At 37.3% G+C, this 144,179-nt stretch overlaps 1 protein-coding gene and 1 pseudogene across 1 annotated transcript; one reads left to right on the top strand and one right to left on the bottom strand.

The window, feature by feature from the left end:
* Window positions 1-65,123: 65,123 nt before the first annotated feature.
* Window positions 65,124-142,754, bottom strand: TMPRSS11D (transmembrane serine protease 11D). The gene is made up of 10 exons (XM_049886165.1): window positions 142,690-142,754; window positions 110,392-110,513; window positions 107,694-107,812; window positions 90,593-90,660; window positions 84,299-84,456; window positions 79,372-79,410; window positions 75,704-75,881; window positions 70,127-70,386; window positions 68,473-68,615; window positions 65,124-65,285 (listed from the first exon to the last, which is right to left on the bottom strand). The coding sequence occupies exons 1-10, from the start codon at window positions 142,695-142,697 to the stop codon at window positions 65,124-65,126; spliced, it is 1,257 nt and encodes a 418-aa protein (XP_049742122.1). The 5' UTR covers window positions 142,698-142,754.
* Window positions 86,852-87,212, top strand: LOC126077148 (transcription initiation factor TFIID subunit 13-like; annotated as a pseudogene).
* Window positions 142,755-144,179: the final 1,425 nt, after the last annotated feature.

The following is a 144,179-nucleotide window of genomic DNA, read 5'->3' as shown; positions in this document are numbered from 1 at the left end:
AGTGAAAGTTTGCAAATCAAGTCAGTCTCACACAAAAACTTATATACACCTTGCTACATACTCCCAATTTCTCTCCCTATAATGAGACAACCGGAAACCCTGGTGGCGTAGTGGCTAAGTGCTACGACTGCTAACCAAAGGGTCAGCAGTTCAAATCTTCCAGGTGCTCCCTGGAAACTCTATGGGGCAGTTCTACTTGAATCAACTCGACAGCACTGGGTTTTTTTTTTTTTTTTTTTTGTGAGGCAACCTGCTCCCTCCCTCCACTCTCTCTTTTTGTGTCCATTTTGTCAGCTTCTAATCCCCTCTACCCTCTCATCTCCCCTGGAGGAGGTGCCAACATAGTCTCAAGTGTCCACCTGATCCTAAAAGCTCACTCCTCACCAGCATCCCTCTCCAACCCATTGTCCCAGTCCAATCCCTGTCTGAAGAGTTGGCTTTGAGAATGGTTCCTATCCTGGGCCAATGGAAAGTCTGGGGGACTTGACCACTGGGGTCCTTCTAGTCTCAGCCAGACCATTAAGTCTGGTCTTTTTATGATAATTTGGGGTCTGCATCCCACTGCTCTCCTGCTCCGTCAGGGGTTCTCTGTTGTGTTCCCTGTCAGGGCAGTCATCGGTTGTAGCCGGGCATCATCTAGCTCTTCTGGTTTCAGACTGATGTAGTTTCTGGTTTATGTGGCCCTTTCTGTCTCTTGGGCTCGTAATTAACCTGTGTCTTTGGTGTTCTTCATTCTCCTTTGATCCAGGTGGGTTGAGACTAGATGATGCATCTCTGATGGCTGCTTGCTAGTGTTTAAGACCCGAAACACCCCTGTCCAAGGTGTGATGCAGGATGTTTTCTTAATAGATTTTATTATGCCAGTTGACTTAGATGTCCCCTGAAACCGTGGTCCCCAAACTCCCGCCCTTGCTACGCTGGCCTTCGAAGCATTCAGTTTATTCCAGAAACTTCTTTGCTGTTCACTTAGTCCAGTTGTGCTGACCTCACCTGTATTGTGTGTTGTCTTTCCCCTCAGCTAAAGTAGTTCTTATCTACTATCTAATTAGTGAACACCCCTCTCCCACTGTCCCTTTCACCCTCCCCCATCTCATAACCATCAAAGAATATTTTCTTTTCTGTTTAAACTATTTCTTGAGTTGTTATAATAGTGTTCTTATACAATATTTGTCCTTTGGCAACTGACTAATTTCACTCAGCATAATGCCTTCCAGGTTCCTCCACGTTATGAAATGTTTCACAGATTCATCACTGTTCTTTATCGATGCATAGTATTCCATTGTGTGAATGTACCATAATTTATTTATCCATTCATCCGTTGATGGGCACCTTGTTGCTTCCAGCTTTTTGCTATTGTAAACAGTGCTGCAATGAACATGGGTGTGCATATATCTGTTCGCGTCAAGGCTCTTATTTCTGTAGGATATATTCCAAGGAATGGGATTGTTGGATCCTATGGTAGTTCTATTTCTGACTTTTTAAGGAAGTGCCAAATCGATTTCCAAAGTGGTTGTACCATTTGACATTCCCACCAGCAGTGTTGAAGTGTTCCAATCTCTCCACAGCCTCTCCTACATTTATTATTTTGCATTTTTTGAATTAACGCCAGCCTTGTTGGAGTGAGATGGAATCTCATTGTAGTTTTGATTTGCTTTTCTCTAATGGCTAATGATTGTGAGCATTTCCTCGTATATCTGTTAGCTACCTGTATGTCTTCTTTAGTGAAGTGTCTGTTTATATCTTTTGCCCATTTTTTAATAGGGTTATTTGTCTTTTTGCAGTTGAGTTTTTACACCATCAAGTAGATTTTAGAGATCAGTCGCTGATTGGAAATGTCATAGCTAAAAACTTTTTCCCAGTCTGTAGGTAATCTTTTTAATCTTTTGATGAAGCCTTTGGATGAGTATAGGTGTTTGATTTTTAGGAGCTCCCAGTTATCTAGTTTTTCTTCTGCATTGTTAGTAATGTTTTGTACACTGTTTATGCCATATATTAGTGCTCCTAACATTGTCCCTGTTTTTTCTTCAATGATCTTTATCATTTTATATTTAGGTCTTGATCCGTTTTGAGCTTGTTTTCATACAAGGAATGAGGTATGGGTCTTGTTTCGTTTTTTTGCAGATGGATACCCAGGTATGCCAGCACCATTTGTTATAAATACTGTCTTTTCCCCATTTAATTGTTTTGGGACCTTTGTCAAATATCAACTGCTCATATGTGGATGGATTTATGTCTGGATTCTCAGTTCTGTTCCATTGGTCCATGTATCTGTTGTACCAGTATCAGGCTGTTTGGACTGCTGTGGTGGTATAATATGTTCTAAAATCAGGTTGAGTAAGGCCTCTCACTTTGTTCTTCTTTTTCAGTAATGCTTTACTTATCCGGGGCCTCTTTCCCTGCCATATGAAGTTGATTTGTTTCTCCATCTCATTAAAGAATGTCATTGGAATTTGGATCAGAATTGCATTGTCTATAGGCCGCTTTTGGTAGAATAGACATTTTTATAATGTTAAGTCTTCCTATCCATGAGCAAGGTATGTTTTTCTCCTTATGTAGGTCTCTTTCTTGCAGAAGTGTATTGTAGTTTTCTGTGTATAAATCTTTTACATCTCCAAGAGAGAAATTCGTAAAACATGGCAATGTGTGAGCTAGCTAATGATATCTCTGAAGAAAAGATCATGAAATATTGAAGTGCATTCTAGGAGACAAATTGTAATATGATGTCTTATTTTATGTGGAAAATAAAGAATATTGTGGGAAAGAGAAATATGATAGATAAGTACATGTTCAGAATAAGTTGTGTTATCTCTCCTAAATCCTAAAAATATTTCTACTGACTCCATAAATCTAACCTTTTTCTTTTAAGCAGTTCATCACTTCTCTTCCCTCCTTCTTTACTTCTCTCATGCCCACTTTAGTCTTTTTCTTATTTTTAAATATTATTGGAACACTTTTATATGCTCAAAGGAAGAAAGCCATGGCGATAGGCTTCCAAAAAACCAGCCTTTGAAAACTCTATGAAGCCCAGTTCTCCTTTGACTCACGTGGGGTCATTATCAGTTGAAGATGACTTGATGGCAACTGGTTTCTGGTTTTACTGGTTATATGCTTAGTACTGTCTGTGTCTTTCCTTGAGGGGATAATTGGGGCAATAAAATACAGAAAGTATAATTTAAACAACAGAGATAAGTCATATTAAATGTCAAAATTTTGTACTTCCGATTGCAGTTTCTGTAGGTGCTCAGAGATAAGAGACAACATTTTGAGTTCGGGTGGTTAGTATCATCCTACAATTGATAGTAATAAATCCATAGATTTATAGAGTTTTAAATCTATAGAGAACCTTGAAAATAATCATATCTAGTCCTATTCTTCAAATGAGAAAATAGAACCTTGCTGAAGCTAACTACTTACGTTATTGAGGATTATTTCAGATACACAAGTAATAGTACTTCCTTTATTTTTACAGATGGCTATCTGATTGTCCCAAGAGTATTTATTGAGTTCAAAATATCTTTATCGTAAACTAAAGGAATGCACTGACTTACAGATTAGTTTGAACAGAATTGATTTCATTAAAATAATTAGACTTCCCTAATAGGGATGTGCTATTTCTCCCTATTTATATTATTTACTGAGGTTTTGAGCAACAATGGGCTCAAGCATAACAACAGCTATGAGGATGGCACAGGACCTGGCAGCGTTTCGTTCTCTTGTACATACGGTCTCTAGGAATCAGAACCGACCCGATGGCACCTAACGACAACATTGTAATAACAAGATTTTATAGTTTTTTATATATATGTTGTACAATATTCATTAGTTTTATTTTGTATTTAATAGTTTTTGTTACTATTAAGTGGTATTTAAAATAATAACTTAAAATTTTGCTATCGTTGATGTTTAAGAAAACTATTACTTTTTTATGTATTAACCTTGCATTTGGCCACCTTTCAAACTCTGGTATTGCTTCTAACAGTCTTTCCTTTGAGTCTCTTGAATATGTTAATTATACAATTATATTGTCTATAAATAATGACTTTTTCCTCATTTTCAATATTTACGTATTACTTCACTGTCTTTTCTTACTGCATTGAGTGTTTGATTCAGTCCTTTAATTAATTTACTGGTCTATTTCCTGCTTTGGTTCTCTGTCATAACCTTTACTGTCTCTCATCTTGAGTTCATTCCAAGCTTACACTGGAAAAGTCAGTTTTTTAAAGGCCCGCCTTTTACCTCCATGAAGTTGTGAATTTTTCAGCAACTGTGCTGCTGAGATCTTACTCTTAATTAAATCTCTAGCTTTTATCCTCTAGAAATTGTTCACTCCTTTAATGTACTCATAGCAACATTTCTGTCACTGGAATACTCATTGGATTGGCTTTATTTTTATTTTTCTCCTGTCATTTAGTGATGTTTGAGGAGAGAACTAGGGATAAATACTTATTTTTAATCAGCAATCTTGCCTTGAAAGTCATGGTAGAACTACTTAAAAGAAGTAACTAATAAAATTTGGTGACTGACTAGATAATGTAGAAGGAGAGGTCAAAATTGACTTGAAGATACAAGGTGAGTGAATTGATTAACTGAAGCTAGGAAAAGAGACTAGAGGGAGGAGCGAAAATGGTGATTTTCAAACGGTACTTTTATTTTATTTTTCCATAAGCTTCAATAGGACCCTCAGACACCTAGCATATAACCATTGTTTAATAAAGGTGTGAATAGATGGAGGATAGAGAACCATCTTTTAATGTAGCAGTTCCAAACCAAAATATAGCTAAATTTGTAACCTTTTAGCTAGTGGTCTTTTCTAAAGATTGACTTTTCATATTTTGTTCTATGTCCTTAATTTCTTTAACTCTATTCAGATTGTCTTCATCTTCCCAAGCTTTATAATAGCTCAGAATGTCAACACACACGCCTTAAATAATACCAAAGCCTATCGTCCTTAAAATGAATAGTAGCTTTATGCTAAGGGAGTTCCAAGATGCCGTAAGGTGGAGTTATAGGAATTTTTCCAGTAACACTCATGCATTGCCTATTTTTAAGATAGGCCAGTCTCTTGGCAGACCCTGTAGGAAGGATTGTCAGATATTTGACCTGAAATCAAATGCCAAGTCAGGAACCCATTTAGAATTATCGGGCAGTGCCTTGAGCAGGGATTTCAGAACTAATTCTTTTCCCAGAAATAAAAGAACAAAATTGGAAATTCAAACGGAGTCCAAAAGACATATAGCGCAATTCCAAATATTGCCCTTTCATACCAGATGAACTTAATTTGGTCCTCTCCCAGCTTCCCTACCTTACCCTACCCTGTTCCCTCCCTTCCCCCCAAATGAAATTCACAAAATGCCACCTAAGTGACCAGTTAGTCAGGTATGTGGGATGAGGCTCTGAATTATGTTGATAGAAGATCTTGAAAATGATGAATGAAAGGATGGGGTTATTAACCACAAAATTATGATCATATATGATGTTAAAATTCACCTTTATGAGTGACAGATTGGTCATTACAATACTTTTTAAATATAGAACACTTAAAAGTATCAATCAAGACTATGGGATAGACAATGATAATGGTGAAGAATGAGCTTCTTGGATCAAGTAGACACATGAGGCTATGTTGGCATCTCCTGCCTGAAGGGGAGATGAGACGGTAGAGAGGGTCGGAAGCTGGCCGGATGGACTCGAAAAGAAATAGAGGAGGGAAGGAGTGTACTGTCTCATTAGGGGGATATCAATTAGAAGTATATAGCAAGGTGTTTATAAATTTTTGTATGAGAGTCTAACTTGATTTGTAAACTTTCACTTAAAGCACAATAAGAATTTAAAAAAAGTATCAATACATGTTTTTTATAAACAAAGGAACTTAAACAAAGCCCACAATATATGGTTATACTGAGAAACTACTTAAAAAAAAACTTGGGATTGTCCTTTTGAAAAATTTAGACTAAAGTGAAAGTTCTCAAGATCAGCAAAATTAACTATATATCACATCAAGAAGGGGAAAACACCAGAAAATAAGTGGAGCTACTTTTCTGAAAAATTTCTGATCTTTAATTTACCAAATTTGAATGTGGCAACAGTATATATGTATATATATATTTTTAAGCAACAGTATATTTTTGTTTAATATATTCCTTTGTAATTAATTTTTATGTGACAATCCAGATCTATAAGATTCCCTCTTTCAAATCAGCTCACAAATACAGGAGAACTTTTTATTGGTGGTGGTGTTACAGTTAAGTTATATTGTTTATTTTGTGACAAAAGATTGCAACATGAGACAGGAAAATACCACCTCCACGCAAAAAATGCCCCAGAAGCGGATACAAGGGAGATAGCGCGTGTTTGTGAAAGTTGGAGTGATGGCCCCTTCTGCTATTTTACAGTAACACCCTCCCCTCATGACTGCAGACATCCTAAGCATCTAGTATTTATTTCTTCTATCCTTATTGTCCAATTGTAGAAAAGAGAGCTAATGAATCAGTAATTTTTATAAATTGTCTTCATACCCTTTGAAATATGAATAATAAATAGCTCTATAATCTTTGTTGCATTTCTTTATAATCCTTAAAAAAAAATAGATGTTCTTAATTCCTTCTTGGCTGGAAATTTGATGTAAAATAATTTTCATTTAATATATCAGCTAGTGTTTTAATTTCTTTTAAAAAAGGCTGGATTAGAGAGCATTGTACTTCTCGAATTTAGGACCACTGCTGGAATTCATATCAGTTGTTCTACATGTTATGAGGGACGTGAAGCTGAATGGATGCTGACGTTTTTCTCAGCTGAACCATGATTAACTGTATTAGGTGGAAGAGGAGAATTGCATGTGGCCCTTACCTTGATTACCTTTTTTCCTATATATTTCTAATCCTGATGAATGCATAATTTGAAAATTTGTCATTTGATAGTCCGCCCAAAGAGAGGCATATGCATAATGGTACATATGCCATAAGAGGTTCAGGCTGTCTCAGTTGAAAATTTTTATTTAACAAATGCCCTGGTTGCATAGTGACCAAAGTTGTCTCCTGAGCTTAGATGCTGTGGTAACTGGTTTGATGTATAAACTTGGGTATATGCCTTACAGGGGTAATCTTTGATGCTTTAGGCATATCGGGTGCCATTCTGGGCATATGTAATCCAATGCATCTTTTGTGTGAAAACAATACAGAATTTGGTTAGTTAAACATTTTGGAATATTTGCCCGGGCTGGGTGAAATGTATGTAATCTGAAACATGTTCAAGATCTTATAATCACTGTGTGCTCTTTAATTATAAGACAATAAATTATAAAGAAGAGTGGCAGCATATTTGCAATATGACTTTGAGAAAGCTAACTTATCAGATATAGCCTCAGTTTCCTCATATGGAAAATGAAAATGCTGTGAGAATTAAATAAGTTAATACAGAAAGTGCGTAGACCAATGTTGACAATTAGTAAAGAAAATTATTATTGAGCTACTGCCTCACTCCTAATTTTTTGGATTTCTATTCACCGTAATTGAGTATCAGATTTGCTGGAGAGCTACAAGAAATAAGAAATGAAAGAAAGATTTCTAGTTTCCTATTGTAAAGCCACATATCTAAAGGATGAAAATATTCCTTATGAAGGTCTGTCTTCCATAGTTAAAAAATATCATTCATAGTAAAGTGGTATCTCTCTTTACCCAATTCGTTTTCTTTCTTAGAGTGAATCAACACAAGAATCATTTAAAGGAAACCAGAAAAAGAAAAATAGGCTGTAGGTATTAGAGTAATGACTAGGTAGTATGACAGGTAAGTTTGGTTAATAACTCACAATTTCATTTGGTGTATGTTATTATCATCAGTGTTGTACTTAGGAATGGTACGCATCTGCTGATAACTATAATACATGGAGCATCATTGTGTTTAATGAAAATAGAAAGGCGTGTAAAAGCAGGTAGTTTGATGCCTGTTAATGAAAAAGTATGAAAAATATCTGGTGACTGTTTTAATGCAAATGAGTTAGAAACTGAGAATATGGGCCACTAAAGGAGCCTGAGACAAGATATCGAGGTTGGGGGATCATAAACCTGGACAATATGGTAATTAATCTGACTGATAGTTTTAGAATATTCATCTGTGAAGTAAATACTGGATAGTTGATTTAAACGAATTGGTCTAAATATACAGCAGAAAGATCAGTTTTCTTTGTGTGAGTAGATTTGGATCTATCTTAAAGTTACACATTAACTTTAATACAGTGAAACCTGTGAGAACCATGACTCGGAACTCGACCGGACTGCATCGTTTGTCCAGGTCTCACAAGTTTTCCGCCTTTAACAGAGTGTAGTCTTACCACTTTTCTATCACTCGTTTTAGTGGAAAATATTTGAACTTTTATCCTCTGACAGATTTCTGGTTTACACAGGTTCCAGCTTCTGCAGATTTTATTGCATACTTATAGTTTATTAAGAATACTAATGATGCTCTTGTTTTAGGTATTTTTTTTTAGTTACCACTTTTTAGAGCTTACCTAATAATAGGGCTTTTACCAAGAACTTGACATGGCTTATCTTATGTAATGTCTGCAACAACTATATGATGTAAAAAAAAAAAAAATGATGTAGGCATATATAATCATGTTTTTAGTTGAAGAAACAGGTATAGAGAGATGAAGTGACTTGCTGGAGATCATACAGCTAGTAAATGGTTAAACTTAGAATTGACAAGAGCTCCAAGTCCAAAGCCTGTTTCTTAACCATTGTGCTAGATTACTTTCTTACATTTCCTTTTTATCATAAAGTTAGGCTCAAAGTCATGATTTTATGTCTCCATTTTCTATCTATTAATACTAGTATAATGGTAAAGCATGCCAGGACTTTCAAGGACCTTATATTCATTAGAAACTGGGAGTAGTACGATGTTATGGAAAGACCACAAGCTTGAGTCAGAGCTAGGTCTGAAGACATTCTGTCTGGAATCTGTTCGAGGAAGTGGAGATGAATGATGCTATCATTGCTCCTGACAATTTATTTTGGCTGGTATTGCTGCTGGAGTTAATTTTAGTGGTGTCTGTGGCAATGGGAGCTTAAGTCCAAGGGACAGTCAAGATTCTTTGTTACATATTAAGTGAGGTAAAAGTTAACTTAAAGCATATTCTCAAGTAGGCATTTTCACAGTCTCTACTCTGAAGAGCTGCAAGATATTTTGGGCTATGTCCTTTCTCCTACATTGGTCTTTCTCTGTTATATACTCCCATAACTTGTGTACTTTTCTTTCATCACTGTCATTACAATTTGTAAATATAAGTTGCACATAGGTGATTAATTGACTACCATTTGCCTTTTCCACTAGATTATGACCTCCATGAGATCAAGGAACCTCGCTTAATTTTCCTCACCATTGTATCTCCAAGTCTTCATACAGAACTTGTCACTTTGTAGGTGCTTACTAAATATTTGTTGAATTAGTTAATATATATTCTTGAAATGTGTCCCTCTCACATGTTTTCTAAATGACTTTCAAGAGGGCAGACTGTTCTAATATAGTACTAAGGTAGTGGTAAAGGAATAAATAAAAATTATCAATTATTTCTTACTTGGGAGGTGAATGCTAGGATCCTGGTATTTCTAAGAGTATAACATAGAAAAGGACAATGTGCAGAAAAACATTTAACTTACTAACGACACTGTCTTTTTATTTCAGTCCATATATTCTTGTGAATATGACTTTTCAAACTTGCTGGCATAGTCAATGTTATTGACTTTAAAGCTGATGTGATAATAGAAAGGTGTGCTGCTTGAGGAGAGAAAAGGAAAAATTGTTCTTAATATGCTTGTTGAGTAACCACTTTCCATTCCATGAAAATTACATGGAATAGAATAGTCTGGTGAAATTTCAGTTAACTTGGCATTTAAATAGTCTTGATGACTGATGATTGTTGAAATAGCTCTGATAAAGTAATCCTAATTAACCACTATACCATCGGGGTTTCAGTTTGGACACTAGAATTTCTAAAAGAGCTCTCTAGATGACTCTAAGGTGCAACCAGGATTAAGATTTACTGCTGTAGACCAGGAATCAGTGAACAATGAACTGTGGGCCACATCCAGCCTTTTGCATGTTTTTGTATGACCTGCGAGTTAAGAATGTTTTTTCACATTTTCGAAGAATTGAAAAAAAGTCAAAAGAAGAATAATACTTTGTAACATATGAAAATTATATAATATTCAAATTTTAGTGTCCAGAAATAAAGTTTTATTGGAAAACAGCTGCACTAATTTGTTTACATACTGTCTATAGCTGCTTTGGCACTATAATAGTAGAATTGAATAGTTGTGATAGAGATTGTATGACCCACAAAACGGAAAATATTTACTATCTTACCCTATACATAAAAGTGTACTGATCGTCCTCTGTATGGAGACAAGTGTGATGCTCTAGAAGTGTTCTTCCAGTACTGGCATACGCATTATAGCACCTAGCCTGGTATCTGCCACTAAAAAAATTACGTAGTAATTACCCAATGGCTGATGTTGAGTTGAATCTGTGTAGAGTTCCAGATACTGTTATTCTTTCTTCCATTCTACTATTTATTTGCACAGTACTTATTATCTCTTGTAAATAAAGTTAATCAAATAGAAAACATATAATTATGATCGGGGTGGATTACCCAATAAGCAAGGTAAGCATGGGCTTATTTGTGCTTACTGACCAATTTCACATGCTTTTCATCATATCTTTGATATATATATATGCAAAAACCATTCTTAACTCGCAGGTCATACAAACAATTGCAACAGGCTGGATGTGGCCCATGGTTCATAGTTTGCTGAGCCCTGATATAGAAGAACTGTTAAACAAGCATGTTTTATGGAATGTAATCATAAAGCAATTTTGTTTTTAAGTCTTTAGTAACGAAAAGTCCTACGGTCACTACAAATCACGAAACAGGTCTCAACTCAGGGATTAAAATACCCAAGCCTATTTAAATAATCAAAATTTAAATTTAATCTAAAGTTGAGGTTTCTCTTCTCCTTGAGCTCTTTACTCTCCCCATCCTCCTATTTCTCTTTTCCCACTTCATTAACTGGATTTGGACCTCTCTTCATTTGGAGAGGGCAGAAAATGGAAGGAGGCAAGTGCTTACTTGAATGATTAAGAATTTGGTATCTAGCTTTGGTGCTATCTCAGTAGACATTTAAAATTAACTCTCTTCTGAATACTTTTGAACTTTGAACTCCCCTTTCCCTGCATTTTTGGAGCTGTCTCAACTGTAGTTCCCTTTACATGGACAAATATATCTCTATTCCAGCTTGAGTTTACTTCTTCCTCAGCCCCCAGGAAGCTAGCAATATCACCCACTTCTTTAACCTGAAATCTGATCAACCCTCCAGGCATCCTCTTAGACAGGGCCTAAGATGATGGGGCTTTTTCTTTGCTGATCTATATCTGGTCCATAGGAAAAACACATTATTTGCCCAACAGACTCTTGTTGATCAAACTGCCCAAGGTTACCGCCTTCACTCAGTTAAATAAGCACCAAGTCTCTTGTCCTTTGGATATTCCAGGTATGAGTCAGACTCCAACTCACTCTGTTCCCTAATCTGCAAGGTTATTCTTTGGGTCAGATTGTTCTCTTTTTAAAAGCCCATCTGACAGCTTGAGGTGATATCTATTCGTCACATTTTGGGTTGGTTGTGGGGGTGTGGTCCCTAGGTGACACAAACTGTTAAGCCCTGAGCTGCTAACAGAAAGGTTGAAGGTTAAAGTCCACTCAGAGGCACCTCAGAAGAAAAGCCTGGTGATCTCCTTCTGAAAAGTCAGCCATTGAAAATCCTATGGGATTGCCATGAGTCGGAATTGACTCGATGACAAATGTTAAAATGTGGTGGTATGAGAAATTACAGCACATTCACCTTGAAAGACAACCTCTTTAAATATTTTCTTCTTATTTCCAATTCCCAGCATTTTTATACCCTTGATGAAAGCGAGCAAGTTCTTTGTCTATGAAGGAGCTCTGGTGGCACAGTGGTTAAAGCACTCAGCTGCTAATCAAATCAGAAATTCAGTTGTTCACACCCACTAGCCACTCCATGGGAGAAGAATGTGACAGTCAGCTTCTGTAAAAATTACAGCCTTGGAAACCCTGTGGGGAAGTTCTGCTTTGTCCTGTAGGGCTGCTATGAGTAGGAGTTGACCCGATGGCAATGGGTTTGGTTTTGGTCTTTGTCTATCGCTCAATCTAGTGAGCAACTCGTATTCAAAGTTTCATGGACATATGCTATGACTATGACTCTTAGGTTGACAGTAAGTCTTGGCTTGGTAGTGGCAACAGCTGGCATTCTAATCTACCTGAAGATTTTGTTTGCACAAACAATCCATCTGTGTCTATGGCAGAGTGTATATTGAGGACAGAGTAGAGATAGTCAGAAACAGTTCCTGGGGCAACTACCTCTTTACTCCACTGTGCACAACCTTTTGTATTTGCCCTTATGTAAATTCTTTCCCGTTATAAACTGAAGTGGATTATTTCTTTAGTTAGACAGCCTCTCTTCTAAAAATGTGATTATTTTTTCACAAAATGCTATATATTGTATTTTAAAGCAGTAGTTCCCAACCTGAGAACTTGGTACAAAGAACTTCTTTTAAGAAAAATCAAACTCAGGGATTCCATAATTTATTTCTATTTTATTCAAAATATATAGCAAAATTTGGACTATTTTTACTTTACCCCCTCAATTTGAGGTAGTGCTGTACTTCTTGGGGAGAATTTTATAAGGGAAGAAAACATTATATAGAGAAAAATCACAGACTTTGGAATAAGAAATTTTAGCTTAGAATCTCAAGTCCTATGCTTTTGTCTTTGTTTGTTGATCATCCCCTCAGCGAGTTGTAAGTTCAGCAAGGTTAGGGATTGTGAGTCCTTTATTTATTCAATGTATTCCAAGCATCTAAATCTTTCCCAGAAGGAGAAGAGAGAGTACAATAAATCTCTGATATTAGAATGCCTGAAGCTAAAAGTCACTAAAGAATGAAGTTTGCAGTAAATATTAGTAGCCATTAGAAATTCTCTCTGCCAAAAAAAATCTCATCTGACTCCTTTCCTTTCCCAACTCTCAAACTTTCCGACTTCCCCAATAATGGAATCAATAAATCCATGTAACTGGAAAGCCAGACATAATGAATACTTACCATAAACAGAAAAGTAAACAATGAGTCCAATGGCTACTGCAGCAATCACCATCATTATGATACCCAGGATAATCTTACCACGCTTTGTGAGTTTCATTTTTGTGTTTAACTCTGTTCTGAGCAAAAAGGACAGGGAATACAAGTGTTATTATGAACATGATATAAAACTCTCTCAGAAATAAATAAGGATGTTAAGTTTAAAAGCATATTGTTTGACATTAATTTATGGATTCAGTGGACTGCCGAGCTTGAAAAATAGAGTGCGAAATTAGTGAATATAATATTTGATCTGTTATTTTTCAGCTCAAGTGAAAAAAAATGGTAACAATAAAATCAGTATGTCCCCCCAAAAAGACGTGTATCAATTTGGCTGGGGCATGATTTCCAGCATTGTGTGGTTGACCTCCATTTTGTGACTGTAATTTTATGTTAAAAGGTTTAGGGTGGGATTGTAACACTACCCTTACCCAGGTCACATCCCTGATCCAATGTAAAGGGAGCTTCCTTGGGGTGTGGCCTGCACCACCTTTTATTTCTCAAGAGATAAAAAGGAAAGGGAAGCAAACAGAGAGTTGGGAGCCTCATTCCACCGAGAAAGTAGCACCAGGAGCAAAGCGCTGGGTCCCTGCGCATGAGAAGCTCCTTGACCATGGGAAGACTGAGGACAAGGACCCTCCTCCAGAGCCGACAGAGAGAGAAAGCCTTCCCCTGGAGCTGACACCTTGAATTTGGACTTTTAGCCTACTTTACTGTGAGGAAATAAATTTCTCTTTGTTAAAGCCGTCCACTTGTGGTATTTCTACGATGGCAGCACTAGATGACTAAGATAGCTGCCCAATCCTGAGTCATTCTTACAATTTTTGCTGTTGGATTCCTTTGTTGCAGCCACCATGCCAATCCATCTCATAGAGGGTCTTGCTCTTTTTTGCTAATCCTCTACCTTACCAAGTCCTCCTCCAGGGAGTAGTCCCTCTCAATAACATGTCCGAAGTACGTGAGATGAAAACTTGCCATCCTCGCTTCCAAGGAGCATTCTGGCTGTACTTCTTCCAAGACAAATTATAAGGTGTTGTTATAAGATGATATTAGCTTAGTCCAGGGTGATAGGAGAAATGAAGAGGTTGAAGTTTTGATATATTTTGAGTATGCAGTTGATAAGTTTTCCTGATCAATTGGATGTGGAATGTGAGAGGTAGAGAGAAGTGAAGGGTAGTTTCAAGGTCTTCAGCTTGAGAAATGGAAGGATAGACTTGCCATCAGCATAGACAGGGAAGGCTTTTGGTGGGGCAGGTTCTGGGGAGATGATTTTGAGTTAAATTTTATTTACTTTATGTTTGAGATGTTTACTAGCCATCCAAGTGAAGATGCCAGTTGGATATACAAATCTGGTATTTGGGAGAGAGATCTGGTCTTACAATATAAGTTTGGCATTGTTAACACATAGAGAAAAGGACCAACATATGATCACTGGGATACTCCCATTTTAAGAGATTAGGGAAAAGAGGAAGACCTAGGAAAGTAGATATATAGGGAACAATCAGTGAGGTAGGAGTAAAATCAAGAGAAAGCAGTGTCTTTGAAACCAATGGAAGTGTTTGGAGGGCGTCCAAAAAGAAGGAGGGCATCAACTATGTCAAATAAGACAAGCAAATGAGCACTGAAAACTGACCATTGGATTTATCATCAAAGAGGTAACTGATGACTCTGATGAAAAAATTTTAGGAGTGGAAGGAAAACAAGGCTGGTTGTTGTCAGGTGCCATTGAGTTGGTTCTGACTCATAGAAAAGCTATGTACCACAGAACAAAACTCTACCTGGTCCTGTGCCATCCTCACAATCGTTATTATACTTGAGCCCATGGTTGCAGCTGCTGTGTCAATCCATCTTGTTGACAGTCTTCCTCTTTTTTATTGACCCTCTACTTTACCAAGCATGATGTCCTTCTCCAGGGACTAATCCCTCCTGATAACATGTCCAAAGTATGTGAGACATAGTTTTACCATTCTTGCTTCTAAGGAGCATTCTGGTTGTACTTCTTCCAAGACAGTTTGTTCTTTTAGCAGTCCATGGTATAGTCAATATTCTTTGCCAACACCACAATTGAATGGCATCAATTCTTTGGTCTTCCTTATTCATCGTCCAGCTTTTGTAGGCGTATGAGGTGATTGAAAACACCATGGCTTGGGTCAGGCGCATCCTAGTCTTCAAGGTGACATCTTTGGTTTTCAACACTTTAAAGAGGTCTTTTTGCAGCAATGTGTCCTTTGATTTCTTGACTGCTGCTTCCATGGGTGTTGACTGTGGATCCCAGTAAAAGGAAATCCTTGACAACTTCAATCTTTTCTCCATTTATTATGATATTGCTTATTGGTCCAGTTGTGAAGATTTTTGTTTTCTTTATGTTGAGGCTGTGGTCTTTGATCTTCACTGGTAAGGCTGGTTAGAGAGGGTTTAAAAGAGAGTGGAAGGAGAGGAACTATACAGTGACTATTGACCACTCTTTCAAAGAATTTTGCTGAAAAGGGGACTATACATGGTGGAGGAAATGGAATCAAGATAAGTTTTATTTTATAATGAAAAACTTCAAATATACACAAACATTGAGAGAATAGTATAATGAGCTTCCACATATGCATTAAATAAATTTAAAAACTATTAACATTTTGCAATATTCACTTAATCTGTTTTTCTGAATTATTTTAGAGTAGTTACAATAGAATAATTGCACCATGACCAACCCCCCTCAAAAAAAAAAACCAGTGCAGTAGAGTCAGTCTCTCATAAAAAATTTGTATACACCTTGCTATACACTCCTAATTTGTCTCCCCCTCATAAGACAGCCCGCTCCTTCCCTCCACTCTCTCTTTTCATGTCCATCCTGCCAGCTTCTGACCCCCTCTGCCCTCTCATCTCCCCTCCAGGCAGGAGATGCCAACATAGTCTCAAGTGTCTACTTGATCCAAGAAGCTCATTCTTTACCAGCATCTTTTTCTATTCCATTGTCCAGTCCAATCCCTGTCTGAAGAGTTGGCTTTGGGAATGGTTTCTGTCTTGGGCTAACAGAAGGTCTGGGGGCCATGACCAGCAGGATCCTTCTAGTCTCAGTCAGACCATTAAGTCTGGTCTTTTTACGAGAATTTGGGGTCTGCATACCACTGCACTCCTGCTCCCTCAGGAGTGCAGTGGTATGTTGTGTTCCCTTTCAGGGCAGTCATTGGTTGTAGCTGGGCACCATCTACCTCTTCTGGTCTCAGGCTGATGTAGTCTCTGGTTTATGTGGTCCTTTCTGTCTCTTGGGAGAGACGAAATGCTTTGTGTCCTTGGTGTTCTTCATTCTCCTTTGCTCCAGGTGGGATGAGACCAATTGATGCATCTTAGATGGCCACTTGCTAGCTTTTAAGACCCCAGACGCCACTCTCGAAAGTGGGATGCAGAATGTTTTCTTAATAGATTTTATTATGCCAATTGACTTAGATGTCCACTGAAACCATGGTCCCCAAATCCCCACCCCAGCTTTGCTGGCCTTCGAAGCATTCAGTTTTTCAGGACTCTTCTTTGCTTTTGGTTTAGTCCAGTTGTGCTGACCTCTCCTGTATTGTGTGTTGTCTTTCCTTTCACCTGAAGTAGTTCTTATCACTATCTAATTAGTGAATACCCTTTCCCTCCCTCCCTCCACCCTCTCGTAACCGTCAAATAATATTTTCTTCTCTGTTTAAACTATTTTTCCAGTTCTTATAATAGTGTTCGTATACAATATTTGTCCTTTTGCAACTGAATAATTTCACTCAGCATGATACCTTCCAAATTCCTCCATGTTATGAAATGTTTCACAGGTTCATCACTGTTCGTTATCATTGCATAGTATTCCATTGTGTAAATATGCCATAATTTATTTACCCATTCATCCATTGATGGGCACCTTGGTTGCTTCCATCTTTTTGCTTTTGTAAACAGTGCTGCAAAGAACATTGGTGTGCATATATCTGTTTGTGTAAAGGCTCTTATTTCTCTAGGATATATTCCAAGGAGTGGGATTGCTGGATCATACAGTAGTTCTATTTCTAGCTTTTTAAGGAAGTGCCAGATTGATTTCCAAAGTGGTTGTCGCATTTTACATTCCCACCAGCATTGTCTAAGTGTTTCAGCCTCTCCACATTTATTATTTTGTGTTTTTTGGTTTAATGCCAGCCTTGTTGGAGTGAGATGGAATCTCATTGTAGTTTTGATTTGCATTTCTCTATTGGCTAATGATCGTGAGCATTTCCTCATGTATCTGTTAGCTACCTGAATGTCTTTAGTGCAGTGTCTGTTCATACCTTTTGCCCAATTTTTAATTGGGTTATATGTCTTTTTGTAGTTGAGTTTTTGCAGTATCATGTAGATTTTAGAGATCGGGTGCTGATTGGAAATATCATAGCTAAAAACTTTTTCCCAGTCTGTAGGTAATCTTTTTAATCTTTTGGTGAAGTCTTTGGATGAGCATAGGTGTTTGATTTTTAGGAGCTCCCAGTTACCCTGAGACCCTGGTGGCGTAGTGGTTAATTGCTACGGCTGCTAACCAAAAGGTCAGCAGTTAGAATCTGCTAGGTGTTACTTGGAAACTCTACGGGGCAGTTCTACTCTGTCCTATAGGGTCGCTATGAGTTGGAGTCAACTCGACAGCACTGCGTTTGGTTTTGGTTTTCCCAGTTATCTAGTTTTTCTTCTGCATTGTTAGTAATGTTTTGTATACCGTTTATGCCATGTATTAGGGCTTCTAACGTTGTCCCTATTTTTTCTTCCAAGATCTTTATTGTTTTAGATTTTATATTTAGGTCTTTGATCCATTTTGAGTTCATTTTTGTGCATGGTGTGTGGTATGGGTCTTGTTTCATTTTTTTTTGCAGATGGATATCCAGTTATGCCAGGAACATTTGTTAAAAAGACTGTCTTTCCCCCACTTAACTGTTTTGGGACTTTTGTTAAACGTCAACTGGTTATATGTGGATGGATTTATGTCTGGTTTCTCAATTCTGTTCCATTGGTTTATGTATCTGTTGTTATACCAGTACCAGGCTGTTTTGACTACTGTGGTGGTATAATAGAGTGAGGCCTTCCACTTTGTTCTTTTTCGGTAATGCTTTACTTACCTGGGGCCTCTGGTGATTTGTTTCTCCACCTCATAAAAATGTTGTTGGAATTTGGATCAGAATTGCATTAAATGTACGGCTTTTGGTAGAATAGACATTTTTACAATGTTAAGTCTTCCCATCCATGAGCAAGGTATGTTTTTACACTTTTGTAGGTCTCTTTTGGTTTCTTGCAGAAGTGTTTTGTAGTTTTCTTTGTATAAGTCCTTTACATCTCTGGTAAGATTTATTCCTAAGTATTTTATCTTCTTGGGGGCTACTGTAAATGGTATTGATTTGGTGATTTCCTCTTCGATGTTCTTTTTGTTGGTATGGAGAAATCCAACTGATTTTTATGTTTATCTTGTATCCTGATACTCTGCTGAATTCTTCTATTAGTTTCAGTAGTTTTCTAGAGGATTCCTTAGGGTTTCTGTGTATAAGATCATGTCATCGGCAAATGGAGATACTTTTATTTCTTCCTTGTCAATCTGGATGGGCTTTATGTCTTTAACTAGCCTAATTGCTCTGGCTAGGACCTCCAGCACCATGTTGAATAAGAGTGGTGATAAAGGGCATCCTTGTCTGGTTCCCAATCTCAATGGGAATGTTTTCAGGCTCTCTCCATTCAGGATAATGTTGGCTATTGGCTTTGTATAAATGCCCTTTATTATGTTGAGGAATTTTCCTTCTATTCCTATTTTGCTGAGAGTTTTTGTCATGAATAGGTGTTCAACTTTTGTCAAATGCCTTTTCTGCATCAATTGATAAAATCATGTGATTCAAGTTTTTTGTTTTATTTATCTGGTGGATTACATTAATTGTTTTTCTAATGTTGAAACATACCTGCGTCCCTGATATAAATCCCACTTGGTCATGGTGAATTATTTTTTTGATATGTTGTTGAATTCTATTGGCTAGAATATTGTTGAGGATTTTTGCATCTAAGTTCATGAGGGATAAAATTTGCATCTAAGTTCATGAGGGATATAGGTCTGCAATTTTCTTTTTTTTGTGGTGTCTTTAGCTGTTTTTGGTATCAGGAATATGCTGGCTTCATAGAATGAGTTTGGGAGTATTCCGTTCTTTTCTATGCTCTGAAATACCTTTAGTAGTAGTGGTGTTAACTCTTTTCTGAAAGTTTGGTAAAACTCTGCAGTGAAGCCCTCAGGGCCAGGGCTTTTTTTATTGGGAGTTTTTTGATTACCTTTTCAATCTTTTCTTTTGTTATGGATCTATTTAGTTGTTCTACCTCTGTTTGTGTTAGTTTAGCTAAGTAGTGTGTTTCTAGGAATTCATCCATTTCTTCTAGGTTTTCAAATTTGTTAGAGTACAATTTTTCGTAGTAATCTGATATGATTCTTTTAATTTTAGTTGGGTCTGTTGTGATATGGCCCATCTCATTTCTTATTCAGGTTATTTGTTTCCTTTCCTGTATTTCTTTAGTCAGTCTGGCCAATGGTTTATCAATTTTGTTAATTTTTTCAAAGAACCAGCTTTTGGCTTTGTTAATTCAATTGTTTTCCTCTTCTCTAATTCATTTAATTCTGCTCTAATTTTTATTATTTGTTTTCTTCTGGTGCCTGACAGATTTCTTTTGTTGCTCGCTTGCTATTTTTTCAAGTTGTAGGGACAGTTCTCTGATTTTGGCTCTTTCTTCTTTATGTATGTGTGCATTTATCGACATAAATTGACCTCTGCTTTCACTGTGCCCCAAAGGTTCTGATAGGAAGTGTTTTCATTCTCATTGGGTTCTATGAAATTCTTTATTCCATCCTTAACGTCTCCTATAATCCAGTCTTTTTTGAGCAGGATATTGTTCAGTTTCCAAGTGTTTGATTTCTTTTCCCTGCTTTTTCTGTTATTGATTTCCACTTTTATGGCCTTATGGTCAAAGAAGATGCTTTGTAATATTTCAGTGTTTTGGATTCTGCTAAGGCTTACTTTATGACCTAATATGTGGTCTATTCTAGAGAATGTTCCATGTACACTAGAAAAGAAAGTATACTTGGCTGCTGTTGGGTGGAGTGTTCTGTATATGTCTATGAGGTCAACTTGGTTGATTGTGACATTTAAATCTTCTGTGTCTTTATTGAGCTTCTTTCTGGATGTCCTGTCCTTCACCACAAGTGGTGTGTTGAAGCCTTCTACTATTATGGTGGAGCTGTCTATCTCATTTTTCAATGCTGATAGAGATAGTTTCATGTATCTTGCAGCCCTTTATTGGGTGCATAAATATTTAATATGGTTATATCCTCCTAGTATATTGTCCCTTTAATCATTATATAGTGTCCTTCCTTATCCTTTATAATGGATTTAAATTTAAAGTCTATTTTGTCAGAAATTAATGTTGCCACTCCTGCTCTTTTTGATTGTTGTTTGCTTGATATATTTTTTTCCATCCTTTGAATTTTAGTTTATTTGTGTCGGTAAATCTAAGATGTGTCTCTTTTAGGCAACATAGAGATAGATCATGTTTTTAATCCATTCTGCCACTCTCTGTCTCTTTATTGGTGCATTTAGTCCATTTACGTTCAGTGTAATTATGGATAGGTATGAATTTTTTTTTTTTTTAAATGAATTTAGTGCTATCATTTTGATGTCCTTTTTTGTGTGTTGTTGACAGTTTTTTTTTCCCTTTTTAATTTTTTGTGCTGGGTAGTTTATCTTTATATATTGTCTTTTCCTCAAATTCGTTGTTGTTGATTTCATTTCTGCTGGGTCTCTATTTTTTTCTTGTATTTTATTTTGTTGTGTAAGATAGTTTGTCTCCTTTGTGGTTACCTTAAGATTTACCCCTATTTTTCTTAATTTAAACCTAACTTTGTTTTTTTTTTTTTGTATCGCCTTGTCTTCCTCTGCATATGAAAGATCTATGACTACATTTCTTAGTCCCTCTTTATTGTTTTAATGTTGTCTTCTTTTACATAATAACATTGCTGTTTCCCTGATTGAGCGTTTTTTTATCTTGATTTATTTCCGTGATTTCCCTGTCTGAGTAGACATCTGATTGCTCTGTACAGTGTTCTAGTCTTGGGTTGATACCTGATATTACTGATTTTCTGACCAAAGAACTCCCTTTAGTATTTCTTGTAGTTTTGATTTGGTTTTTATAAATTCCCTAAACTTCTGTTTATTTGGAAATGTTCTAATTTCACCCTCTTAATTGAGATACGGTTTTGCTGGATATGTGATTTTTGGCTGCCAATTTTTTCCTTCAATGCTTTATATAAATCATCCCACTGCCTCCTTGCCTACATGGTTTCTGCCAAGTAGTCTGAGTTTATTCTTATTGACTTTCTTTTTATAGGTGACTTTTCGTTTATCCTTAGCTGCTCTTAAAATTCTCTCTATATCTTTTGTTTTGGCAAGTTTGATTATAATATGTCTTGATGACTTTCTTTTTTTAAAATCTACCTTATGTGGAGTTCGATGAGCATGTTGGACAGATATCTTCTTATCTTTCATGACATTAGGGAAGTTTTCTGCCAATAAATCTTCAACAATTCTCTCTGTATTTTCTGTTATCCCTCCTTGTTCTGGTACTCCAATCACTTGTACGTTATTTCTCTTGATAGAGTCTCACATGATTCTTAAGTTTTCTTCATTTTTTAAAATTCTTTTATGTGATTTTTCTTCAAATTTATTTGCTCCAAGTGCTGTATCTACAAGTTCAGAAATTCTACCTTTAACTTGCCCGGTTCTGCTCCTGTGACTTTCTGTTGAGTTGTCTACTTCTGTAATTTTATTGTTAATCTTCTGAATTTCTGATTGCTGTCTGTCTATGGATTTTTCCAGCTTATTAAATTTTCCATCATGTTCCTGAATAACCTTTTTAATTTCTTCAACTGCCTTATCTGTGTGTTCCTTGGCTTGTTCTGCATATTGCCTGATTTCCTTCCTGATGTCTTGAAGGGTTCTGTATATTAATCTTTTGTATTCTGCATCTGGTAATTCCAGGAAGGCACTTTCATCTAGAAGATGCCTTGATTCTTTGTTTTGAGAGCTTGTTGTGGTGATCACGGTCTGTTTCGTTATGTGACTTGATATTGACTGTTGTCTCCAAGCCATCTATAAGTGGTTGTATTGGTTTGTTTTATGTTTGCTTTCTGTATCCTAGCTTCTTGGTTTGTTTTGTTTTGATATATCCAAATGGGTTGCTTGAGTGAGCTAGCTTGATTATTTTTGCCTTTGGACCTCTGGCGTCCTGTCAGCAGATGGCTAGAGCTGTATCAGCTACATCAGTCTAGGAGTCCATTCAGTTTTCTTGTATAAATTCAGCTCAGGTGTACAGGCAGCTGATCATCAAGTGTGTAGTACAGGCTCTGTCCTTCAGTCTTAGAGGGGCATGGGTGATTGGTGTAGGTATTGGTATCTGGTTGCAACAGGGAATCATGTTCTGAACAAGACAGGGCACTGAGAGTCATCCCCCAAGTGTCTCTGAGGAAAGCAAGTCTCTGTTCCCTACAGCATACAGGTAGGTGAGTTCTGCAGACGGACCATGGGCACCCAATGCTTTTGGTTGTAAGGACTGGGAGGTACCAGTTATCCTTGGACCCTTTTGTGGGTGGCTGGGTAACATGAGTGGAGCCACCAGTCCTCAGGCCCCTGATGTGGGTAGGTGAGGACCCTGTTTAATAGGCAAAGTGGTGTCAAATATCAAATGCCCCCCCTGTCTGCCACACAGCTGAAACAGTTGTAGTTTGCCAACAAGGGCCTATTCTCCTGAAATAGACCCACATAGGTTCATGCACAGGGGAAATGTACTCAAAGTCCATGGAGTGTTTATGCCTGGACAGGAACCACTTCCATCCTGAGCTCCCCGGGTTAGTGGAGCTGGTATATAATCTTTTCCCCCAATTCCAAACTTATTCCTTCTCCAAGTCCAGGTTGATGGCTTTAGGCGCTCAACAGGGCCTCTTAGGCCCAGGGAAATCAATAGCCACTGAAGCTGTCTTGCGGGTGGGAGACACAGTAAAATATACACAAGTACTTAGCTTTTGCTGAAAGCGTGTTCTTCTCTGGTTCTGGAGGTGTGAGTAGGCTGTGTGGCTGGCTGCTTCTTCCTGAGGAAACTGCGGCCGAATACTAGTGCCAGCCTGCCACAGCTGCTCCCGGGAATGGTGCCTGAGGGGTCCCGGCAATTCAGGTCTGGAGCCATGTCTTCCTACCCTGATGATCAGTTTGTTTTCTAACTTCTCCTTTGATGTTCAGGGCTCCTACCTTGTTATAAATATACTCATTTCACTTGGTTTTTCGGTTCTTTGTTATAAGAGGGCTTGCTGGAAGCATCTGTCTATTCAGCCTTCTTGGCCCTGCCTCATCCTCTGATTTCTTGAGTGCTTCCTCGTTGGGTGATGATTGTACATCCAAGTAAAACCAAATCCTTGACAAGTTCAATCTTTTCTCCATTTATCACGATGTTGCTTATTGGTCCAGTTGTGAGGATTTTTATTTTCTTTATGTTGGTGTGTAATCCATACCGAAGGTTGTGCAAGCAAGGTTGTGTCATCTGAATATCATTGCAGGTTGTTACCGAGTTTTCCTCCAATCCTGGTGCCACGTTCTTCTTCAAATAGTCCATTTTCTCTGATTATTTGCTTGGCATACAGATTGAATAAGTTTGGTGAAAGGATACACCCTGAAACAAACATTTGCTGTTTTTAAGCCGTGTAGTATCCCCATGTTTTGTTTGAACGACTGCGTTAAATTAAACCTAAATCAACACAGAGATTTATTACTCATTTTTCTCAAACTGATGGGACTGTTATAGTCTGTTGTGGTGGTGTCAATTCCAACTTATAGCCCTGGTGGCATGGTAGTTAAGAGCTTTCAAATCCACCAGCTTCTTCATGGAAACCCTATGCGGCAGTTCTACTTTTCTACAGGGTTGCTATGAGTTGGGGTTGTTATAGGCATTAAATATTAGGTACAGCTTGGAAATAATAGTTGGACAGAGAAAGAGAATAATAACAGTGACTTTTAGAATATTATTTGTCAAGTGTGGGAAACTTTATTCATCTACGTTTATATTTTCCAATATTGTTAAATAATGTTTTTCTGTGGCGTACACAGATGTTGAAGAAATGTCTCCTTTAGAAGTTAAAGAAATAATTAATTGATCGTAGTCATGTTTATTTAGCATTTTTTTATTTGAAAGATATTGTGCTAGGCAAGAGAAGTACAATGATGAACAAGACTACTGATAAATGTAAAATGCAAGAACTGTTAAAAATAATCTTGTTTTACAAAATAATAAATGTTGGAGAGGCTGCGGAGAGATTGGAACTCTTATACTGGTGGGAATGTAAAATGGTACAACCACTTTGGAAATCTATCTGGCGTTATCTTAAACAGTTAGAAATAGAACCACCATTCAACCCAGAAATCCCACTCCTTGGAATATACCCTAGAGAAATAAGAGCCTTCACACAAACAGGTATATGCACACCCATGCTTATTGCAGCTCTGTTTACAATAGCAAAAAGCTGGAAGCAACCAAGGCGTCCATCAACAGACAAATGGTTAAATAAATTGTGGTATATTCACACAATGGAATACTACGCATCGATAAAGAACAGTGATGAATCTGTGAAACATTTCATAACATGGAGGAACCTGGAAGGCATTATGCTGAGCGAAATGAGTCAGCTGCCAAAGGACAAATATTGTATAAGACCACTATTATAAGATCTTGAGAAATAGTATAAACTGAGAAGAACACATACTTTTGTGGTTACGAGGGGGGGAGGGAGGGAGGGTGGGAGAGGGTTTTTTATTGATTACTTAGTAGATAAGAACTGCTTTAGGTGAAGGGAAGGACAATACTCAATACATGGAAGGTCAGCTCAACTGGACTGGACCAAAAGCAAAGAAGTTTCCAGGATAAACTGAATGCTTCAAAAGTCAGGGGAGCAAGGGCGGGGGTTTGGGGACCATGGTTTAAGGGGACTTCTAAGTCAACTGGCAAAATAATTCTATTATGAAAACATTCTGCATCCCACTTTGAAATGTGGCGTCTGGGGTCTTAAATGCTAACAAGCGGCCATCTAAGATGCATCAATTGGTCTCAACCCACCTGGAGCAAAGGAGAATGAAGAACACCAAGGTCACACGATAACTAAGAGCCCAAGAGACAGAAAGGGCCACATGAACCAGAGACCTACATCATCCTGAGACCAGAAGAACTAGTTGGTGCCCAGCCACAATCGATGACTGCCCTGACAGGGAGCACAACAGAGAACCCCTGAGGGAGCAGAAGATCAGTGGGATGCAGACCCCAAATTCTCATGAAAAGACCGTACTTAGTGGTCTGACTGAGACTAGAGGAATCCTGGCGGTCATGGTCCCCAAACCTTCTGTTGGCCCAGGACAGGAACCATCCCCGAAGACAACTCATCAGACATGAAAGGGACTGGACAGTGAGTAGGAGAGAGATGTTGATGAAGAGTGAGCTATTTGTATCAGGTGGACACTTGAGACTGTGTTGGCATCTCCTGTCTGGAGGGGGGATGGGAGGCTAGAGAGAGTTGGAAGCTGGCAAAATTGTCACGAAAGGAGAGACTGGAACGGCTGACTCATTAGGGGGAGAGCAAGTGGGAGTACGGAGTAAGGTGTATATAAACTTATATGTGTCAGTCTGACTTGATTTGTAAACATTCACTTGAAGCTCAATAAAAGTTAATATAAAAAAATTAAAAAAAAATCTTGTTTTATAGACTATGTATGTGTTTGTGTGTTTGTAACATGTTTCTGGTATAAAGAAATGCTAGTCAACATACACAACATTCATTGAAATGACTATACAAAATATTGATTAACTTGAAATGGCTATATTAACTTGATTTTTTATTTGCAAACAGACTCAAATATCTATCAGAAAATTTTTCACTTAGTTAACAGTGTTCTCTAAATGGATGAACTAGAAAAAATACTAAAAACTAAATGGTCAGTGCACATGAAATTGCCAAGTCTTAATTTCTTTAGTAATCTTTCTTTAAAAATACTCACCACATGAAATAACTTCATAAATTATATTTGTACACTGCACATAAAAATTAACGTCTCAGCATTTCTACAGATTTGTGATGCCTATGACTTTTTTTTGATCTATAATAAAATGAAAAAAGACTTAAAGAAATCTCACTATATAAAATGTTAGGGGAAAACACCTTGTCAATCTGACTAGCTTGCTTATTGATTCTCAAATACTGTTTGAAGTGTTTAGAAAAGAGATTGGCTAAATAATATACTAAAACCCTAGTAAATTAATTTCCTATAGTTGAGCATGTCATTCTAAAATATCTTCCTCCATTAGTACATGTGGAATATTATCAAGGAATGTGTCTTCATATTTTACTCAATACAGTTTGCCAAAGTGATAAATGGAGTATAAAATTTTATGTGGCAAATATTTGAGGTATATGTTCTTGTTTTTCTCAATCACGTCCTCATAATAGGTTGAACCATATAAAAAAATGCTGCTTTTGAGGTTAAAAAAAGTTGAATATTGGCAATTTAATATAGTTCGACTGATAGAGATACACTTCATTTATTGTATCCCCTTCCAATTTATCTGCAAGGTGATATTTAAGTGATTCTTGCATATAAGAGTTTGTCTACTAGAGAGTATTGTTTGACTTCAATCTTCCTTCCAACATAAAGCTCCTAGAGTTAGTGACTTGTATAGCCTTTTAGAGCAGGAAGGGACTTTTCAAAGCACCCATTTCAATTTTTCATTTTAAAGAAAGTGAAACTGTAAAAAGCCAGTATTATCTTTTTAAAACATTTCAAATCTAGGGATGATTATCATCTCAGGTAGGGAAATCGCCTCTGGTTATTATCAGTGTATTCAGGGTTAGAGTTAGGATTAAGATTCTTCTTTTCCGATATCCAGAAGGAAAAGCAAATCATACGAACCACTCTGACTTGAACATCTCATTTATCTTACAGCCAAAATCTAAATTCACTACAGTGATCTACATATCTTGAATCACAAATGAGAATTTATGGTTAATTAATAAAAATTAATTTTAAAGGCAGATGAACAAAATGTCTATTTCTGTCATTCTCATCTTAGTTTTCTAAGATGAAGATGTTATTTCTACCTGCAGAAGGTTTTATTGATTTGAAAAATACTTGTCCAGTTTAAAAACATTTATTTCTTAATTCAGTAGGAAAATTGAACTTTGTTAATATCCAAATAGTTTTCTTGAAAACATTCTCTAAAAACATCAGACATATGGATTCCATTTTCCAAAAATGTTAATAGGCAGAATACTAGTTGACTTTTTTTGTAATTTAACAGAATTGATTCTTGGGTGGAAATTGAAAAAATAAAACAACCTGTTGTGTGTATGTATGTATGTGTGTGTGTATATATATACATATATATACATGAAAGGACACTATATATATATATATATATATATTTCAAAGAGAAAGTTTCAAAGCAAAATTATCTTTATAAAAGTAAAATCTGCAAACATCTCCAATTTTGAGTAATCATACACATAATTTTCATGAATGTTCTCACTGTGATCTGTCACAAAGAAAACAGAGTTTAATGGTTAAAATTGATCGTTCTTAATCATTTTAGTTTTCCTCGATTTATCATTTATATTGCTCCTATTTCCATAAAAAAGTTAAAGCAGTAACTCCTCTTTGAGAAATTTAAAATACAAAATAAGTTACCTTAGCTCATTTGGCCCCTTTGGAAAATTTATGTGAGGGGCAATGGCAAACCCTCCTGCTGCACGCCCCCTTTAAACCTACCTGTTGGGCAGAGGTGTCCATGCCTGGTCTCTCCTGAGGTTGTCCCTTTGCCATTTCCTCCTAGAGTGCTGGACAGCACAGTCATTCTGCGCTTATTTAGCTTTCAATACCCTGTGACTTTTATGTGTTTTATGATAATGGTATAATGGTAATACTTAGCACTTACACAACTTTTCGTCTTCAAAGCACTTTCCGAACGTTTACTAATCAATTTTACATTAGTAAAATGTGAGCTGTGTATATGCTGCTCCATAAATAATAAATAATCACAAGTGGAGGCAAATTTTAAGGCTCTCAGTTGCTGTGGTTGAGGAAGCAATAGGGTTGTATGGCTTGAGAACGGTGAGCCTTTACTCAGTTTCATGTTTTTGTGGATTTGGAGACATGCCACTGCTCTTCTCCATAGGTTCCACTTCCGAAGATTGTGGCCGTTTCTTTTTTGCTCTTCTATGGAAGCCCAGTGGATCTCCCAGCTCTGACCCTCCATTAGTGTATAAATGCCTTCCAACTAATTACTCTCCTCCCTCCTCTGACTCATATATCATCCTTTCATGAATTCCTCCCTGAAATTTTAATTTCTTTCCTAGAATTACTACTCATTAAAGTACTTTTGATTACCTAAAGATCCAAAGGGTATTGCTTTCTTTATTATAAAAAGTACATGCTTCAACTAGTAATTTTCCAAGATTTTGGACAACATTCTGGTTCTTGGCAACCAATTTTGATACTGGTGTAGAGACTAGATAGGACACAACCTTATATTTAGCCTCCTAGAGGAGAAAGGATTTGCCAGAGGCCAGCAGTAAATGAGAATCCAGTTATTAGGCTGGGAGAGAGAACCTGCTGGGGTAATAGTCTTTATTAAAGAGACTGAGCCTCTTTACACGATCAAGTAGAATCAATGTGCTGCCAATGTTAGCTCCCCTCTACCTACCTCCCAACATAATTAGGCAAATCATATTTGTGTTAGAATCAATGGAACAATGGCAGTTGTATCAGTTATTAATAGAACCCTGACAAATCTGTTTACATTTTACACTGAAAATTCCCACTTTAATTGAAGTTATTTGAAAATTCCCTACTCTATGTTTTATCTATGTATTCAGAATACCTGTATCATCTGAGGCCCATAAACTCTAATAAACTCATGAGACTTTTCACCAAAATGTATGTGGGATTTGGTTAGGTAAGACCAGGGCCTGGACAAGGGTAAGACCGGGACCTAGGTGAGGGGCTTCATGAATTATTATTCTAGAATGGTCTTTGTACATCAAGAAACAATGTATCATGCTACAAGATACCTTCTTTCTTCCTTTGTCAAAAAATATGTTTTGCATATCTACTATGGGTGTGGTAATTTTAGAGGTAGAAATAATATATTAAAGGGCTTACACTATCATGGTGAAGACAGTCAAATACACTAGTAATTAAAACATACCATAAACACTAGATGGGGCACACGTCGGGCATTATCTGAACAGAGAGGTGAAACCTAATCCCATTGTGGTGGGAGGGAGTCAAGGAAGATTATTCGAGGTATGTGATATCTAACCTGAGACTTTAAGGATGTATGTTGTTGTTGCTAGCTGTCATCGAGTTGATTTTTGACTTGTAATGACCCCATGTGACAGAGTAGAACTGCCCAATAGGGTTTTCTTGGTTGTAATCTTTATGGAAACAGATCACCAGGACGTTCTCCCACAGAGCCACTGGGTGGGTTTGAGCCTACAACCTTTTGATTAGCAGCCAAGTACTTAACTGTTGTGCTACCAGGACTCCTTTAATTATGCATAGAAATACAATATTTAGACAGGTAAAGGTAATGACTTAGCCAGGTGAAAAGCAAGAGAGAGCATTGAAATTTGGGGTAAAGGAAAATTATCTCAAGATAATTTGACCAAGGTATACAGTGTATAGGAATTGGTGTGTGTGTGTGTGTGTGTGTGTGTGTGTGCATGGTGAAGGAAGTTTGGGGTAGCAGTAAATGAGGTGGGAGAAGTCACCGATTTCAGAGAAATGTAGTGCTACTGAAGACTTAAAAATGATCAGATTGACATTTTGTTACATAACTCTGGCCTTCTGTGTGGATGAAAAAACTGGAGTTAGAAGGGAGTAGTTTAAGGCTATTTTTGTCATCCCAGGTGAGTGTGGTTTGAAATAAGTAAGATAATGAGATGGAGAGAGATGTAGACTCAGTTATGAGACTTGATAGGATTTAATTTGATTGATTGGATGTGGGGAGTGGGGGAGATACAGGAATTAACAACTTCGATGAAGGCACCCACGGTATCTTTGTGTATAATAGAGTGAACCGTGATCTGTGTAACAAAGCCATAGTCACTTCTTAGATTATTAAAAAACTCTATCCAAACAATGTTGATCAATGGTTGGATGTGAATCCACATAAAGTTTTTTCATATTCACTTTGCTTTGGCCTCACTGTATTCATTATTTTAGAAAACAATTTAGGAAAAATAAGAACATTTTTGTAGTAATAGCTAATCTGCTAGAGTGCAAATCAAGATTCAAAATAATACAAACAAGTAAAATTGTAAAGTGTTGGGAAAAATAATAGATGATGTAGTAAAATAGTTATTGTAGAGTCAATTCTGACTCGTGGTGACTCTGTGTGTCAGAATAGAACTGTACTTTATGGGATTTTCAATGGCTGATGTTTAGGGAGTAGATTGCCAGGCCTTTCTTCCCAGGCACCTGTGGGTGAACTTGAACTTTCCAATTTTTGGTTAGCAGCTAAACATGCTAACTGCATTATCCAGGAACTCCATTATTTATATATTAGTGTATTAATTGTATGGTTCTGCATTCAAGTTAAAACAGGTAAAATACAAGTATTGAATGACAGAAACTAACTTTTAGAAGCATAAATACTTTGTGAGTCAACAACATGATGATGATACTTAAAAAGCTCACAAAAATGTTGACTTTCAATAACAGAGGTATACTTTTCAAACCATGGGAAATAGTATTCCCACTATTTTCTATAGTGATTTGGCCACATCTGGAATACTGTATGAAGTTCTGGAAGCTGCATTTTCCGTGGCTTAATGGTAAGATAGAGCAAAACCAGAACAAAAAAAATAGAATCATGACATGACTGGAAATGATAAAAGGAGTGGTTGAAGAACCTGGGAATGTTTCTCTCACAAAGATGGGGACTAAGGGGAGACAGACATATAGCTGAGTTAATATACTTGAGAAGATGTCATGCTGACCCATTTTGTGAGTTTTTCCTTTTTCAAAAAGTAAAACCATGTGGTAGAATAACATTTTGAAATATTATCTGTTGTGTTTTCTCATTCCTGGTAATTTCTCTTGATCTTGTGACTGTTTCCATTGCTTCATGCTGTAGTCACAGCATTCTGAGTTTACTGTCATGAGTAAAGATCGTTAACAAGAAAAATATAAGACTTTTAAATAAAAATATAAGACTTTACACATGTAGCAGAATCAATATGTTAAAAAATTTGTGTATTTTTTAATTAAAAGAGCCTGAATTTTTCTCATTCAAATATTTCTAAGATACAGATAAACGTGTTAACAGAGTAAAGAGAGTAAGAATCTCTTTTTTTAATAGTAAAACATATCACAAAAATTTGCCATATAAACCAGTAGTAAGTGTACAATTCAGTGTCACTTGTCACATTCACCACATGTACAAGTGCCATCACTATCCATTTCCAAATTTTTTCATCACCCCAAACAGAAACCCAGTACCCCTTAGGAAATAACTTCCCATTCTTTCCATCCCCCCATCCCCTGGTAACTACTGATGTACTTTTCTATCTATGCATTTGTCTGTTCTAGATATTTCATATAAATGGAATCATACAGCATTTGTGTTTTTCACTCTGATTTTACTTAGCATAATGTTCTCAAGGTGTTCATATCGTAGCGTGTATCAGAACTTAAGTTCTCTTTATGGCTGAATACTGTTCCATTGTTTGGATACACCACATTTTATTTATCTGTTCACCTCTGATGGACGCTTGGGTTTTCCACCTTTTGACTAATGTAAATAATGCTGCAATGTATACTGGTATACAAGTATCAGAGTCCTTGCTTTTTGTTCTTTTGTGCATATAACTATAAGTGGAATTACTGGGTCTTTTTATGGTAATTGTATGTTTAATTTTCTGAAGAACCGTCAAACTATTTTCCACAGTGGCTGCATCATTATACATTTTTACCTGCAAAGGATGAAGGTTGAATGTCTCCACATCCTCTCTAATGTTTGTTTTTTTTTTTCCATTTTTTCCCTGATACTAGCTTTCCTAGTGGGTGTGAAGTAGTATCTTACTGTAGTGTTGATTTGCATTTCTTTAATGACTAGTGGGAAACCCTGGTGGCATAGTAGTTAAGTGCTATGGCTACTAACCAGAAGATTGGCAGTTTGAATCCACCAGGTGCTCCTTGGAAACACTGTGGGGCAGTTCTACTCTGTCCTATAGGGTCGTTATGAGTTGGAATCAACTCAGCAGCAATGGGTTTTGTTTTTTGGTTTAATGACTAGTGAGGAGGCAGCTCTTCCCTAGTCATCTTTTGAGTGCTTTCCAACCTGAGAGGCTCATCTTCCGGCACTTTATCAGTGTTCTGCTGCTATTCATAAAGTTTTCGCTGGCTAATCGTTTTTAGAAGTAGACTGCGGGGTCCTTCTTCCTAGTCTGTCTTAGTCTGGAAGCTCAGCTGAAACCTATCTGGCATGGGTGACCCTGTTGGTATTTGAATACCAGTGGCATGGCTTCCAGCATCACGGCAACACAAAAGTCCCCACAGTACAACAAATTGACAGACACATGCGACGTTCATTTGCTGATGTGGCAGAACTCAAAATGAGAAGAAACAACTGCAAATATCCATTAATATTTGGAATGTGGAATGTACGAAGTATGAATCTAGGAAAATTGGAAATTGTGAAAAATGAAATGGAATGCATAGCATTGATATCCTAGGCGTTAGTGAGCTGAAATGGACTGGCACTGGCCATTTTCAGTCGGACAATCATGTGGTCTACTATGCCAGGAATGACAACTTGAAGAGGAATGGCATTGCATTCATCGTCAAAGAGAACATTTCAAGATCTATCCAGAAATACAATGCTGTCAGTTATAGGATAATATCCATGTGCCTACATGGAAGACTAGTTAATATAAGTATTATTCAAATTTACATACAAACCACTAAGCCCAAAGATGACGAAATTGTAGATTTTTACCAACTACTGCAGTCTGAAATTGATGGAACATGCAATCAGGATGCATTGATAATTACTGGTGATTGGAATGTGAAAGTTGGAAACAAAGAAGGATCAGTAGTTGGAAAACGTGGCCTTGGTGATATAAATGATTCTAGAGATTGCATGATAGAATTTTGCAAGACTAACAACTTCTTCATTGCAGATACCTTTTTTCAACAACATAAATGGTGACTATACATGCGGACGTCATCAGATGGAATACACAGGAATCGAACTGACTACAGCTGTGGAAAGAAACAACGGAAAAGCACAATATCTCAATCAGAACAGGGCCAAGGGCCTACTATGGGATAGACCATTAATTGCTTATATACAAGTTTAAGTTGAAGCTGAAGAAAATTAGAGCCAAAGTATGACCTTGAGGATATTCCACCTGAATTTAGAGACCGTGTAAAAAACAGATTTGTTGCATTGAACATTAATGAATGAAGATCAGAGGAGCTGTGGGGTGTCATCAAGGAAATCATAAGTGAAGAAAGCAAGAGGTCATTAAAAAGACAGGAAAGAAAGAAAAGACCAAAATGGATGTCAGAAGAGACTCTGAAACTTGCTCTTGAATGCCAAGATATGATTGATTGTTGGCAGTGTCATTGAATTTTTAAAGCTTGTAATTCCTTTCCATTATTAGAGTGTTGCTTACATGATACATTTTTTTTTTAATTGCAAACGGAACTTTATTTCGTGAGTTTGCTTACTCTTTCATATGTAGGCTTTAAGGTAGAACCTGTTCTGTACGTCTACTCTTAAAACAACATTGTCTTTTTTTTGGTCAACACAAATGCCACCTGTACTTTATAGGGTTTTCAATTGCCAATTTTTTCTTACCTTTTTGTTAATTTGTTTTTAACTGTTTTGAAAGAGACAGCTAGAAGAGGACATCCTGTTTGGTAGAGGGTCATCGAAAAAAAGGGATACCCTCAATGAAATGGATTGACACAATAGCCACAACAATGGGCTCAAACATGTCTATGGTCATGAAGATGGCACAGGACTGGGCAACTTTTTATTTTGTTATGCATAAAGTTGCCATGAGCCAGAGATGACTGGACAGCAACCGACAAGAACAAAGAGACAGCGATAGAGCCTAATGACTGAGAATCAGGCTTTGGAGACAGATTGCTTGAAATCATACCCTGGCTGTGCAATAGTAGGCAAGTTACTTAACCTTTCTGTAGTGGTGTCCCTTATTTGTAATGATATTTTTATCTTATAAGATGGTTGGAAGATTAAACAACACAATATGTGTAAAGTACTTAAAACAGTGCTAGGTATATAGTGAACTGACAGGTGCTAACTTCAACTATATGTGTGTTGTATTTATACCACAAGAGAGTGGGAATTCTGAAACTCTCTGTAATAGTGGTAAGCTAACAGACCAGCCAGCTGATGTTTCTCTCTGCTCAGCTCACAGACTCATTTTTTTCTGGTAGCAGACTTCATTCTTTGAGGGAGCTGCCTCTGGTGGGCTTGCCAACTCGAGCACCCTGGGAATAGGGGTGTTCATTGGCTCAGGCCTGTCCAATGACGTTGTTCCCCTGGATTTTACTTATAGGTGCTATGATAATGGTAACGATGATGACAGCGATTATTACCATAGCTAAACCTTATAAAACACTTTTATGTGCCAGGCCCAATTCTAAGCACTTTACATATATTAACTCATTTAACCCTCAAGACAACCTTAGGAGGTAGATTCAATGAAACCTGTGAGAGCTGGAACTCGACAGGATTGTCCTGTTTTTGTGCAAACACATTTTTTAATAAAAACTGTTTCGACTTTGACATATTCCTTTACAACAATTTTTGAACATTTCAGGTGAAATTTAAAAATGAATCTCTTTTAAAGTATATCTATATGTTATGCACTTTCCTATAGAGATTCCAAATAGAAAATATTTTATGAAGGGAAAGTTTGTTAGCAGTAAGGAAACCACATAGAATAAAAATATAAAGGTATTTCCTAGGAAGGAAAACATTTTAGTGGTTTTTAACCATATTAAGTATATAATTATTTAAAATAATAAGTATAGAAGAGACAGTGTTCTATGCAAAAATTTTAAATAAGTATACCAGTGAAAGTAATTTAAGAGATAATCCTGGAATACATCCCCACACGTCTGTCAGTTTGTCGTACTGTGGTGGCTTGCATGTTGCTGTCATGCTGTAAGCTATGCCACCGGAATTTCAATTACCAATAGGGTCACACGTGATGGACAGGTTTCATCTGAGCTTCTAGAATAAGGCAGACTAAGAAGAAAGACCTGCCAGTCTACTTCTGAAAAATTGACCAGTGAAAGCCTTATGAATAACAGTGGAACACTGATAGAATGCCAGAAGATGAGCCCTTCAGGTTGGAAGGCAGTCAAAATACAACTGGGGATGAGCTGCCTCCTCAAAGTGGTGTTGACTTTAACCAATAGAGTCAGGGTTTCAGGACCTTCATTTGCTGACGTGGCATGACTCAAAGTGTGAAGAAACAGCTGCAAACATCAATGATGGTGAGGATGGCCCAGGACCGGGCAGTGTTTCATTCTATTGTGCGTAGGGTCACTATGAGTCTGAACAGACTCAACGGCACCTAACAACAACAACCTGGAATACACACAATTCATAATTTGTTGATGAATAGATATGTGTAAACACATTATTCAGAATTCATATTTTAATATTTTCATAAAAGTTGTCTAATAAATAAAACAAGGATTAGTCAAATTCTCTATAGTTATTCTTACCTTAGAATGTTTTCTTTGATTTTCTGTTAATGTATAATACGGTTATGTGTATGTGTGTACATATGTATTTCATTTAAGTTCCAAAATTGTATGTGTTTGAAAGTATCTATTATCTATTCATATATAAAATCCACCAACACATTAATCTTTAATAACAAAAGCTTTTTGCCAGAGAAAGGTTTTGAAAAAATCTTTACTAATATTTAGAACAAGTAGGCTCTAGATATTTTACAAATGTGTTTTATTTTTGAGAGCCTATAGTAAAAAATTCAGGGTCTCGAAAGCACTGGGTTTATAGTAAAAAATGGTTGCATAAAACAAAATTTTCTGTGGCTGCAATCCCCATCCATTGTGAGAAGAAATTAAAATTTCTCTTAAATGCCATTGACATTTTTTAACTTTCATTTATTCATTCAGTAGACAAATATTCACTGAATGCCTGTTATGGGTCATGCATCATGATGAGAATGGTGAGATAAAAGTAAACAATTTTAATTTATTGAAATTTTAAACCTGCATAAGGATTTTGTGGAAGGTTTGTGCACAAGTGGTGTGTGATTGTTTATAATTCCAGGGAAAACTCTGAAATAGGTTGATCTTAAGGTTATATGGTTGTATTTTTTACGTGTACTCAGTCCTAATGATCATACTCAAGAAACCTATTTTGCAAATATCTACACATAAAATCTTACTTTCTTAAATATTAAAATCTATATGAATAATTAAAATCCAGGATGTCAAAATGTAGGCTCCTATTCAACTTTTTCATATGTAATAAGTAATTTAAAATATATACTCATATGTGACTAAATATTTTCTTTTAATTGACTGATAATTTCAAAGCTACTTGAAGCAAAAAAAAAATCATGAATAAATACTCTCTCATATTCTATTATGGGCCCTCTAATTCTTATTCATCCATTTTCTCTGCCATTTTACAGTGCTGTTTTAATTTGGTTTCCCTTTAAATTGTATTTAAAATCTTTTTGTTTTTGCTTTTAAAATTTAAGAGCATGTTTTAGAGGAACATAAAATACACACATTTTGTTTTTTTTTTTACAAAAGAATTTTAGAGAGGTCATTCTCATGAGAGAATTATTATTTTTTAAATTTTTCTTAATGTTTGCTGCTCAGGAAAGCCCTGCAATTACAATGTCACCACACTTGTATTTTGCCCTCCAGATGATATGAAACCACAAAGAACTGAAAGTAACACTTAGCCCTGGGTATCTAGAATTGGCGAAGAAGAAAGGGAAGGCTTCATCTTGGTCACATGCCATGGGTGTTACCATAAAATCAAGAGCTGCAATCAATGTTTCCTGAACCAGATTTGCAACGACAACAACAAAAAAGATGTTACAGGCATTTTAGATAAAACAAGTTTAACAAGTTTTGCACACAGAAAAGTTTTAGAGAAGGTATTGGAAAAATCTTCAGAGTTTTAGAAGTTTTCTTGTTCTGTTAAATGCTACAAATCAAATAATGATTTTTTTTAAACTGGAAAAAATGATTGCATAGAGCATAACATCTGTAGAATAAAAGTTTTTAAATTTTTTATTGGACCAAGTAGATGGTATAAACTTATCTTTGGAGCTAGTGTTGATTTTTTTTTTCTGTGATCCTATTTTTATTGCTTATGATTTTCACAGTTCATTCAAGTTTATAATTTCTCATAAAAAAATTGCTCTGTCAAAACTAGAGAGCTAGTTATATCTTTAATGTTGAAAAGAAACAGGATTGCATCCTAAACCTGTCCAGGACAATCAAAATGTCAGCAAAATCATGTCGTGAGTGTGAATAAATCATCACAAGAAGAACAAAAGGCTTTTTTTTTTTTTTACCTGGCCCATGGTTAGTGTGCGTGGAACTGAGTTTGGACAGCATTAGAACTAGAATGGACGTTTAGGAGTTGCAGATAGTGTCTGATTCCCTTAACCACATGTGCACAAAACAAAAACAACTGTAGTAATTTAAAAACTATAGTAGAACACTACTTTTGGCTGGTTCACTTAGAGCCCAGAAGCTTTTATTTATATCTTCCAATGCCTGCACTCTATATTCCCCATCAGCATCCATCTTCATTCCACTGATATGTATGGAACCTTTAGATTTTTTTTTTTTTTTTTTTTTACTGGAGAGGAGAATGGAGTGGAGGCACTGGCCAGAGGGACCCCAGGGGATGCATCAGGCCCCTTAGACTAAATATCAGCTCTTAGTGTTTGAGAAGTAAAAGCCCAAAACAGAAGATAATTTTATTTTAATGAGAGACTTGGTGACATTTTAAGGAAGGAGTAATTAGTACAAGCTGGGTGAAATGCTCAAGAGATCTTTCTTGAAACTATGGACCTCATCAGAATTGTTTATTGTGAAAAAGCGTGACACAGATTTTGGGAGGAATACAGTCTTTCTGTTCCTGCACAGAAATCTGCATCATTCCCCAGGGTTGGAAGCTTAGGAAGCCTCAGAGATAGCATTCTTGTCCTGGATGTTGGAAGACAGGTGGTCACAGTGGTGAGGCTTACATAAGTGGCTCCATAGGCCAAGGCTTTCGACATGGATGAGCCTGGGAAAGAAAGGAAAATAGATTCCCTGTGTGTTTGTAGCTGGAAGTTGCATGGTACAAAAAGGAGGCATATGTGGTATATCATTAAACAGGGTGAGAAATATGTTTAGACAGCCATGAAGAAGAGCATAGAGGAACTTACTAAACTCTTTGACTGTCATGATTCTGAAGATTCCAATCTGAATAAGCACCAGTGGATATTTGTCAGTAATAAGGATGCGAATGCACAGTAACTCTTGAAATCTATATTGTCAGAACCTCAGTACTCCCATAATGTGGAGGGCACTGATAAAAGCATGACTATCATTATAACATAGAATAAATTGTATTTAAATAGCCCGCTTCTTAGGTTGAAAATTTACAGAGTTTGAGAAATAAAAATAATATTTGTATGTGAAAAATCCAAATAATGAAAATGAGTAGGTTTTAAAAGTTAAGTGCAAAGGCTTTAGAATTGGAGAACATGGTTTCTAATCCTAACTGCAATTCATCATCTCTAGAGCTCCGCTGCTAACCAAAAGGCCAACAGTTCGAATCCACTACCTGCTCCTTGGAAATCCTATGGGCAGTTCTCCTCTGTCCTGTAGGGTCACTATGAGTTGGAGTTTTAACGGGTATGATTTTATTATACATCTTACTTCTCTGAACCTTAGGTTCTCCCTCTTAAAAGTGGTAGTAATAGTAATAATACTGTTCATGGGTTTATTACATGGACTGCCAGATAGTAAGCAAATGCTTTGTAAATACAAAGTATTATTACAACTGAAATCTCTGCGTGGTACAACAGTTAAGCTACTAACCAAAAGATTGGTGGTTGAGTCCACCCAGAGGTGCCTTGGAAAAAGGGCAATCTACTTCTGAAGACTCAGTCATTGAAAACCCTATGAAGTACAGTACTCCTTGGAAACACATGGGGTTGCCATGAGTTGGAGGAGACTCGATGGCAGCTGGTATGGTCTTTTGCTTTATTACTACAACTGTAATTATTATAATTACTTTTATTATTCCAGGTTATGCTTTTAATGATCAGGTTTTTGATCTACGAGAAAATAATATCTTTTGGGGGGTATGAATGATTCACGATTCTTTTTTTCATTGCCAATGAGAATTTTTCTCACATAGTTTTGTACTTTATTCCTTAACATATGACATATATGATATGAACCTGAACTAATGGACTGTCAGTGGAGAATTAACAAACAGCTAGTTATGCCTTGCTAAAATAATTTCAGAAATTAAACAATCAGCAATATCGAGCAGGTATGTGGTGTTTGAGAGAGTGTGTGTACACATTGGCCAAACCATTGGTTCAAAACTAATGAGTCGACTGTTTTTTTTTTTTCTGAGCCCAAACCAAATCTGGGCTGCCTGATGGGAACACACTTGACTGACTTCATTAGATATCTGGGTGTTGTATAAGCTGTAACTATAAAGAACAGAAGGGTATCTGTCATCTTTGCTTAGTTCATTATCATACATTATTTTCCATAAAAATCTGGAAAAGAAAAAAACTTTAACTCCTGTGGTTTGTATTTATTAAAGACAAATATCCTAGTGAAGAAGAACAGCTAGTGAGGAAATGAGTAAGTTCTAAATTAAATTGATTTTTTATTAACTGAAGCATAACTTCAGAATTGGTCAAGTGAAGAGACTGAAAACAGCTTATAGTGGAGTAACCGAGAAAAACCAGCTTATGTGGGAGTATCCTAACCAAACCTCTGCCAGTAATAACATAGATATCCTTATAAAACTCTTTATCTGGAGCAAGTTTTAACAGATAGAAAAGAGGATGTTTTGGATAATCTATGCACTTTAATAATAGAGTAGACTTGAAGAAGTTGACTACCACATTTTCAATATATTAATGATAGTATTCAGAGAGATTGCATCTACTTCATAAATTCTACCCAAATCAGTTCTCTAATCCTGTAGCAAAAGCTCACTTCACAATGTGTAGGTACTGCTTTTGTAAAAGATGGAAATCAAGAAGACATTTTTATGAAAAACATTTTTTCCGCTAATTAGGAAAAGTACTTTACCTGAGCTGTGTGAAAAGTAAGGTTTAATGCCAACTTCACTTAGTGAGAAATTGAAATGTCAATAAGAGAGTGTGAACATTGAAACTTTTATACGTTAGTTTTTCTCCATCAACTTTTATTTGGCACAAACTGGGAAAAGGAGCTCACTGCAATTCATTTAAAAAAGAAAAAAAAGGTCTTTATGTAACTGCACAGTCAGCTTGGAGGGAACTGAGATCGTTCACCTAATAAGACTGGAAACCCCGAATTGAGAGAATTTTGCACTTTTTACTAAAAAGTGGCAATTCTTTTTTGAGTGTGATTTATAGCTTTAGAAAAAGGCATTTTACATATATATTATTAAAATTAAGAAAGAGTTAAAAATAGGTTTTTAGAATGTATAGCTGTTTGTGAGCTAGCTATACATTCTAAAATACTATTTTTTTTTTGTATAGCTGTTTGTGACCCCCACATGTCTGTCAGTTTGTCATACTGTGGGGGCTTGTGTGTTGCTGTGATGCTGGAAGGAATGCCACTGGTATTCAGATACCCAGCAGGGTCACCCACAGAGGACAGGTTTCAGCTGAGCTCCCAGACTAAGACAGACTAGGAAGAAGGACCCGGCCATCTACTTCTGAAAAGCATTAGCCAGTGAAAACCTTATGAATAGCAGCAGAACATTGTCTGATATAGTGCTGGAAGATGAGCCCCCCAGGTTGGAAGGCACTCAAAAGATGACTGGGGAAGAGCTGCTTCCTCAAAGTAGAGTCGACCTTAATGACATGAATGGAGTAAAGCTTTCGGGACGTTCATTTGCTGATGTGGCATGACTCAAAATGAGAAGAAACAGCTGCAAACGTCCATTAATAATCAGAACCTGGAATGTATGAAGTATGAATCTAGGAAAATTGGAAATCGTCAAAAATGAAATGGAACACATAAGCATCGATATCCTAGGCATTAGTGAGCTGAAATGGACTGGTATTGGCCATTTTGAATTGGACAATCATATAGTCTACTATGCTGGGAATGACAACTCAAAGAGTAATGGTGTTGCATTCATCATCAAAAAGAAAATTTCAAGATCTATCCTGAAGTACAATGCTGTCAGTGATAGCATAATATCCATACGGCTACAGGGAAGACCAGTTAATATGACTATTATTCAAATTTACACACCAACCACTAGGGCCAAAGATGAAGAAATAGAAGATTTTTATCAGCTGCTGTCTGAAATTGATCGAACATGCAATCAAGATGCATTGATAATTACTGGTGGTCGGAATGCAAATGTTGGAAACAAAGACGAAGAATCAGTAGTTGGAAAATATGGCCTTGGTGATAGAAAAAATGCTGAAGACCGAATGATGGAATTTTGCAAGACCAACGGCTTCTTCATTGCAAATACCTTCTTCCACCAACATAAACAGTGACTATACACATGAACCTCACCAGATGGAACACCCAGAAATCAAATTGACTACACCTGTGGAAAGAGACGATGGAAAAGCTCAATCTTGTCTGTCAGAACAAGGCCAGGGGCCGACTATGGAACAGACCATCAATTGCTCATATGCAAGTTTAAACTGAAACTGAAGAAAATCAGAGGAAGTCCACAAGAGCCAAAATATGACCTTGAGTATATCCCACCTGAATTTAGAGACCATCTGAAGAATAGATTTGATGCGTTGAACACTAGTGACCAAAGACCAGAGGAGTTGTGGAATGACATCAAGGACGTCATCCATGAAGAAAGCAAGAGGTGATTGAAAAGAAAAGAAAGAAAGAAAAGACCAAGATGGATGTCAGAGAAGACTCTGAAACTTGCTCTCGAATGTCGAGCAGCTAAAGCAAAAGGAAGAATTGATAAAGTAAAAGAACTGAACAGAAGATTTCAAAGGGCGGCTCGAGAAGACAAAATAAAGTATTATAATGACATGTGCAAAGAGCTAGAGATGGAAAACCAAAAGGGAAGAACATGCTTGGTGTTTCTCAAGCTGAAAGAACTGAAGAAAAACTTCAAGCCTCGAGTTGCAACAGTGAAGGATTCTATGGGGAAAATATTAAACAATGCAGGAAGCATCAAAAGAAGATGGAAGGAATACACAGAGTCATTATACCAAAAAGAATTAGTTGATATTCAACCATTTCAAGAGGTGGCATATGATCAGGAACCGATGGTACTGAAGAAAAGTCCAAGCTGCTCTGAAGGCATTGGCAAAAAACAAGGCTCCGGGAACTGATGGAATATCAATTGAGATGTTTCAACAAACAGATGCAGCTCTGGAAGTGCTCACTCGTCTATGCCAAGAAATATGGAAGAGAGCTTCCTGGCCAACTGACTGGAAGAGATCCATATTTATGCCTATTCTGAAGAAAGGTGATCCAACCAAATGTGGAAATTATAGAACAATATCATTAATATCACATGCAACTAAAATTTTGCTGAAGATCATTCAAAAACAGCTGCAGCAGTATACGGACAGGGAGCTGCCAGAAATTCAGGCTGGTTTCAGAAGAGGACATGGAACCAGGGATATCATTGCTGATGTCCTATGGATCCTGGCTGAAAGCAGAGAATACCAGAAGGATGTTTACCTGTGTTTTATTGACTATGCAAAGGCATTCGACTGTGTGGATCATAACAAACTATGGGTAACATTGTGAAGAATGGGAATTCCAGAACACTTAATTGTGCTAATGAGGAACCTTTACATAGATCAAGAGGCAGTTGTTTGGACAGAACAAGGGGATACTGATTGGTTTAAAGTCAGGAAAGGTGTGCGCCAGGGGTGTATTCTTTCACCATACCTGTTTAATCTGTATGCTGAACAAATAATCCGAGAAGCTGGACTATATGAAGAAGAATGGGCCATCAGGATTGCAGGAAAACTCATTGACAACCTGCGTTATGCAGATGACACATCCTTGCTTGCTGAAAGTGAAGAGGACTTGAAGCACTTAGTAATGAAGATCAAAGACCACAGCCTTCAGTATGGATTACACCTCAACATAAAAAAACAAAAATCCTCACAACTGGACCAATGAGCAACATCATGATAAATGGAGAAAAGATTGAAGTTGTCAAGGATTTCATTTTATTTGGATCCACAATCAACAGCCATGGAAGCAGCAGTCAAGAAATCAAAAGACACGTTGCATTGGGTAAATCTGCTGCAAAGGACCTCTTTAAAGGGTTGAAAAGCAAAGATGTCACTCTGAAGACTAAGGTGCGCCTGGTCCAAGCCATGGCATTTCGAATCACATCATATGCATGTGAAACCTAGACAATGAATAAGGAAGACTGAGGAAGAGTTGACACCTTTGAATTGTGGTGTTGGTGAAGAATATTGAGTATACCCTGGACTGCCAAAAGAATGAACAAATCTGTCTTGGAAGAAGTGCGGCCAGAATGCTCCTTAGAGGCGAGGATGGTGAGACTGCATCTTACATACTTTGGACATGTTGTCAGGAGGGATCAGTCCCTGGAGAAGGACATCATGCTTGGCAGAGTACAGGGTCAGCGGAAAAGAGGAAGACCCTCAGTGAGGTGGATTGACACAGTGGCTGCAACAATGAGCTCAAGCATAACAACAATTTTCAGGATGGCGCAGGACTGGGCAGTGTTGCGTTCTGTTGTGCATAGGGTCGCTATGAGTTGGAACCGACTCGACGGCTGCTAACAACAACAGCAGCTGTTTGTGAGATAAATTAATTGCATATAATCTGAGCAAAAAAATTCACTTTATAAGTTTTTTGGCTCAGAGTTAGTCTGTTTTTATATTTTTTCTTAATAACAAAATTTTATATTTTTTTGTATTATATATCATCATTGTATGGATTAAAAAAGAAAAAAGAGTTTTATGTATTTCCTTTAATGGTTCTTTCCTGGAAGACCTGAGAACAGTTGGTTGCTTCCCCTTAGGAAATATTCACAGAACTTTGCTAACACACCATTAACCATGCTTGAGGATGCCCACAAATGTTCAGTACCAGAGATGTGGGCGCCCTTTCCTCTTGTTTGCTGAGGAGGTAAAACTCTTCTCTGGCTCATGACTTTCTCCTGCTTCCTCTACCTAGAATGCTCAACCTTCAAATTGTTGCCCAGTTAACACCTGGTGATCATTCAAAACTCACCTTTAATGCCATCCAGATCCACCCCCTACACACTGGTCCCTTATTATTCTCTCTCACCGTGCCCCGTAATGTCAAAGAACCTGTCACAATGTACATGTATATATTAAGAATGCTTTAATTTTTTTTTTAATATTCATGTCCCCATCTCTACTCTCTGAAGGCAGGAATTGTTCATGTTATGCATCATCATGTACCCAGTACCTACCTCAATATCAGGCACATTGTAGTCAACCTAAAAACCCACTGCCCTCGAGTTGATTCTGACTCATAGCGACCCTATAGGACAGAGTAGAACTGCCCTGTAGAGTTTCCAAGGAGCACCTGGCAGATTCAAGCTGCCAACTTTGTGGTTACCAGCCATAGCACTTAACCACTACACCACCAGGGACTCAATGACTATTCCTTGGATGAAGAATCAACAAATGAATTAATGAAGAAAATTCATTCGTTATGTTACTGTTCTTACTCTGTCATCTTATTGTCTAGCACATGTGAATTTTTGTGAACTGGTTGTTTGACTCAACTTAGTCTTTGTATCATCATTTCGGTATATGATCATTTCTAACTAGAGGACAGTAATCACTTCTATATTAAACAATTTTTAAACCTGAGATTAACCGAATTGGATTGATCATAATCTTTAGTATATAAAAATTTATCATCACTGGTCCACACATATTCTTTACTTTGTTTTGTTTTACATTATTTGAAATGTAAGAACATTTTTATTTTACCATTTTTTTGGCCTCTCATCTCCCCATAGAGCCCTACTCTTGTGTTTCTTTTTTTTAACATGTGTCTTTCCAATAGAACTTTCATACTTTTATTTACATATATATGTATCTATAAATAATATATAGCACTGTATTATGTGTGTGATTTTAAAAATATCACAAATGCTTTTTACCATGTATATGATTCTGATTCTTATGTTTTTTTTACATGCAGCTTGAAGTTTTGAATTTATTCAGGTTGATAAACGTGGATCAAGTTGATTTCTTTTAAGAGCTAATATTAGTTTTACCATGAGTGAAGTTACCGTTCTTAACCTGAAACAGAATGCCTCTTTCTTGTAATACTTTTTGGTAAACATTTTAACCCCACACGAATTGATTTATAAGCATCATGAAATCTTTTTCTTTTTTTTTTAAATAATTTTTATTGTGCTTTAAGTGAAAGTTTACATATCAAGTCAGTCCCTCACACAAAAATCCATATACACCTTGCTACACACTCCCAATTACTCTCCCCCAATGAGACAGCCCGCTCTCTTGCTCCACTCTCTCTTTTCATATCCATTTCACCACCTTCTAAACCCCTCCACCCTCTCATCCCCCCTCCAGGCCGGAGATGCCAACATAGTCGCAAGTGTCCACTTGATCCAAGAAGCTCACTCCTCACCAGCATCCCTCTCCAGCCCATTGTCCAATCCAATCCATGTCTGAAGAGTTGGCTTCGGGAATGGTTCCTGTCCTGGGATGACAGAAGGTGTGGGGGCCATGACCACTGGGGTACTTCTACTTTCAGTCAGACCATTAAGTCTGGTCTTATGAGAATTTGGGTTCTGCATCCCACTGCTCTCCTGCTCCCTCAGGGCTTCTTTGTTGTGTTCCCTGTCAGGGCGGTCATCGGTTGTAGCCGGCACCATCTATTTCTTCTGTTCTCAGGATGATGTAGTCTCTGGTTCATGTGGCCCTTTCTGTTTCTTGGGCTCGTAATTGCCTTTTGTCCTTGGTGTTCTTCATTCTCCTTTGATCCAGGTGGGTTGAGACCAATTGATGCATCTTAGATGGCTGCTTGCTAGTGTTTAAGACCCCAGATGCCACTCTTCAAAGTGGGATGGAGAATATTTTGTTAGTACATTTTATTATGCCAATTGACTTAGATGTCCCCTGAAGCCATGGTCCCCAGACCCCTGCCCCTGCTACACTGGCCTTCGAAGCATTCAGTTTATTTAGGAAACTTCTTTGCTTTTGGTTTAGTCCAATTGTGCTGACCTCCCCTGTATTGTGTGCTGTCTTTCCCTTCAGCTAAAGTAATTCTTATCTACTAATTAGTGAATGCCCCTTCCCCACCCTCCCTCCCTCCCCTCCTCGTAACCACAAAAGAATGTTTTCTTCTTAGTTTAAACTATTTCTCAAGTTGTTATAATAGTAGTCTTATATAATATTTGTCCTTTTGCAACTGACTGATTTCACTCAGCATAATGCCTTCCAGTTTCCTCCATGTTATGAAGTGTTTCACAGATTCCTCACTGTTCTTTATCGATGCATAGTATTCCATTGTGTGAATATACCATAATTTATTTATGCATTCATCCGTTGATGAGCACCTTGGTTGCTTCCATGTTTTTGCTATTGTAAACAGTGCTGCAGTAAACATGAGTGTGCATATATCTGTTCATGTAAAGGCTCTTATTTCTCTAGGATATATTCCAAGGAGTGGGATTGCTGGATCGTATGGTAGTTCTATTTCTAGCTTTTTAAGGAAGCGTCAAATCAATTTCCAAAGTGGTTGTACCATTTTACATTCCCACAGCAGTGTATAAGTGTTCCAATCTCTCCACAGCCTCTCCAACATTTATTATTTTGTGTTTTTTGAATTAATGCCAGCCTTGGAGTGAGATGAAATCTCATTGTAGTTTTGATCTGCATTTTTCTAATGGCTAATGATCGTGAGCATTTCCTCATGTATCTCTTAGTTACCTGAATATCTTCTTTAGTGAAGTGTCTATTCATATCTTTTGCACATTTCTTAATTGAGTTATTTGTCTTTTTGCAGTTGAGTTTTTGCAGTATCATGTAGATTTTAGAAATCAGGCACTGATCAGAAATGTCATAGCTAAAAACTTTTTCCCAGTCTGTAGGTAGTCTTTTTACTCTTTTGGTGAACTCTTTGGATGAGCATAAGTGTTTGATTTTTAGGAGCTCCCAGTTGCCTAGTTTTTCTTCTACATTCTTTATAATGTTTTGTATACTGTTTATGCCATGTATTAGGGCTCCTAACGTTGTCCCTATTTATTCTTCCATGATCTTTATCGCTTTAGATTTTATACTTATGTCTTTGATCCATTTGGAGTTAGTTTTTGTGCATGGAGTGAGGTATGGGTCTTGTTTCATTTTTTTGCAGCTAGGTATCCAGTTATGCCAGCATCATTTATTAAAAAGACTGTCTTTTCCCCATTTAACAGTTTTGGGGCCTTTGTCAAATATCAACTGCTCATATGTGGATGGATTTATGTCTGGATTCTCAGTTCTGTTCCATTGGTCCACGTATCTGTTGTTGTACCAGTACCAGGCTGTTTTGACTACTGTGGCGGTATAATAGGTTCTAAAATCAGGTAAAGTAAGGCCTCCCACTTTGTTCTTCTTTTTCATTAATGCCTTATTTATCTGGGGCCTCTTTCACTTCCATATGAAATGGGTGATTTGCTTCTCCTTCTCATTAAAGAATGTCCTTGGGATTTGGATCAAAATTACATTCAATGTATAGATCGCTTTTGGTAGAATAGACGTTTTTATACTGTTAAGTCTTGCTGTCCATGAGCAAGGTATGTTCTTCCATTTATGTAAGTCTCTTTTGGTTCCTTGAGGAAGTGTACTGTAGTTTTCTTTGTATAAGTCTTTTACATCTCTGAAAAGATTTATTCCTAAGTATTTTATCTTCTTGGGGGCTACTGTAAATGGCATTGACTTGATGATTTCCTCTTTGATGTTCTTTTTGTTGGTGTAGAGGAATCCAACTGATTTTTGTGTGTTTATCTTGTACCCCGATACTCTGCTGAACTCTTCTATTAGTTTCAGTAGTTTTCTGGAGAATTCCTTAGGATTTTCTGTGTATAAGATCATGTTATCTGCAAATAGAGATACTTTTACTTCTTCCTTGCCAATCTGGATGCCCTTTATTTCTTTATCTAGCCTAATTGCTCTGGCTAGGACTTCCAGAACAATGTTGAATAAGAGTGGTGATAAAGGGCATCCTTGTCTGGTTCCCGATCTCAATGGGAATGTTTTCAGGCTCTCTCCATTTAGGGTGATGTTGGCTGTTGGCTTTGTATAAATGCCCTTTATTATGTTGAGAAATTTTCCTTCTATTCCTATTTTTGTTGAAACTTCTCTATTGATATTCCATCAATTCCTGGAACCTTGTGTTTTGCCAATGCCTTCAGTACCACTTGGACTTCTTCCTTCAGTATCATCTATTCTTGATCATATGATACCTCCTGAAATGGTTGAATGTTGACCAATTCTTTTTGGTACAGTGACTCTATGTATTTCTTCCATCTACTTTTGATGCTTCCTGGATCGTTCAATATTTTGCCCATTAAACAAACAAAAAAAAAAAGCATACCTGTTGCCATTGAGTCAATTCTGACTCATAGTGACCGTATAAGACAGAGAAGAATTGCCCACAGGGTTTCCAAGGAGGGGCTGGTGGATTTGAACTGCCAACTTTTTGATTAGCAGCCGAGCTCTTAATTTTGCACAGACTCTTTCAATGTTGCAACTCATAACTTGAAGTTTTTCTTTAGTTTTTTCAGCTTGAGAAATGCCGAGCATGTTCTTCCCTTTTGGTTTTCTAACTCCAGGTCTTTGTACTTTTCATTATAATATTTCGCTTTGTGTTCTCAAGCTGCCCTGTGAAATCTTCTGTTCAGGTCTTTTACTTCATCATTTCTTCCATTGGCTTTAGCTACTGTATGTTCAAGAGCAAATTTCAGCATCTCTTCTGACATCCATTTTTGTCTGTTCTGTCTTTTTAATGACCTTTTCCTTCCTTATGTATGATATCCTTGATGTCATCACACAACTTGTCTGATCTTCAGTCATTAGTATTCAATGCATCAAATCTATTCTTGATATAGTCTCTAAATTCAGGTGGGATATACTCATGGTTGTACTTTGGCTCTTGTTGACTTGTTTTAATTTTCTTGAGCTTCAATGTGAACTTGCATATGAACAATTGATGGTCTGTTCCACAGTTGGCCTCTGGCTTTGTTCTGACTGATGATATTGAACTTTTCCATCATCTCTTTCCACAGATGTACTAGATTTGATTCTTGTGTAATCCATCTGGTGAGGTTCATGTGTATAGTCGTAGTTTATGTTGCTAAAAAAGTATTTGCAATGAATAAGTTATTGATCTTGCAAAGTTCTATCACGTGATCTCCGGTGGCATTTCTATTGCCAAGGCCAAACTTCCCAACTATCAATGCTTCTTTGTTTCCAATTTTTGCATTCCAATCACCAGTAATTATCAATCCATCTTTATTGTGTGTTTGATCAATTTCAGGTTGCAGAAAACAAAAACTAAAATAAAAAAACTAGTTGCCGTTGAGTCAATTCCAACTCATAGTGACCCTACGGGACAGAGTAGAACTGCTGCATAGGGTTTCCAAGGAATGACTAGTGGATTCAAACAGCCAACCATTTCATTAGCAGCCATAACTCTTAACCACTGCACCACCAGGGCTCCTTAGATTGCAAAAGTTGGTAAAAATCTTTAGTTTCTTTATATTTGACCTTAGTAGATCGTGGGTAAATTTGAATAATAGTCATCTTAACTGGTCTTACTTGTATGCCTATGGATATTACCCTATCTCTGACAGTGTTGTATTCCAGGTTAGATCTTGAAATGTTCTTTTTGACTGTGAATGCAATGCCAAACCCATTGCTGTTGAGTCAATTCTGACTCATAGTGACCCTATAAGACAGAGTAGAACTGCCCCATGGGATGTCCAAGGAGTAGCTGATGGATTTAAACTGCTGACCTTTTGGTTAGCAGCCGAGCTCTTACCCACTGTGCCATCAGGGCTCCTTTTCAATTTGTCATTCCCAGCATAGTAGACCATATGGCTGTCCAATTCAAAATGGACAATACCAGTCCATTTCTGCTCACTAATGCTTATGATATTAATCTTTATGCATTCCATTTTTGACGATTTCCAATTTTCCTAGATTCATACTTCATACATTCCAGGTTCCAATTATTAATGGATGTTTGCAGCTGTTTCTTCTCATTGTAACTTGTGCTACATCAGCAAATGAAGGTCCTGAACGATTTACTCCATCCACGTCATTAAGGTTGACTCTACTTTGAGGCGGCAGCTCTTCCGCAGTTGTGTTTTGAATGACTTTCAACCCGAGGGCCTCATCTTCTGGCACTGTATCAGAGACTGTTCCACTGTTATCAATGAGGTTTTCACTGGCCAATTTTTTTTTTTTTAATTTATATTACCAGGTCCTTCTTCCTGAAGCTCCTCTTAAACCTGTCCATCATGGGTGACCCTGCTGTTATTTGAATACTGGTGGTATAGCTTCCAGCATCACAGCAACATGCAAGCTACTACCGTAAGACAAACTGACAGACGAGTGGTGGGATGGTATGTTACGATCACTTTAATTTGCCTTTTCATTATTTCTAGTGAAGGAGAGCCATTTTTTCTTACATTTATTGGTCATTTGTATTTGCTTTTGTTCTGATGTGCCTGTTATATCTTTTGCCCCTTTTTCTATTGAGTTGTCTGTCTTTTCTTTATTGATTTGTAGTTATTCATTATACATTCTAGCTACAAACTCTTAGTAACTTATATGTATTGCAAATATCTCCTCTCTGTCATTTTTTTTTGTCACAATGAATTTTTTTTTTTTATTGTGCTGTAGGTCAAAGTTTACAGCTCAAGTTAATTTCTCATACAAAAATTTATACACATATTGTCATGTGATACTAGTTGCAATCCCTATGTGAGAGCACTCTCCCTTTCACCCTGGGTTTCCTGTGTTCATCCAACAAGCTCCTGTCCCTTTCTGCCTTCTCATCCTGCCTCCAGACAGGAGTCGCCCATTTAGTCAAATATATCTGCTTGAACTAAGAAACACACTCTTCACGAGTATTATTTTATGCTTTATAATCCAGTCTAATCTTTGTCTGAAGAGTTGGCTTCAGGAATGGTTTCAGTTCTGAGTTAACAGAGAGTCCAGTGGCCACGTCTTCAAGGGTTCCTCTAGTCTCAGTCAGACCATTAAGTCTGGTGTTTTTACTTGAATTGAGTTCTATACCACACTTTTCTCCTGCTCTGTCAGGAGCTTCTGTTGTGTTCCCTGTCAGGGTGGTCATTGCTGATAGTTGGGCACCATCTATTTCTTCTGGTCTCAGGTTGATGGAGTCTCTGGCTTTTGTGGCCCTTTTGTCTCTTGGGCTAATATTTTCCTTGGTTCATTGGTGTTCTTCATTCTCCTTTGCTCCAGATGGGATGGGACCAAGTGATGCACCTTAGGTGGCCACTCACAAACTTTTAAGACCCCAGACGCCGCTCACCAAAGTGGGATGCAGAACATTTCCTTAATCAATTTTGTTGTACCAATTGACCTAGTTGTCCCCTGAAACCATGGTCCCCAGATCCCTGCCCCTGCTACTCTGTCCCTGAAAGGTTTTGGTTGTGTTCAGGAAACTTCTTAGCTTTTGGTTTAGTCCAGTTATGCTGACTTCCCCTGTATTGTGTGCTGTCCTTCCCTTCACTTAAGATAATTCTTGTCTACTATCTAGTTAATGAATTCCCCTCTCCCTCACTTCCCAGCCTTGTGACCATCAAAGAATGTTTTCTTCTGTCTTTAAACCTTTTCTTATAGTGATCTTATACAATATTTGTCCTTTTGTGACTGACTAATTTCACTCAGCATAATGCCTTCCAGATTCATCCATTCTCTGAGATGTTTTGTGGATTCATCACTATTCTTTATTATTGCATAGTATTCCATTGTGTATATATACTATAATTTGTTTACCTGTTGATGGGCACCTAGGTTGTTTCCATCTTTTTGGTATTGGGAACAGTGCTGCAGTGAACATAGGTGGCATATATATATTTGTGTGAAGCTCTTATTTCTCTAGGATATACTCTAAGGAGTGGGATTGCTGGATCATATGGTACTTCTATTTCTAACTTTTTAAGGAAGCACCAACTCGATTTCCAAAGTGGTTGTATCATTTTACATTCCTACCAGAAGTGTATAAGTGTTCCAGTCTCTCCTCAACCTCTCCAACATTTTTTATTTTGTGTTTTTTGGGTTAGTGCTAGCCTTATTGGGGTGAATGGTATCTCACTGTAGTTTTGATTTGCATTTCTCTAATGGCAAATGATTGTGAGCATTTTCTCATGTATCTGTTAGCCGCCTGAAAGTCTTCTTTGATGAAGTATCTGTTCATATCCTTTGCCCATTTTTCAATTGGGTTAATTGTCTTTTTTGTTGTTGAGGTTTTGCAATGTCTTGCAGATTTTAGAGGTTAGACCGTGATCAGATATGTCATAGCCAAAAAATTTTTCCCAGTCTGTAGATTGTCTTTTTACTCTTTTCATGAAGTCTTTGGATGAGCATTAGTGTTTGATTTTTAGGAGCTCCCAGATATCTAGTTTCTCTTCTTGTGTTTGTGCTTTGTTAGTAATGTTTTATATTCTGCTTTTTTTTTTTTTATGCCATGTATTAAAGCTCCTTGCATTGTTCTTATTTTTCTTCCATGATCTTTATTGTTTTGGATTTTATATTTAGGTCTTTGATCCATTTTGAGTTAGTTTTTGTACTTGGTGTGAGGTATGAATCTTGTTTCATTTTTTTGCAGATGGATATCCAGGTATGCCAGCATCATTTGTTAAAAAGATGTGTCTTTTTCCATTTAACGGACTTTGGGCCTTTGTCAAATACCAGCTGCTCGTAGGTGGATGAATTTACACTTGGGTTCTCAATTCTGTTCCATTGCTCTATGTATCTGCTGTTGTACCAGTACCAGGCTGTTTTGACTACCGAGGCAGTATAAAAATTTCTAAAATCAGGTAGTGTGAGGACTCCCACTTTGTTCTTCTTCAGGAATGCTTTACTTAACCATGGCCTCTTCCCTTTCCATATGAAGCTAGTGATTTATTTCTCTATCTTGTTAAAAAACGTCATTGGAATTTGGATAGGGATTTCATTGTATCTGTAGATCCCTTTGGGTAGAATTGACATTTTCGCAATATTGATTCTTCCCATCCATGAGCGAGGTATGTTTTTCTGCTTATGTAGGTCTCTTTTGGTTTCTTTCAGTAATGTCTTGTAGTTTTCTTTGTACAGGTCTTTTATGTCTCTGGTTAGATTTGGTCCTATTTTATCTTCTTGGGGGCTATTGTAAGTGGTATTGATTTGGTTATTTTCTCTTCGATGTTTTCTTGGTTGGTGTAGAGGAATCCAGCTGATTTTTGTATGTTTATCTTGTACCCTATTACTTTGCTGAAATCTTCTATTACTTCCAGTAGTTTTCTTGTGAATTCTTTGGGGTTCTCTGTGTATGAGATCATTCATCTGAAAATACAAATATTTTTACTTCTTCTGTAATACCAGTTTGTATGCCCTTTGCTTCCTTTTCTTGCTTTTTTGCTCTGGCTAGGACCTCCAACACAATGTTGAATAAGAGTGGTGATAAAGTGCATCCTTGTCTGGTTCCCATTCTCAAGGGGAATGCTTTCAGACTCTCTCCATTTAGGATGATGTTGGCTGTTGGCTTTGTATAAATGCCCTTTATTATGTTGAGGAATTTCCCTTCTATTCCTGTGTTGCTGAGAATTTTTATCATGAATGGGTGTTGAACTTTGTCAAATGACTTTTCTGCATCATTTGATAAGATTGTGTGTTTTTTTTGTTTTATTAATGTGATGGATTACATTGATGGTTTTTCTAATGTTGAACCATTCCTGCATACTGGTATGAATCCCACTTGGTCATGGTGAATTATTTTTTTGATATGTTGTTGAATTCTATTGGCTTGAATTTTTTTGAGGATTTTTGCATCTATTTTCTGCCTTCCATTTGCTCGGTTCTGCTCCTCTGACTTTCTATTGAGTTGTCTAATTCTGTAATTTTATTGTTAATCTTCTGAATTTCTGATTGCTGTCTGTCTATGGATTTTTCCAGCTTATTAAATATTTCATTATGTTCCTGAATAATCTTTGTAATTTCTTCAATTGCTTTATCTGTGTGTTCCTTGGCTTGTTCTGCGTATTGCCTCATTTCCTTCCTGATGTCTTGAAGGGTTCTGTATATTAATCTTTTGTATTCTGGGTCTGGTAATTCCAGGACTGCACTTTCATCTAGAAGATCCCTTGATTCTTTGTTTTGTGAGCCTGTTTCTTTATGTGACTTGATATTGACTGTTGTCTCCGAGCCATGTATAAGTTAATGTATTAGTTCATGCTCGCTTACTGTGTCGTAGCTTCTTGCTTTGTTTTGTTTTGATATGCCCAAATGGGTTGCTTAAGTGAGCTAGCTTGATTATTTTCACCTTTGGAGCTCTGATGTCCTGTCCCCAGCTGGCTTGAGCTGTTATCAGGTATATCAGTCTAGAGTCCACTCAGTTTTCTTGTATGAATTAAGCTCAGGTGTACAGGTAGCTGATCATCAAGTGTGTGGTACAGGCTCTGTCGTACAGTCTTAGAGGGGCAGGGGTGATTGGCGTGTATATCAGTATGTGATTGCAGCAGGGGATCATGTTCTGAACAAGGCAGAGGGCTGAGAATTATCCCCCAAGTGTCTCTGAGGAAATTGTGTCCGTGTTCCCTAGAGCTTACAGGTAGGTGGGTTCTGCAGATGGACCATGGGCACCCAGTGTTTTTGGTTGTAAGGACTGGGAGGTACCAGTTATCCTTGGACCCTTTTGTGGGTGACTGGGTGACCTGAGTGGAGCCACCAGTCCTTAGGCCCCTGATGTGGGTAGGTGAGAACTCTGTTTAATAGGAAAAGCAATGTCAAACATCGAACACCCACCTCTCCACCGCACAGCTGAAACAGTTGTAGTGTGCCAACAAGGGCTTATTCTCCTGAAATAGGCCCACACAGGTTCATGCAGAGAATGAAAGGTACTCAAAGCCCATGGATGGTTTATGCCTGGACAGGAGCCGTTTTGTCCTGAGCTCCCCCAGTTAGTGGAGCTGGCAAATTATCTTTTCCTCCAATTGAGAATTTATTCCTTCTCCAAGGCCAAGAGGATGGCTCTAGGTGCTCAACAGGGCCAGTCTCAGGCCCAGGGAAATCAGCTGCTGAAGCTGGCTTGGGAGCAGGTGTGGGGGTGGTGGTGATGCTGGAGGGGGAGTAGGGGGCAGGTGGGGCCTGCACCGTAAAATAAATGCAAGTACTTAGCTTTTGCCGAGAACGCTGTTCTCCTCTGGTTCTGGAGATGCGAGTAGGCTGTGTGGCTGGCTGCTTCTTCCTGAGGAAACTGTGGCCGAAGGCTAGTACCAGCCCACCACAGCCGCTCCTGAGAATGGTGCCTTATGGCTCCAGATGATTCAGGTGTGGTAACTCCTCTCCTCTTCTGAACTGTCTCTTCCTCCCCTTGCCCCTCGGTTTGTTTTCTAACCTTGCCTTTGATGTTCAGCACTCCTAGCTTGTCATAAATATACTTGTTTCACTTATTTTTTCAGGTCTTTGTTGTAAGAGGGCTAGCTGGAAGCATCTGTCTATTCTGCCATCTTGGCCCCCAACTCTGCGTCTATTTTCATGAAGGATATTGGTCTGTAATTTTCTTTTTTTTGTGGTATCTTTACTTGGGTTTTGGTATCAGGGTTATGCTGGCCTCATAGAATGAGTTCAGAAGTATTCCTTCCTTTTCTATGCTCTGAAATACTTTTAGCGGTATTAGTGTTAGCTTTTCTCTGGAAGTTTGGTAGAATTCTCCAGTGAAGCCGTCTGGGCCAGGGTTTTTTGTTGTTGTTGTTGTTGAGACGTTTTTAATTACTGTTCAGTCCCTTCTTTTGTTATAGGTGTATTTAGTTTTTCTACCTCAGTTTGAGTTAGTTTAAGTAGGTCATATATTTCTAGAAATTTGTCCATTTCCTCTATGTTTTCAAATTTGTTGAAGTACAGTTTTTCATAGTATTCTGTTATGATTCTTTTAGGTTCATTTGGATCTGTTGTGATATTGCCCATCTCATTTCTTATTCAGGTTATTTACTTCCTCATCTGTTTTTCATTTGTCAGTTTGGTCAATAGTTTATTGATTTTGTTGATCTTTTCAAAGAGCCAGCTTTTGGTCTTGTTAACTCTCTTAATTGTTTTTCTATTCTCTATTTCATTTATTTCTGCCCTAATTTTTATTCTTTACTTTCTTCTGGTGCCCAAGAGCTCCTTTTGCTGTTCTCTTTCTATTTGTTCGAAGTGTAGGGTTAATATTTTGATTTGGGCCCTTCCTTCTTTTTGGATGTGTGCATTTATTGCTATAAATTGACCTCTTTGCACTACTTTTGCTATGTTCCAAAGGTTCTGGTAGATGTGTCTTCATTCTCATTTGATTCTATGAATTTATTTATTCCACCCTTTATTTCTTCTGTAACCCAGTCTTTTGGTATGTTTTTTGTTTTTATCTGGTTTCTAGAAGCCTCTTAATTCTGTCATTTTGTTCTTTTATTGTTTTCCTGAATTGTTTTATTGCTTTGTCTGTGTGTTCCTTGATTTGGTCTTGTTTTGCTTGATTTCCCTTTTGATCTCTTGGAGAGCTCTGTATATTAGTCTTTTGAATTCTTTATCAAGATAAGTTCTATTGCTTATCTTTCTCTCGAAGGCTTTCTTGTTCTTTATTTTGGTTCCTTGCTGGAGCCATATTGTCCAGCTTCTTTATATGATTTGATATTAACTGTTGTCTCTGAGGCATTAATAAGTTATTACATTTATTTATAGTATTTTTGTCTACTGCATCCCAATTTTTATTTTGTTTTGATATGTCCAAATAGGCATGGTGTGTGTGCTACTCTGGTGGTTAATCTGGTGCCATTGAAACTCTCACCTCCTGTCTCCAGGTGGTTGGAACATCTACTAAGTACGTGAGCCCAGGAGTCTGTTCACTGTTCTTGCGGGCATGCTGGAGATGTAGGTGGAGTTTTTGGTGAGGTGATGAATCTGCCATGCTGATCACCTGGCCATAGGTGCAGGGGGTGTTCTCCCTGATTGTTGGGTTGATTGTTGTGTGTGTGTGCTCCATCACGTATTGGTTAGTTGGGGTACTGGTGTCTGGGTTGTCAGTCACCAAGTGTGTGGTGTGGAGATTCTCACCTACAGTCCTGGCTTGGGAGGCCTCCATCAGGGTGTTCAGAGCAGTCACAGGTCTCTGGTTGCAGTGGGAGGCAATGTGGGAGGCAAGGCAGGGGACTGTCAGCTGCCACTGCATGCCTGAATGGAGGGTATGCCCCTGTCTGCTAGACCGTGTAGAGGGTAGGGTGTTTGTGCAGCTGGTCCTTGGGTGCTTGGTGCTGTTGGCTGGAGGGCTTGGAGGCCACCACTAATTCTCAGGCCTCTGTCATGGGTGGCTAGATGGAGTGTGTGATTGTACTGGCCCTGAGGTCTCCAGTGTGGGTGGGTGAAGCCCCTTCTTAGGGAGTGGGATGTTGTCAAATATCACAAATCTGCAGCTCCCACTTAGCTGCTGCAGGTGAAAATGGACTTCAGGTGAATGCCCTGCCCATTTTGACTCAATGAGAGCATGCTATGCTGTGTCGGCCAGCAAGACACTGGTGTAGGTGATTATTGGAGGGTGAAAAGTGCTGCAAGTCCATGGACCCCCTACACCAGAGGCTGGGCTAAGGAGCAGAAGTGGGTGCCTCTGGACTGGGCTGTGAGTTCCTGGCTTAGGAGGCATGGTGGTTTTGAATGGCACTGGACTAGTATTGGAGTGGGGGAGGGGGAACAGAAGGGGGTGCTTCTCAGCCGTGGAGCTCTGGTGAGATAAAAGTTATGGTGCATATGTGTGGTGGGTTGGGAATTTGCACTTAACTTTTGCAGGTCTGGTGCAACTCCTGTTTGATTTGGAGGTGCATGCAGATTTTCTGCTGCTTGGCTGCACCTGATGGGCTAAGTTTTAGCTTGGGATGTTGCTGCTTGCCTCAACTTGTGTGTACCATGCAGATTCAGCTAGCAGGATGCTGACTGATCCATAATTCCCCACTTCTGCCATTTTTGAATTGTCTCTTCTACCACCTGACACTCAGTCTGATTCTTCAGCTTTATCTTTGATGATGAGGTCTCCTAGATTGTCATGTACATACAATTCACTCATTTTTGGGGGTCTTTGTTGTAAGAAGGGCAACACAAAGCATCTGACTTCCACCATCTTCACCCTTCCTTGACTTATATTATTTTTAAAATGTTGTATTTTCCATTCTCTCTTTTAGTCATTCTAACTTGGCATTTGTCTCCTTTTCCCCTCTGAGCTCCATACATGTATTTACAATAGTTTACCTGACCTCTTTCCCTGTACATCTGAGAAAGAAACTCCTGATTCCCCACCCCCAAACCTGTTTATATTCTCAAATGTTTCCTATTTTAGTTCACCCCCAAATTATGAGTTGACCTTGATTTCTCCCTTTTCCTCAGTCCCTAAATCTAATCCATCAGTAATTACTGTAATTTCTCCTTACACATATTTCCTGAATTCAATTATTTTTCACCATCTTTAGTGCTAGCTCCCTAATCCAAGGCAGCACCTTTCTTTCTCTGGATTAGTGCTATAGTCTTCTGACTTATCTATGTCCGTTTGTGCTTTTGTAGCTCTTTCTCTTTAGAGTAGCCAGATTAATCTTTAGAAAATAAAAAATTGGTCATATTATTTCCTTCCAAAATCTTTCTATTCACATAGAGAATAAAAACCAAACTTCTTTCCGTGGCCCGCATACCTATCTCTTTAACCCCATCTGATACCAGTGTCCTCTTCATTAGCTCTACTCCACCCATATTGGCTTCTTACTGTTCCTCACACCCACCAAACTTGTTATCACCTCAGGACCTTTATACTTGCCTTTTCCTTTGCCTCACTTGTTCTCTCCTAGAACATGGTTTAACTGGTCTAGAATAATGTCTGACACATAATATGCACTCAAAAAATATCAATGAAGGAATGGTTAAATGGATGGATGGATAAAAAATGAGTGAGTGGATAAATGCATGAATCGTATAGGGTAAAAACTATTCTTTAACGTAAAAAAGCCCACTGCCGTCAAGTCGATTCCGACTCATAGCGACCCTATAGGACAGAGTAGAACTGCCCATAGAGTTTCCAAGGAGCACCTGGTGGATTTGGACTGCCAGCCTCTTGGTTAGCAGTTGTAGCACTTAACCACTATGCCACCAGGGTTTCCGGGGTTCTTTAACATATGTTAAATATATGTTCTTTAACATATCAACCCATTATTTCCTTAGTAATTTCATTCTAATTTTTGTTATTGGAGGTAGGCTAAATGTGGAGATACCAAAACCTGTTGCCATTGAGTCAATTCTGACTCATAGTGATTCTACAGGACACAGTAGTACTGCCCCATAGTGTTTCCAAGGAGCAGCTGGTGGATGTGAACTGCCGACCTTTTGGTTAGCAGCTGAGCTTTTAACTTCTGTGTCACCAAGGCTCCACAGATGTAGAGATAGCCCTGGAAAATGTCTCGCAAGCTGCTGCTTCTTTTTTTTCTATTAATTCGTCAATTTATTTCAGTTACCTTTTTCTCCAAAATAAATTTCTAGTTAATTTGAATTCTAATTGGTTTGATTTTTTTACACTAGGTGATTTGGTTAATGGTTGCGATGCCACAGATCAAACAAACAAACTCTAATTACCCTTGTGAATTCCTCTTTCTACCAAAGACTTTCTGCCCCTCAAAAAATGCTTGCTAATCATGGGTAAAATGCTAGACTGGAGAGGACCTTGGAAGTGATCTCATTTTAAGTCCATCCCGATTCAGAAATATTCTAAAACATTTCTGCACGTACTCCTTCAGCTTCTGCTTACAAACCTCCCATGAGACATTCTAAGATACAACAATTGGTTTCTTTCCATCTGGAGCAAAGAAGAGTGAAAAAAACCAAAGACTCAAGGAAATAATTAGTCTAAAGGACTAATGGACTACCAGTACCATGAACTCCACTAGCCTGAGACCAGAAGAATTAGATGGTGCCCAGCTACTACTACTGACTGTTCTGACCATGACCACAATTGTAGGTTATGGACAGAATGGGAGAGAAATGTGGAAAAAGATTCAAACTCATAAATAAGACCAGACTTACTAGTCTGATAGAGACTAGTAGAACTCCCATGATTATGGCCTTTATACACCCTTCAAACTTGGAATGGAAATCTCTCCTGGAGATCACATTACAACCATACAATAGACAGGCCTATAAAATGAACAATAATACCAGTGAGGAATGTACATCTCTGAACAATCAACTATATTAGACCTAAAGGGCAGCATTTTCCCAAAAACAAAGTTCAGAAGGATGATAGGGGCAGGTAAGCTGGGTGAATGGACATGGGCAACCCTGGGAGGAAGTGGGGAGAGTGTTGAGACATTCAGGGGTTTGCAACAAATTTCACTGAAACAAGCTCTGTATATACTGTTGATTAGGAAACTAATTTGCTCTGCAAACTTTCACCTAAACAACAATAAAATGTTCAAAAAACAAAACAAAAAATCTCCCATGATGTGATAAGGGACCTCTTCCTTCAAAAGGTAACTGATTCTTACAGAAATGAACCACTAGAAACATAGGTGGAAATGACTTGTTGTCCCCACAGAAGATTAATCAAACTGATTAGAATTGGAAAGGACAGACTTTTGAGGTTTGGATTATGTGGACATGTAAAAATGTAAAGATGAAAGCTACTTTGGGTCTCTTCGAACAATTTAATATTTAGGAAATTGGAAAATAGGAAGTGAATTGTATAAATTAGAGCCAGTAAAAGATTTAGATTCGTAATCTGAGAACTTCTTAGCTTCCTTTTCTCTAACTACAAGGTAATTAGTATTGCTGATGGCAAACTAATGTTCTGGAAGACTCAATTTTTATATTATTATAAAATAAATTTACTTTCCCCAAGCCTTCTTGGACTCAGCCCTATCTTCTTGGATTATCCTGTGTTAAATATTCTACTTGTTATTGCTGTGTCCATTATGTTACACTGTGTTATGTGTTTGTGTTTGTTAACACCTCTGTTCTCTGAGTGTTTAAGAGTAAAAAACTACATATTATTTTTCTTTCTTTCCTTAGAGCCTGGAACATAGTAGGGCTCAATACGTTTGTTAAATAAATGATCTACCCTGTTTGTAATTAAGACACTCCAAGTAGTGCAGAAATAGTCAATTGTTTGCTCTCAGTGCTCTTAGACATTCTCTTTTCATTAGATCTGTTCACTATTTTAAACTCAGGAGGATTCAGTTTGAATAACAAATGCTCATTTTGCAATGCTTTTTTATTACTCGGTATTTTAAACTACATGCTGAACAGGATTCTTCCTGGTATAAGTGATCCTTTCTTGCATTGAGTTAGAATGCTGGAAAATTTTTGCTAGAGTTTCAAGAGTGATTTTTTAAAGGCTGAAAGGATTTATGGAACCACTCTCAACACCCATAAATATTCAAACTTACTTTCATGGATTCACTTAGGTGTCAGGAAAAAGGAATCCATTGGTACGTAAAAAAGCAGCCTTTAAAAAATATGTATTTCTCTGGTTTTTTATGTCTTGTCATAAAATATACATATACTGCATATTCTGCTAAATAATAACATTTTATTGTTTTAAAAAAATTCATTTGCTCTATGGCACCTTTATGTAACTTTCAATACACAGGAATAGATACAAATATGTTTGTGATTATATGAGAGTACACACACACACACAAAAACACACCCATGCACATCCCCCTTGATGTTTACTCTAAAATTACCAGCTTAATGTCCTCACATGCGTGCAGCCAGGGAGTGTCAAGCTGGACAGTTGCCTCAGTTATAGGCCTTGATTATAAGGCAGCAGAAAGTGCCAAGCCTTTAGAGTCTAGCTGGCAGTTCTCTTGTTTAAGAACCAATTAAATAAATTATTTTGGGTTGGCCTTCAGAAATCATGACACCCATAAATAATTAGGTAGGAGAAATATTTTAAGAGCTTTATTTGAAATAAAGTGTACCAAAGATTTATTTGTACATTACACCAAGAATTGATTATATTGCAGCTTCTTTTCCTTAAAAGAGAATGACTTCAAAGTAGGTCTCGTTACAATTTTAAATCAGGAAAGCAATAAGTTTTCATTACAACACATACAGCTGTTCTGATCCTCATGGGTAGTGAGTTAACTTTTAGATGCTCATGCAAACCCAAGCTTCCCATGCGTTAGGATTCCATTAAAACTCAGTAATGTCCATGATTCAGACTATTTAAATTACTGTGCCATTAATTTTTTTATATATCCTTTTTAAAAAATATTTTAATGTGCTTTAGGTGAAAGTTTACACAGCAAATTAGATTCCCAATCAACAATTCATACACAAATTGTTCCGTGACATTGGTTACAATTCCTGCAATGTGTCAATACTCTCACCATTTCCCACCTGCCCTGTTTCCATCCATCCAGTTTCCCTGCCCTTCCTTGCCTTCTCATCTTTTCTTTTGGGTAAATGTTGACCACGTGGTCTCTTACAGTTGTTTGTTTAAAGGAGCACATTCCTCACTGGTGGTGGTGTTTATTTTAAAGGCCAATCTATTATTTGGCTGAAAGGTGACCTCCACGAGTGGCTTCAGTTTCAGGTTAAAAGAGTATCTATCTTAGGGCGATAGTCTTGGGTGTTCCTCTAGCCTCTATCAGTCCAGTAAATCTGGTCTTTTTTTATGAATTCGAGTTTTGTTCTACATTTTTCTCCCATTCTAACCAGGAACTTCTATTGTATCTCTGGTCAGAACGGTTGGTGGTGATAACCAGGCAGCATCTAGTTCTTAGGTCTCAGACAGGAAGAGGCTGTGGTTTGTGTAGACCATTGGTTCTGTGGACTAATTTCTTCCTTGAATCTTTGGTTTCCTTCACTCCCTTTTGCTCCAGATGGGAAGAGACCAATTGTTGTATCTTAGTTTGGCATTAAATTTTAATGAATTTTATTTAATTTATGCTCTTTGTATGAGAAAAGAAAGCTCCTTCTCTTTCCAATATAGTTTTATTGAAATTAAGCTATTTAACCTATTTCTTAGCAAACTGCTTTCCCTTTTATTCCTCATTAACTTTCAATTCATTACTTGGATATAGCCATTGGGAATCCTTGAACTCTTTAAATTACTGCCATTGGTGGGAACTTGGTGGTGGAAAATCATTCCAAAATAATAGATTTGTTAGTTCTTAAGATATCTATTATTTGGCTGTTAAAAAGTACTGTGTAGTTGTAAAGTACCTGGGAAGACTGTATAGGTATATTTCCTCAGCTTTTCTGTGGAAGAGATATATACTCTTCTTTATGTAGATGCAGGATATTTTCAATAAAGTTCTTCATGGAAATTTATAGCTTTTTAGAATTATAACTCTTTGGGCCTCATTTGAGAAGTGAGCTATTTTAGCTTTGAACTTAAATGCCTGAAACTCATCACTTAGTCCTATGGGAGCACATTGTACATACCACCATAGCTCTTACAGGATGATTGATATTCTATATGGCTGTATAATGATTTCACATAATTAATTTAATATTTAATTTTAGGACTCATACCACTTTAAGGTATTAAGTAAACAGAAATTTCAAATAAGTAGTGTTTTTCTGGTCTCACACTGCTTTTTCTGTATGGAATGGTATCCTACCACTTCTTCCTTGGTGAGTTTCTACCCTTCCCTTAGATCTCAGCTTTAATGAGACTTCTTCACAGATGATTCCTCTGACCCTTTGTACTTGTCCAGGTTCCTCTAGTATACATTTCTGTTTTAAAAACTGTGGTAAAAATACACGTAATAAAATTTACCACTTTAACCATTATAAATGTAGAATTTAGTGGCATTAAGTACATTCACAATGTTGTGCAACTATCACTATCTACTTGAGCATTTAAGGTGTACTGTTTTTCTCACGATGGGCACTTATCACACCTGCAATAAAATTGTTAATTCTGTAACGAGTTTAGTATGTTTCACCTGTTCATAACTCATTCCTCATTGGCGTGGAGTAGATTCTCACTCATAGCAACCCTATAGGACAGAGTCAAATTGCCGCGTAGGGTTTCCAGGGCTATAATCTTTATGGGAGCAGGTTGCCACTTCTGTCTCCATGGAGTGGCTGGTGAGTTCAAACTACCGACCTTTTAGTTAACAGCAGAACGCTTAACCATTGCACCACTAGGGCACCTTCACCCATACATAGCCACGGTAATAAGCAACATTCATATAGTTTCCTTTAGAAAATGTAAGATCCTTAATATTAGAGAAAGATTAAATGGTATTAGTTAAAACACGTTAATGCAACATGTTGTTCAAATAGACACTTCAGTCTTTAGGATTTCAGACAGGCACATCTGTAGACAGACTGCAACAGAGATGCATTTATTGGGCTAGATCCCAGTTTGTTGGGCAATCCAGTCACGGTAGGCTGTCACTCTAGTGTACACTCCTGGTTTATCTGCCTTACCACATTGATACCCCCAGCTTACTATCCCCACAAGGAACCAAAGTCGCCGAGAATCTTCTTGTACTAGTGGGCCACCAGAGTCACCCTGAAGAAAACAGAATGAGTACTTATTCAGTGTGAAGACAATGCCAGCACATTTCAGAGTTACTCTCTGTAGTAGCAGAGGAAGAAGTAACATCCATTATAACAATATAATGGCAGCCTGACATTTCATACTGAAATATTATACCAGGTCATGCAAAAATTACTGGACTTATCCAAGTATAGAAGTTGTTCCTTCAGCAAGTCTGAGAAAAAGATGAGAAGTACATTTCCCAGACTTCCTTCAGTTGACTGCCTGTTTGACTCCTACTAATTCCAGGCTTCACCTTCTCCAGGAAGCCTTCTCTGACCTGCTCCTTTTCTCCTCACTCCCACCTCTTTCCATCTTTGGGCTGGATTGGTTTTTGATTGCCTGTGTTCCCATATCTCTATCACTTCTTATTCATTATTTTATAAAATCATATTTCTGTGCTGCTTTGAACTTACCCTCAATAGGTTAGCTGTCTTTGTTACAGCAGCTGGCCATTTCTGTGAAACTCAGTGCATCTGTGATTCTTGTATAATTTGGTTTCCCCTGATAGACTATAAGCTTCTTTGGGGCAGGGACATAGCCATTCTATACACTGCTGTATCCTAAGCTTCTAGTTTGTAGGATATGTTAAATAAATATTTGCTGAATGAGTAAGTTTCTAGAAGCCTCATTTATCTTCATATCCATAGCACCCTACATGGTGTCAGATTCATAGTATATCCTTGAAAACTGTACTTTTGGTGAGTAATTGAAAAGAAATTTATATGACATTGAGTCAAACACTCCTTTTGAAATACTTAACAGCCAATTATAACAATAAACCAGCCAAAAATATTTATCACGTAATAAGCTAGTTATTGAGACAAATCTTACATGCTGTGAGTTATCTTTGGATTCTGGAGTTAGATAGCCTGGGTTTGAATCTTGATTCCTTCATTTACTAGCTATGTGACCTTGGGTAAGTGATTTAATTGCTCTCTGTGCCTCAGTTTCCTCATCTGTAAATAATGTTTTTATGAGCTTAAGCAAATTAACATATAAAGCACTTTAAGCCAAGCCTGGTGTATAATCAGGACTAATAAAAGCCAGCTATTATTACTAAGTGTGCCTCTGGAATAGTTTGGCATACATTTGGCTGCTCTTAGTAGATAGTTCTCCTCATACCTATTTAATTACTGGTCTAGGTGGGGAGAAGGTAAGTATGCGAATCACCAACTTGCACGGCAAGCACGAGATGGAGGCACTTGCCTCCTTTAGATCATTCGTACGTACTCCAGTTACCTTCCTATCATTGCGCTTTTGCTGCTTTTTCTTCTCTAGCAAGAAATTTCTCTGTATGATATCTTTGCCAGAGTGGGAAGCAAATGTTAAACTTTGAGGGCCAAGTAATTTTTCCTGTACCTGGCCAGCTTTGCTGCCTGTCTGCAGGCATTCGAGCTTTGTCTTTTCGACTACAGCCTTGCTGAGTGAAAGAATGTGTACTGTGCATTGAGCTAGCACAGCGCCTGTCACATTAAAAGTGATATATTTTAATTGAAAGAACGAATGAAGAAAAACAATGAACTGAAACAAATAGGATTTCATAAGAACTTGTAAAAAGTACAATTTTTTTAAGGCACAAACTCTATGCATTATAGTATTTTGGCAGAAAATTGATGAGGCCTGGAATGGAACACATAGGCAAGGCTTCATGATGAACTATTACTGAACTGGGCTCGATGGAAGAGCAGAATTTGTACACACAGCAGGTAAGGGGCATCATAAATGAGTAAAGCATGAGTAACACCCTTTTAAATCTCCCAAGTCAGGTTTAACTAACGCTTTTAGGAGATCAAGAATTATGAGTGTGGAGGTGTATTGTTTATTTGATGGGTGAATTCTTTGGAAAACTATTATGAAACTTGACAATTTGCTGTTAGAAGGTTAGCAATAAAAGAGGAGTGGGAAGGGGAGCAAGAGCACTCCCTGCCACAGAGATGTCTCCACTTAAAAGAAATAAAGGGCAGAGTGGGTAATTAACAGTACTTTGTAAATTGAGAAACAATTCCCCTCCACTCACACACACAACTTGCAGTCAATAATAATGCTTCATTTGGGGGAAGGTGCTTATGGATTGGGTTCTTCGCACAAAATATTATTTCTTATCCACTTTTCCAAGAATGTAAAGACTAAATATGGAATTCAGTAACATTTGGTAGAAAGAATAAACCTTATATTTCTGCGTATAATTTACCCGTGAAAGTAACAGCAGATTCCTCAATAAAAACAGATTGATTTTTTACTTAATTCCAGGCTACAAGAATTTTTAATTTCTTACACTAAGTAGTTATTTCCGTTACTATATGGGGTCAGGTTAAGGAACCCTGGAGGTGCAGTGGTTAAGCACTTGGCTGCTAACCAAATGGTCAGCAGTTCAAACTCATCAGCTGCTCTGTGGCAGGAAGATGTGGCAGTCTGCTTCTGTAAAGATTACAGCCTTGTAAACCCTATGGGGCAGTTCTACTCTGTCCTATAAGGTCACTATCAGTTGGAATCGACTCAATGGCAATGTGTTTGGTTTGGTTTGGGTTTGGGGTTGGGTTTCAGATATACGAGGAAAACCTATCAAAAGGCTTAAACACATCAATTCAGTTCAGTTAATTTGATTAAAAAATTTAACATTAAAATTTTTATTCTAATTACTAATGAAAATTTCGTAATTATTGTTTGCTTTTGTATATTTGCTTGAAAAACTCTAGGCTAGGGCTAAATATTTATTCTAATTTTTTTACATTTGTGCTTTTTCACAGCTGTGGGAGCTGTTGTGACTCAAATAATTAGGCTTTTGGCATAAATTTTCTACCTTCAAGGTGCTAATATTCAGTTATATTTAGATTTTAAAATTTAATTATTGTCTGACTTTTAATGAATAAATCTTTTATTTTATTATTGATTATAGAGGTTAAGGAATTCAAGTCTAGGTATGTATAATTATTGAGCTTGTATGCATGGCCACTTTGCATTCTACTGGTCGAAATTTAGTTTTCATGATAGGTTAACTCCATATAAGAATTTTATTTCCAAAATCTAGATAATAAATTGCAGAGAATCAGGGCTAAATATTTTAACTGTATTAGCTTTATGTCTATTATAAAATCACATACTAATAAATGCTTACAAAGTTCTTGGATGATGACAATGATACATTATCTTGACTTACCTGGCAGGCATCTGCTCCACCATCAGGAAGTCCAGCACATAGCATTCCAGGCAAAACAGCTCCGTTATAACTAGCTGGTGCATTGCATACGTTATTGCTTATTATATAAACTTTTGCTTGCTCTAGATCTGGAACTGTGTTGCCTGTCAAATGTAAAACAGAAAGTAAATGGATTTCAGGATATATAAATTAATGACTCTATGGTGAATATTGCTCCTTAGAAGCAAGGATGGCAAGGCTACATCTCATATGCTTTGGACATGTTATCAGGAGGAATCAGTCTTGGAGAAGGACATCAGGCTTGGTAAAGTGGAAGGTCAGTGGAAAAGAGGAAGATCCTCAACGAGATGGATTGACACAGTGGTTGCAACAGTGGACTCAAGCGTAACAAATACTTTAAGGATGGCTGGGCAGTGTTTCGTTCTGTCGTACATGGGGTCGCTATGATTTGGAACTGACTTGATGGTACCTAACAACTACAACATGGTGAATATGGGAAGGAACAAATGTATTCCAAGCATTATTCCCTGTTCAGCAAGGAAGGCTATTGAATACGTTCTTAGGAGTTTCTTCCCAATAAAGGTTCCCATAGTAGAGAAGGATAACTGCTTTACATAGATCAATTTTTCTCTTTTTGCTATAGCTTTCTGATACAGAGCTCCTTAGACCTTGAGGGAAAATAAATTTCCTGTGTTAAAAGTGACCAGTAGCATTTCAATTATCCACCGATCAACTTTATATTGGAAAATTACGTATTGAATGTCCTTTAATCTAACAGCAAAAGAGAAAACAATCTGTTTTCAGGCTAAAGCACTAATCTATTTTAAGCTGATGTTTTTTCAAAATTGGCAATGCTATAGTTTTACATAATCGGCACAAATTCTATTTGCTATACCAGATTTCTTTGGGTAGTGAAAATACAGACATATTTTCTTGGGCAGTAAAGCTTTTGTATTATTCCTCAGAGAGACAATCTACAACATGGGTAAAAAGCTGTGGAAATTGTTGGCACCACCTTTCCACTATCTGGCTGATATTCTTATTTTCTCCTTAGCTCTCTTCGAATTGCCCTCCCTTTTATTTTTACAGTCAGTAAAGAAGCATAAGCAATGCTTATGTACACCAGAGTTCCTTGCCCTAGTTGTTGTTTCCAGGTGCCTTTGAGTGAGCTCTGACTCATAATGACCTTATAGATAACAAAACAGAACTTTGCTTGGTCCTGTACCATCTTCATGATCTTTGATGTATTTGAGTCCATTGCTTTAGCTACTGTGTCAATCCATCTCATTGTCCTAGAGGCAGGAGTTAACTTCTTTTCAGAATACTTTAGTACTGCAAATGCCTTTAAAGTATATATATCTGAATCCTTTTTTTAAATAGGGGAGTCATCTGAGTGCTAGAGAGTCTCTGAATCTGGATGGTCATTAAAGAATATCGTATTCATTTTATCTTACACTTCCTTTGAGTGTATTTGGGAAATCTCCATGGTTTCTAGGGGCACTGCTTTGACTTGCTGAGGGAACTCAGGAATAACCAGAATATAGGATGATTCTGTCCACAGAACCTGTCCTCCGGATGTTCCTTAATTTAAAATGTGTTTAATAGAAAATAACAGTGTTTTCTGTTGTTGTTTTGTTTTTCCTGAGATACTTACCACCATAGATTTGAGATCCCCATCCTGTTACATAAGCAGTAGAACCAGGCAAAATATACTGGGTAGGTGCTGGGAGACACACTTTATGGATATTTTTGGTAAAGGTGACTCCTTGGTTAAGTTGTACAAGTGCGATATCATTTTCACGAGTTTCAGGGTTATAATTTTTATGGACTAAAATAGTCCTTATGCTTATTTTCTGTTTAGGAAATCTTGTAGAAAGACCAAAGGTGACAGTCCATTGATAAGGATCAGAGTAGCTAAAAAATATGAGAACATGTTATTTGAATAGAGAATTGTAAGCATTTCGAATATTTGGATTTCATGTTTGCCACTTTCCCCCCTCCCCATTTGGAACTATTTGATTGACATCTCTTTGCTATATATTCCTGCATTACAAGCTAGTAAATGGATTTAACTCTTACGGCAGAATGAATGATCATTTATCTAAAGAAACAGAAAGATTTTAGAAAATATGTTTTGGGCGATGAATTTCTTGGTGCTTTTCTATTCCAGTGAGGATTTCCTGCAACTTTGATGACCATTACTGTAGGGTAAAACTCCCCTTTGATCTTTCCCTTTCCTAAAATCTCTCTTCTAACCAATTAGCAAGTCTGAAATAATGACAATTTTAGTTTTGACTCATTTCTTCCAATTCTTCTGTTTTTTTTTCCTTGCCTTTAGCCAGAAGTTCCATTTTAGTAGTAGTAGTGAGGGGCATCTTTGTCTTGTTAATGTATGAATGATTTTTCTGCAGTAAGTTTAATGCATGTTGAAAATTTTGATACATATCACATATATATTATATACAATCTATATATAAACACATATAATATACATACATGCATACATAATTATGTTGTGTATATGTTTTTTTTTTTATATGTATATAGATAGAGAGAGAGCAAGAGGGAGAGAGGAGACAAAACACTAACATAAAAAAAGTAGGAAAAAAAAGTAGGGCATTATCTTTGTGGCCTAGGAATTGTGACTTTTTAGATCAACTCTCAAAACATAAACCATAAGTTAAAAAATGGGTTAAATTAAATCAAAATTAAACATACCATAGACAAGTTTAGTGGATGAATGAGAAACCATGAAAATATAATTGCAGTGTTTGATATCTAAAACTCTTGTAGAATATACAAAAAACTTCTATAAACCCAAAATAAAAGGACAGGAAAACCATTATAAAATGGGAAAAGAATACTAATAGGTAATTCATGGAAGGGGAAGTCCAAACAGCTAATAGATATATGCAAAGATACTCAAACTCACTAATAATCTGAGAAATGTAAATTATAGCAATGAGATTTTAACTTATATTCATGAGAATGATAAAAATTAAAAAGGAGAATGAAACTAAATGTCAGTGAGGAGAAGAAACGGGATTTCTTTTGCACTGTGGGTGAAGATGTTAACAGTTACAGCCCTTCTGGAAAGCATTCTGCCCTTTTGGAAAGTATTTAAGAGGCTGTCCATGTACTACTCGGTATGTATCTCAAAGAAATTCCTGAAGGTTTATAAAAATACACATATGAAGATTTGTGTTTGTAAGTACTCTTTGTGGCATTGGGAAGTTGGAGCAACCCAGCTGGATGAACGAATATGGTGGATGAATGCTATGGAATGCTATGCACCAGCGAACCAGATGAAAATTTGCAGAGTTGAGTGAAACCAGTAAGAAACAATGAGACTTATTATACAATGCTACTTATATAAATTAAGAGCATATCCACCCCAAACAACACTATAGGTTTTGCAGGTTCATGTATTTTTAAAGACATATTTCAAATCTATTAGTGCGAAATCTGTGCGAGGAGGGCAGTTGAAGGAGGGGCCCAGAAATGACAGGAGAAAATAATAAAGTAAAAAGAGAAAAAGGCCTCACATACTGAGGCAAATAAGGATCTGTGAACTGGAGAGTTGACTAGCTAAACATTGGTCCTAAGGCTGAAGAAAAACAAAATGTAAAAAATAACAATTGAAGGGTATTTTGGAGTTTGAATAGTGAATTGATACAGAAAATAAAAATTATATGTGCAAGAAACTTTTATAAGGTACAGTAGTTTGTGTAAGAGTGAACCCTAATTAAAAATTTTAAAGAAAAAATATTTAAAACAAGCAAATCCATGATTTTACATCCATTTTTTTTTGCTCAGTATCTTTACAGAATATTGTTCCTGTATTAAAGTTATATTGTGAAGATTCTTTCTCTTCTTTCTTTCTTTCTTCCCTCCCTCCCTTGCTTCCTTTTTCCATCCCTCCCTTCTTTCTAGCAAATGAATAAGAGCACGGTTTTAGAACCAGCTAGATTTGGATTTAAATTTTGGCTATACCATAGTTGGTGACCATGAGTTGGAATCGACTCAGTGGCAACTGACAGAAACGTGCCACATACTAGCAGTGTTATTTAGGGCAAGTTATTTAATCTCACTGATTCTTCATTTATTTATAATGAAAAATGTGATTAGTAATACCCTCTCACATAGCTTTAAGTATAAACTGAGGCAAGTGAAGTGTGTCAAGTACAATGCTTGGCACAGAGTAAGCACCCAATAAAGATAGCTATTATTTTCATTAAGTATAGTTTAACAAGCCATTACTAAGTATCTATTTATATAAGGGATAGTATGAGTCTCTTGGAATAAAAAATTATTACTAATTTATGATCTCTGCCCTTAAGGAGCTCCACACACTTGTGGAGGAGACTGACAGGGACAAATAAGTTATAATAAATCACAGAGACTACTGTTTAAGATAGATAAGCACATTTCTGTGGGAATAGGATGGTAGGGAACAGAGCACTAGCAAAAGCTTCACAAAAGAGGTACTAATTCAAGAGCGCTCCCTAAGAGGGCTTTATCACTTCTGTGTATCTTGACGTAGGGTTGGTCATGCCCCAAACAAACTCGTATTGATAGGTTCTCAGTGCCTATCAGGTTAAGCTGGGAATCTATAGGGAGGATGCAGACATATAGTTTATGTGATTTGTTAGCTCTAGTGGATTAATCTTGGTAGTGACTCAAAGGATTTGAGGAAGCAGAATTCAAAAATGTTCGAAGACTTAAAAATCATGGATTTCTTTTGTAATTATTGGTGATGTTTATAGCTGTGGTTTTCATTATAGTTATATTCTTTATTTAGATTTTTGTGTTTGGGCCTGAATGGGGATCAGAAGAGTACTGTTTCTATGCATCCTTGGCTATGTTAAGTGCCAGCCAAGTCCAGGCATTTCTGGTTCCCACACTCTGGAATGATTGAAATAAATTAATGCCATTCCTGCTGATTGGCCTTTTAGGTGGCAATGAAAATTGAAATGGCTTGTAAATTTTATTCCTTGTGTTACCTGGGAAACCCTGGTGGCGTAGTGGTTAAGTGCTACGGCTGCTAACCAAGAGAAGGGCAGTTTGAATCCACCAGGCGCTCCTTGGAAGCTCTATGGGGCAGTTCTACTCTGTCCTATAGAGTTGCTATGAGTTGGAATCGACTCGACGGCAGGGGGTTTGGTTTTTTTTTGGTTTGTATTACCTGAGATGTAGCAATAAATCAGAAATTTGCTAATTGTGGGAACATCTTTTAGAATAAATTTCAAGTTTATTCACTGTGTTTAAAAATGTCAAATTATAAGAAAGCTATAAGAAAAAATAATTTAGGATTTCCTAAAACTTTTGTATTTCCAAAAACTATGCACAAGTCTTGTTAACCTTCACACCTTCTTAATTTAACAAACACTTTTGTAACAAACACTTTTGTAACAAACACTGAATTATGAGGTACAAACCAAACCCACTTCCACAGAGTCAATTCTGACTCATAGTGACCCAATAGAACAGAGTAGAACTGCCCCATAGGGTTTCCAAGTAGTGGCTGGTAGATTTGAACTGCCGACCTTTTGGTTAGCAGCCTAACTCTTAACCACGGAGACACCAAGGCTCTGTGTTACGAGGTAGTGCCTTCAAATTTGCAAAAAGAATTTTTTTTGAAAGCCGTGAAGATTTAATAGAAGTCCAATAGGAAGAAATGGAGGTTTGGAAGGGACAACATTTCAGGGAGAGGAAGCAGATTAAGCAAATGCTTATAGGTGGGAAAGTGTAGGTAGAGTCCAGGGGAAAGAATAATGCTGTGTGGCCGAAGCTCAAGATTCATGCTTTGTGAAATAAGTCTAGACTGATATGTCTGTGAAGGGCTTTAGATACTAGTAAAGAGCTTGAGATTTAGACAGCAGTGAGTTATTAAAAGAGTCTAAGAGAATAGATATGATCAGGGACACCCTGAGTTCAGTTCGCCATCACTATTCTGAGTGAATTTTTGAGTTTCGTTCCATTAAAAAACAACTATTAGGATCTAGGTTGTCCCATGAATAAGATAGGTCTGAACTTAGCAGGTTTTCATCATGCCAAAGTCTGAAGAAGTTCTTTCCTGAGCAATATGACTTTTTCTTTATACCAACAGAATAAGATTATGCAACCTACCCACCACTGGCAGCTTAGTACCCTAGTGTTGGCAGTAGCCTTTAGTCCCCTTGATTAGGAATTATCTGAGAATTGTTAAAATTCATTTTATGTATGGCACTCACTGTAATTGATCATTATTTTTGTGCATGTATACCTCCAATGTTAGAATGTAAGCTCCCTGAAGGCAGAAGCAGTACTTTATATTAGTAGCTATAATACATAATTGACTCGACGGCAACGGGTTTTTTAATACATAATAACACTGTGTTCATGGCAGATGCTCAATAATTTTCTGAAAGAATAAATTAACGACAAATTAAGAGGTCAGCTGCTAACCAAAAGGTCAGGATTGCAAATCCACCAGCAGCTCCTTGGAAGCCCTTTGGCACAGTTCTCCTCTGCCCTATAGGATTGCTATGAGTCGGAATCAACTCAATAACTGGCTTGAGCTCGGGGCAGTCTGTATGTCAGCCATTAACCTGATGATCACCTTATATGATATAATGAACAAATCTCTGGAAATAATTCATTTTTCTAACACTTAACATATATTTATTTTAGCTTATTTAATCCCATCAATATCACTGAGACATAGATAATAATATCATCCCTAATTTGAAAAAAAAAAAAAAGTGAGGCTTAGAGAAATTCAGTAAATTTCCTAAGTTTTCATAGCTAGTATTTAAACATTCTGTTTCATAAACCATTGCTCTTCACCATGATGCTGCTGTATTACCTGGTGCAGAGAAATAACAGTAGATTATTGCCAAACTGAAGGAAAGATGGTAATTTTGCTATCGTGGATAGGAAGAAATGACTCATTAATTTTTTGAATTGGATTATTTCCAGCTCAATCTAATCAAGTTTAGTCTTGGAGGTAAACCAAGAAAACCAAACCCATTACCACGGAGTTGTTTCCTACTCATAGTGAACCTGTAGGACAAAGTGGAACTGCCCATCAGGGGTTTCAAGGAGTGGCTAGTGGATTTGAACTGCTGACCTTTTGGTTAGCAGCCGAGCTCTTAACTACTGCACCACCAGGGCTTCAGTCCTGGGGTTAGTGGGTAGAATTCTCATGTACATGTTTCTCCTAGTTGTCCACAGATGGCAGATAGCTCACCTTCTGAAGCAGTGAGCTGCTGTCAGGATCCACGTGTTACTGATTAGGGTGCCTCCGCAGTGGTGAACATTATGGAGCTGTAGACTGACTTGCCACGGCCAGTCTCCTTCCTCAGCCTTAGAGCCTCCTATGATTCTTTCATCCGACAACGTGATTAGGTCGGAACGGGCCCCACATTCTAACGAAAGAAGTACGTTAATGTACTGGAAAGATCATGATTCATTTGGGTTTGGGAGATGCTACAGGAGTTTCCACATTATTAATGTCTATTATGTCTCTTACCTTATCCTTCTGCCACATTCTGTACTCCTTCAGCCCCAACTGACACATATACAGAAATATGTTCTTCCCCAGGATATGCTAGACTTTCCAAGAACATGATCAATATGTTATATTTTTAGAGTACATATGTGACTACTATTGCCTATAGACTACATTTTTGAGAAGATTTCTCAATGTTAATTGGCATTTGGCTTCAAAATCTGGAAGAGTTTCAGAGTGTTTTGAAATTCCTTGTGTGTGGAATTTAAGATAGGTCAGTGCTGAATGTGCCAGCTTATGCCACAGATTCCCTGGGAAATGTCTTTCTTCTCTATAGTTTGCCACTCAAAGTATACTCCATGGACCTGCAGCATGGGCATCACCAAGGAACTTGTTAGAAGTGCTGACTGTCAGGATCCATACCAGGGATAAATCATAAGCTGCATTTTAATGAGATGCTCTGGTGATTTGTATGCACAATGAAGTTTGAAGAACACTGTTCTTGTCTAAAGGACTTTTTAGTGGATTGTAGTTCCTCATGGAGGTTCCAGACCACTTCCAGAATTGACTTATATTACCAAACGTCCCCTTGAGAAGGAGTTGCTTTCTGTCCAGAAAGTATCATCCAGGGTTAGTGAAGGTTTCAAGTGTCTAGATGAGGCTTATTTAAAAGTCTTAAGAAAGCCCATAAGGACTCCAATGTCCTGAGCTGATCTGGTGGGCTGATCACTCAAGTCTTCTCACCCTCCACTCCTATGGTTTTTCCTCTTATTTAGTCTATTACTAAGAACTTAGAGGTAAACCACCACCAACAATTTCTATTGCTGGGCTGGCTCTACCGTAGTGACCCTGCTTCTATAGGACAATTACCCAAAGGAATTTTTTTCTAACAGACTTCCCATATAGAGGAGGGTCAATCTTCCATCAAGAATATATATAGAACATAAGTTCCTCTTCAGCATTCCCCAAATTTCTCTAGTAAATTACTTAAGCACATTTTTATTAAAAAGAAGTATGAATTAAATATGTAAAACAAAACAAAACAAAAAAACCGTTGCCGTTGAGTTGATTCTGACTCATAGCGACTCTCTAGGACAGAGTAGAACTGCCCCACAAAGTTTCCAAGGAGCACCTGGTGGATTTGAACTGCTGAGGTCAGCAGCCTTAGCGCTTAATCACTACTCCGCCAGGGTTTCCAAATATGTAAAGAAGTTGAAAAACATCCATAGGGATAGCATCACTGTGTAAAATCACTTGTATTCGAAATAGGTCAGATATCCATGTGTAATGAACTAATTTCTAACGGTATACTATTGGCCAGAGAAGTACACTGTTGTTTTTAGGGATTATATTTCTGCTATCCTAGCCAAAGTGTATGTAGGATGCCATTTAAAAGTAGCAACTTCTTCTTCAGGCTATAGACCAAAACTGATGTGGGTTTTTATATACAATTTTTTTTTTTATTACACCTTATGATTAACCTGAATCCACAGCTAAGAAAGCTATTCTGTTTGTTAGGAGAAGCCACATAAATGGTGTCACCAAACATAATTTACAATCTGCAGAAATGCCACCACAGAACCAGGGCAGGACTTGTTTCATAAAGCTGCCAAGAAAATTTTCATGAGGCCAAGCTTGAGTACAGAGTCGGTGGTAGGGTATTGTTACTTCCTCCCTCTTCGAAAAGAAGGGAAAAATCTAAACATCACTCTGTGGGCCAAAAGGATCAACAATATCTCTCAAAAACAATCCATCTTGGTAAAGGTAAATATAAAAGTCAGCATTATTGAACTTTTGGTTTGTAACTCCTCTTTTATTTATATATACATATATAATTTAAAAGGCAAATGTTTAAAACAATATTTATAAAGCTTAAGTTAGTGGGCACACATATAAAGGTGTAATCAGTGACAATAATACTATAAAGAGGGAGGGAGGGAGATATAAAAGAGCAAAGTGTTTGTATACTATTGAAGCTAAGTTGGTATTATTCAGACTAGGTTGTTATAAGCTTAAGAGGTTAATTGTAATCAGCAATGTAACCACTAAGAAAATAAAGAATGTACAGGAAAAGAGATAAGGGAATTAAAATGGTATGCTACCAAAAATAAACTAAATACAAAATAAAAAGCAGTAATGGAGGAATTGAAGAACAAAAAGTATATAAGACATACAGGAAAAAAAAATAGCTAAATGGCAGAAGTAAGTCCTTCCTTATTAGTAATTACTCTAAGTGTAAGTGAATTAAACTTTCCAATTTAAAGGCAGAGATTGGCAGAATGGATTAAAAACAAAATAAAAAACAAACAAAAAACAAAACATGATCTATCTCCATACTGTCTATAGGAGACTCATTTTAGGTATAAATACACAAAGAGGTTGAAAGTAAAAAGATAGAAAAAGATATTCCATACTGAGAGTAACCAAAAGAGAGTTGGGGTGGCTATATTACTGTAAGACAAAAAAGTAGGTTTTAATTTTAAAAAGTTTCCAAGAGACAAAAAAAAAAAAAAAAGAGACAAAGAGGACATTATTTATTGATAAAGGTTTCAGCCCATCAAGAAGATATAACAGTTGTAAACATATAAGCACTTAACAACAGAGCCCCGAAATATATGAAGCAAACATTGGCAGAATTGAAAGGAGAAATAGACTTCAATACCCCAACTTAAATAATGGACAGAAAAACCAGTCAGAAGATAAATAAGGAATCAGAGGATTTGAAAAATACTATAAACCAGTCATGCCTAACACATATACAGAACACCACTCAACAACTGCAGAATACACATTTTTCTCAAGTCTAAATGGAATAGTCTCCAGAATAGACAATAAGTGAAGCCAAAAAATAAGTCTTAATAAATTTAAAAAGGTTGAAATCATACAAAATATCTTTTCTAACCACAGTGGAATGGAACTAGAAATCAATAACAGAAGGAAAATTGGAGAATTCACAAATAAGGGAAATAACACACTCTTAAAAAAAATCCACCTGAATAAACTAAGAATTAAGGCATCAATTTAGCTTAACTAGTAAAAAGTTTCTGCCTTGAGCATTATGCTCTTTTAAGAATTATCTACATGAGATAAATGACAACAACAACATGAAAGATTAAATGGGAACCTTAGCGGGTGGTGAATTTATCTTAATGAGGGAGGAACAACTTAGAAAAGGAAGGTGGAAATAGTTGCACAACTTGAAGAATGTAGTCAATGTCACTGAATTGTACACATAGAAATGGTTGAATTGGTGTATGTTTTGTTGTATATATTCTCAACAACAACAATGTAAATTAAAAAATTATAATCTACCATGAATTAAAAAGAAATGCGCTGCCTTGGCAAAGAGTACAATGGACTCCTTATATTTTGGTAAACTATACTTACAAAATAATTGAGAAACTTACCTTTGGTGAAAATATCTGCAGCATCTTGATCAGTAATTGCTGGTGTTAAAAAGACATGGAGAATGAAATCAGTACAAGAAGGACTGTACGTCATTTCACATTGATTTCTCAAAGTGTAGTACTCAGATAACCAGAATCAGAATCAAGAGGAAGGCTTGCTAGAATGCACATTCCCAGGATCCATGTCAGACCTGCTGAAAGAATCTCTAGGGAATAGACCCTTGAAATCTCCTTCTAATTTAATTTGATGCACACTAATTGGAACCTACTTGAAGGGTTTGGTTTAAATGCTCCTGCTTTAATTCTTCATCAAATATTTAAAAGATATCCTGCTATCATGTCAATCAGTTTAGTTGGGAAGATAGAAATATAAGCAAGTCATTTTGACACAATATGATGAATGTTTTATATCTACTGGTACTATTCTCAGTGCTGTTAACAAAATACAGGGGCCCTACCCTTACAAAGGTCCTTGGGTTGTGTAAACGGTTTGCACTTGACTACTGCCTTAAAGCAGTTTGAATCCACTCAATGATGCCACAGAAGAAATGCCTGGTAATCTGCTTCCATAAAGATTACAGCCAACCAAACCTTATGGAGCTATTCTACCCTGTAACGCGTGAGGTTGCTAGGAGTTGGAATTGACTCACTGTCAATGGGCTTGGTTTGATTTACCTTTATGTAATTTATAGACAGAAATTAATCCAAAAAAAAAAATCATCCAAATAAATGTAAATGCAAAGTGGAGAGGCAAAACCAGAGTAATTAATGTTATCTGAGAGAATCACAGAAGTTGTCATGGAGGAAATAATAATAATAATAAGCTGGATTTCGAAGAGCTAAAAGGAGTTTTTCAGGCAGACAGAACAGGTGAAAAGGTATTCCAAGTGGCAGATGGTTGCAAATGCATAAAGGTGTAAGAGTGTTTGTAGAACAATAAAGTTAGTAAAACAAGAGCATAGATTGCATTAACCGTAGGGAATTGATGGGAGAAAATGGAAAAGAAACTGTCAGTATTAGACAGTAAAAGTTTCTCTATTCCGATTTAAGGTCTGATTATAGGGCAGTTTTCTCTGCATGTCCTACAGCAATCTCAAACTCAGTGTCATAAAATTTTATCCAAAATTTGGGGCCGACATTATATTCCCTCCATTAGTAAGTGACACCACTTCCACCAGTAACTTGAAATCTGAAATTATCTCCAATTCCTCCTTTCTCATTAGTCACACATTTAATCAGTCTCTAGGTTCTGTGCCTTCTAGCCCCCAAATACTCTTTGAATTTGCCCCATTCCTCCCATCCATTTTTTTAAAAATAATATTTTATTGTGTTTTCAGTGAAAACCTTACAAGGAAATCTGGTTTCCATTTGACAATTTCTACAGAAATTGTTCAATGACATTGGTTACATTTTTCACAATGCATCAACCTTCTCTTTAATTGCATTCTGGTTGTTCCATTTCCAGTATTCTAGTTTCCCTGCCCTCTTATCGTCTTATCTTTGCTTTAGAGTAATTGTTGACCTTTTGGTTTCATACAGATGTTTTTTTGATGGGGCACTATCCTCATGGATAATATCTTCTATTTTGTGTGTTGTTGTTGTGCTGTTTGATGCTGTCTCGTTGGTTCTGATTAATAACAACCCCATGTACAACAGAATGAAACATTGCCCAGTCTTTTGCTATCTTCATAATTGTTGCTATGTTTGACTTCGTTGTTGCAGCCATTGTGTCAGTCCATCTTGTTGAGAGTCTTGCTCTTTTTTGCTGTCTCTTTTGTGTGCCAATCTGTTATTTAGCTAAAAGGTGACCTTGGAATAGTTTTGGTTAAAGGTTTAAAGAATATCTCCGGGCAATAGTCTCAGGGAGTCCTCCAGTCTCAGCTGGTCCAGTTAAGTCTGGACTTTTCAAGAGTTTGAGTTCTGTTCTGTGCTTTTCTCCCATTCTATCAGGGTTCATCTATTACAACCCGGATCAGAACAGTCATAGTGGTAGCTAGGCACCATCTACTTCTGCCTCCCATTCCTTTTGCTACTTTAATTCACGCTTTCATCATTTGTCACCTCTACCATCAAACTGGAAATCCTGGTAGCATAGTGGTCAAGTGCTATGGCTGCTAACCAAGAGGTCAGCGGTTCAAATCTGCCAGGTGCTCCTTGGAAACTCTATGGGGCAGTTTACTCTGTCCTATAGGGTCACTATGAGTCGGAATCGACTCGATGGCAGTGGGTTTGGTTTGGTTTGGTTACCATCAAACTGGGTTCGTTCCCTCCTCTCTTGCCCTTTTTCAGCTCGTACACCTCTGTTTTGCCTGGCTGATTTTTCTGAAAGGATATGTTATATCATGTCCTTCCCTGCTTGATATCATTTAGTGGCTTCTCATTTTCTGTAAAATAAATCCAAATCTCTGAAACAGGTTTTCATGCTTTTGAATATCAATTTATGGAACCTATTTCCCGCCAGAAACTTCACAAGGCTTGCGTATCACATCTGCTTTGCATGCCTCAATGGGCCCAAATAATCCTTTTGTGAGGAAATAAAAAGAGCTGACCACTTTTCATTCTTTGAGCAAGAGAGACCTTGTTCACATACAGACAATTGTCTAACTTTTCTAACTGGGGACAACACAACTATTTATAGGATATGGTTGTGTGAGGAGGAAATGAAGAAAAAAAAAACAGGCACTTAAAACCATGTATAAAACAAAGTGAGTGCTCGGTAAATATCAGATGTTTTGCTGACAGTGATGAGGATAATGACAATACAAACCAATCATTCCAGCAGGCCTCTTTCTTACTTGTTCTATAAAAGCATTATGTTTATTACAGGCTGTCTTTTCTCATGCTCTCCATCTCCAGCAATATTCTTTCTCTCTTTCAAAAATATGGAAATACCACCCATCTTTTAAAGTTGAAGTACATTCTCCTTCATGAAGCTTTTTTTGAGAAATTTCAGGCACTTTGGTATCTTCCTTTCCTGAATTTCTGTAGCAGTTATTTATTGTCTATGCTCCCTTTTTGGCTCTTGATCATATGCTCTCTTCTTTGTCAACACTCTTGTGTTGGAATGTCTTTCTCTTCAACCAGATTATGACCTCCTGGGAGGGGGGGACCATTATTATGCTACTCTTGTATTCCCACATTTGGTTAATACAGTGCTAAACAAATAACGCACGCTTGGGAAGTGTTTTTGGAAGAATTCCTTAAATGTGTGGGAGTGGAGGTAATATTCATTTACTTAAAAAACTGGATGGCACTGGAATCAACTAGTTAGAAAGAGGGGGCAGGCCACTGAGCTAGAGTAGTATCCTGAAGGTTGGTGCTCTGCCAAATGTTAACTCGTTCGTTACAGGTGGAGGGGTCCAGAACAGAGGACGGAGGGATTTGGAGGGGCTGAGGAAATGCTTTGTGGGCCTGATTTATCAACAAATAGGAAAATATTTCAATCTTTTAGCAACTAGTAGTGAGGCAACAGATACATACTGATTGATTCCCAGCCCAGTGTGGGAGCCACCAATATCCTTGTAATCTCAAGCTTATTATGAGGAGGTCATGTCATTAAACTACCAGTATTTGACAAAGTTGGACAGGTGTGCATAAATTCTATGCATATATTAAGTAACTCTTTTAGTCATACAACAAACATTTATTGAACATCTCCTATATACTAGGTAATGGGTGGCAGAAGGAGAGTAGGATGAACAAGATAGACTGGTTCTTGACTTTATGAAGCTTACAGAGTAGTGATGAAGACAATACAAAAGTTGCACACACATTTGCAATTTCAACTGTGATAAGTGATATGAATGAGTCTATGACACAGGCAAATAATTCAGTAATGAGAGTTAGAGAAAGTTTCCCTGAGAAAGCAATGTTTCAGCTGAGAAATGAAGGATGCAAACCAGTAATCTGGGAAGTATTATAAGAAACTGGAACAATGTATGCAAAGGCCCCCTGGGGCAGGAATCAGCTTGGAAGATGGAGAAAAAGAAAGTGTGGCCAGATTATTATGAACGAGAAAGAGAGTGGTACAATAAGTGGCTGAGGGGTAAGTATAAACAAGATCTTGCAGGGTTTTAGGCAAAGTGAACATATCATTTATTGTCCAAGCTAGGATACTTTTTACAGTGAAAGGGAGAAATATTAATAATGGTTCTTAGGCAATTGTCATGAACTGAGACTGCCCTGGCAATCCAGGAAGCATGGTATCCTACTTACAAGTGATGGCTTTATAAATTTTACATTATGAGAAGCCATGAGACACTTTTAAGCATGATCGCATTTGTATTTAAAAATCTCTTTGGCTGATATGTGGTCGATAGACAGGAAGCAGCCAAGAAAAGATGTAAAGAGAGTAGTAAGGAGACTGTTACAGGATTTCAAGTGAGAGACAATGTTGGCTTCGACCAGGATGGTAGCTATAGGGAAAATGGGAATACATTCAAGATAGACAGAGGTAAAGGGGATTTTCAAAGAGGACCTAGAGAGGAGTGAGAGAGGAGCTGACAGGTGTTCAAGTTTCCTTCTTTATTCTACATTTATGGGGTACCCTTCAATTACGCACCAAGTCCTATGTTGGGTGAGGTGGATCATTAATTAAATTGCTCTTGGACCTTGAACAGTTATTTACCCTTCCAATAGCATATTCACAAATTAAACATCTGACAATAACATCCCTTACAAGAAGTGTTGGGAGGGATAATTAATAAAGAATTTTTAGCAAGTAAAATTTATTATATGAGTGTTAAATTATTATTTAAATCTTTGAATGTTTTGTTAGAATCATGAGCTGTATCTAAATTATTAATATGTTATTTTCATAAAGTTTAATTCCGAGGAAAGAAAAATCAGCCTCTGATTAAAGTGAGAATTAGAATTGGTTAAATTGTGGGATATATCAAAATAAATTGGCATATAAAATTATACTTACATGTTATCTCAGTTGAAGGACTTATATCCAAGTTTCCAGAATTATTCAGCATTTGGTGTAAAACAGACTCAATTCTGCTTTTCATTGATGCTCCATTGTTATTTCTAGCAAATCGAAACTTCATGACAACATCTGCTATCACACCACTACCACCTCGCCTATGAACCATAAAGGTATTAAAAAAAAGATAACTATGATAATTTTCTGCTGTTATAATTATGTGCCCCTCTTGATTAAGCTTTTTTTTTTTAAATAGACAAATTTCACTTTGAGCAGATTCAAATAACACTGTTTGCATATGTAATAACGTATCATAAGGCTACTCCACAAATCTGACTTCAATGCACAGTACACTATACCCATCATACAATATAGCTTGGCTTTGAAGTCAGTATTCCAGGGTTTGAATACCAGCTCTGCCATTTACTATGTGACTTTGGCTAAGTGATTTAAGTTTCTTAGATTTTCTGTATCTAAGTTTCCTCATATGTAAAAGGGGTTGTTATGAAGATTATATAAATTAACATATGCAGAACTTTTGGGAAAAGTGGGTAAAAAAAAAAGGTAGTTTACAGTAAGTACACTGTAAGTGCTAGCCATTAGTAGACTTCAGAAATATTAAAAAAAAAAACTGTTCTCATTAAACAAATTTCTAAAGAGTGGAGATTACATATTTATATGAGACATTCAAATTTTTTTTGTATCTAGACCTATTTATCTGCCTACAAATGCGAATTTTAACTTTTGTAGTCATATATTAAGATTTTATTTCTTATTTCAATTAATTAGACACATTCCTTACAGTAAGTCTTGTTTCTTCTATTAAGGGCTATAATTACCTAGAACCGAGATAATTTCTACTTCCTTCCATGGAAATTACCACATAAACTACTTCCTCCTGAAATTGGCTGTCCTCCTTTGTGGACTGTATTTAGACAATAATGCATATTAGGCAATTTTGTTTTTGGCGCATTCATATTTCTGTTTGTGGAGTCTTCTTTTTTTTTTTCACTGCAGGCCTCCTTCTCCTATCTCAGTTGCCAATTTTGACTTAATATTTACTCTAGGTAAGATTTAATATTTATTTAGAAAATATTAAATAAGTACCTTCTTGTGCTAGGCACTCTTCTAAGTTTCAGAAATTAGCTGTGACCAAGATAGACAGTTGTTATTCTCATGGATCTTGAAGTCTGGTTGGAAAAGCAGACCCTGAACAAGTAATTACAGCTTCTATTTTGAGAAACATGGAAGTCTAAATAACTTGAAGTCCTTTCCATATAAAACAACCAGAAATGCTAGAAAAATGTAATAAATAACTCTTGAGATGCAAAGCTGAGGTCACACGAAAGTATGGAAAAATGCCTGAAGACCAAATTATAAAGAAGAACCTGAATATTATGATGGTAAGCTCTAGAATATCCAACAGGCCTGAGTTTTAACATTTACATGGAGCTTATTTATTTATTTAGAGATGAGGTTTGGGGCTACTGCAAAACAGAGAGTTGGATTTTTGGCTTCAGAATAAGGTAAGGATTCTCAAAGAACCGTCAGTGAAAGCATAGATTACAAAGAGAAAAAATATGCCCATCATCTCATAAAATAAAAAGAGAATTTATCTGTCTCAGAGGTCCAGTTCTGTATAGAAAAAAAAAAGGTTTCTCCTGAGAATTCATAATCACGGGGCTGGCTGTAGTAATGTTTTGGATTTGCATTAATACTATCTGCATGATCCTAAAGTCCCCTAAGAAATTACACTTCCCTCTTCCCCCCTCTGCCTCCCCTACCAAATGATTCAGGTGTTACTGATCTCCTTACAGTGTCTGATAGAAGTAAAAGCTCTTGGAAGTATGAGTTTTAAATCCAGGATTCATAGATTTGTACTTACAAAATGAAATTAAAGATAAAGATGCAATCCAAGGGTAAACAATACATCACGAGCCAGAATTAGCAGAGCAAGAAGGGCATCCTCAAAAATTTCTCATAATAATATTAACAGTTAGATAAGTATACTTTAAATGACTAATGACATAAAAGGAATCCTAACTATGAGAAAGTGTAGAACATTATTTAAAAAAAAAAAGACCAAGCAGATTTTCAGAAGAAACAAATAGAGTTTGCAGAGAGGAAAACATAGTCATTGAAATAAAAAACTCAGTGGATGGGTTACACAGAATATTAGATAAAGCTGAACAGAAATTAGTAAACTGATGATAGAGATAAAGAAATTACACAGAAAGGAACACAGATAAAGAGATGAAACAGATCAAAGAGAGGTTGCACAACGTACACCTAAAGCAATACTAAAGAAGACCATAGAAAAAATAAAGGAGCAGCAATATTAAAAGAGATACCGAGAGTTATCCAGAATTGATGAAGTCATGAAGCTTCAGATCACAATGAGTGTGAAGCACAACAAATAAAAGAAAATGCTCACATAAACACGTCATCATAAAACTCTGAATACCAAAGACAAAGAGATTTTCAAATAATAAGAAAAGACTAGTTATTGGTTGAAAAAAGCCATTTAGAGTGAGAGGTTGGCAAACTGGTGGGATGGCAGATGAGGAAGAAGATCCTACCTTTGAGGAAGAAAGTGGAGAAATTGGAGGAGGTGCCGAAGGTGGACAGGGCAAAAGAAAGAGACTTTTTTTTCCTAAAGAATTACCATATGTAATGTATGGGTTTAGAGATGACCAAAATCCTCACACCAAATCAGTAGATGTTCTTGAAGACCTTGTCATTAAGTTCATCACTGAAATGGCTCACAAGGCAATGTCAATTGGAAGACAAGGTTGAGTGTCTTTTTGATTGGAAAGGACCGAGAAAGTTTGCTAGGGTTAAAGACTTCCTTACTATGAACAAAGAATTGAAAAGAGCTAGAAAAGCATTTGATGATGCAAACTAAGGATCTTGACACATTATGCAATTTCTGAAGCTTTGTTAGCTTCTGGGGAAACTGTATATAGTAACAATATTTTCTACCCTAAGGTTCTGACATCTAACCATGTAAATGAAAGGTGGAGAAATACAAAATTTTCAGCCTTTATTTTCATGTCTTTGATCTTAGATTGTTATTTGAGCCTTCAACTACCTGCCTTTATATTACATACTTGAATTACTTAGTGGGTTTAAATGACCACACATAAGTTACTTTCTGACTATCTAAATGACAAAGTAGTATTTATGTGTTAGGTGTTTTGTGCTGTTGTAGGCTGTACTGTAGCTATTTAATATGTGAAATCGAAACAGCACCTTTGATCCTATGATAGCTGAGATGTGTTTCATGTATTCTCAAGTTTCTAGACAACAGTAGTCTGAGAGATTATTAAAGGTAGTGAACTGGTTTATGTTTCTCTTAAGTAGAAGAAGATTTAGGGAAATATAGACTTTGTAAGAATATTTGTGTGTCTTAAAAGATCATTTAATAGTCCTCTTGAGATAATAAGAGTATTTTATTTGAGAAACTAAAAGTTTCATATGAATGTTTCAGTGTTGGGAGGCTTTTTTGATTGAAAACTTTGGGGCTTATGCATACAATTTGTGGTGTTAGGAGAACTCATTTTTCAGATCAGAGTAAATCTAAAAATAAATGCTTTCAGTATCAGGAATAAAAAAAATTGCTTAAAAAGCTGATGGCAACATAAGCATTTGGGTTAGTGTTTTGTTAACATATTTGTTAGTTCTTGTACATTGTGGAAATATATACTTGACTAAAACTGTATGTGGCTATGCAAACTGCTTTTGTAGTTCAGGAAAAGCAAGTTTTTTAGTGTGTTTAGCTATATTATATTAAATTGTTATTGCACTTAAAATAAGGATCAATATTTAAAGGTATCTCTGAATATTACTATTTGTGAAATTGAATGTTTTGTGCACCCTTATAAACATTATCTATAAATCAGTACTTGGGAAAATTTTACTTTCTTAATCTATTGATACAAGGAATAAAGTTGGACAAATTAAACAGGAAAAAAACAAAGCAAAAACTAGCTACAAAGGAAAATTATGACTGACAGAAGACTTCTTAATAGCAATACTGGAAATCAGTATATAATTATATCTTCAAAGTACTGAGAGAAAAGAGCTGTGAACTTCAGATTTTATATCCATATTAATCTATAACATGACGATGAAGCTAAAATATTTCTCAGAACAAAATTTTTAAAAAGACAGTTTATCACTTAGGTACTCTTATGAAAGGATTTATGAAGGAAGTACTTCATTAGGAAGGAAATAGAACTCAGATTGAGGAAGTCAGATACGAGAAGAAAAAGGAAACGGTAAACTAAAAAGGCATTGACAGTACAGGAAACAATTATAGTGACTAATTTGGAGGCATTAAAAATAGGGTCACTGAGTCAGAATGAACTCAATGGCAATGGGTTTGTTTTTTTGTTTTGGAACTAAAACATCACTGATAATAGCATGAATAAGAGATTAAAGTTATAAGTTATTTGGAAGAAGCGTAGAGGGTTAAGCCAAACTTCCTTGTTAAAATTTTAAGGATAATCACTAAGAGAGATGGAATGTAAACCTTCTAAACTAGTGGGAGAAAAAGAGAAAATGAAGAAAACTCAATCATCCAAAAGAACACAAGGTAGTAAGAGAAGGAAGCTTATAAAAAGCAGGATAAAGAGCATGAAATAATATGGAAGATATAAATCCAAATACAATAGTCATTAAAATAACTGTATGTTGACTAAACTTGACAGCTAAAGGGCAAAACAGTTAGAATGCTGTCTGCTGGCTTTTGGAAAAATATCTAACGTATAAAAAATCAAAAACAAAACCCTCATTGCCACTGAGTCTGTTTCGACTCATAGCGACCCTATAGGACAGAGTAGAACTGCCCCATTGAGTTTCCAAGGAGTGCCTGGTGGATTCAAACTGCTGATGTTTTGGTTAGCAGGCATAGCTCTACCCCACCAGGGTTTTCTAACACATAAAAAAAACACCAAACCCAGTGCCATCAAGTCCATTCCGACTCACAGCGACCCTACAGGACAGGGTAGAACTGCCCCATAGAGTTTCCAAGGAGCGTCTGGCGGATTCGAACTGCCGACCCTTTGGTTAGCAGCCATAGCACTTAACCACTCTGCCACGAGGGTTTAAGGACATATAAATGCTGAAACTAAAAGGGTGGATAAAAATACACTGAATAAGTACAAGAAAGTCAGTGTTGCCATACTAATGTTAGATATGAGAGATTTTAAGATGAAAAACATATATTTGGGATAAAGAGGATTAATACCTTGCTAAAAGAAAAAAAAATTTTTTTAAAGAAAAAAAATTCTGAGGAAGATATAACAAGTCTAAACATATAGGTACCTAGTTATACGTCCACAAAATATGTTGAACAAGGAGTAACAGACAAATCCATAGTGGTAGATTTTAGTTGAACAAGATAATTTTTAAGCTTAATAGGTAGGAAAAACATTGATCCTTCAGAAACAGACTCTTAGACATACGTAAACAATGTATTTCAGAAGTGGCATCACAAATCTGAAGGAAAATGACTCCTACAGAAAAAAATTAAATACATCATACCATGCACAAACATAAAGCCTGCATATGAATTTTCATGAGAAAAAATTTGGGAGAATGTCTTTGTATACTTGTGGAGGAAGGATTTCTTAAATAAGATATTTTGCAACTAATGTACCACAACAAAAGATACCATAAACAAAGTGTAAAGATAGCTACCAATAGCAAGAATATATTTGCAGCTTATATTGGACAAATGTTTGGTACATAAGTAAATACAGAACTCTTACGAATGAACAAGAAAAAGACTAACAAACAATGGAAAAAAAGGAAAAGATATGAATATGCAATTCAAAGAAGAGGGATCCTTGATGAACTATGAATATATGAACAGATGCTCAAACAGTGCTAAGTGTTTTAAACTTATTCATTTATGTAATCTTCATAACGACCCTATTAAAAAGGCACTGCTATTATTACATTTTGCAATGGAAGAAACTAAGGCACAGAGAGGTTAAGTAACTTGCCACTGGTCACACAGCTAATGGGAATTGGTACTGGGATTTGGATTAAGGCAGTTTGGCTCTGGAGCCAATACTCTTTATCACTGTAAGTGTAAAACTACAGAATAATATCATTTCACACCTGTTGGATTGGTGAGAATTAAATTAAAGTCTGTCTATACCCTAAATAGATCATATGCTAGGATACTATTTTCATAATATTACAACAAATTGTGCAAACTTCATCATTCATGCTGTGAGCAAAAAGCATCTATGCTGATAAATTTTTTGATATAGTTTCACTCACCTGAGTTTGACAACATGAGCTCTGATGAACTGATTTCTTAAATTTGATTCTTTGAATGCTTTAGTCACCTGTAGAAAGAAAGGAAAAAAAAAAAAAAGAAATCTCTCTGTAATTACAGTTCTTTCTCTCCTTTCTCCTTCCTCCCAATCTTGCAACATGGGACTGATGGTTAATGAGGAATAGAGAGGCCTGGGTTTTCAGTTTGGTTCAGTTCCTTCATAGTTACATATTGGATTGTTTTAGGCAGGGTATGTAACCTTTCAATGCCGTGCCTATTTCTTCATCTGTCACACAAAGATAATAACAGTCAGGATGCTTCTTCATTAGATGTCATCCTAAACACTTTGAATATTTTACTCAATGAGAGCCATGTTATGTGACTTGGTGGCCATTCTAAGGGGCTTGGGACAGGAGCTAAGCTGACAAACAGCAGGGGAATATGCTGATGTGACTCAAATTGTGTGATCCCCCTCAATGATGATCTTTTAGGCGAATGAAACCAGATTTAAATGGTATTAAATGTTTTCTAAGAAATATACCACTGACTGGCATTGCTTCACATGGTAAAATGGCTCCCCTACTCAGGAGTAGGAGTGGTGCCAGCTCTGACATTATCTTACTTTTTATTTACTGGTTCATTATTATGCTTTCATGTCAGTGTTGCCTTCAAATTACAGGCTTGGTGTTTTTTTTTTTTTTTTCAGGACTCTTCTTATTCCATTTGATGACTTGGGGAGGTTTATTTTACTTTTAGAACTAAATAACACCCTTACCTGTTGCCGTCGAGTCGATTCCAGCTTATGGCGACCCTATAGGACAGAGTAGAACTGCCCCATAGAGTTTCCAAGGAGTGCTTGGTGGATTTGAACTGCTAACCTTTTAGTTAGCAGTCATAGCTCTTAACCACTACACCACGAGGGTTTCCAGCTAAATGACATGACCTTTAAATCCACTGGTGAACTGCACATCATTGAAATTCATTGAGAATACGTGGAAGTGTGCTGAAGCTCTAGTCAGTCCTACTGTGTTATCGTCCTCCTTCTCTTCCCTCAGGGTATTGCCATGCACGGGTCATGTGACCATCTGACCTTAAAAACTACACAAGGATGCTAGTGCAAATCCATTTGTTAAATAATAATAAAGCTAAATTTCTCTTTTTCCTTCCTTCCTTCCTTCCTTCCTTCCTTCCTTCCTTCCTTCCTTCCTTCCTTCCTTCCTTCCTTCCTTCCTTCCTTCCTTCCTTCCTTCCTTCCTTCCTTCCTTCCTTCCTTCCTTCCTTCCTTCCTTCCTTCCTTCCTTCCTTCCTTCCTTCCCTTCCTCCCTCCCTCCCTCCCCCCTCCCTCCCTCCCTCCCTCCTTTCCATCCTCTCTCTTTCTGTTTCTCTCCTCTTCCTCCCTCCCTCCCTTCCTTCTTTCGTTTCTTTTTCCCCCAGAGGAAAACACCTGAAGAATGACATTTGAGAATTTTCTTCCATTTCACTCCAACGAATTGGTGGTCCTCCCTGGTATGCACAACACCATTTGGAGATCACTTTACTATACCATGCGGTATTGCAGACTCCTGTTGCAATATTACCTCTGACACTAATGTGGAGTTTTAATGGTTCAGTTAATCACAGGTATGAATCCTAATGGAAGTCTTTCACTTTATTCAGAAAGACCCAGTCAGTTAGAATATACTCATAGTTTTGATACATGTACTTTGCAAAAGGTGTTTTTATTATTTCTAAATGACTTCCTTCATTTATTCACTCATTCAACAACAGCTTTTGAGCACTTTTTGTCTGACACACACTTTCTGCCAGATACTAGGATGCAATGGTGAGTGAATGCAGACTTTGCCCCTGTTATCATGCAGGTTACATCCAAGGGGGAAAGACAGGGACTAATCTAATTATCAGTCACATTTAAATAAAATTATAACTATGATAAGCACAACAATATAGTAGAGGGATTTGACCCAATCAATAAGATCAGGGAAGCTTTTCAGAGGAAGTATTTATTCAGCTGGGAGCTTCAGGAAGAATTGGAATTAGTTGGATAAGAGCAAAGAAAGAGCTTCATAGTTGCAGGGAACAGCAATGCAAAATCCTGCAGTGGGAAAGAGCACGTTGAGTGACTGAAAGAAGGCCAGTGTAACTACAGTATTGAAATCAAGAAGGCTAGAGTGGTAGGAAAGGTTAGACCATGCATGTCTTGTTGGTGTGTAAAGCATTTGGCCTTTATTGTAAATAATGGTACTCCATGGAAGTGTTTTAAACAAAGGGTAATATAATCAGGTTTGCAATTTGAGAACAATCTCTCTTGCTACATGAGAATAATCAATTTTAGGGGAAAAACAGTGCAAATGGATGACTTAATTATGATGCTATTTTAGTATTTCAAAGTAGAGGTGATTGCTTGGGTGGCTATGGCGACAGCATATATACAGAGGAATGCATTTGAGGGAAATATAGGGGATAAAGTTTAGAGGGATTGGTGATGAACTGGGTATTTGGAATGATAGAGCGCAGTATGTCAACGATGAATTCTAGGTTTCTGAATTGGGTAGAATAAAAGGTGTTATTATTGAAGGGATAGGAATTACTGGAAGAAGGCTAGGATGGTGGGGAGGGGAATCATGAATTTGATTTTGGGACATAATGTATTTGAAATAGCCAAGTAGAAATATCAAGCTGGAAGTAGACAAACAGGTCTAAAGTGCAGAAGAATTGGGCTGAGACACAGAGAGTCATTGGTAATGGGTGGTGGCTGGCGTAATGAGCGTGGATGAGCTCATCTAGAGAGAATACAGTGTGAGAAGAGAGGAGAGTGTAGGCCAAAGTTTTGTGGAATTGCAACCTTTAATGGCCAGGCAGAGGAGAAGGTGCCTGTCAAGAGCACAGAAAAGAAGTGGACAGAGAGGCAGGAAGGATAAGAAAAATAGGAGAACGGGTGCCATGGATATCTCACATAATAATCACAAAGTTTTAGACTTTTTGAGTTATCATGTACAATAAAGATCATCTATCCCAAATGATTTGATTTTACTGATGAATAAACAGAAGACCAGAGAAGAGAAATGAATTGCTTAATATAATAGAAGGTACTGGTACTAAGACCATGTCTTCATAGGCCTGTTCTGCTCATTTGATATCATCATTTTGTCTATGTGACAAGGATAATGATGATACTCTTATTACTATGGGAAAAGGGTATAACCCTTGGACTTGAAGTCTGGAGACTATGGTTTGAATTCTTGTTCTACTACTTTCCAGTTGAATGGCCTTTGACATGTTTCGTAATCTCATGAGCTTTACTTAGTGGTCGATAAAAATGATCTATTAATTCACATGACTGTTGTGAGACAAAGATTAGATAATATATGTGAAAGTGCTTTGTAAACTATAAAGTGCTGCATTAGAGTATTATGTTTTAAATGTTCAAAGTGTTTTCATAGAAAGATAAGTATATGAGATTAACTAGGAAAATCATAATCAGAAGAATTTAAAGGAAAATTTTTCTCTACCAGATATTTAAATATACAGCTGAAGTATTAAATAGTCTGGTGATAGTGCAGGCAAAGATTAATCAGTGAGAGACAGTAAAGTACAGAAAAAAAGACATGAAGGAATTCAGCATATGATAAAGGAGGCATGGCAAATAAGTCAATTGTGCTATTTAACACACTGTATTGGGACCACCACCTGGCTATCTTTTTGGGAAAAAGAAACTGACTCTTTACCTCACTACAAAATAAATTCTGGATGAATCAAAGATAAACTTATAAAAATAGAAATAACAATAGTACAAAAAGAAAATGTAAATGGACATTATTAAAGAATATTTGGGGTGGGAAAAGCTATTCTAAACCTGGCACAAAAGTGAGATATCATCAGAAAGGATTGATAATTTTTGTAATAAAAAAAATTAAGCCTTCTACTTGGCATGAAAAAAGAAAACACATTTAAACAAGAATCACATACTGGAAAAGTATGTGCAGCATAAATGACAGACAAATGTTAATATTTCTATCAATTTTTTTTTTCTATTTCATATAAAAAAGGAAAACATTTCAGTAGGAAAATCGTCAAGGTTATGACCAGGCGATTCACAAATGAAGTTATAAAAATGACCTGTAATACATAACAATCTACGAACCCTGAACAACAAACACAGATTTAGAGACGGAGAACGAACTAATACGGGGAAGCAGTGATTGTTTCCAGAGCCTGGAGCCAGCGTACCAGTCAGGTACGGCAAAAGCACAGAGAGCTGCTCCACCCCCCTGAACTAACCCTGGGAGGGAGACCAGCCGGTTCTGCGGGCGGCGTGGGACGCAGCCGGTAGGAGAAGTCCCCGGGAGGCAGTGACTGGTCTTGGAGCAGGAAGAGCAGCGTCCCAGCCGGGGAACCGTCCCGCCGGGATTTGGACTGGACGCAGGCGGCTTCATTAACATCCGAATAGCCTGAGCCAGAGGGAGAATTCAGATAGGGATCTGACTGCATTTTTTTTTTTAGCGGATTTTCTGGAAAAACTAGTTTCCCAGTGATGGCTCGGAGACAACAATCCATATCAAACCACTTAAAGAAGCAGACCATGACAGCTTCTACAACCCCCCAAACAAAAGAATCAATATCTTTCCCAAATGAAGATACAATCCTGGAATTATCAGATACAGAATATAAAAAACTAATTTACAGAATGCTTAAAGATATCACAAATGAAATTAGGATAACTGCAGAAAAAGCCAAGGAACACATGGATAAAACTGTTGAAGAACTCAAAAAGATTATTCAAGAACATAGTGGAAAAATTAATAAGTTGCAAGAATCCATAGAGAGACAGCATGTAGAAATCCAAAAGATTAACAATAAAATTACAGAATTAGACAATGCAATAGAAAGTCAGAGGAGCAGACTCGAGCAATTAGAATGTAGACTGGGACATCTGGAGGACCAGGGAATCAACACCAACATAGCTGAAAAAAAAAAGGTAAAAGAATTAAAAAAAATGAAGAAACCCTAAGAATTATGTGGGACTCTATCAAGAAGGATAACCTGCGGGTGATTGGAGTCCCAGAACAGGGAGGGGGGACAGAAAACACAGAGAAAATAGTTGAAGAACTCCTGACAGAAAACTTCCCTGGCATCATGAAAGACGAAAGGATATCTATCCAAGATGCTTATCGAACCCCATTTAAGATTGATCCAAAAAGAAAAACACCAAGACATATTGTCATCAAACTCGCCAAAACCAAAGATAAACAGAAAATTTTAAAAGCAGCCAGGGAGAAAAGAAAGGTTTCCTTCAAGGGAGAATCAATAAGAATATGTTCAGACTACTCAGCAGAAACCATGCAGGCAAGAAGGGAATGGGACGACGTATACAGAACACTGAAGGAGAAAAACTGCCAGCCAAGGATCATATATCCAGCAAAACTCTCTCTGAAATATGAAGGCGAAATTAAGATATTTACAGACAAACACAAGTTTAGTGAATTTGCAAAAACTAAACCAAAGCTACAAGAAATACTAAAGGATACTGTTTGGTCAGAGAACCAATAATATCAGATATCAGCACAACACAAGGTCACAAAACAGAACGTCCTGATATCAACTCAAATAGGGAAATCACAAACACAAACAAATTAAGATTAATTAAAAAAAAATACACATAACAGGGAATCATGGAAGTCAATAGGTAAAAGATCACAATAATCAAAAAGAGGGACTAAATACAGGAGGCATTGAACTGCCATATGGAGAGTGATACAAGGCGATATAGAACAATACAAGTTAGGTTTTTACTTAGAAAAATAGGGGTAAATAATAAGGTAACCACAAAAAGGTATAACAACTCTATAACTCAAGATAAAAGCCAAGAAAAACGTAACGACTCAACTAACATAAAGTCAAACACTATGAAAATGAGGATCTCACAATTTACTAAGAAAAACGCCTCAGCACAAAAAAGTATGTGGAAAAATGAAATTGTCAACAACACACACAAAAAGGCATCAAAATGACAGCACTAGAAACTTATTTATCTATAATTACGCTGAATGAAAATGGACTAAATGCACCAATAAAGAGACAGAGAGTCACAGACTGGATAAAGAAACACGATCCGTCTATATGCTGCCTACAAGAGACACACCTTAGACATAGAGACACAAACAAACTAAAACTCAAAAGATGGAAAAAAAATTTATCAAGCAAACAATAAGCAAAAAAGAAGAGGAGTAGCAATATTAATTTCTGACAAAATAGACTTTAGACTTAAATCCACCACAAAGGATAAAGAAGGACACTATATAATGATAAAAGGGACAATTGATCAGGAAGACATCACCATATTAAATATTTATGCACCCAATGACAGGGCTGCAAGATACATAAATCAAATTTTAACAGAATTGAAAAGTGAGATAGATACCTCCACAATTATAGTAGGAGACTTCAACACACCACTTTCGGAGAAGGACAGGACATCCAGTAAGAAGCTCAATAGAGACACGGAAGACCTACTTACAACAATCAACCAACTTGACCTCATTGACTTATACAGAACTCTCCACCCAACTGCTGCAAAATATACGTTCTTTTCTAGCGCACATGGAACATTCTCTACAATAGACCACATATTAGGTCATAAAACAAACCTTTGCAGAGTCCAAAACATTGAAATATTACAAAGCATCTTCTCAGACCACAAGGCAATAAAACTAGAGATCAATAACAGAAAAACTTGGGAAAAGAAATCAAATACTTGGAAAATGAACAATACCCTCCTGAAAAAAGACTGGGTTATAGAAGACATCAAGGAGGGAATAAGGAAATTCATAGAAAGCAACAAGAATGAAAATACTTCCTATCAAAACCTTTGGGACACAGCAAAAGCAGTGCTCAGAGGCCAATTTATATCGATAAGTGCACACATACAAAAAGAAGAAAGAGCCAAAATCAGAGAACTGTCCCTACAACTTGAACAAATAGAAAGTGAGCAACAAAAGAATCCATCAGGCACCAGAAGAAAACAAATAATCAAAATTAGAGCTGAACTAAATGAATTAGAGAACAGAAAAACAATTGAAAGAATTAACAAAGCCAAAAGCTGGTTCTTTGAAAAAATTAACAAAATTGATAAACCATTGGCTAGACTGGCTAAAGAAATACAGGAAAGGAAACAAATAATCCGAATAAGAAAAGAGAAGGACCACATCACAACAGAACCAAATGAAATTAAAAGAATCATTTCAGATTATTATGAAAAATTGTACTCTAACAAATTTGAAAACCTAGAAGAAATGGATGAATTCCTGGAAAAACACTACCTACCTAAACTAACACATTCAGAAGTAGAACAACTAAATAGACCCATAACAAAAAAAGAGATTGAAACCGTAATCAAAAAACTCCCAACAAAAAAAGCCCTGGCCCGGACGGCTTCACTGCAGAGTTCTACCAAACTTTCAGAGAAGAGTTAACACCACTACTTCTGAAGGTATTCCAAAGCATAGAAAATGATGGAATACTACCCAACTCATTCTATGAAGCCACCATCTCCCTGATACCAAAACCAGGTAAAGACATTACAAAAAAAGAAAATTATAGACCTATGTCCCTCATGAACATTGATGCAAAAATCCTCAACAAAATTCTAGCCAATAGAATCCAACAACACATCAAAAAAATAATTCACCCTGATCAAGTGGGATTTATAGCAGGTACGCAAGGCTGGTTTAATATCAGAAAAACCATTAATGTAATCCATCACATAAATAAAACAAAAGACAAAAACCACATGATCTTATCAATTGATGCAGAAAAGGCATTTGACAAAGTCCAACACCCATTTATGATAAAAACTCTTACCAAAATAGGAATTGAAGGAAAATTCCTCAACATAATAAAGGGCATCTATGTAAAGCCAACAGCCAATATCACTCTAAATGGAGAGAACCTGAAAGCATTTCCCTTGAGAACGGGAAGCAGACAAGGATGCCCTTTATCACCGCTCTTATTCAACATCGTGCTGGAAGTCCTAGCCAGGGCAATTAGGCTAGACAAAGAAATAAAAGGTATCCGGATTGGCAAGGAAGAAGTAAAGTTATCACTATTTGCAGATGACATGATTATATACACAGAAAACCCTAAGGAATCCTCCAGAAAACTACTGAAACTAATAGAAGAGTTTGGCAGAGTCTCAGATTATAAACTAAACATACAAAAATCACTTGGATTCCTCTACATCAACAAAAAGAACACCGAAGAGGAAATAACCAAATCAATACCATTCACAGTAGCCTCCAAGAAGATAAGATACTTAGGAATAAATCTTACCAAGGATGTAAAAGACCTATACAAAGAAAACTACAAAGGTGTACTACAAGAAATTCAAAAGGACATACTTAAGTGGAAAAACATACCTTGCTCATGGATAGGAAGACTTAACATAGTAAAAATGTCTATTCTACCAAAAGCCATCTATACATTTAACGCACTTCCGATCCAAATTCCAATGTCATATTTTAAGGGGATAGAGAAAGAAATCACCAATTTCATATGGAAGGGAAAGAAGCCCTGGATAAGCAAAGCATTACTGAAAAAGAAGAAGAAAGTGGGAGGCCTCACTTTACCTGACTTCAGAACCTATTATACAGCCACAGTAGTCAAAACAGCCTGGTACTGGTACAACAACAGGCACATAGACCAATGGAACAGAATTGAGAACCCAGACATAGATCCATTCACGTATGAGCAGCTGATATTTGACAAAGGACCAGTGTCAATTAATTGGGGAAAAGATAGCCTTTTTAACAAATGGTGCTGGCATAACTGGATATCCATTTGCAAAAAAATGAAACAGGACCCATACCTCACACCATGCACAAAAACTAACTCCAAGTGGATCAAAGACCTAAACATAAAGACTAAAACATAAAGATCATGGAAGAAAAAATTGGGACAACCCTAGAAGCCCTAATACAAGGTATAAACAGAATACAAAACATTACCAAAAATGATGAAGAGAAACCCGATAACTGGGAGCTCCTAAAAATCAAACACCTATGCTCATCTAAAGCCTTCACCAAAAGAGTAAAAAGACCACCTACAGATTGGGAAAGAATTTTCAGCTATGACATCTCCGACCAGCGCCTGATCTCTAAAATCTACATGATTCTGTCAAAACTCAACCACAAAAAGACAAACAACCCAATCAAGAAGTGGGCAAAGGATATGAACACACATTTCACTAAAGAAGATATTCAGGCAGCCAACAGATACATGAGAAAATGCTCTCGATCATTAGCCATTAGAGAAATGCAAATTAAAACTACGATGAGATTCCATCTCACACCAGCAAGGCTGGCATTAATCCAAAAAACACAAAATAATAAATGTTGGAGAGGCTGCGGAGAGATTGGAACTCTCATACACTGCTGGTGGGAATGTAAAATGGTACAACCACTTTGGAAATCTATCTGGCGTTATCTTAAACAGTTAGAAATAGAACTACCATACAACCCAGAAATCCCACTCCTGGGAATATACCCTAGAGATACAAGAGCCTTCATACAAACAGATATATGCACACCCATGTTTATTGCAGCTTTGTTTACAATAGCAAAAAGTTGGAAGCAACCAAGGTGTCCATCAACGGATGAATGGGTAAATAAATTGTGGTATATTCACGCAATGGAATACTACGCATCGATAAAGAACAGTGACGAAATCTCTGAAACATTTCATAACATGGAGGAACCTGGAAGGCATTATGCTGAGCGAAATTAGAGGCAAAAGGACAAATATTGTACAAGACCACTATTATAAGATCTTGAGAAATAGTAAACCTGAGAAGAACACATACTTTTGTGGTTACGAGGGGGGGAGGGAGGGAGGGTGGGAGAGGGTTTTTTATTGATTAATCAGTAGATAAGAACGGCTTTAGGTGAAGGGAAAGACAACACTCAATACATGGAAGGTCAGCTCAATTGGACTGGACCAAAAGCAAAGAAGTTTCCGGGATAAAATGAATGCTTCAAAGGTCAGTGGAGCAGGGGTGGGGGTCTGGGGAACATGGTTTGAGGGGACTTCTAAGTCAATTGGCAAAATAATTCTATTATGAAATCATTCTGCATCCCGCTTTGAAATGTGGCGTCTGGGGTCTTAAATGCTAACAAGCGGCCATCTAAGATGCATCAATTGGTCTCAACCCACCTGGAGCAAAGGAAAATGAAGAACACCAAGGCCACACGACAACTAAGAGCCCAAGAGACAGAAAGGGCCACATGAACCAGAGACCTACATCATCCTGAGACCAGAAGAACTAGTTGGTGCCCGGCCACAATCGATGACTGCCCTGACAGGGAGCACAGCAGAGGACCCCTGAGGGAGCAGGAGATCAGTGGGATACAGACCCCAAATTCTCATAAAAAGACCAAACTTAATGGTCTGACTGAGACTAGAGGAATCCCGGCGGCCATGGTCCCCAGACCTTCTGTTGGCACAGGACAGGAACCACCCCCGAAGACAACTCATCAGACATGAAAGGGACTGATCAGCGGGTGGGAGAGAGATACTGATGAAGAGTGAGCTAATTATATCAGGTGGACACTTGAGATTGTGTTGGCAACTCTTGTCTGGAGGGGGGATGGGAGGATAGAGAGAGAGGGAAGCCGGCAAAATTGTCAAGAAAGGAGAGACTGAAAGGGCTGACTCAAGAGGGGGAGAGCAAGTGGGAGTAGGGAGTGAGATGTATGTAAACTTATATGTGACAGACTGATTGGATTTGTAAACGTTCACTTGAAGCTTAATAAAAGTTATTAAACAAAACAAAACAAAACAAGAGTAACACAGCCCTGGGGCAAGGACTAGAAAGCAGGAGGAGTCAGGAAAGCTGGTGATAGGGAACCCAAGATTGAGCAGGGGGAGTGTTGACATGTCATGGGGTTGTGAACCAATGTCATAAAACAATATGTGTACTAACTGTTTAATGAGAAACTAGTTTGTTCTGTAAACCTTCATCTAAAGTACAATAAAAATAAGTAAATAAATAAAATAAAAATTAAAAAAAAAAAATGACCTGTAAGTGTACTGAGAGAGATTAAATCTCAGGGAGTGATCAAAGAAAAGCAAATCAAAATAATAATGGGATGTCATTTCTCACCTCTTGGATTTGAAACAATTAAAAAGATTTACAAATACCTAATGTTGTTAATAAGGAGCCCTGATGGGGCAATGGTCAAGTACTTGGCTGCTAACTGAATGTTGTCACTTCCAACCCATCAGCCGCTCTGTGGAAGAAAAGACCTGGCAATCTGCTCCCATAAAAATTACAGCCTAGGAATCCCTTAGGTTCTACGCCATCCTATAGGGTCGCTATGAGTTGGAATCGACTCAATAGCACACAACAGTGTTGTTAATAATGGGGAAATGAGTATATTAAAAAAAACAAAAAAACCCAAACCCATCGCCATTGAGTCGATTCCAACTCATAGCAACCCTACAGGACAGAGTAGAACTGCCCCATAGAGTTTCCAAGGAGTGCCTGGTGGATTCGAACTGCTGGCCTTTAGGTTAGCAGCTGTAGCTCTTAACCCTACGCCACCAGGGTTTCCAAATATAGTGCTTTTATATATGGCAGATGGGAATGTAAATTGGGGCACTAATGGAGTGCACTCTAGAGATTAAAATAAAATTTAAAGTGCATAAACCTCCGTACTGACATAAACAAATGATTGAATAAATGAATAAAACATGGGGAAAATAGACAAAAAGAATTTTAAATAATTTATGTATATACTCTGCCCTTAAGTGTGGACTGCATATAGTACAGTATGAAAAGGGGAGTGGGGAATACTTTACGGTGTCAAAGTGAAGTAGCAAAAATGCATTTTCTTTAGTATTTTAATCTTAGAGAGAATATATTTTCTCACTTGTTTTAGTATAGCTGTATAAGCTGTGATTAAATCTCTAGTCCTTGGAAAATGGTGCAGGCTCTGTTCAAAATATAGCTGAGCAGCCTGTTCCACTCTTATAACAAACACCCAAGTATCTTACAACATGTTTTCCCCTGTTCAAAATAGGTGATTGAGAGCTTGACATGACTAACGCCATAATGATGCTCTAAGTAATTTCTAAAAATTTTTTTATTGTACCAGCTGCACCCGTCTCTTCCAAAGGGGTGCAGAGCTGTCTCAGTTCCTGTGGCCTTGGTCTTTCTTCTTTTTTTTTTTTCTTTTGAGAAACGACCTTCAGCCTGCAAACTGACAGGAAGGCTCTCTGGCATTTTTAATCTGCAACTTCCTTACTCCCTATCTCAGCCACAGTGGACTTGGCAAAACATTCCCACTAGCCGAGAGATTCTTATGTGAGTTTTTTAGAGTCCGGATGTCTGATATGCATATCTTTAATTTAATAAAGAGTTTCTTTGTAGTTGTTTTGTGATGTATAAGACTATCTGTGGACTACGCGCTCAAAACATTAAGTAACCCAGATCTTCCCCATATAAAACCCTTCCATCAACCCTTTAAGGTAGACAGAATTTGGGAGAAATTTAACCCCCTCTGTCTCTTGAATACTGGTATTCAATAAAGCCCTCTTACTGCTTACCTCCTCCTGTCTCAGAATTGGCTTTGCGGCAGGCGGCTCGAACCCACGATTTGAGGTAACAAAAGCCTAATACTTGATAAACGTGACCTCAGCCAGGTGATCAAGGTCAACATCAACAGCACTAAGTCGTGTTGATAGTATGTACCCTTGATATTATGTGATGAAAATGGCACTTGTCCTCTGTTGTCTTCCTTCCCAAAACCCATAACCGCAGTCTAACCATGAGAAAACATCAGATAAATATATGTGAAGGTTTTACAAAATAATTGGCCTATATGCCTCAAAACTGTCAAGGTTATAAAAAACAAGGAAAATCTGGTAAACTGTCGGAGCCTAGAGGAGTCTAAGGAGACACGACTACTAAGTTAATGTGGTATCCTGAATGCAAAAAGTATCAGTATTGGTTCTTTAATTATACCAAATGTATCATGGCAATGTAAGATGTTAATAGTAGGAAAAACTTTCTGTAGTATCTTTGCAACTTTTCTGTAAAGATAAAATCATTCTAAAATTAAAAAAAAAAAACTAACAATTAAGAAAAGATAAAAAAAACAAAACAAAAACTCTCTAAACCAGTTGTCATTGAGTCAGTTTTGACTCAGGGCAACCTCATGTGTGGCAGAGTAGAACTGTGCTCCATGGTCTTTTTTTTTTTCCTATTGTTTGCCAATTCAACAATTTTGACATGTATAATTCAGTGATGATTACATTCTTCATGTTGTGCAACCGTTATCGCTATCCTTTTCTGAATTAGTTCACCACCCATAGAGTTTTTAGTGGCTGAGTTTTCAGAAGTAGACTACTAGACTTTTCCTTCCAAGGTGCCTCTGGGTGGATTTGAACCTCTAACCTTTCAGTTAACAGCCAAGCATGTTAATGGTTTGAACCATCCAGGGACTCTAAAAACTTCCTGGAGAGAAATGAAAAAATGTGTAGACCTTGTAATTGTACTTCTGGGAATGAATCCCAAGAAGATAATCACCCAAGTGTGCAAAGATGCATGAACAAGGGTAGTCATCAGAATTTTTTTTTTATACTTTTTATTGTGCTTTAAGTGAAAGTTTACAAATCAAGTCAGTCTCTCACTCAAAAACCCACATACACCTTGCTACGCACTCCCAATTACTCTCCTCCAGTCATCAGAATTTTGAATATAATAATAAAAATCTGGAAACAACTTCTGCTGATAGATGACTGGTTAAATAAAATGTTGTACACCTGTTTACTGTAACATTGTTCAGTTATTTAAAATGATGTATTTCTAAATTTATTAATATTTTAATATTTGCATGACATATTTTTGAGAAAAAAAGCAAATAATAACGTATAGTTTAATTCCACTGATAGAAAATTCTGTGTGTATGTATGTGTTTGTGTGTGTTGTGCATGTATGATGTTTGTAGTTTGCATAGGGAGTATTTAAAGGAAGTTCCTCAAAATGTTAATAGTGGGTATATCTGAATGTTGAGATTTTGTATGTCTTTTTTCTTCTCTACGTTTTCTTGAATTCCTGAATTTTCTACATGTTTGTGCATTATTTTTATAATAGATAATACTAAAGCTACTTTGATTTTTTAAAAAGTTCTATACATACTTTATAACTGACTTTACAGAATATTTTTGAGAATAATTTAAGAATAATGAGCTAGAATACATAACTTTTTTGTCATTTGGGATAATTTTCTAAAGATTTATTACGTACCTTCCGAAAGTGCTGGTAGTTCTGTTCAAAATAAATTTATTTAGATCACGTCTTTTCACATGGCTGAATATTTTTATGCTTTATTGCAATTCCTCTCCAAATTAGCATTTTGCAATTTTACATATGCTTCATTAGAGATGAACTGACCTAACATATCTGATCTATTCTGACAGGAACTGAATTCATTAGGGCTGAGCACACCTCCTGCATTTTGCAATAACAGCATATAACCAACAACAACATATGAAGCTGGGTATCTTCAGAATGAAGGTGGGGTTCCTCTCAATACCTAACCTTTTGGTTTGCTTTCTTTTATTAAGCTGGGTGCACACCTGAGACATTACCAGATGTCTTGGTGTGGGTGCAAGGACTACATTATGAATAACTGTGTGCTCAGACTGGCCTCCTGATCATGTGTATCTCTAGCAGCTTCTTCAAGAAATTTAGGAATGTCCATTGGTTTGCATTCCAACCAGTGAGATCTCACAGTAAAAATCATATAACAAATATTCCTGTGCACTTCTAAAAACAGGTTGGGCGCTGAATGTAGTAAGTAGGGCAAGGAGAAATTTCTTGGTAAGTCTTTAATGGAAGTTTTATCTGAATTTCCACATTTTCTGGAATATTCCCTAATTAAGACTCTTTCTTGTTTTTTTTTCTGTACCACTGCAGTGAGTTTCTATGGTTCCTGGGTGGCACAAGCAGTTTGTACTTAGCTACTAACCTAAAGGTTGGTGGTTTGAACCCATCCAGTGGCACTGTGGAAGAAAGGTATGGCAATCTGCTTTCATAAAAATAATAGCCAAGAAAACTATGGAGCAGTTCTAGTCTGTAACACATTGAGTTGCCATTGAGTAGAAACTGACTTGAGAGGGATGGGTTTGTTTTTAGTTTGGTAATGAGCTTCTAACTAGCCTTACGGTGTGTGGACTCTTCTCTTTCTAGTCTAAATACTTCTGAACATGAATCTGTTAGAGCCTGGTTACATCATGTTGTGTACGTGTTCAGGACTTCTTAACTGCAAAATAAAGCCCAAACTTGTTAACCAAGCACATTCCTACATCTGTGTCTTGTCTCAGGCTTTGGACACTGTGTGTCCTACTCATTCTTACAGCCAACCTGAAATCACCTTTTAAAATAAGTCTTCACTGATGATCTCCAAGATTGGATATAATCTATACTCCCTCTGCATCGTCTAACCACAGACTCTCATACCTTTGGTACTCTCATGCCATCTCCCCACTATGTATCGTGTATCACAAGTATTTTTAAACTTGTTTAAGCTTCCATGGTAGAGTAGGTCTATGAGGGCAGGATCTATATCTACTCTATTTTTGTTTGTCCACAATGTTTGGCGGAGTTAGTGCTTAATAAATATTTATTGAGGGAACAAGAACTGCCATTTCTAGCACTATAAGCTTTTACTTCCCAGTGTTAACCCTACCTCTGCCTCCTATCCTAGCTTTTCCTCCCAAATCATTCTAAGTCAGCTATTTATTCTGATATCATTGAATATTTAAATCATATACCTAACTTCTCTTGCTCTAATTCCATGCTGGTAAGTCTTCTAATAACTTGGCTTCCAGTGAAGCTTGCCACTAGGGGAAGGGTTAGGCAAGCTGATGATTCAATCCCTCAACAGTGATAGTTCTCAAAGCGTGGCCCCTGAATCAATAGCATCAGCATTATCTACCTGGGAGCTGGTGGTGGATTCCAGCAATCTTTGTTTTAACAAGCCTACCAGGTGATTCTGCTCCATGCTAAAGTATGAGAACTATTGAAATAATTGATATTCTTAGGACTGTCTTTAAATAGGTTAGGGGGAGTGAGCAATCCTGAGACTGGTCAACTCTAGCCCTGCGGGGTTGAAGGCTGGACACGGCTCTGTGGTGATATATGAATGCTAAGGGTCCACATGTGAGGTTTCCTGGCAGATAGTCAGTGGGCCTCTTCAAATGAGAGCCCAAGCTTGCTTTGCATACAGTGAAACTTGCGAGATCCAGAACTTGACGGGACTGCCTTGTTTTTCAGGGTCTCGCAAGTTTTCTGCCTTTGACAGGGTGCGGTCTTACCACTTCTGTATTGCTCTCTATTAGTGAAAAATATGTGAGTTTTCCTTCTTTGACAGGTTTCCATCTTTCACAGGTTTTACTGTATTTCCATTCAAACTTCTGTGTCTATCATTGAGCCAAAGTATGGTGTTGGCCAAACTATGTCATTATTAACATGGCAAACATATCTTTTAATACCTACTATTTTGTGTATTTGATTAGATAAGGAAAGAGGAAAGAAGGCCAAATGAAAAGGCTTTGAAAAGGCAATCTCAAGGGTGGTAGCAATAAAAAATGATTACCTTGCTCAGGCAATAGCCTGCAAGTGTTTAAAATCATAATCAAATAAACTGCGTATTTATTCATGGCCCTTCTAAAACCTTTTCACTCATAACTTAAGAAAATGTGAATTAGAGCTGATAGGCTAATAAATTAACTTTGGAAAAGCACAGAGAAATACATCTTTCATCACTTGTTGTTGTTAGGTGCCGTCAAGTTGATTCCAACTCATAGAAACCCTATAGGACAAAGTAGAACTGCCCCATAGGGTTCCCAAAGAGCGGCTGGTGAATTTGAACTGCTCACCTTTTGGTTAACAGTCTGAGCTCTTAACCACTTTGCCACCAGAGATCCCTTTCATCACTAAAGGAGAAAAACATGCAAAGCATGTAGCAATTGAAAATGTATGAAAAATACTAGGTTCAATGTATTCATTTTATAATGGAATAAAGAGCAATGACAAAATTAACTTACCATAGATTCAATTCTTTCACTCAAAGTCCTGTATTCCTGTGTACCTGGTGAATTTAACTGATCATTATATTCAACACTTAAGATTTGAAAGCTGCTATGGTAAAAGTAAGATTTTTGATCTGTAAAGAAAAAAAAAGAGGTAGAATCAGCCTCACATTACAAACTAGTTTAATATTTATATTATTTGGGATTTAAAAAAAAAAAAGGAGCCCTGGTGGCACAGTGGTTCAGACCTTGGCTGCTAATCGAAGGGTCTATAGTTCAAATCCACTGGCTACTCCTTGGAAACCCTATGGGGCAGCTCTACCCTGTCTTATAGGGTCACTATGAGTTGCTATTTGGGATCATGGAGGCAATATTACATAATTTAATAAATTTGCTTTCCTTAAAAGAAAGAAAATGCTATATTTAATATAAATGTAATTATAAAATCACTATTTTTCTTTCAATTTTTAAAAAAGCTGGAGTTAAAGATGTATTAAAATCAGAATAGCATCATTATTTGAGAAAATGAAATTATTTAGGAATAGTATAATTTTTATTTCACTATATTTTAGGGAGATTTGTGGTGGCATATTTATTCATCCAAAAAACATTAATGAATATATTATATTCTATTATTACTTTATCATTAACGAAAGACCCAAAGTAATTATAAATAGTTTTTAAAAAATACTTCAAATAATAGTCTTTACAGAGGCATTAGTGATTTGTCATTACTGTTTCCTGGACTAAGCTAGAAAATAAGTCTTCTGACAGGATGTCTAATCTGATTGTGGATGTGAATTTTTTCCATCAAAGCAGGTCTTCCAAAGGGCATGGTCAGCTAGCTGTGTGATGGAGATAAGATCCCTAAAACATATCTGCCCACAACCCAGAAACATTGTGAACACGGACATAACTACATGAAATCTGTCTCAGGGAAAATCTGTGTTTGCTTTCCATCATTTGTAAACAGTACTTGTGCAGAGAAATACCTAGATCAAGAGAAAAAGCTGGGGATCCTGGGAGAAAGGTGGCCCTTCATAGCAGAAGATGGGCAAGTCTTTCTTGGGCCAGTGGTCACTGGGATACAGTTTACAGAACACTTACCAAGGTTCCTACTCTTAGGTTTAAGTGTAAGAATACAGTGTCATTAACAGTGATAATTCATTTGATTTCATCTGAAACTTGATGTCTCTTTTCCTACCTTCTGGAATTTACCTTACAGATAGTTGACTCCAGGTAATTTTGTAAAAACAGACTGTAGTCAAAACACAACTTAGTCACAGCTTTTTAATAATAACTGGTTGAAATGATTATTGACAGTTACTGCCTTTTCTAATATTGGTAATATTATTGCACCATTTGGAATGTTTCAACCTTTGCATGGTTAAGTATTTTTGCCTGTCTAAAAGTATTTTTTACAATATTTTCTAAAATTCAAATTCCTTTATGGTCAATTTTACTCACACTTCGAGGAAGAGGGAGAGAGAGAGATTGAGAGACAAAGAAAACAATTTATTTTCTCTCCTAATGTTCTATTATTGTATGTAACTTTAGGCTCTTTCCAACTTTTCTTTATTATAAACATTGAATAAAAAAATATTTTTTTATTCAATGTTTATAAAAATATTTTTTATTCAAAGTTTATAAAAAATTTTTATTCAATGTTTATAAAAATATTTTTTATTCAATGTTTATAAAAATTTTTTTATTCAATGTTTATAAAAAAATTTTTATTCAATGTTTATAATAAAGAAAAGTTGGAAAGAGCCTAAAATTACATACAATAATAGAACGTTAGGAGAGAAAATAAATTGTTTTCTTTGTCTCTCAATCTCTCTCTCTCCCTCTCCCTCTTCCTCTCCCTCTTTCCCTCTCTTCCTTCACACACACACACACACACACAAATTTAAATGACTTAACTAAAATATATCTGAAATAAAAATAATCTCACAGTATGTTTTAAAGGAAAGAAGCAGATTTTAAAAGGCATGATATTATGTAGTAAAATGTGACACATTTTGTATATCCACATTAAAGCATTTGAAAGAATATTCACCAAGATATTTAGGAAGACTATGAATGAGCAGAGTATGCATATTCTTTATATCATTTTTTCTTGTCTGCACTCTCTAATATTTTAGTGATATAATAATAAAAAGTTAAACAAATAATATAAGAACAGAATTTTAAAAGAAGTTTATTTTTACTCCCTTTACTTAACTGCAAAGTCATCTCCTCACTATTATACCTATTCTACTTATAAGACTGTGTTTTCAGGAGACAAGACATGAATTAAAAATCCTTAGATATGTCTAAGTTTTAGGTGTTGAAACTTAAGGTTCTTTTTAATATTTCACTGTTATGATTTTATCAGGTTATTAAATGGAGAAGGAAATCATGGTATTAATGAAAAACATAATGGGCAAATTCAAACAACAGAAAAGTATCAAGAGGTTTTGTTTCCTTTGGCTAGCATAATCATTGCCTGAGTAATAATGTTTGTTAAACTATAAAGGCTAAAGAAGAGAAGAGAAAAAAATACTGATTATAGGAAAATACAAATGTAAACGTATATTTAGTGAAGAATTATAAGACATGTAATCATGTTATATTAAAAACCAAAAGTGGCAAAAAGAGAGAATGCCAAGCTTTTCATCTGAAAGTATATTTAGTTGTCTAGTCCAAAGACCAATAATTTTCTGGTACTTACCAAAACCTAAAAAGTAGATAAGTAGAGCTATAGTCACTGCCAGGATCATCACCACTGCAACGACAACGAGAGCGACCACACATGGATTCAGGAATCTTGAAGTTGATGGCACCCGTCCTGGCCTTAAAGATCAAAAGTTCACCCATTTTACCCATAGAAGCCATCATGTAGTGCTCATGATCATCTTCTGCCTTCCTAAACCTCTTAGATTGCATCTGACTCAATTTACAGGAAGTCAAATGATTCTTCATTGGAATATAGTCCTGGAAGTGAGTCTGAACTGAACAAGATTCTCTTTAATGGATTTTCTTTAAAAAATTTTCACCTCAAAAATGTTGACATTTGGGTAGTTTAATAGATGAATAAGGCAATGTGACTTATGATTTATAGTTATTTTCCCTTTGTATTAGTCATCTAGTGCTGCTCTAACAGAAATACCACATGTGGATGGCTTTAACGAAGATAAATTTATTTTCTCACAGACTAGTAGGCTAGAAGTCCAAATTCAGGGTGTCAGCTCCAGCGGAAGGCTTTCTCTGTCAGCTCTGGAGGAAGGTCCTTGTTATCAATCTTCCCCCAGACTAGGAGCTTCTCTGTGCAGGAACCCCAGGTTCAAAAGACGCGCTCTGCTCCCAGCACTGCTTTCTTGGTGGTATGAGGTTTCCAACTCTCTGCTCGCTTCCCTTTCCTTTTATCTCTTGTAAAATAGAATGTGGTTCAGGCCACACCCCAGAGAAACTCCCTTTACATTGGATCAAGGATGTGACCTGAGCAAGAGTGTTATATTCCACCCTAATCCTCTTTAACCACAGGCAGAGATTGTGATTTATAACAGATAGGAAAATCCCAAATAGAGGACAACCACACAATATGGAAATCATGGCCTAAGCAAGCTGACACACAGTTTTCGGGGACACAATTCAATCCATGACACTCTTCTTTGGCTAATTGATGAAATTCTCAAGAATAACTAATTGGTATCTATTTTACTGCATCTTCTTCTAGGACTCTATAGACTACACTACTATAGTAACCTCCTTCACCTGGGCACCATCCCTGGGGATGTACAGAAGAGAGACAATTTTGGGGCTGACAAAGAAAAGAAGCTAGAGTGGGGATGGGAGGGTCAGAACAGTAGCATTCCTCACTGTAATATTCTCCATATTATTAAAAATAGAGATGTGCCATAGCTGGTGAGAATGCAAAAATGGTACAGCTGCTGTGGAAGACAGTTTGGCAGTTCTTCAAAAAGTTAAAAATAGAGCTACCATCCCAAACCCAAACCAAAACCACTGCCTTGAGTAGATTTTGACTCATAGTGACTCCATACAGTTTCCAAGACTGTAAATCTCTATAGAAGCAGACTGCCACATCTTTCTCCCATGGAGAGGCTTGTGGTTTCAGACTGCTGACCTTTCAGTTAGCAGTCAACTGCTTTAACCACTGCTCAACCAGGGCTCCTTAGAACTACTATTAGAAACCAACCAAACCCACTGCTGTGAAGTTGATTCTGACTCATAGCGACCCTATAGGACAGAGTAGAACTGCCCCATAGAGCTTCCAAGGAGCACCCGGCAGATTTGAACTGCCGACCTCTTGGTTAGCAGCTGTAGCACTTAACCACTATGCCACCAGGGTTTCCATAGAACTACTATGGGACCCAGCAATTCCATTCTTAGGTATATCCTCACGAGGCTTGAAACAGTGACACAAACAGAAACAGGTACACCAATGTTCATTGCAGCACTATTCATAACACCCAAAAAGTAGAAACAACCCAAATGTCTATCAATAGATGAATGGATAAACAAAATGTGGTATATAATAAAATGGAATACTACTCTGCTATACAGAGAATTAAAGCCCTGATACATGCTACAACATGAAAGTACATTTAGTTGTCTAGGCCAAAAAACAATGATTTTCAAACTTGAAAACATTATGCTGAGTGAAGTAAGTCAATCACAAAAACAAAAAATATTATATGATCTCATGAATGTGAAATAACTAGAAAAGGCAGATGTATAGAGATTTTTTTTTTAGAGTTTAATACTGGTTGCAAGGGGAGGGGACAAGGGAGGAGTCATATTTTAGATAGCACTGAGTTTGAGGTTTTCTTTATGGCATGGAAAATTTAGCAATGGGTATTGATGATGGTTACAGGGCATGACTGATGTAATTGATCTCACTGAATTTTACATGTGAAAAATATCAAAATAGCAAATGTTGTGTTATCTATATTTTTACAATAAAAAATTAGGGATATGGGCAGAGACAGAGAGAGCTGGAATCCAGGGGAGTAGCAAACACCTAACATGAATTAGAACTGTACCAAGGACAGAGGATTTATGTGGTTTATCATTTTTTTCCCCTGAATCAATCCACTGCCACGTAAGGCAATGGACTTATACTCACACAGTATCTGATATACATCAGGCATACTGCCCAGAAACTCCCTCATTCACTGCCCCCCTCTTCCAACCACACACACTTGCATTGGGTGGTCCCCAGAAGAACCGGGGGTGAATTTCTGTTCTACCCATTGTGTGCTTAGAGATCATATTGCAATTTATCTCAAAACTTTCTTCATCTGAAAAATGGGAATAATAATACCTGCCTCACAAGGCTCTTTTGCAGGTTAAATGGATATAAAGTATACAGTTCTAGTTAAATAGGTTATTCGCTAGGCTGTGAGCCCCTTGAGGGTAAAGCAGGTGATTATGCCTATGTTTCTGAAACTTCATAGATGCCTGGCACATGTAGGTGTTTCAAAAGTCTTTATAATATTTATAAATATTTGTTGTATGAATGAACTCCTGAACTTTAAATGTTTCACACTTAAAAGCCTTAACAGAGCTGAAAAGCAGTTATATTTAGCCAGACAATAGCCTGATTTTCATTTTTCTATTTTGCCGGCATTTTAGTATTATTGTGAAGGGGCTGTTCTGGGGGTCAGTGGTTCTCAGATGTTTTGGTTTCACAGCAGGTTTGTCCAGTGTTGTTGGGTTTACCCAACTTACGTACCTACAAAAGGGCACCTGCCTGTGTAGTGTACCGCCAGCACAGTTGTATGCTATGGCTCTGGGACCAGTACAATTTCAGAAGATTAATTGAGGCTGCTATAGATGTGCCAACTTTTGGTTTTGTTGGACAAACACCTTATACATTATAAAAATTAACCCTGCACAAGCACTGTAATTTAATAAAAGAAAGAATATTGACATTCATAAAAGTAGGAAAGACATTATTTCAGAATAAAAAACAAAGATGAATAATAAAGCTTAGCTTATTTCTTTTTATGATGTCTTTACTGTGTTGCCCTTATTTGTTTGCTTTGTTTTATTAGTGAAAATGGACTCACTGACAATATTCTAGAGAACCACTGCTATCATAATTTTTGAGTTGGTAGAAAATTGGCGCTTTGACATTTGCTAACTTTTTGGCCTCAGTTTCCTCATTTGTTAAATGGCGATAATGGTGCCTATCTCATGGGGTTGTTGTACCAATTACATGCACTCACAAATGTACAGTGTTTGGAATTTGTGAGTTCTGTAAATGTTAGTGGTTGCTGCTGAACAGTGGAAGAGCCCCCACAAAAAATGGTACAGATGGAGACAAAGGTAAACCCCAAAGCCTACATAAGTCTCAAACTGATTAATCCTCCCCTCAGCAACCAAGGGTTAATTGTATTTCCAGAAATGAACTGATGTGTTAAGATTTATGATACAGAGTGAGAAGTACTGAAAAACATGGATTAAATTGGGGGCCAAAATTTCCTAAACCAAAGCCCAAAGTCTAGAGTAAGCTTGGTTGAGCTTCTCATGGGAAAAACTTTAGAGCTAACTTTGCTTTCAGTTCATGGAAAACATCTTGAACTCAACGCCTGAAAAGCATCATGAGCTATATGACTCAGCAAACAAAGGGCATGGTGGCCAAATTACCTTAATCTCACAAGCCACAATTAATTGCATAAAAATGGATTGTTCCACCCTGTAGAAACAGCCACAGAAATATCTGCTGTCTTGTTCATAGTGCAACTTGTAGTTGAACTTCTGTGTGTTGCTGATTATAAAGTTTATGGCAACGCAAACTAAATTATCCACAATATTTACCTTGCAAACTATTAGAAAAAATATGTTCGCAAATAGTGTCTGAAATTTGACTAACAATGAAGTGGAAATATGTACAAGAAAATAAGTCAGGATCCTAATCAGTGATATTTTTAGTGCTTGCAAAACAAATATTCCATTCTCACACATTTAACCAGCTCCCCTCCGCCTCTCTTTCTCTGACTTGGAAAAATTACACAAATGTTGGAAAACTTATCTTTCTATACTTTTAGTGTGTGAACCTATGTGTCAGGCGTTGTACATATATTGTTGCCAGTCCTCACAATATCCTCATATAGTAACCATTATGATTCCCATTTTGAATATAGGGAAATTGAAGTTTAAAGAGTAAATAATTCCTGATTACTCAAGAAGCAGTGGAGCTGGAAACTGAAACCAGGTTTGTCTTAAACCATATGCACTTCCTCTCATACATACTTCTTCCCTGAATACTTTGCCTAACACTACAGGAAACAGGACAACTTGGGGACTCCTGTCTCTCCTGACCTCACTTGGAGAAACAAAAGGAACCAGTATGCTTATTAAATGTCAACAACTTTGTCTTTATATAGAGTAAGTGTGCAATAAAATAATTGTTGATTTATTTTTAATTTGAAAGTACACCTTACATTAATATGTCACATTTATGTAGGAATACTGATTAATCTCTGCCATTGAAACATATTGCTGCTGAAAACCTCTTTTAAATCTTAAAAAGCAAAGCTGTCACTTTGATGACAAAGGCGTGCCTAACCCAAGCCATGGTATTTTCAGTAGGCTCATATGTATGCAAAAGTTGGAAAAAAAAAAAAAAAAAAAGAAGACCAAAGAATTGATGCAGTTGAATTATGGTGTTGGCAAAGAATATTGAATATACCATGGGCTACCCAAAGAATGAAGAAATCTGTCTTGGAAGAAGTACAGCCAGAATGCTCCTTAGAAGCAAGGATGGTGAGACTTTATCTAATGTACTTTGGACATCCACCACTCATCTGTCAGTTTGTCATTTTGTGGTGGCTAGCATGTTTCTGTGATGCTGTAAGCTATGCCACTGGTATTGCAAATACTGGCGGGAACACCCATGGTAGACAGGTTTTGGTGGAGCTTCCAGACCAAGACAGACTGGGAAGAAGGACCTGACAGTCTGCTTCTGAAAAAATTGGCCAGTGAAAACTTCATGAGTAGTGGCAGAACATGGTTGAAAGATGAGCCCCTGAGGTCGGGAGGCACTCAATATATGACTGGGGAAAATCTGCCTTCTCAAAATAGAGTCAACCTTAATGATGTGAATAGAGTCAAACTTCTGATACCTTTGTTTGCTAATGTGGCATGACTCCATATGAGAAGAAACAGCTGCAAACATCCAGTAGCAATGGAATGTGGAATGTACCCAGTATGAATCTAGGAAAATTGGAAGTGTCAAAAGTGAAATGGAATGCTTCAAGATCGATATCCTAGGCAGTAGTGAGCTGACATGGACTGGTACTGGCCATTTTGAATTGGACAATCATAAAGTCTTACTATGCTGGGAATGACAAATTGAAGAGGAATAGAATCTCATTGTCAAAAAGAACATTTCAAGACCTATCCAGAAGTACAATGCTGTCAGTGATAGGATAATATTCATACACCTACAACGAAGACCAGTTAATACGGCTATTATTGAAATTTATGCAGCAAACACTAAGGCCAAAGATGAAGAAATTGAAGGCTTTTACCAACTTCTGCAGTCTGAAATTGATCAAACATGCAACCAAGATGCACTGATAATTAGTGGTGATTGAAATGTGAAAGTTGGAAACAAAGACAAAGGATCATTAGTTGGACATATGGCCTTGGTGATAGAAACACCGTGGGAGATCTCATGATAAAATTTTGCAAGACCAATGACCTATTCATTGGAAATACCTTTTCTTCACCAACATAAGTGAGGACAATACATGTGGACCTTGCCAGATGAGATACACAGAAATCAAATATACTACATCTGTAGAAAGAGACAATGGAGAAACTCAGTATCATCAGTCAGAGCAAGGCCAGGCGCTGACTGTGGAACAGACCATCAATTGCTCACATGCAAGTTCAAGTTGAAGCTTAAGAAAATTAAAACAAGTCCACAAGGCCAAAGTACAACCTTGAGTATATCCCATCTGAATTTAGAGACCATCTCAAAAATAGACTTGATGCATTTAACACTAATGACTGAAGACCAGAGGAGTTGTGGGATGACATCCAGGACATCATACATGAAAAAAGCAAAATACCATTAAAAAGACAGAAAAGAAAGTAAAGAGCAAAATGAATGTCAGAAGAGACACTGAAACTTACTGTCGAACATAAAGCAACTAAAACAAATGGAAGAAATGATGAAGTAAAAGAACTAAACATAATATTTCAAAGAGCAGCTGGGAAGACAAAGTAAAGTACTGTAATGAAATGGACAAAGACCTGGAGTTAAAAAAAACCAAAAGGGAAGAACATTCTCAGCATTTCTCAAGCTGAAAGAACTAAAGAAAAAATTCAAACCTCGAATTGCAATGTTGAAGTATTCTTTGGGCAAAATATTGAATGACACAGGTAGCATCAAAAGAAAATGGAAGGGATACGCAAAGTCACTGTACCAAAAAGAAATGGTTGAAGTTCAACCATTTCAGGAGGTATCATTAGGGACAGTTTATCCAATAAGCAAGGTAAACATAGTGCTTACCTTGCTTACGAGATCATCTGTAGTGAACAATTTCACATTTTTTCACCACATCAAAGATTCTGCTTCTAAGTATGGCTGCAGTCTGTCACTTACACAACCCCACAGCACCTTTCTAAGGAATAAAAGCCTCTTTTCAAATTTGTAATTCCTGACAGGGAGGGATTACTCATTGAAAAAGGTAAGCACGGACTTACTTGTATTTACTTCCTAATCTATAGTGAACAATTTCTCATTAAAGATGTGGTGAAACCCATTTGAAATTGTTTATTACATATTAGGAAATAAGCACAAGTTAACTCGTGCTTACCTGACTTACTGGGTAATCTACCCCTGGGTTGCATATGATCAAGAACTGATGGTATTGAAGAAAGAAGTCCATGGTGCCCTGAAGGCTTTGGCAAGAAACAAGACTCTAGGAATTGATGGAATACCAGATGAGATATTTCAACAAACAGATGTGATGCTGGAAGTGCTCACTCATCTATGCCAAGAAATTTGAAAGATGGATACCTGGCCAACCAATTGGAGGATATCCATATTTGTGTCCCTTCCAAAGAAAGGTTGTCTAACAGAATGTGGAAATAATTGAACAATATCATTAATATTACAACAATTAATAATTTTCCTGAAGATAATTCAAAATTGCAGCAGTACATTGACAGGGAACTGCCAGAAATTCAAGTCAGATTCAGAAGAGGATGTGAAACAAGGGATATCATTGCTGATGTCAGATGGATCTTAGCTGAAAGCAGAGAATATCAGAAAGATGTTTTCCTGTGTGTTATTGTCTATGCGAAGACCTCTTTAAGTGTTAAAAAGCAAAAATGTCACTTTGAGGACTAAGGTGCACCTGACTCAACCTACAGTATTTTCAGTTGCCGCATATGCATGCAAAAGCTGGGCAATAAATAAGGAAGACCGAAGAAAAACTGATGCCTTTGAATTATGGTGTTGGCAAAGAATATTGAATATTCCATGGACTTCCAGAAGAATGAACAAATATGTCTTGGAGGAAGTACAGCTAGAATGCTTCTAGAAGGTGAGCTTCGTCTTATGTACTTTGGACATGTTGTCAGGAAGAACCAGTCTCTGGAGAAGGGCACTATGCTTGGTAAAGTATAGGGTTTCAGGGAAAAGGGAAAGATCCTCAATGACATGGATTGACACAGTGTCTGCAATAATGGGCTGAAACATAGCAAAAATTGTGAGGATGACACAGGATCAAGCAATGTTTCGTTTTGTTATACACAGGTTTACCGTGAGTCGCAACCTACTTGACGGCACTTAATGACAGCAACAACAACATGGACACATAGTTACACCCAATATATGACTGACTGTGGATTAGTAGAGCTATGTGGCAATGCATTTCAATTATCTGCAAGAATGATGAAAATCTGTGTCAAGGTAACTAAAACTTCAGATATGAGCAGTATGCTTATACAGTACTTTTAGACCATTTTTTGTCTGCTTAAATAAGATTATAAGTATGATAGTAACAAAAACATGGTCTGCAGTCCTCTTGTCTTGGTATGCATTCTTCCTGGATGATCCCATCCTATGCCATCATTTCAGGAAACACTCGATATTATATTTCCTAAGCTAGATCTTCGGCCAAGACCACTTTCTTTGAGCTCCACGCTATTATTTTCAATTAGCCATTGATCATCTTCTTGATGCTTTACAACAACTTTAAATATAACAATACAAAACTGAACTTGCTGTCTTTTTCCTTGGGCTGCACTCACACTCACTATTTCTAATATTGGTGATTGTGACTACCATCAACCTGATAGCCCAAGTTAGAGACCAGGAGTTAACTGTTGCTGCTGTCTCTCGGTCACTTCCCATATTCAGTAGGTCACCAAACAGTGCTTATCTTATTGCCTAAATCTTTTTCTCTATTCACTCTATTTTTTCCTTAATTCTGGCTATCATCTTCTTACTTGTATTACTTGCAATGTCTCTTAAGTGGTCTCCCTGCTTCCATTAACTAATCAATTAACTCAAGAGACATTTGGTGAGTGCCTGCAGTCTCTGCAGGCTGGAAATACAGTGGTGAACAGAAACAGACAATTATAACAGCCCTAATTGTTGAGGAAGACAGAAAATGAATATGAAAAATAAGTAAAATAAGAGGAAGAACTGGGAGGTGGGAAAGGGAGTGTGTATGGGGTGCTGAAAATTTAAATAGAGTGGCCAGAAAAGTCTTTGCTGAAAAAGTGACATTTGAGTAAAGATCAGAAGGTGAGTGAGCAAGTCACACAAATAGCAGGGGAAGATGTATCTAGGCAGCGGGAACAGCAGTGCAGAGGCCCTAAGACAGGTAAATTTGAGGACCAGCAAGGGGGCCAGCAAGTGGAGTGAACAAATGGGGGTAGCAATAGCGGAAGATAAAGTCAAAAAGATGAGTTGTGTAGAGTTGGGGGTGGAGACAGATCACTTGGAGCTTTGCACGTAAGGACTTTGGTCTTTATTCTGAATGAGATACAAGGTCTTAGAAGATTTTGAGCAAAGGAGTGACGTGTCAGATCTATTTCTTCAGTGAAATCACTCTGGGTGCTGTGTGGGAAGTAGTGAGTCTAGGATGGGAGTGGGAGACAACTTAGAAGGTCACCGCAATAATCTAGGCAAGACATGATGGTGGCTTAGACAAGGATGTAGCTGTGGAGGTGGTAAGAAGTGGTCAGAGTCTGGATATATTATGAATTTAGAGCCTAGAGGATTTGCTGATGATTCATTTATGAGGTATGAGAAAAAGAGGAGTCTAGATTGAATTAAAGACTTATTGCTTCTTTCCAATTAACCTGTTGAAATTCTTCCAAATTTTTTAAAAATATAGATCTTAGGGTCTTATATCATCCCTTTCCCTATTTCATTTGAAATTTGTGTATAGCTTGTAAAAATTCTCAGAATGGCATCCAAACCTTCCACATGACATTTAAGGCCAACCATGATCACCCCTGTAGCTTCATCTGCCACACCCTTACCTTCCTGTTCAACTCTAGAGGAAGGAAATGTTACAATCACTATTGTACGTTATTTCTTTTTGCCTGGAAAACTTCTTCATACCTCGGCTTCCTGGCTAATTCCCATTTTACCCTTAAGATAATTCATATGCCATTTTCCTCCAGATTGTTCCCTTCTTCTTCCCTAGTTTCTCCTCATTTGATCCCATAATTCTTGATGAATTCTTCTATTATAGTCCTTATTCAGCACTGTGGTGAGTTTTTCTGCATACATCATCATTTCATTTAATCCTGATAACAACCTTAGTTTACAGATGAGGAAACAGAGGCTTAGAGATGAAGTTACTCAGTAAGTGACAGAGCTTGCATGTGAATCCAGGTCTGTCAAACTCACACTGCAAATGCCCACAACAGAAGGGAGATTTTTTGTTTATTATCACATTGCTACTATTAATTTCTATTGTACTCACAATTTAATTGTTGATGTGAAGAAATGAAATGTTCAAAACATTTTTATAGACCATACATAAATACATGATATACAAACACATGTATTTGAATAGCTATAGTTATACGTTAGATTTATGGAGAATATAAGAACGGTTCCATAGTAAAGGGACTTACTCTATTTTACCAAGAGTGAATCTCATTAACTCTAGAAGGCTACCACTAGGCAGGTAGTAGAGACTATCCAGTTCAGTGGTTTAATATTTTTCAAATTGAGAAACACTTTCTTCAAACAAAATCTCCTTTGGAAGATCAATAAGTAAAACAGATAAAAATGGAGTAGCTGCCCTGTTTGAAATTGGGGTGGGAGAAAAGAACCCCCTTTCCCGATTTCTAGGAAATCGCTGCTGTAGCCCCACACTTTTAATTTTGGGGTCTTGATTATCTTAGATGAACTGTCAAAGGAAATAGAGATGCAGAGTTATTCAGGATTGCATAACTGGATAATGGCAGAGCCATAGTCTTAAGACTTCTTGACTTTATAAAATTTATTTTATTAAACCCATGCTACATTCTGAAAATTCTGGATTAATGTGTAAGATAAGAATCCTATCCTTGAATTCCACAATATTGTGTGTGTGTCTTTGGAATGCAGTATATGACTTTCTTTTAAGTCGATGATTAACCTTCCAATGTATTTTTATCTTGGGTAATATTTAAATAAGTTTATATTCTTGGAGGATATAAATAACTTTGAAGTTATTTGCTTTGAAGACACACAGGCTGAACAAGTGGCGAGGGACCGGAGCTAGCCTATAAAATGCTTTTGTAAGAATTTGGACAAGGCATTTCCTCTGGGTAGACAGTTATAAAAGGGTGATTTTCTGGCTGCATGCGGCTCTACTCTTGGTCAGATAACTTGGCCGTGGGATGTAGGATGTCAGCTCTCAGTCCTCCCATGAGCCATTCACCTTTGTGTGCTGCATGAACTGCACAGCTGTATATAATAATCTTGAAATGATGTGTCAAAGTTCTGAAATCTGCTACTTATAGCGAAAGCCAACCTAAGATTAAAATTCTTTTCATAAAGTTTGTAAATTGATGAGACAAAAGATTAACATGTATGTATGAAAAAAAAAAACAAACCTGTTGTTGTTGAGTTGATTCTAACTCATAGCAACTCTATAGGTCAGAGTAGAACTGCCCCATAGAGTTTCCAAGGAGTGCCTGGTGGATCTGAACTGCTGACCTTTTGGTTAGCAGCCGTAGCACTTAACCACTGTATCACCAGGGTTTCCAATATGTACGCATATATGGTATATATGTATACAGGCAGTAGTTGGAGAAAGGGGAGTTGATAATGGTTCATGAGAACTTGCTGCCAATGAGACTTTGAATTTGTGCTCAATTCCTTCATTGGCTATTTCACTTTTTCCATTCCTAGGAACCAGGGTACACCCTGGAGCACACTACTTAAGATCTAGTTCACAGAGTGAACTTCATCAGAGAGTATAGCCACACTAGTACCAATCTATCTCTACTGCTGGGGAAATGATAAATAAATGCCTTCCCTACTGATGCTCCTTCCATACTTTGTCTAATTGGTTTTAAGATTAAAGGAATCATTTTCTTATACTGGAAGTCATAGGAGCCCTGGTAGTGCAGTGATTAAGTGTTATGGCTGCTAACCAAAAAAGCCAGCAGTTCAAATCCACCAATTGCTCTTTGGAAACCCTATAGGGCAGTTCTACTCTGTCCTACAGGGTTGCTATGAGTTGATATAGAATCAACGGCAATGGGTTAGTGTTTTAGGAAGTCCATAGGCATTCTTTCTCCAGTTTATTAATTTTTTATATTTTAAGATACTTTATAGCAAATACTACTTGGTTAAAAAAAAACTTATTTTCACTGGGTGCTAGTGTTTGAGGGTATACTTTAGACAATTATTAGTGAAGGAAAAGATTGTAGATTATACTTCATCATAGTTAAAGAATACTTCCATTTTTGTAGTATATTCTTTGCTAATAATGTTCACTTAATATTTCTGTAGCAAATTAGGCATTTTATTTTTTTTGTCACACACACAAAAAAAGAGTTTCTTCTTTTTGAGATTTCCTTCATTCTAGTATCAGCCACATTTCCAAATAAAGGACCTGAGATATAAAGATTCTTTTCATTGACTTTAAGCTTCTGAGCATGGTGTTTAATTCTGGCGTTGTGAAAGGCAGGGTACATGACAGTGATTTATAAACTAAAATTCACTGGAACTCTAAACAGTATTATGCGGGCAACTGAAATATAATAGAAAAAGCTCTAGCTCTGAAGACCGTTATACCAGTAACTGCTGAGTGATCTTGTATAAATCTTTTAATACCTTGGAGTCTCAGTTCCCCCAGCTATATAATCATGATAACAGCACCCACCACACAGAATTTTTGTGAGAATTAATCAGATAATGTGCATTCTATAAAAACTATAAAGTACTAAATAAGCACAAAACATTTGAGTAAAAATTTCTTCATTAATTCATTTAATCTTATTTATTCCTATCTGCTTGTATTTTAATTTATATTATCAAGAGAAAAACTGCCTTTATTTTAAAATATTCAATATTTACCTTTTCCACTGTATCTCTAACATTTTAATCTCACTTTATATACATTCTTTTTCAGAGCTTCATTTAGCACTTCAGTGTGAATGGCCTCTAAATTTACACCCTATAGCTGTAATATTTTCATAAACTCAAATTTCTTCCAACCAACTCTTGGGTATTATCACGTGGATACCATATACCAAGGAATGGAACATACCTGCATCCTCCTCCACTGGAACACTTTTTGGAGTAGCAAAGGTTCAATACTAGCTTTCTACTTTTCTTCTGTGGTCATTAATTCCTTTACTCAGAAATATTTTTTAAGTTTTATATGCCTGTTATTTTGCTAGACATCCCAAAATAAGTAAATATTTAAGGTTCTTAAATATTTCCAAGGGATAAAAGCACCCCAAATGCTATAGAAACTGGGAGGTCAAACAAATAAGGTTTAAGAGAGGAGGGACTGTTACAAAACTTCCTGGGATGTGTGGAATGTGAGCTATGTTTTGAGGAGAAGGTAGGCTTTCTAAATAAATGCAGAAACAGGAACAAAAGAGGTGAAAAGTGCAAAGTGGGCTCTGGAACAATGATTGGCCCAGTATGGCCCTTGTAGGCAGACATGGAAAATAATCTGGAAAACAAGGTTTCTCAACGTTTTGGAAGGCTTTAACTGCTATATGTTTAGACATTCTGTTGTTATTGTTCTTGCTGGCTTTAGAATATTATTAAAGTTTCTAAAATGGATTGAAATTTCTAAAATGGAGAGTGACTGAATACAGTGATATTTTAGAAAGATTAATCTGGTGGCTCAATTGGGCTATAATGAGAGGGAGTTAGAAGCCAGTAGGTCTCCTTGAGAGGCTAACTCGTTAGCCAATTCATGGAATAGGATGGCCTAGAGCCATAATGAGTACTGGGAATGGAAAGGCATGAGGTTTAGGGAAAGATAGTAAATAGGAAATTATTACCTTTTCTGATAGAGAATTTAGTGTCAGGGGCAAGAATTGCAGTCTAAGATAACATTTTGAGGATTGAGCCTGAGTAACTGTGGGACTAGTTACATTAGTCATATGAATAAATAATTTGAGGTTTTTATTTATTTATTTTTTTTGAGGGATATGTTTTAATAACGTTAATTCTAGTGACTAGTAATGTTTCTGTGTGATAATGCCCAGCAGTTATCTGAAAAGGTGAGTCTGGGCTGACCAAAAGTGGCTGAGATTAGAGATATCTTTTTTGAAGTCATTACCTGAGGTAGAATTTGAAATTCTGAAAGTACGTGAAACCAACTCATTTCACTGCATTAGAATTAAAATTATAGACTTACAATGTAAATCTCTAGGTAGATATACATGAATTTGATTTCATTAAAAAATATCCCATTATTATAGCCTTGTTGCTGTTGTTAGTTGCCTGCTATCCAATTGTGATAGTGACCCCATGTGTGCAGAGTAGAATTGTGCTCTGTAGTAGGGTTTTCAAGGTTGCGTCCTCCTAGAAGCAGTTCTCTTAGCCTGTTTCCTGAGGCACCTCTGGGTGAGTTTGAATTGCCAGACTTTCACTTAACAGTCAAGCGCTTAACCGTTTGAGCCACCCAGGAACTCTTTATCATAGCCTTGCTGTGTTGTTATTAGGTGCTGCCGAGTCGGTTCTGGTTCATAGTGAACCTATGCACAACAGAACAAAATACTTCCTGGTCCTGCACCATCTTCACAATTATTGTTATGCTTGAGCCCATTGTTGCAGCCACTTTGTCAATCCATCTCATTGAAGGACTTCCTCCTTTTTGCTAACCCTCTACTTTACCAAGCATGATGTCCTTCTCCAGGGACTGATCCCTCCTGATAACATGTCCAAAGTATATGAGATGTAGCCTTGCCATCCTTGCTTCTAAGGACCATTCTGGTTGTACTTCTTCCAAGATAAATTTGTTTGTTTTCATCATAGGTTTAAGTACCCAATAATGAGTAGAAGCACTTTGGAAATTCTGACAATAAGAGATTTTATTTATATTGTAATAATTTAGGCAGCTGTCAATTAATATTTTAAACGTGTAGTCACACCACTGTCCTAAGTGAAATCCTTTGACATATGATACTAAAAGCACAGTAAGCCATGACCCAGGAAAGATGAAGCATTACTGTAGCTTGCAAATAGGAAAAATAGAAATATGAAATTTTGTCTATGCTTCTTTTACTAGGTTATGCTCATTTTTAAAGAAGTACTGGTAGTCCAGTGAATGAAATCAACATAAATAATTACTCATGCTGGGTGCTTGGGTATGTGGTCATTAAAACAGTTGATAGAAGGGCCACATCTACTCCATTAAACCATCAATCAATCAGTAGCTTTCTATTTCAGGTACTTAGGACATGGTATAATGAGACCAAGGTCAAGGGTTTAATTTTAGATAAAATTTTCCCATTAGTTCATAGCTATAGGCTGAGCCCTTCTTATTTGCTTTCTTGAAATGTGTGTTCCTTTGTGGCAAGAAGCCAAAAAAAAAAAAAAAGGAAGGAAGTCAAGCATCTAATCAAACAAGATATCTTGGTACAAACTATGTTGTTGTTGTTAGGTGCCGTCAAGTCGGTTCTGACTCATAGTGACCCCACGCTCAACAGAACGAAACACTGCCTGGTACTGAGCCATCCTTACAATCGTTGTTATGCTTGAGCTCATTGTTGCAGCCACTGTGTCAATCCACCTCCTTGAGGGTCTTCCTCTTTTCTGCTGACCGTGTACTCTGCGAAGCATGATGTCCTTTTCCAGGGACTGATCCCTCCTGACAACATGTCCAAAGTATGTAAGACGCAGTCTCGCCATCCTTGCTTCTAAGGAGGATTCTGGTTGTACTTCTAAGACAGATTTGTTCGTTCTTTTGGCAGCCCATGGTACAGTCAATATTGTTCACCAACACCACGATTCAAAGGCGTCAGTTTCTTCTTTGGCCTTCCTTACTCATTGTCCAGCTTTCACATGCATATGATGCTATCGAAAATACCATGGCTTCGGTCAGGCACACCTTAGTTTTCAAGATGACATCTTTTCTCTTCAACACTTTAAAGAGGTCATTTGCAGCAGATTTACCCAATGCAATGTGTCTTTTGATTTCTTGACTGTTGGTTCCATGGCAGTTGATTATGGGTCAAAGTAAAATGAAATCCTTGATAACTTCAATCTTTTCTCTGTTTATCATGATGATGATATCAGTTGTGATGATATCATGATGATCCTATCAGTTGTGAGGATTTTTCTTTTCTTTATGTTGAGGTGCAATCCATACTGAAGGCTGTGGTCTTTGATCTTCAATAGTAAGTGCTTCAAGTCCTCTTTGTTTTCAGCAAGCAAGGTTGTGTCACCTGCATAACGCAGGTTGTTAATAATGAGTCTTCCTCCAATCCTGATGCCCTGTTCTTCTTCATATAGTCCAGCTTCTCGTATTATTTGCTCAGCATACAGATTGAATAGGTATGGGAAAAGAATACAACCCTGACGGACACCTTTCCTGACTTTAAACCAATTGGTATCCCCTTGTTCTGTCCTAAGAACTGCCTCTTGATCTATGTAAAGGTTCCTCATGAGTACAATTAAGTGTTCTGGAATTCCCATTCTTCGCAGTGTTATCCATAATTTGTTATGAACCACACAGCCGAATGCCTTTGCATAGTCAATAAAACACAAGTAAACATCCTTCTGGTATTCTCTGCCTTCAGCCAGGATCCATCTGACATCAGCAATGATATCCCTGGTTCCACATTCTCTTCTGAAACCGGCCTGAATTTCTGGCAGTTCCCTGTCTATATACTGCTGCAGCTGTTTTTGAATGATCTTAAGCAGAGTTTTGCTTGCATGTGATATTAATGACATTGTTCTACCACCTGTGATATGACATTGACGACCCCACTACTAAGGGCTTCATGCTGAATGCCTTATGCTTTTCCTGTGTGGGACAACATTGTTTTTATACATTTTAACACATTATAAGATCTTTAAGGATAATACTGCTGATGTTGAAATGGTTGTTAAATATCCGGGGTAATCTTTGGCATTTCTTTTGTAATAATTTGTCTCTTAAGTTTTTGGTGATCCAGGGGAATTCAATTTTCAGGAATATCTAATGTAGTTCCGTATTTACTTATATCTCTAACCTTATCTGTTACTTCTCTCACCTTTCATATTTTGCTCCAGCTATCCAGATTCCTTGCTACTCCTCAAGGACACTGCAAGTATAGAAAGACACTCTCTGGCTTGGGACTTATGCTTGTTGTTCCTTCTTGCTAGAAACCAAAAACCAAACCCATTGCCCTCGAGTCGATTCTGACTCATAGTGACCCTATAGGACAGAGTAGAAATACCCCATAGGGCTTCCAAGGAGCAGCTGGTGGATTCCAACTGTTGACCTGTTGGTCAGCAGCTGAATGCTTAACCACACTCTTAAACCGGGTATCAAGGCTCACTCCCTCATCCTCTTTAAGGCTTTGGTCAATTGCCTTCTCAATGAAGCCTTCCTAACTGCCCTATTTAAAATTGTACCTCGTTCCCTAGCCTTCCCTGTGCCCTTTCCTTGTTTTATTATTTTGCATGGTGCTTAGAGCCTTGTAATATACCATACAGTTTACTAATTTTGTTTGTTTTCTATCTTCCCCTCACAGCTTAAAAACTCCATGAAGGCTGGGATTTTTTTTTTCTTCCTTCCTACCAACTCACAGATTATGTCTTTATTTCATCAGACAGTTGCTCCATTATTCTGCTTCCTCTATGTTCTAAATCTTTTTTTTTTCTGTGTTCAACATATTTAAGAAATGTTCCTAGAAAGACATTGACTAAAATTGAGAATTAATTCTGATATCGAAAAAACTATAAATGAATGTGACTTATGCCAAAGACAAGAATCTTTGGTCACGAGTCAGGCTGACTTCATAGGCCCTTTTTAGGAGAAGAACTTCTTGACTATGCAAGACATATAAAGGAACTCAAAGTGCTCCTTTATCAAATAAGAGCCCTGCTACAGCTCTGCATCCATTACTTATAACACAAGCGTTTCCAGATACTTGTTTCTGATTTTCACTTGACATTTACTTTATTTTAGCCTAAGGAAGGAAATGGTGTACTATGTCTCATATTCCTCAAGCGAATGGTATGGCTAAGAGAATAGTGTGGATGGCTGAGTGTGATTTGAGGAATTCTGGTGAAAGAGATAGGTCAGTAAAGCTTGTCAGGTTTCTCTTCACTCAACATATACCTTCAGATGCAGTAACAGAGTTAACCTTGTATTAACTATTAATAGAAGATGCCTAAAGACTGCTTGATATCTCAAATTGAAGATTTAAAGGCATGTTTTGGTTATAGCTCTGGTATACCTAATATATACTTGCTTTTTTTTTTATAAGGAGGGCCGTCTTTGCTGGAACTGGATGCCTGCCCAACAGGTAGGTTCTTACTTCCATAAATGAGATTATGGAGACTTTTCAATGTTCATTTCAAATAGCCTAGGGTAGCAAGCCTTGAGGCCATCGTGCAGTCTAAAAAATTGTATAGCTGAGTGCAAGGCTCTCCTTTAAGGAAGGGGTAAGCCAAAGGCGATTAGCAGAGGCACTATCTATATGATTATGTTGCTTGTTTGTCAGTATGTTGAATTTTATAGGCCTTTAAATCAAATGAGAAAAACTATCAATGTTTTTAAAGCAAGTTACCATTACTACTGCTGAATTTCCTCCCAATGTGTAAATCATTCTATAATGGCTGTGTCTATTATAGCATATTGTAGTGGCTGCATGTGTCATGAAGTGTTCTCTGGATAGGATAACCTAGAGGCAGCACTTTTTTCAATGACAAAATAAATCTAATAAATATAAACTCTCATGATAAACCTATTTTTTCCATCATCAACCTTTTCAACTATTTAAATAAATACTTGAAAAAAAAAATACTTGTAAAAAAAAAAAAGGAAAGATGTCACCTTGAAGACTAAGGTGTACCTGACCCAACCCATGGTGTTTTCAATTGCCTCAATGCATGTGAAAGCTGGACAATGAATAAGTAAGACTGAAGAAGAATCGATGCCTTTAAATTATGGTATTTGTGAAGAATATTGAGTATACCGTGGACTGCCAAAAGAACGAACAAATCTGTTTTGTAAGAAGTATAGCCAGAATGCTCCTTAGAAGCAAGGGCAGCAAGACTATATCTCACATACTTCAGACATGTTATCAGGAGGAATCAGTCCCTGGAGAAGGGCATCATGCTTGGTAAAGTAGAGGGTCAGTGAAAAAAAGGAAGGTCCTCAATGAGATGGATTGACACAGTGGCTGCACCAATGTGTTTAAGCATAACAATGATTGTGAGGATGGATGGCACAGGACCAGGCGGTGTTTTGTTCTGTTGTACATATAGGGTCTCTATGAATGAGAACCAACTCCACGACATCTAACAACAACAATTACATCTTAATAAAGCTATTAAAACTTAAATTTATCTTTTAATGATCTTAGTTGTGAGGTACCCTGAAGTTGATGCTGACTCAAAGCAACCCTATGTGACAGAGTAGAACTGCCCCATAGGGTTTCCAACACTGTAAACTTTTATGGGAGCAGATCTCCAGGTCTTTCTTCCACAGATTCAATGGGTGTGTCCTAATCACCAACCTTTCAGTTTGCAGCTGAGTGCTTAACCATTGGACCACCAGGGCTTCTTCTTGTGCCATCAACCAAAACCAAAACCAAATCCCTTGCTGTTGAGTTGATCCTGACTCATACCAACCCTACATAACAGAGTAGAATTGCCCCATAGGGTTTCCCAAGGAGGCTGGTAGATTCAACTGCTGACCTGTTGGTTAGCAGCTGAGCTCTTAACCACTGAGCCACCAGGGCTCCTGTCGTGCCACCAGAAGTTCTTAATGATCTTTAATTACCCCAATAACAAAATTACCAAGACTTCATCAAGTAATTGATAATGACAGTAGACTTGTCCTCACAGAAACAGAAAAGAGCTTAACAACCTATTCAGCTTAGCTTTCGATGATATTTCCTAGGCAGCAGTTAGTTCTTAATGAAGTATTGAAATAAGGTAGTGTGTTACAGTTGATGGCAAGCTATTTAAGAAAAATGTTAGAGCGTCACTATTTTGAAATGATTTACTTCTTATGTAATTTACAGCAGTTATTTCTAGGATAACGTTCTTCCCACTCACTTGCATTTTCTTATTTTCTGGGTGGACTTATAAATAGTCCATTATGAATTGCTTATAAGCCTGGTTAGACCCACAGGGGTGTGTCTCAGATATTACCATCATCTGTCAGGTGTCACGGTGGAAAAAAGGCTGAGAAACCCTAGAGAAAAACTCATATTTAAACTCAAACTACCAAAAAAAAAAAAATTTTTTTTTTGACTTTTTATTGGGCTTTAAGTGAAAGTTTACAAATCAAGTCAGTCTCTCATATAAAAATTTATATTCACCTTGCTATATACTCCTAGTTGCTCTCCCCCAATGAGACAGCACACTGCTTCTCTCCTTCCTCTATTTTCATGTCCATTCGGCCAGCTCCTGACCCCCTCTGCCCTCTCATCTCCCTTCCAGAAAGGAGCTGCCCACATAGCCTCATGTGTCTACTTGGTCTAAGAGGCCCACTCCACTCCAGTATCATTTTCTATCCCATAGTCCAGTCCAATCCCAGTCTGAAGAGTTGGCTTTCGAAATGGTTCCTGTCTTGGGCTAACAGAAGGTCTGGGGACCATGACCTCCAGGGTCTTTCTAGTCTCAATCAGACCATTAAGTCTGGTCTTTTTACGAGAATTTAAGGTGTGCATCCTACTGCTCTCCTGCTCCCTCAGGGGTTCTCTGTTGTGTTCCCTGTTAGGGCAGTCATCAGTTGTAGCCAGGCACCATCTACTTCTTCTGGTCTCAAACTGATGAAGTCTCTGGTTTATGTGGCCCTTTCTGTCTCTTGGGCTCAGAATTACCTTGTGTCTTTGGTGTCCTTCATTCTCCTTTGCTCCAGGTACGTTGAGACCAATTGATGCATCTTAGATGGCCACTTGCTTAAGACCCCAGAAGCCACTCTCCAAAATGGGATGCACAGTGTTTTCTTAATAGATTTGATTATGCCAAATGACCTAGATGTCCCCTGAAACCATGGTCCCCAAACCCCCACCCCTGCTATGCTGGCCTTAGAAGTGTTCAGTTTATTCAGGAAACTTCTTTGCTTTGGGTTTAGTCCAGTTGTGCTGACCTGTCCTGTATCGTGTGTTGTCTTCTCCTTCACCTAAAATAGTTCTTGTCTATGACCTAATTAGTAAATACCCCTCTCCCTCCCTCCCTCCCTCCCCACTCTCGTAACCATCAAAGAATAAAAAAAATTCTTTACGCTTTCCCCAATTCACCTATTTCTTTTTTTATTCTAATACAACTTGACCTGATTAGATAGCAATGTTTCCCAAACTTATTTGAGCATCGAAGCAATATTTCTGAAATAACCTTATGAGGAGCAGTGTTCCTGGACCTCAGTTTTGAAAATGCTGCTCTGTAAATTCTAACTTACTGTAGGTGTTAAATATTTCTACAGAAGAAGGCATGTTTATTCATATTTAAAGACTCAGGGAAGTTGTTCACTGTACCCCCTTCTCCTTTTTGGATACTTGAGAGACTATCTTGTAACTGTACATAGCAGTTGTTTAGTTAAGTGCCTCTTAAATTTTAATGTATATACAAAATACCTGTTAAAATGCAAATTTAAATTTAGTGAGTCTGAGGTTGGGTCTGAGATTCTGCATTTCCAACAAACTGCTAGATGGTGCTGATGCTAATGGTCCAAGGAGCACACTTTGCTTAACCAGGGTTTAGGATACCATTAGATCAGAGTAGCTCCACGACAATACAAAATGATTTTATTGAAGGCCTACTAGTTCCTTCTCTGTTTTGAAAAATCCAAGTGCAGAGCAATACTTTACTGCTATAGGATCGTTATGAAGTGTTCAGGATCTTAATCTATTGTTTGTAAAAATATGCGTGCCCTAATGTTGAATGGAATACATGTTTTCTTTCTACAGAAAACAAATGGATGAAGGATTTATATGCCTCTATTCCCAGCTGAATGTGATCTGTAATTGTCAATTGTAATACTAAGTTGAAAGTGTCAGGATAGTCCCCATACATTTTTGTCCCAAAGAGATGAGAAATTTGGTCCATCACACTCCAGAGAAGCAAAAGGCAACATTTTTGCTCCAAATATGTGCATCCTCCAATATCTGATTTCATTGTTATATAAAAAAACCACAAAACCCGTTGCCATCAAGTTGTACTAATAGCGACCCTATAGGACAGAGTAGAACTGCCCCATTGGGTTTCCAAGGATTAGCTTGTGGATTTGAACTGCCAACCATTTTTGATTAGCAGCCGTAGCTCTTAACCAATGTGCCAACAGGGCTCCCATTGTTACATAAATCAAAAACAAAACCCGTTGCCGTTGATAGATTCTGGCTCATAGTGACCCTACAGGATAGAGTAGAACTGCCCCATAGAGTTTCCAAGGAGCACCTGGTGGATTTGAATTGCTGACCTTTTGGTTAGCAGCTGTAGCTCTTAACCACTATGCCACCAGGGTTTCCTCGCTGTTATGTATACTAAAAACATAAAAATATTCTAATAATCGCCAAGGAGAGGGGCCTGGTTAGTTTGTATGGAAGGATATATATCAAGTTTTTGTGGGAGGGAGTGGTGAGGTGCTATAAGTGAAGGGGGAGAAGAAATAAAAAAGAAATATTTTATGTTATTAAGTGCACATGTTATAAAAGTATAAAAGTTTCTAGTGAATCATGGACCAAACCCAAGAGTAGTTGTTTTAGAGGCTCTTGAGTATAATTTAGTTGCATCAATGTATTTTTTTAAAACAATGCCTGTTATTTATCCACTTCTGAATTTAATCCTAGTGTCTTCTCGCCCACATTGTCCACAGACATGAAGAGGGAACTGAGATTCTCAATATCCTTTTCTCAGGATGATTTTGTGACATAATGAAATGAACAGAGTTCCAACAGAGTACCTGTGTGAAGGTAGTATTTTTGAGGCCCACACAGTAGAATGTATTCCTCAGAGTTCATGAATCACTTATCCTGTGAGGCAACATGTGTAGTGTGGGAAAATACTGATGTGGGGATCAGAAAATCTGCTTGAAGTCCACTTCTCTGGACTTCAGTTTCCACAGTAGTTGAACAAAGAATCAGTGAGTTTTCTCATCACCTTCACGTAGTTCTTTCCCTTTGCCTAGAACACTGTCCATCCCTCCTTTACATGGAGACTCCTTTTTGCTTATGATGCCTGCTCTGTAGGGCCTTTCATGACCACTTTCTCCAGTAGAGCCTCTTATCTCAACTGTGTACTCTCAAACTTCGCAAACACTTTAGTTTTTTTAGAGGCTCTGTTTACATATTTACCATCTGACTCCATGAGAGAGGTAACAACATTATAGGCGTTAAGAGCGCACAGACTCTGGAGCTGGACTAACTGGGTTCAGATCCCACTTCTCCCATTTATTCACTGTGTTACCCTGTGAAGTCATCTAACCTTCTCAATTTCCTTATCTGTGAAATGAAGATAACATTAGTATCTACCTCCAGATTGTTGTGGGGATTAAATAAATTGAAAATTTGTTAACACTGCTAGAATAATATGGGACTTAGCCCTGTGTCTTGCTCAGGAAACCCAATAAATGTTCTCCCTAAGTTTTTGATGATCTGTTAATTAAGTGAATCCGTTCAGTAAGAGAATGAATTAGGTGATGGAGGTGACTGTCTACTCTGAGGACATGGCCATGGCTTCTAACCTGGGTGTGAAGAACTACAAACATGTCAAAGATTCTTTTCTATCTCTTGAACAAATGTACCTGTTTTTTCTATCCAATTTTCTCTATCTTTATATAAAAATCCTATGAAACATTAGTCCTGCCCCCCGCCCCCCCAAAAAGCCAAAAAAAATCCCCTCGCTATCAAGTTGATTCCACCTCATAGCAGCCCTATAGGACAGAGTAGAACTGCCCCATAGGGTTTCCAAGGAATGGCTGGTGGATTCCATCTGCCAACCTTTTGGTTAGCAGCCGTAGCTTTTAACCACTGTGCCACCAGGGTTCCTAGTCCTGTCCAGAGGCCTGTATTTTAATTACTGGATAGGTAATACAAAAAGGTAATGTAGTACAATAGTGATAACCATGATTTTTGTAATCAGACAGATGGAGGTGACCACTGGTAAGCAACAAATCTTCTCTGACTCTTAGTTTCCTCATCCATCAGATGGATGAGGAACCGTGAGGATTAAACGAGATGATGTTCGTAAAGTACTTTGAACTCTGGCATGTTTTCAGTAAATGGCAGATGCTACATTTCTCCTCATGATAACAACATTTCTCTTCTAGGTAGAACCCAACTTTAGCTGACAATGCTAGCATTTTCTTTTATGATAGCATTTTGTAAGAGTAATAGGATTCTGCAGTCACGGAATGCTAGAAATGGCAGGAATCTTCAGAATATTCACTCCAAATTCCCATTATGCAGATGAATGAGCTGATTTGCAGAGCGATTAATTAAGCTGGTGTCACAGAGGTGCCAGCATTTAGGCCTCTTGAGTCTTTTGTCTGCTCTTTTCCCAGCGTGATAAATCATGTTTTTTGAATGAATGTTGGAAGAACTAATAATTACTACGTACTTAAAGCGTTCTTCTAGACAGTGGGAACATTTGAAAGATGACCAAAGTATTGACTCTGCTTCAGGGCACTCAAGTCTTACTGAGGGAGAATAAGACAGCCTCTTTAGCAGCTTTTCACAACCTTGACCATCTCTTTTTATTAAACACTCTCTTCCTTTGATTTCTGTGATGCCACTTTCTCTTACTATTCGTTTGGCCACTCCTTCTCCGTATTTCCACTAGGTGTTTTTCCTCTATTCAACCTTAGATGTCAGGTGTTATTCTAAGCTCTGTTCTGGGCGTTTTCTTCTTCTTTTAGTTGATCTCATTCATTCAGTTTCAATTACCATCTAAGCCAAGAGTTCTAAAATTTTTGTATGCATGAGAGCTACTTACGGGGCTTGGAAAAGTGCAAATTCCTCCATTCAAAACCCAGAAAGACTGTTTCAGTAGATCTAGTCTTGCTGCCCAGAAATTTGTATTTTTAACAAGCACTTCAGGGGATTCTGCCAGCACAGTGGTTAAGAGCTACGGCTGCTAACCAAAGGGTCGGCAGTTTGAATCCACCAGTCCCTCCTTGGAAACTCTGTGGGGCAGGTCTACTCTCTCCTATAGAGTCACTATGAGTCTGAAGTGACTCGACAGCAACAGATTCCCCGCCGCCCCTGACCCAGGAGATTCAGAAACAGGTAATCCAAAGGTTACATTTGGAGAAACACTGATCTTTTCCTGATTTCTAGACTGGAGTATCTAACTGTACCCTACACTTAGTGCTTCAACCCCAACATTTCTAATGCTAAATTGACTGGCTGCTTCATTCCAATCCTCACAACCTTCCCCTGACCCATCAAATGGACCTTTTTCTCATATTGTCTTTCTCAGTAAATGACACCAGCATTCATTAAGTTACTCATATGGAAAGCCTCACAGTCATACTTGACATCTTTTTATCTCTCATCCCTCACACCCAATTCAAAATCCTGTCCTTTCTAAACAAAAACCAAACTAAATCCATTGCTGTCGAGTCAATTCTGAGTCATAGCGACCCTACAGGACAGCGTAGAACTGCCCACTCAGATTTCCAAGGAGCACCTGTTGGATTAGAACTGCAACCTTTTGGTTAGCAGCTGTAACACTTAACCACTACACCACCAGGGTGTCCTTTCTACTTCTTAGATTTATCTCAAGATTCATTGCCACTTTTACCACTTTGGCCCAAGCCACTTTCATTCCTTTTTTGGAATACTGAACTAACCTCTAACTGGCCTCCCCTCATCAACAGGCAGCGTCTCCTCTCTCTACTGGGATCATCTCTACAGGGAGTCAGATAATCTTTTTTAAAATTTTAATGTAATAATGTCTCTGCCCTCCTCAAAACTTTAACAGCTTTGCATTTCTCTTAGGATATAATCTAAAATCCTTAGCATGGCCTTCAAAGTTTGGCATGATCTGGTTCCTGCCTGCATTTCAGTCTCCACTTAAATTTATTTCCTCAGAGGAGCCTTCTATAAACTCCCAGATTGGTTTATTCTTCTCTATTGTAATATCTAAGAATCCCTTGGCAGCACAAGTGGTTAAGCACTTGACTACGAACCAAAAGGCTGGCAGTTCGAACCCACCCAGAGGCACTTTGAAAGAAAGGCCTGGTGATCTGCTTCTGAAAGGTCACAGCCTTGAAAACCCTATAGAGCGCACTTCTGCTCTCCATACGTCAGGTTGTCACGAGTGGGAATCTGCTGAATGGCAAGTTTTTTTTATTTTTTTATTTTTTATTATACTTATTTCAGTGTCAGTTTATCACACAAATCAAAGTGAGATCACATATTCTCGTATTAATCACTGATACAGTCGTTTCCTGGTGAAGAAATTTGTGATTTTCATGAAAATTAACTTTTCTTCTGCTGAGATTCCCCCAGAAAAAAATATTTTAAATGACGGTTGCTTCCATTCATCTTAATTAACCAAAGGCCTTAATCTTTTCTTCATAGCACCTACCACAACTACAATTAAATAGGTATTTGCTTGCTTAATTTTTTTAGCGTTTGCTTCCCAGAAAATGACACGAAAGCAGCAGGGTCCAGGCCTTTCTATTCCAGTTCTATACCTGCAGCACCTAGCACAGCAGCTCACACAAATTAGGGATTCAAAAAACTGGCATTTGCTCCATGGGTGAGTAAAGTATAATATTAGGGGTAATAGGATAAATGCCATTAACCCAAAACCAAACCCACTGCCGTCAAATTGATTCCGACTCACAGCGACCCCATAGGACAGAGTAGAACTGCCACATAGGGTTTCCAAGGAGCACCTGGCAGATTTAAACTGCTGCCCTTTTGCTTAGCAGACACAGGTCTTACCACTATGCCACCAGGGTTTCCGAAATGCCATTAAAGAAGTATAGATAAAATGCTGCAGGTCCAGGAATCAAAAGGCTTTTTTTGCCATATGATCTTAAAAGTTGTTTCAGGCAAGATCATTTCCAGTTTCCTGGTGAATTATTTTGGACGTAAGTGACCAACCTGCCCCTTTTTGCTTCTAGCTGCATTTTCTTCCAAAATTTGTTCAGAGCCTATCTTTGCTGCTCTCCAGATGTTCCAGTGCACATGTAAGTTCTTATCTGTTCAGGGTCTCCTTTGCATCACCTGCCCAGACCATTTTCCTCACACACTGCCCCACGCTTCAAAACTTATCACCCTAACTTTATTTCTCCCCTCTCTTAGACAACCCATCTGCATACATGTATAAAACAGAGCTGAGATCAGGTAATATTAAAGAAATAAATGCCTGACTGAGCTTCATACTGAAGTGTGAATGAATGACTCAGTGGCTTAATACCTTGACTCACCCAGGGATACTTTAAATGATATGTTTTAGACTTTCAACAGAAATATTTTTCTGAAAGATCACTTAGTCGGTTCTTGCAGTGATCCAGTTTAGAGGTAATGGTGGCTTAGACCTGAATGGTAACAAAGGGGGCAGTTGGCTTTTGAGGTAGAAGAAGATGGATATGCTCAAGGCTTGAATGTGGAGTAAGGGGAGAGAGGAGCCACAGGTGAGTCCAAGGATTTTTGTCTGAACGTCTTGGCAAATGGTGATCCCATTTACTGAGATCAGGGAGTTTGGGTGAAAATCGTGTTTTGGGGGGAAATCAAGGGTAAAGTTTTGACCTATGAAACATCCAAGAGGCAAGTGGTTATGTGTGCACAGTTGGGAACCATTAGCTTATTGAAAACTGTTGGGACTAGATGAAATTGCACAGGAAGTAAGTGAAACTATGGAAGAGAAGAGGTTAAAGGAGTGTGCCTCAGAATACTCAGAATTTGGAGAGAGGAAATATGAGAAAGATGCAATAACATAAACTGAGAAAGTTTGTTCACTGGGATAGGAGACAAACTTTGTGAGAGAAATGCTTTGTGAAGGAAAGAAACTTGAAGGACTGAGCGGTCTGCTGTGAAATGGTTAAGTAAAATGAGCGCTGAGAACTGACCATTGGATTTTGCAATGTGTGGGGTCACAGATGATCTGGACAGGAGTTATTTTAAAGAGCAGTGAGGGTGAAAGCCTATTTAATGAAACGAGAGCAAGTAGATCAAGATAAACACGCACACTTGCTATGACCCAGAAAATCCGTCCCTAGGGGCTTACCATTTGTACTAGCAGACCTATTTAACAATGTTCAGAGCTGCGTTATTTGTAATGGATATATAAGTTGTAGTGTATTTTTACCATGGAATATCATATAGCAGTGAACAATGATAAACTATTACTACGCACTTCATAAAACATAATTTTGATCCCATTTACATGAATTTCAAACGCAGGTAGAGCTAAATCATATATTTTGGGGGATATATCCATGAATGGTAAAGCCATAAAGAAAATCAATGGAATGAAGATGCCATGCCAGACGAGGGTTATTTTGTACCATATGAAGAGAGGGCAGTTAGTGGACATGTTGTAATTGCAGAGGAGCCCACGGGACTTGCTTAAGTATTGGTAATGTTATTTTTCTTAATGGATGGTGAACACACAGAATTAGTTCTAAAAAAAATTTTTATTAGTCGTTATGTGTGATCTATTTCATAATAAAAAGTTAAAAAAAGAAAACGAGAAAAAAGTAATGGAAGCAATGGGTCTAAACAAAACTTTAGAAGAATTTTGCTGTTAAGGAGAAATGAGGCAATAGGGGTTGTGGGGTTAATGAAGCGATTGTTTTTAAAGGCGGAGATATTACAGAATGTCTTTTTGCTAATGAGAATAATCCAGCAGAGAAGGAAAATACCCATTGCCGTCGAGTCGATTCTGACTCATAGTGACCCTGTAGAACAGTAGAACTGCCCCACAGGGTATCTAAGGAGCAGCTGGTGGGTTCAAACGGCTGACCCTCTGGCTAGCAGCTATAGCTCTTAATCACTATGCCACCAGGGTGCCAAAGAAGTAAGACTATCAAAATAAAAACTTTTTTAAATTCGAAAAGATCCTTCAATGTCTCTTTTTATCCACTGAGTTGAAGTCTAATTCTGGCAAATGAGTATGATATTCAGTAGTCTATAAAATCTGCCCTTTTCTCCTAATGAGTTACTCTCAGTGTAAACTTTTCCAAAGTCAGTTCTTTCCAATCATTTTGGACATTTGCCTAATGAATGACCTTAGTCTTGGATTGGTGCATTTCTTTTACATATCATGAGCACATACTAAAGTTAGATTTAAAGAAATTGTGAAATCATGGCAAGTCTTTTTTCAAGAGTATGGGGTCCCACAAGCTGGAGCAATGCCTTTAGGGAATAGGGTTGGGTGACTTAACCAAATCAAACCAAACCAAACCCATTGCCGTCAAGTTGATTCCGACTCATAACAACCCTATAGCGACAGAGTAGAACTGCCCCAAAGAGTTTCCAAGGAGTGCCTGATGAATTCGAACTTCTGATCTTTTTGTTAGCAGCCCTAGCTCTTAACTGCTACGCCACCAGGGTTTCCTGGATGACTTTAGGGTCCCTTACTTTTTTTTTTTACAACAGTAGATTTTGATTCTCTTCCACATGACTTATTTTAGGGGTGCCAACCATAGCCACCTTGGGAACTGGAGTGATAAAAAATGTCATTTCTGAGTGAATAGATTGGGAGTGCCTTCGGGAGAACAAACTGGCAGTGAACATGAGAGAATTTTCTAGAAGGTATGTGATCCCAGGTAGCTACTTGCAGTTAATACTCCTATGTATTATAATGCCACCTCCTACTCCTCACTCCCATACATTAGAAAAGCATTCAACAACTGTTTCAGCATTTGGCGTAAGGATTTTGTAGGTAAGAACTTGAACTTTAAATGCACAGCTTTTGGCTTTGTAACTTTAAAGATAAATTGGTGCCCACCGCCTAATTTATATTAAGAAATATACCCTTTGCCTAATTATAATTTTCAGTATTTTTTTTTTTAATTATTGGTCAGCATGGCTTTTGAGAGTTATAATAATAATTAAAAAACTAGCATTGAAACAACAGGCAGAGTTTGGAAGGCATTTTTGAAAGTTATGATGTGAAGTATTTTTTTGTTTGTGTGTTTTCATTTTTTGTCTCATGTTGTTTTGTACTGTTGGGAGCCAGGTCATCCAGTTGGCTTTGGCAGGTCTCTGTATGCAGGTAATCATGTCATGAGCACAGACAAAAGAGAAGTTAGTGGAAAGAAGATTGCTATGATGGGAGGAGTCCTGTTAAGATTTGTCTGTTCATGAGCTGAGACTTGCTGGTTTACCTTAATTTTGCCTTAAACCACATTCTGAATTACCATTTATAAATCTTCTTCCTGTCTCCCAAACCTCATCTCATACTTTTTATATAATACACTAGATATAGGCACTTTCTCAGAGGACCTGAAAAAGTCTGGAATGCTCAAGGATTGGAAATGAGTAATGATTTTATCATGATAAAATAACTGCTCAGGTTCCTGGATCCTATAGTAGGGTTTCCTTCTTCAGAGAAGGGGACAACAAGGTGGAAAAAGAAAGGAACACACCATCTTTGCAATCTTCAGGAGAAGACAAGCTGGAAAATATCCAGGAGTTTAACTTACATAAAGTAATAAAATTACCAAAGAAATCCTGCTGTCAATCAAAAGTCAAGAGAATTACATGTAGGGCTTTTTTACATTACACTTTTCTATCTCCCTTCCTTACCAGATTTGTATACCCTGATCCCTTGGAGCATATGGCAGAATTGGGTAATATATACAGTTTGAAAAAATCCCCCAGGCCATTTGGATATACTTTTCCTATTCCCAGTGGAAATGCTGTTCTTTATTCAGATTGACATAATACATTTGTTTCACACCGTGGGGTCCTCAAATTGATGAAGGAAGGTATATAAATTATTTTGAAAATTCCATAAATTTAGCATGGTATCTCTTGCTGATAAAAACCAACCAACCAACCCACCAACCCACCAACCCACCAACCAATCAAGCAAGCAAGCAAGCAAGCAAGCAAGCATACAACCAACCAACCAACCAACCAAACAAGGAACAAAACTAATTAGAATTATATATGTTTTATATTAATAAAACAAGAGAAAACAAACTGATTATTCATAGATACAGCCTATATAAGAGTTAAAATAGATTTTAAGCTATTTTAATAAATTCATCAGAGTCCCTGGGTGACAAAAATGGTTAAGCACTTGGTTATAGCTGAGAGTTTGGCAGTTTGGTTTGAATCCACCCAGAGGTGCCTCAGAAGTCAGGCTGGGCAATCCTCTTCCAAAAGGTTACACGTTTGAAAACTCTGTGGAGCACAATTCTACTCTGACACGTGTGGGGTCACCATGAGTCAGAATCAACTCGATGGCAACTGACAATAACAGCAGCAATGAATTCATCATGATCTGTTGTATAAATATGAAACAATTTACTTTCTTCTATTTTTAGAGACAGACTGCTACCATATATATATGTGTGTGTGTGTGTATGTGTGTATACACACACATATATATACATAATTGAATGTATATTTTATTAAAATGATTTTAATTTTGATTGAGTTTCCTAATGTTCAAGCAGGCTTGAAATAACCCAGTTGCACTAAACATAGCAAATACTTGTCCATGCTTTTATCTGTCCCCCTTTTTAAATGACTTATCAATACAATGTTTGTCTGTATTCATGGAGAAACAATATACATAACATGGATACTCATAGATGCACACACAAACACATGAAATTATATAAATGATTGATTATGTCACAACCTGTTACCTTTTTAAATGAAATATTATGAAAATAATTATTCAATAATGGAAGAGAAAACTAGACAAATAAACTGTTTTTCTGTGTATTACTGAGAGTTTACTTGAAAATAATGATACCATAATGACATAAAAAGTAGACAAATGCTGTCCTTATTAAAGATAATTTCTGGATTCATTGCATATTCAATAGTAATGATACTGTGATGGAATTGAAAATACAGAATTCTCCAAAAATTCTAAAATGACTGAAGAATTTTTACTAAGTGATTGCAGTTTTAAAATTCACACATTGATTTTGAAAAGTTAACCATGAGAAAATAAATAAAAAATACTTCCTTATTTAAAGATGTGTTGTCACAATGTTATGCTGTCTCTTTAGGCTTATTCATTTAGTAAAAAAAGTTAGTCAAGCAGCCAAGCACATTGATGTAACTGAGAAAGTACATGAAAGTAACTGAGTTGAAGATTTCTAGGCATAGCCAGACTTTCTGAAGCTTCTGTATATTTTTCATGTGCTCTCAGATATAACAAAACTTCTAAAGCTACGGAGGCAAAAACAAGACTTACCTATACATTTTAATCGTGAATAATGAAGAGGTCCTTTTTCAGACTATCCACAGCTCTAAGATTCCCACTCAAATGAATGACTCTCATATATCATGTGCAATCTATGCAGGAACTGATGACAAAGGAGGAAATCCACGGATTAAAATCAAACTTGTTTAGCAAGTCTGAAGGAATCAACTTTAACCAATAGAATGACTTGTAGTACAAAATCAGAAACAGGTAATTTTCCAAATCAGTAAGAATACCATTATTCTGGTAACTTGTGATTAATTAAATACAGTGACAGGTGACAGCACTTTTAGAAAAAAAAAAAAAAAGCTAGCAAATATTCTACATGTCATACAGTCATTATTGTTAATTCAAGTGGATGTGAGGCTCTTGCCTGTGTTATATATTGTCATACACCTCATTCCTTGTTACAGCAAGCCAAGAGATATCACAGAATACTTTCCATATATTAATGGGTAGTAATACCTCTGAATTACCTCTTCCCTTTGATGAAACATTGTTTATTTATTTATTTTTTTGTGGTAACAGATGAGACAGAGATACAGAGAAGTAATGGGATACAGTAGTTGCACAAAGTTGTGTAGGAAGTAAGCAGAAGAGTTGAAATTGAAATCCACTTCTTTTCTCAAGTATTGTCTTTTGAAACAAATTGTTCTAACTTACTACTTCTAGATGAATGGACAGTAGACAGTAGTAAAAGTATGAAGCAGAATAGGGTAAGAATGGAGAGTACTGGCAAGTGTTTGCAGGCAGGGGCTTGTTGTTAGGTGCTGTCGAGTCAGTTCCAGCCCATAGCGACCCTATGTACAACTGAACGAAACACTGCCCAGTCCTGTGCCATCCTCACAATAGTTCGTTTGAGCATATCATGGCAACCACTGTGTTCATCCATCTTGTTGTGGGTCTTCCTCTTTTTCACTGACCCTCTACCTTACCAAGCATGATGTCCTTCTTCAGGGACTGGTCCCTCCTGATATCATGCCCAAAGTATGAGACAAAGTCTTGTCATCATCGCTTCTAAGGAGCATTCTAGCTGTTCTTCCAAAATTGATGGCAGTCCCTGGTATATCCAATATTCTTCACCAACACCATGATTCAAAGGCATCAATTCCTCTTCGGTCTTCTTTGTTCATTGTCCAGCTTTTGCATGCATATGAGGTGACTGAAAATATTGTGGCTTGGATCAGGCACACCTTAGTTCAAAAAGTGACGTCTTCCTTTCTAACACTTTAAAGAGGACTTTTGAAGCAGATTTGCCCAATGCAATAGCCGTTTAATTTCTTGACTGCTTCTTCCACGGGCATTGAGTGTGGATCCAAGTAAAATGAAATCCTTGACAACTCCAGTCTTTTCTCCATTTATCCTGCTGTGGCTTATTGGTCGAGTTGTGAGGATTTTTGTTTTCTTTATGTTGAGGCGTAATCCATACTGAGGGCTGTAGTCTTCGATCTTCCTCAGTGTTTCAAATCCTCTTTGCTTTC

The sequence above is a fragment of the Elephas maximus genome, chromosome 5, assembly GCF_024166365.1.
Source record: "Elephas maximus indicus isolate mEleMax1 chromosome 5, mEleMax1 primary haplotype, whole genome shotgun sequence".
Classification (NCBI taxonomy): domain Eukaryota; kingdom Metazoa; phylum Chordata; class Mammalia; order Proboscidea; family Elephantidae; genus Elephas; species Elephas maximus.
This window is presented reverse-complemented; position numbering and strand designations above follow the sequence as displayed.

Bases quoted from the DNA above. Each gene is read 5' to 3' on its own strand.
- TMPRSS11D (XM_049886165.1), bottom strand. The intron at 68,616-70,126 runs GTAAGTATCTCA...TACATTTGACAG, and splicing joins GGGATCTCAAATCTATGGTG to GCAACACAGTTCCAGATCTA. The intron at 65,286-68,472 runs GTAAGTCAAGAT...TGTTTTCTTCAG, and splicing joins GTGGAGCAGATGCCTGCCAG to GGTGACTCTGGTGGCCCACT.